The following is a 121,896-nucleotide window of genomic DNA, read 5'->3' as shown; positions in this document are numbered from 1 at the left end:
AAGCGCCTGGGCTGGGCTCCACACCTGCTCACCGCACGGCCGCAGCCGGTGGGGAAATGGGAGATGGGAGACAGTGGGTTGGCCCTCTTTGCCTCGGGATTAAAACGTCCCTCCCGGACTAAATCTGGACAAGGCCACACCATCGCTTTCCACCCTTCCGTCCGGTGGGTTGCAATGCGTCCAGCACACCAGGGAGACACCACAGGGCTGCCGCACCGGCCAGCTCCTACCACGTTTGGGAGGAGGGCTGCTGGCACGCTGCGCCCGGGGCCGCCTCCCCCTCGCCAGGCTCTGAATCCCCCTCACGGCAGCCCCTGGCACAGCCGCCCCTTCGCGCCGCTCCCCGGCCTTCGCTCCCAGCCCCGACCAGAGGCCCGCAGGCAAGGGGACCCTGGAGCAAGACAAGACGCGACTGACAGCCTCTCCTCCAATAGGAGCTGCCGACTAGGCCGTTAGCAGCCAATAGCAACCCGTGGTGGGTCTTAAACCAGCAGCCCCTCCCGCCTCGTGCTAGAGGGCGGGGACGATGTGGGCAGCCGCCATTTTGTGTGTGGCATCCCCGCCCTTCCCTTTCTCTTCCTTAAGGACTCCCCCCTCCGCCGCCCGCTGTCGGCAGCCCGCCGTCCCGTCCCGTCCCGTCCCCCGAGGCTGTGGTGGTGGCAGCCGAGTAAAGAGTGGTGGAGTGGGGTGGCGGCGGCGGCCGAGGGGCGCCACGCTCAAGATGGCGGCGGGCGGCGCCCCGCTGTGGCGGGCGGGGCGTGCTCGCGGCGGCGTGCTCCGGTGACGTCAGGGCGCTCTGGGCATGGGCAGGTGGAGGGAGCAGGCAAAGTTTGGCCGGTGGTAGCGGCAGGCGGCGGCGGCGGAGGAGGAGGCGGCGGCGGCGGCGGCGGGCTTGGGGGTGCTGCTGCTGCCGCCGGGGGTCGGGGCGGCCGGGCCGCGCGGGGCAGCGCAGCGCCTCTCCGCTCTCTCGCTCCTGCGTGGCGCTCCCCCTCGCGGCGCGGAGGCAGGGGAGGGAGGGCGGGCGGGCGCGGTGCGGTGCGGCCATGGCCGAGGACCCCAGCGCGCTGCCCTGGTCCATCAACAAGGATGACTACGAGCTGCAGGAGGTCATCGGTGAGCGGCGGCGGGATGGGACGGGGACGCTGGGCCCCCGCCCGGCGTCTGCGCCCACAGCGGAGGGGGTGTGGGGTGTGGGGCGCCCTCTCTCTGAGGGGGGTGTGAGTGTCTCTGCTGAGGGAAGTGGGGGGTGGGTCTGTCCCCCCCTCAGCTGAGGGTGGGTCCTGTCACACACCCCCTGTCAAGGAGTGAGAGTGTGTGCCCCCTCGCCCCAGCGATGTGTGTGTGGGGAGGGTGTGAGGGGAGTTTGCTCCCCCCCCCCCCCCCCCCCCCGCCCCGAGGAGTGTGGGGGTCTGGGAGACCCCTTTACTGAGGGGGGGGGGAGGGGGGGTCTGCCCCTTCTCGCGAGGCAGATGTGTGGTGTGAGGGTCTGCCCTCTCGCCCACTCCAAGGAGGTTGTCTGTGGGTCCGGGTCCCCCCTCCGTGGGGTGTGTTTGCTCAGGGAAGGGCTGAGTGGGTGCGGGCCTGGAGCTCCACTTCTGCAGCCTCTCCGTGGGCGCGGGGGGGGCTGCGACCCTTCCTCACGCGTGTGCAGGACCCACAGGGCGGTGTGTGAGTCTGCCCCACTCCCAGCAGAGGCTTGGGGTAGACATGGTGGGGTACCCTCCTGGCAGGGGGGTCATCTCCAGCCTCTGCCTCCCCCTTATGCACGGGGGTGTGTATTCTGGTCTGGGGTGAGCAGGCACAGAGCAGGACGGGGTCCACGCTGTGGAGGCTCTTCCATCTGCCCGTCACCGTGTGAATTTGGATGTGCTGGGCACGAGGTGGTCTGCAGGAACAAGCTCCAGAGCTTATGCGGACTCACTCCTTCTAGGGCACCCCCATTCATTTTGGGGGAACGATTCCTCTCTTAGCAGTTCTGAAGCCTTGTGTTGCTTCAGTCTGTGCAGAGGATGGAGGGTTTTGTAGTGTCACCAAACGAGCCTTTTATCCAGGGTTTTTGCTGCTGCTGTGAGTTTTCATTCATTGTCCTCACAGCTCGAGGCCCTAGCCCTTGCTCTTTCCATTAAATGATAATTTTTTTCTTCCTCACTCTCTCTTGACTTTAAATTGCACAGTTACCAAAGGCCTCCTGCTGTACTTATTTATTGGCTGTCTCAACCATTTTGTTGGGAGTGTGTGTTTGAGGAATATATTGCTGTAGGGCGAGTATGTGACACATCTGAGGTGGTGCCACAGGTGACTTTAAGGTCAGTGCCTCTCCTCTCACTCTCCCGAGGCAGGAAATAAAGCAGGAGGTGGCAGGGCAGGCTCCTGGCCAAAGGCTTTTAGGAAGGAGGTTAATTTTTAGAGTAATCTTTGTGGAGTGCTTTTATTTGAAGTTTACAAATGATGTAGTGCTATCATTCCCAGGCCTTCCATCTCTGCTTCACGGGGAGACTTGTTTTCTGTTAAGGAGGGTGGGAGAGTTCGTGAAATGCTGTTTTAAGAGATTAAATTCTTGGCATTGTTTAAAAGTAGGAAGGAACTAAAGCTGTGGAGGGGGGGAAATCCTTCTGGAAATCCCTGTTGCTCTGTGGGATCAGGCTTTGTCCTCTCCCTTTGCTCAGTGGGAGCAGCAGTGCTTTATGAAGGAGACAAACTCCCTGTCAAGACAGGGAAGGCTTAATCTTACAGATCAGCGCTTTAAACCTCCTTTGGAAAATGCGCCCCAGGGAGGATGATGTTCAGCCTCTTTGAGGAGCAAGAGATAAAGGTGTGGGGAGGAAGGGGGAGAACGTGCCACCTATTTCTCAGGGAAGGTGAACTGGATTTGTGTGTGTAGACAACACTTTTTTTTTCTTTGGGGAGCCTGCAAAGGGGTGCAAAGCAAGGATCTGAGCTTGAGCATCCAACGATAGGAGTGGACAATCTGCCTCTTTGTAGCTGGGGAGCAGGGTGGGATGGGAACAAAAGGGAATGTAAATGCACTTCTCTTAAGAGAACTTGCTGCTGCAGACACACATCCTACAGCCTCAGAGTATCAGGAGCACAGAGATGTGTCGTCGTCTCGCGTTAACTGACAGAACTTGGGCAGAAATCGGGAAAGAAGTATTTCATTTCTTCCGTATCTTTCCCTGTCCCTCTGTAAACTGAGTTTCAGGATGTCGCCTGCTCACTGAATGGTTGTGCTGTCATTCTGGCCTGTGATGGAGTGTACACTGAAATGTGTATATTGCAAACATATGGTTTCTCTTTTTAACTTTCCCATCCCCCGCCCCCTTTACTCATTTTAAACATTGGTGTGTCTGCCAGCGTCCTGGATGGAGATGTGACGCAAGTTTCCTAGCACGTATATGATTTGTGGGACAAAATGTCACTGTGTTAACTGAGCTGGACTGCCTTGCCTCCTGCTTCATGTAGTCTGTAAGCCTCAAGGGTGGTTTATTGGTTGGGTTTTTTTTTTTTTTGATCTCCGTCTACTTCTGTAGACCTGTAAAAGTCTTTCAGCAGGGAACAAAGAGATGCCCTGGTGTGGAAAGAGATGAACCTTGTGCTGGTGCTTTTAAAAGATTTAACTTGTTTCCTGGTGAAAAACGTTGCTCTTTAAATTTAGAGTCCAGCATTCAGTAGATTACCAGCTCAGCTATTTTTACACAAGGAAATCCATGTGTAGTCCAACTCCTTAATTTGTGTTGGTTTTGCGTGAAAATAGCCATGTGTGGCTTTCATTTGACATGGATGGCTCCATACCATTTCAGTGCAGGAATTGAAAGACCAAGTTTTCTACCTGCAAAGAGATCCTCTGTAAAACTGCCCTCCTGATTCTGGCTAATGCTAAAAAAACTGATTACTCAGCACTGGGGATGACTCATGCAATTATAAAGGTATGGATTAATGCCTGTGCTTATTATGCCTGGTTAGTGTTGGTAACTGCTGAGTAGTCTCTTTAGGCTTAAATAACTTCTAGTACACTGAATCAAGGAACCTTGCTCAGGAGCAGAACTTGACTTTCATTTCAAAAAAGAATAAAATGGAGGTGGGGTGGAGGAAGCATTTTATAAAGCACTTTTATGAAATGTACACCCAGAGTAGTGATAGTCTTTGCAGGTGAATGTCACCTCTGGAGACATCTAAATCTTCATCAAAAAAGAAAAATGTAGTCTGTGCTGATGGTTGTGAAGATGGTCTTCCAAGCGTGGACTGTGTATAAATTGTGGCAGTCGTCGTCTTGAAGCCTGGAGAAAAAAAAAAAAAAAAAATTCGACCTCATGCTGCTTGTGCTGATCAGATACTTGCACACGTGAATTCCTTTGGATTTTGTAATTCCTGTTGGAAATGCTGGTAGTGGTGGTGAAGTTGATTGGAACTGGGTCATTCTCATTTTGCTACTTTTTTGGAAAGATGAGAGCCGTGCTGGCTGTGGCTGTTTGATTTAGGAGCATCCTCTTTGCTGTGAAGTCTGTGCCAGAAACAGAAGATAAATTAGCAGTGGGAGTGTTCCCTTGCTCTATTCCTGTGCCCTTTCTCCCCTGACAGATTCCTTCATAGCGATGAGGACATTGCAGGCTGCATCAACAGATGCAGTGGGAGTTTCTTCTCCCCTCAGAAATCAAGCTTAAATTGAAGTCGCCATTTACTGAATTATTACGTTTTTTTTAATGACTACAGTTCATATAGCTTTTGAGTTGGGCTTTGTCTCTGTTAGTCTTTTGGAGTTGAATATTTAGATTTTTAGCCACATTTTCCCAAGCTCTACGTGTGAGTGTACGTATGCCAGCGTGGGAGAAACTTTCTTTTGCAGGTGTAGAGGAACTTCTTCAAATTAAGATTTCTGCTTCCCCAGACTTTATCAAAATGTCTGTGGACACCCATCCTCTGCTTGGTAGTAGTCTCATGTACTGAAAAAGCATGGCCACTGAAAAAGAGCAGCCTGCAGGTACTTACCAGGTATGATCGAAGTCTTGGGACATAAAAACAGGCTGGAATGCAAGGCTGTTGTCCAATGATAACTTTTTAGGTTTATTTTTTGAAACATGGTGTGGATTTTTACCTGTGAGTCTTATGTGCTAGCTGCAGCCAGTTTCATATGCCGAACTATTTAAAACCCATTCAAGAAAAATGTTACACTCTATAAAATATAACTGCTTGAGAACTAAATTGAGCGTTTAGACTTCAGTCTTCGTGCCATATGTTTTGTTTTAGCATTTCCTCACGGATTCCCACTCCTCTCCCCCAGCCTAACTAAGCAAAATTGATTCCTACAGTGTATTCCCAGTATTCAGGCTGGTTAATTAATTTGAAAACTTTCTTTGTGTGCTCATTTGTAAACTTTTTCCACTTAAAGTTGGTAGAAAAGCCTTTTTGTTGTTTTATATTATGTTGAAGCTTATATAAAATTAACTGTGGGCAAATGTATATCTGTTAAAAATAATGTTAGCGGTCATTCACAGTCTGCTTGAGCACTGAAGTGAGTGATGCTCAGTACTGCAGTTTCTCAGCTGCTTGGACATAGACAAATATATCTTGTGTATTCCTGAGTGGGACTGAATAGCCAGGTTACTCCTGCATCCAGGCTGCCTTTCCTTTGAATACTTGACACATCTCATTTCTTTAAGACCTTTGATACCATTGCTCTACTAGAATAGGGCTATATTGTGTCGATCTTCACCTCTTGGGAAGTGAAAGCAAAAGGTGTTTAGTTGTGCATGTGTCTTTGTTTAGTGTTTCTGTTGTTTGCTTGCTGATAGGAAGGAGGATAAAATGCACAAGGAAGCAGAGTGAAGTTATACAGAGCCAAGTGGTGGTGAAAGAGGCTGGCTGGGAAGAATACATCGTTGTTACCAAAGCGGCGTGGCTGCTTTTCCTGCTGATTTGAGGGGAGGGCAGAGATGGTTCCTGCTGCTTTCAGCTATTCTGGAGTATTAAAATAAAACATACGGGGTGTTTCATGTGGAAGTAGTTCACTCTTTCCTGTGGTTGGTTTCTACGTGGCAGTTGTTTCCAGGACTGCTGGGTTCCCGGACTGATAAATGTTTAACACTCATTTCTCAAGAATACCATTAAAAAAAGTTTCAATTTAGTGCAAATATCTTGGTTAGTGCTGGGAAACTTGGATGTGCTGTGCTCCTGAGCACACCTGAGGGGTGTATATGCTGACTGACAAATGCATGCCTGGGAGGCTTCTTCCTTCTTCAACTGATGAAATCTTGGAGAGAATCAACTCTTCCCCAGAACATTTGTCTATTTAAATTTGGCAGCATCTATTTTTATTTCTGCGTGTTAGCAGCTTGCCCACCAAGTCACTGTCTAGAGATGTAATCTTTATTAAAAGTTGGAGCTATTTAAAATGATGGGCAATAACACTGGTTCTTATTGCTAATTGCGTTAGTGAGTTGTGCAAAACTGCATTTTGGTCAAATTTTCTTGGAAGACTTCCCCTAAAATGCACGGTATCCATCGTAAATCTAGTAAATTTAGCTGTGGACATGCTAATGGAGTGCTTGTAAACTTGCTGTTATTAAACTTTTTTAATAGGAAGAGACAGACTTGAGAGCTTTGTGGGTGTAGAAGAATAGCTGTTGGAGCAGTGGAATTTGACATTGCAAAATCTTTGAAATATCAGGATCCTGGGACTTTCCAGATGAGTTTAGCCAATTACCCTGCGCTCCCTTTAGAATCAAACAACAGAGATGCAGATACAAAGAACTTGGCTCTCTAAGTTGCTGCAGTTTCCTGTGACTTCACCTAAGGGAGTTCAGCCTTGACATTTCTCAAAAAACATGAAACTCCGTCTCTAGCTTTATGGCAGTCATGCAGGAAAGTCTTGGAGGCAGGCTTAGTTCCCTGGCAGACAGGCGGTCCAGGCTCTTTACCAGAAGGTCATTGCTCCTGGTGTGTGAGAGGTGATGTCGTACCTCTTACGTGCAAAATAATGGATATGCTAACGAAGGGTGCCATACTAAGAATAAAATCAAACTTGTGTGACTTGAGTAAGACAAGATAACTGTAACAAATGGTGTAAAGACAGCTAAATGACAACAGGGATAGAAGTACCTGGCTAGATCCATGATACCGCTTCAGTATTTCTCGTGTTCCTCTCATGCACGAGTACAAATGAAGAGATGGACCTTAGTGTGGGATTCTATCAAGTGTAAGTTTTATTCCTTAGGTTATCTGCGTGCATTGTGTGCCTTGAAACCTTGCTCGTGCGTGGAGTTCTCATGTTAATCATCACAGCCTGCATATTCCTTGTTTTTAATCAGATTATGTGGACCTGTCACATAGTATGAGCACGTAGGGATTTGTGGTGATTCAAGTGCAAAAAGGAAAAATCCAGTATTTCTCTCATCCTTATTCAGTAGCTACAACATCCAGCAACTTTTTTTTTCCCCAAGTCCTTTCTTTCACCAGTCCCCAAGGTTCTGGAAGATTGTTGTTTCCTGATGTGCATCACTGCATGCAGAATTTTTGCTTAACACAGATTTTCTTGCAATTAAGAGAAATTACACCCTGGGAAAAAAAAAAACCTAGATATGTGTCAACCTCCACCAAACTAGAATCTTAACACACCTTGCAAGAATTTCTTAGACCTCTTTGGTTTTGCACACTGTGAAATCTGCAGGGGACAGATGTCTTCAAGTCTTCACAAATCCCATCTGTGAATGAAGTAGAGAGTAAATTCAGAGCACTGATTCACTTTCTCACCAAATCGCCAAATTAGCCGAATCTTCCTTCTACCTCCCATCCGTTAAAGTTTTTTATACAGCTTGTACTTCATGCTTATGAAACAACACTTTCAAACTCATGTAACTCAGTCAAATTAAAATGCACTTTTGAGAGAATACAGAAAAGCTCTTCTGAATGAGGTTTTAATTTTTTGCCAAGATTCAATTTTCTATTCCATCCATTTTGTCTTGAGAGCTATTGAGTTGGGGGCAGGGGAGAGAAAAAATTCTTGTTTTGTTTCATTTCACTGTTCCATGCTAAACTGACTTTATAGCATTCTCCCAAATGGTTATTTCCTTCAGGCAGGAAACGAGCCTATGTAAATTCATCCTGGAGAGAAAAGGTATGAGCAGCTGTTAAAAGAAGAATAGTGCGAGTTGAAATACTTCAGTGATCATCTCTTACTGTAGTAAATTCTCCTTGGGTTTTGCCAAAATTTTACTGCTTTATAGTCATGAATGGTAATTTAAGCACAAACATTACTCTTTTTGCTGCTAGCACCTTGCTATTAATAAAGCTGTGTGGGAGGATGCTCTGTTTCCTTTTCATCCACAGAATTGTTAATTAAGTTAAAACTGCAGACTGAAATTTTGACCTTGAGTACCCCACCTCACTTCTGGTGAGATCTGACTGAGCATGTGGTTTGTCCAGTGTTATCCTCTGCTAGCTTATTGTGGGGAAGAATTTAAGTTGCCCTTTGTCTTAGAGTAGAGTTAATTGACAAATTTTGCAGTTCATTGGGGGGAGGGTGTTGTCAAGTATGAAAATGTTCTAAAAAAATTAGTTGTGAACGTGGAATTGTATTGTTGTGCTTGTGGTCAGGGCGTGAGATTATTGAATCTTGTGGCAATTCAACATATGTTTTGTGAAACTGAAGTTTTCCTAAACATTGGATGAAAGCTCTGTACTTACTGTTGGGCAGGTTGTGCATTTTTTATTTTGTCTGTTAGGCTCTTGCTCATTTTTGGTCTTCAGGGGATTTTAAGTCCATTTTCTTGGGTTACAGGGTTTGTTCGAGCTCTTCTGGAAAGGAAGCTTTGAAAACAGTGCAGAGAGTAGTGGAAAATGATGGCATGTGAAAAGTGAGAGAGCAAGTTAATGGCTGTGGGATGAGAGCACTTACAGAATATTTTTCTTAAGAAAATTAGGTGGCTGTGCTCAGGGCTGATACCTGTTGAGGTAAGTGGGGCAGCTGAAACAGCAGTCAGACATTTCAGGCCATCTCCGGCTTCAGGCAGGCAACACAATATTAGGTTATCTTGATGGCTTAAAAACTCATAAATTAAAGATGATGCTTCTTGTCATGGGGTAAGCACCTTTCCTGCAAATTCCCCAGGGATGGATTTCATTATGTCAATTTTAAGAACAAAACTGGAAAGCTACTGTCACTTATTTTGCCGAGACACAGAGCTAGAAAGGACTCCCAGGGTCGTGGAGCCCAATTCCCTGCTATAGCTGGTGCCAAATTGTATAATCCCTATACCAAATTAATGAATGCTTGTGTTTGAAATGGCGCATGGGGGAATTACAGGCACACGTTCTATTAAACACTCAAACCTCCGTGTGACCCTGTCATCGTTGTATGAAACAGCTGCTTAATGGATTCCCTACGACAGTGGGAAGTAACAATGCCTTCTCTTTTATAGCATGTGTCTATAGCTCAGTGTTTTTCTTACACTGCTTGCTTTACATTCAGGCTGTATCTGCAAGGACACTTTCCAGTGAAGACATGGGAGAGCTTTAACTTGGCATTTATGCTGTCTCCAAACCTTAAGTGCATTGACTACAAACGTTTCTGATTTGTGATTCCTTAAGATCTGCCAGTGGAAATTAAGTCCTTTGGAAACTTGAGGTGTTATATGTCCTCACCTGTAAGAACTTCACCTCCTAGGCCACTTCTTTGTGAAGCTCTTTCTGTCTCTTACCTTGTGAGGTAGTGCACCAAGCAAGGTGAAAGCTGAGGCTCTAAGTTCCATCCCTTCACTAAAGTAAAAATTGTCATTGAGGATGCTAGATGCTGTCTAATAAGTAACTTGATATTAATAGCTAAGAAATACCTTGGTGTTGACTTCCAGCGGACTGTACTTCACTGGAAAAAGCGTCTTGAGCATGAACTCTTTTCCTGTTGAACAACTCACCGATGCAAATCTTTGTTTGAACAGCTGAGAGGCTGATGGACTAGCAGCCTGAGCATAGTTATTTGTCCAGATCCTAAGGCTCAGGGTGGTTCTCATTATTCTTGGTTAAAGAATGTAATTTTTAACCAGTTGGCTAATCTTGTGTGCTGAACACGCTAATAGACGCAGAAAAGACTTATTAGATCAAGCTATTCCCTGAAAAGAAAGGATAATAGCCTTCCAGAGAGGGCATATCAGATACTTAAAAGCTTATTTACCTAAAATAACCACTGTGCTATCAAACATCTGCACTGTATGCAGACAGATTTTTCTGTTTAGTGGAATGCTGGCCAAATAAAATATCCTCTACAGTTAACAATTGTAGTTGAGACAGAGTTCAGAGATTAAGGTTGAGGGGGAATAAAGGAGAACACTGGCTTGGCTACTGTACCAGGGCTGTCTTTTGAGGCTTGTTAATACCTGATGACAGCCAGCATGATATTTACATTATGGTATATGCAGCAAAGACAACTGACAGTGATTAAAAGGGAAGGATAAACCTTCTCCAATAATATTGCTGTGTTTGGAAATGAGATGTTTGAGCCTGCTTTCCATAGTGTAGAATTAACACTGCATAGCTGCAGTGCCCTTTAAATTAGCCAGAGATGTTGGCACAAAATCAAATAAATATAATTGGTTTCAAACTGAAAATCTAATTTAGGCATGCTAATAGCATCTTAAGTAAATGTGGCAGGTCACGCAGGACTTGTGTAACTGGCCCTTGGAGCTTACTGTAGTTACTGCCGTGGGGAAAGTGGTCTCAAAGGTGTTCCCCGAATCACCCAGGCACCTTGTGCAACTGGAGGGTGTCTATATTTTCTGGTGAGATTCTGATCTGTTCCCTGCAGACTGTCAGTGTGTCAGTAGCGTTTCTGTCCTTTTCTTGAGGAGGGCTTCGGGTTAAATCATACCTGCTTAAAAGTATGATGGGGATGGTTGAACTAATTTGGGATATCCAAAGGGCTGCAGCAGGTTAGGCATACAGTCAACAGACAGCAGCACTTTTTGGCACCCTCTCTTCCTTGCTTTGGTGTTTGCAATAGAAAAGTTGGGGAGGATATCGGATGGGCTGATACTTGTCCCCTTCTCTCTATTGATACCATCTGTGACCAGTGGCTTTTTCTCTTTTTTTTCCCTTGCATCTCTTGTTCTAGCATAGAGGCCGATGGCTGGGCAGCTGCAGCTCTTTGCTGTGTTCAGCACTGCTTGGTGGTAGGGAGGCAGCCAAAACTGGTGACTGTAGGTAAAGCAGTTCATTGGTGACATCAGACAGCAAAGTGACCTGGTGACAGTTTTGTCAGAGATCTTGCTAGCATGCTTTGCGTGGCCAACCCTATCCTTGCCCTCTGTTCCAGCCCTGGCCTGTGTTACATTGTCAGGCTGACTGTTTTCTCTCCAAGCCTCACTTCTGTGCTTAGTCTGTAAGGATTCCCAACTTGAATGTTTACTGAAGGTGGGAAAACAGATGACATTTTTCTGTGTTCAGGGCCGAAGAGGTATTGAAAGAGTTTTGAGAGAACAATGCAGCGTGGGGTGGGGTGAAAATTTCCGTAAGACTCCCCTTCCTTTCTGCAGAAACTTTGGCTTTGAGTTATGCAGTTTACAGTAGCTAGATCTATCTATGGCTTAGAAATCGGAGTCACTTATTTATAATGCTGAGTTCAGTGGGGCCATGGGGAAATGGACCCAGCTGAGGCAATTGCCCATCAGTTGCTGATGGCTCCAAAAATGATACTGACTTCTTACAAGTGACTAGATATGGGTTTGCATTCCTCCTTCTCAATTTCGGAACTGAATTAAAGATCTGGGCAATAGGTCTGCAGCGTCGAGTGTCTCTGTGTTGATGGACCACTGGAGGGGAAATATGTCTAAACAAGTGCTGGAAGCACTGTATGGTCTTTACTGGCTTATCATTGCTCTCCACCACACACAGCATTAGGACTCATGAGAAAGACATTGTCTTACATGGGCAGAAACCTCTGAGCTCTGAACACAATGCGTAGTTTTCAGTGGTGTTGTCAACAGCAAGAGCTCTCATCAAGATGGTGAATAATTCACTGTCAGCAAGTTTATGTACAGTTCAAATATTCTGTCTGTATTTCTAATTTGATAGTTGAGTTTCAGGAATCTGCTTATTTTCTGAAATTCTTTGAACTGCTGGATTAATGCTGGAGTATTAGTTATATGTTGGACACTGCAGGTACTAACATGAAATGTTTGAGCAAAGATTCTCAGGCTTTGGGGAGAACATGTAATTGAGTCTTAATAATCTGAATCCCTCGTGTGTGAGCACCATTTGAAATAAATGGCAGAATTGCAACCTACTTGAGTTCTGGCTGTACTAGAATAAATGACCAGAGGTTGTTACAAACAGATACACCTGCAATTTAAATGAAACAGACTCAGGATTTCACAAATAACAACTGTGCTTTTTCCCATTCCTTTTTCCAATTCTTTCATTTAAAAGTCTAGACTGTAGTTATCAGACATGCTGGTGCAAAGTAGAAGTCATTTGTATTAAGTCTTAATTCTGTGCCTGGACATATTACCTCCCAATTATTATTTTTTCTCAATGTGTTGTCCAGAACATGCCCTGTGTCTTAATGTACATGCAGTCACCTTTGGCTTGAACGCAGCTAAGTGTTTGCAGCACTTGCCTGTGGTCAAGGTAAGCCTGAAAGGGGAATGAACGTGCTGCATTCAGTGATGTGAGTTACGCCATATTGAAGGGCGGGGTGACTTTTTGATATTGACCACATGGAAATGCAGAGTTTTAGAATAATTTATTTAAAACAGGGTTGAACTACTCTTTTTTTTTTTTTTTTTTAAGACTCTTCCTCAGAATTACAAGGGCAGCTACTTCCTTGTAGATGTGAGAGTCCAGCTATTAGGCCTGCCTGGAGGACTGCTGTACACGCGTGGTGCAGGTGTCTTCATGTATAGTGTGTACTATGCATAGCGTATCTACTCTGTAGTGTATGCTGAGATATATAGTCAGTGGGGATTGCCGGTTTTCCTCCACCCTCTCATATAGCATTTCCTCACAACCGTTCAGTTAATCTGCTTTTGCTTTCTGGCTGTGCTTATGAGTCTTTGTTATAATAGATGATTTATTTCTTCACTGTATTAGCAAACATTTCTTTCCATCTTCTCTACTCAGTATCTTTCTGCCTCTGCTGTAGATCAAATGCTGCATGACTGAAGTTGAGAGAGGGTGCACCAAGTTAAACCTGGCCTCTTAATACCTCTACCAGGGATTTAAATAGGGTATTGTCATCTCGTGCTGTGGATGTCATCCTTCAGCTTGTAGAGAAATAAATGTGAAGCCCTGGTTCTTCTCTCTATGGGAAATACTATTCATAGTAAATCCATATCGGGAACGAGTGGTGGAAAGGTGTATGGGAGTGAGTGTGGCAGTGCTGGTGCAGCTCTGGGAGCTTCCTGAGGGTAGGTGCATGTCTGCACTCCCTGTATTACTGTAGGAGGGAGCTCCGCTCACTCTTGTGATTTTGTAACTTTTTTGTTGTCTTGGCCATGGATTGCTCTACTGCTGCTTTAGTTTTCCGCAGGTTTTCCAATCAGGCACAGAACAAAACCAACTGAGTTCTCCCTTACCAGTTTTGCCGTTGCTTGGTTTTGAACAACAGCATCACAGTCGGGTTGCTGCTTGGATTTGCTCTGAGCAGTGCTAGAAGCACCCAGGTGATCTTCCTGCTGATTCAGGGATGTAACTTCACTTTTGGCATCGTTAACATTTGCAACACTCTTCCTGCAGTACTGGGCTGAGTAGATGACGCTTTCCTGTGAGAGCTTTCTCCTCACTGTGGTTGAGCAGATTTTTTTTGTCCCCTCTGTGACAGTACTAGGAATATCTGAGTCCCATTATGAATTCCCTTTGTGCTATTTGTAACTGTCAGCGTGGATTGCATCTTCCATTTTGTAGTAGGAATTTGACATGTAGTGGGGAGATGGCTTGAAGAACTATGACTGTATTCAGACTGTATTAAGGTTGTATTACTTCACTCTTTCTGAATTGTGGAGCCTGTGCCAGGAAGACTTTTGACATCCAGTGGTCTCTTCTTACCAAGTTCTGCTTGGGGAAGGGAGTATTCCCACCCCGTACTGAGCTGGCTACAAAATTAAGGGTAGGCTTTTTTGCTAGCTTGTTTTTAGAAGAGGCTCATTCTTTGCAAAAGGACTCTCTTCTCACCAGAAACCTCAAATGAGTTGGGGAAAATAGAGGCATAACTTTGTCTTCATAGCAAATAGACCAAACAATGCAGGATCAGTCTGAGTTTGCAATCTGGTATTTAATTTCTGGTTTAATTAGATCTGCATTTGCCCTGCGCTCTGTAAGAATGCTTAAGAAATTGTATCCCCAGTCTTGTAGCTTCTTGTTTTATTATTGTATTGTCCTTGGAACGAGTCAGCACAGAGCAGGGCTTCCACAGCTCTTCGGCATGAGGCTGTGAAAGCGTTGAAGCATCTGGGGATGGAGGTTGCTGTCCCCATGCCTGCAGTGGCAGGCATGAATATTGAGTCATGTTATAAAGCATTAAAGGTCTCCTGGGCTTTGGGTGTCCTGTTGGTGTGACCTGGAGTGAGGACTGTTAATGTCACATCCTTGACCAAGAGATCTTAGTATGTGTGTGATTCCACAGCTGGATCTTCTGCTTGTTGTTACAGATGTGTAATCCCGTAAAAAGATGTGAGGTGAAGCAAACTGCCTACTTCTCTCGCTGTTTCTGCAGCTGATCACAACAGGGTGATTTCTTTGGTTGGTGTAACCAGCATGGTGTAAGACAGACCCTTTGAGAGATCATGTCAGAGCCCGCAGGACATGGTTCTGAATTTTTATCTTTTCTTACCTGAAACTGGATACCTGGAGCCTGAAAGCCATTGCTTGGTCCAGAGCAGCCTTGCAGGGAGTTATATGCATTGTTCATAAGAGGAAAACCCAGGGGCACAATTATAAACAGAGCCTGCGTCACGAGCGGCTTGCTGGCACTGCACTCCAGATAGTGGAGGATGGATTCCAGATCTTGCTTAAAAATAGAGAGCTTGTGTGTGTGCTGGGGAATGGTAAAAGGAGAGGGCAGGGTTGTGCAGGGGTGTTCAGCTGAGCATGGTCTAATGCTGAAGGAGGCTTGGGAACATCACTTACAGGGTCAGGCTGGGAGAGGTGGATTTCATTAGCCTTAGAGTGAGCTAAAGGGGGATGTTGTTGGTGTCCTCAGCTATCTAGTGGGAAGTTATGGAAGAGATGAAGCTGGACTCTAGAGAGGTGCATGGTGAAAGGCCATAGTTGTGAGTAGTGTTGGGAAATCTGATTAGATGGGTGAAAAAAAGCTTTACCATGTGGCTAGTTGAACACAGGAACAGCCAAAAAGGTTGTAGAAATACCTATTGTTAAAGATATTCAAAATTAGACTGAATTTCATGCTGAGGAACCAGATCTAACTTGAGATTTGGCCCTGCTTTCAGGGGGAAAGTGGACTAGAGGCCTCCAGAGGTTCCTTCCAACCTAAATTGCTTGTAACGTTCATTTGACCCTGGAAGAATGTATTTCCTCTAGGAGGGGATTTGATACCACATTAAGGTAAAGACTGATGCTCCAAGATTGTTATGGAAGATGTCCCCTGTTGATTGAAACAGCTTTGTGAGCAACTGAGTTACCTTGAAGGGAAATTTTCACATCTCCCAGGGTACCTGAAAGTCAGTTTCCGGCAGTGGGATGGATTTAAAGCTCGGGCAACACTGTTTTGTGGACACTCTTTCTATGTAACTACTTGAAATTGCCATTGCACATGGTGGGAGGAATACTGTTATAGAGCCAGGATTTGATGTTTGTCTTGTGACCATTTGGCATGACTGTTCCCATTGCTTAAGCAGATATCTCTGCCAAAAGGACCTCTGGCTTCAATTGCTTTCGCCTGGGAGGAGACATCAGTGCAATTCAACCCAGTCTTACTGGGAGAGCTGCTATGTCCTTATGTGGTTGCAAAGATTCACTTATCTTTGGAAACAAAGTGTGTATGAACATGCTGTGTCCTCAGGTCAGTCCCCTGCCTTTCTGCTCCTCCAAATAGCTTTGAAATCATTGGTTTCCATTAACTTTAACAGATATCTCAGAGGGTTTGTTTTTCTTTTTTTTTCTAAAAAAAGCAAGCTTTGTATGTTATGTGACAGCAAGTGACTGCAGAAAAGGCATTCAACCTCCCTTGAAGGCTGTCAGTGGACTTCTGTGGGGAGTTTGTCTCAGTTTAAGGAGAAGTTCAGGCTGGAGCTCTGGATGCTGAAGGTACAGGGAGCTTGGATCCAGGGAATATAGGAGGAGATAACCTGGAAAATCAGTCTTCAGTAACTGAGTGCTTGGGGAGTTTTTGGTTTGGGTTGTTTTCATCCTTTCAGAGGTTGGTTTTATTTCAGAAAGAGCTGTTTAATCATAGAAACGTGCAAGCAGCAAGGGTTAGAAAGGGTATGTTTTCTCCTTAGGCACTGTTTCCTAAAGCAGGTTGTGACCCCCTTATGCAGGAATTTTGCAGCTGCTATCCTGAGGGTTGGAACTGCATCTGAGAGCCTACAGAGGCGAAAGCAGGGGGTATTAAACAGATCCTAATACCCAGTTGGGGTCTCTTTCCTCCCCCCAGTCCTCAACAAAATGATCTCCTGCTTTTCAGGAATAAAGCAGCAAGCCTTTGGCTGTGCCCAGTTTTCATTGTTTTGCTAAGCTGTTATGCTGGAAGAGATTAACTAGGGAGTGAATTTTCTCCGAAAGCTGATTTTGAGGGAGGCGGAGGGAAGAGCCTCAGCACTGACCTTGATCAGAGAGTCTTGAGGTGGGGAGCAAGCATGAACTGAGCACAAGAACATTAACCCAGTACTGCCCACAGCATTGCAGCTGAGCAGCACGTGGGAGTGCAGTTGGCTCTGATAACAGCAGATTTGTGTCTGCTGGGAGAGTTGATTTGTCTAAGTTGTGCTACCCTAGCACAAACTGCCATTGTGGTTTTTTTTTTCCTTATTGAAGGTGGTTCATAGCAGCCAGGGAAATCACTTTTCTCCCCACCTTTCCCTTGCCTGCTCCTAAACTTTAAAAAAAACTTCCTTTCTAGGCTTTTTCTTTTTCTCTCTGTTGGTGTCATCATCTCTATCTATGCCTGTTTTTACTTAGCAATGTGTTTAGTATCCTTGCTCCACTTCTCTCCTTTCCTTCTCTCGCCACCCTGAAATTTCATCAGCTAATTGTATGGCTGCAAAGCCTGAAGTGGCCGTGTTGCTATGTTTCCTGTACTCTTCAAAGAAGCATGGAAACCAGTCTTTGTTTGGTCCCAGAAGCATGGCACACTGCTGCTGCTACCAAAGAGCAGCTTGCTTGTGGCACATCGTGCTGCAGCTTGGCTTAATCCTTGCTTGATACGCTTTTGAGATTTCATTGTTTCTCTATAATTAAGTGCTACAGAGGAGCTGAAAGAAATGACGAATTAGTGGGAGAGGGGGGAGTGGGGAGAGCAGGTGGTAATCGAACTGAAGAGAGCTGCCAGAAAAGTAGGAGCAGCAGGGAATTAAATGGGAGGAGTCTTGAGTTCGGATGATTCCCTGCCATGTGCCCAGAAGGATTTAGTTTGGGATTTTATTAATGTTCAAATAATGCCATACACTCATAACACTTCAGGTCCCTGTAGGCTGGGGCATTGTCCAAACATTTAGTGAAAAGCAGTTTTTGCCCTGAAGTCCTAATGAGCATTGATCAGTCAAGCTCAAGGAGTGGGAAGGAGCTGTAACATGCATGGTCCTGCTTTTAATTAGTATGTTTCTATTGTTTCTGGTAGTAACATCTTAAAAAACATAAAACACAAAGCCATTCTTTGTGTAGTCACTTCTATAAAACCCTGGACTGTTGTGTGAAAGATTTGGTCTACAGTAGTGGTATCATGTCTCAATTGTAAGAAGTGTCCCTGCCAGTCATGCTTACACCAACTGGGTTTAACTGGCACAGAAATCCCAGTACGTCATGTTGTGGGGGGGAAGCAGGTGTGGGCTGAAGCCATTGAGCGTCCAAGATACCCAAAAAGAGTCTTTGAGCACTGATACTCTTGTGTTGATGAGGACTGTGCCGGTAGCTTTAGAGATGGAAATATGCACTGCAAAAGTAACTAAAGAAGGAAGAGCGTTGTGTCTATTACTACGCACCAAGACATCCAAAGAAAGAAATCATAATACTGGTGCTTTGAATGTGTCAGCAGCAGTGTTTCTTCTGGGATCTTACTCTTTCCAAAGGAATGATACAGGCACAAGTGTTTGGGTTGGGTTTTTTTGGTTCTGACTTCCAAAAGGCTATTGCTGTAGGGAGACCAGCAATGCTAGGAAATGCAAACTCACTTCTCCTGCCTTTTGTCACCACTTCTGTACACTCTGCTGTCTTTATCTTGAGTCACTTTGTGTGTTTTGTGTGTTTTCACCTTTTTTTCCCCCCAAAGAAACAGCAGAAAAGTTTAGGGAAGCAGGTGCTGGGTGGAGAGGAGCTGGTCAGTGCAACCCAGGCTTCCCAGTGAGTGGGAATGCGTCTGTGCTGGAGCTGCTGCTTTAGTGTTGGAGTCCTGCAACTGCTACCTGCTGGGCAAAGTGACTGCAGAGAGTGTATGTGGAGGATGACTTTTGGGATGTTTGTCCCTTGCTTACTGTTGCGTATTTCAGCCTTGCTCCTGGCAGTCCAGCCAATCTCAGATGTCAGAACTTCCTCTCCTTGCTTTTTCTGAGTGCTTTTTGTTAAATGTCTGCCTAGACTCTTCCATCATCTCTATCTTTTGCTCGGGACCCTGCTTATGGCTCCCAAACTTTGTTTTCAGAGTCCCTTGTAAATATTCTTGCCCCTATTGCTATCCTTTTCTTCCACCTAAGCTTCTGGTAACTTTGTTTTGCCTTGTGCTATGAATAGTCTCTGAAGAGTACTATGCGTGCAAATAATAAATGGCCTCAGTCTTGAACTTCTTAAAAACCCACTTGCTTCATGAAATAGTACAGCTTTAGCAACTTTGCTGTTTTGTATTCCACACATTGCTGCCTTCTGCTGTTAAAATGTAAACTCTTCAGTGCAGGGAATCAACTGGTAAGCTGATGCTGTTGTCCAGGGTACACTTGCAATGCCATATAAAGTGAAGTGAAACTCCTGTAGGTCCACTGTAGCGGGTACTGGCTGAAGATGAGAGGAGCAGTGTCCCACAGTTTAGGGCTTTGTAACTTATTTCAGTGTGACTTTGGATGGAGCAGTTTTTCCTGTATCTTTCAGGGCTGGATTTCAAGGTCTTTCCCCCACCTGTCACTTTATTCCAATTGACTGACTTGGCGCAACTTGCTGCAAGAAGGCTCTGGATGGTGGTTGTAGGGAGATTCAGTAGCCTTTGTTTGAAGATGAGATTGAACGCTTTTGCCCCCAGTTATCTGAACGTACTAGGAAAAAAAAATAGTTTGCAAAAATGTGCTTGACCTGTATTGCAGAATCTGGAAGTCGTTTCTATAGCATTAAGAATAGGAGAATCTTGTAAAATAGGTGTGTTATTCCTAAATACAGAATAGCTGTTCTCGTCTCCCTCATCAGCCCAAACGGGCTCAAGAGTCATGCCTGGGATAATGAACAAAATAGCTGTGGGTTTATTTTTAATAGCATTTTTTTTAGATATTGGCAATAGGAAGTTCTTGAGCTATTTTCCACCTCTCCTACCTCCTTTTTTGTTAGTTGGAATTTATTCCTTTCTAGCAAAGAGTATAAGTGTGGGGAACCAAGATGAAGGTAGAAAGTAAAGTAACAAGGTGTCCTACTGATGAGATCTGAATGTTGCAACTATTTCTGGAGGCCAACAAACACGAGCTTAACATCAACTAGATTTTAAGTCTCACCGTTGCAAACTCTTTTTGATACCAAAGGATGTGATATTGTTGAGCAGTTTAAATCCAGAACTTTTAGCCCTACTTCTAGAAGTTTGAGCAACTGTACATTAAAATGTGATATTTTTTCCCTATTGGAATTTAAACATTCTCTGGCTGTGGTTTTCAACCCAGACACTGAGGAGGTGTGCTACTACATGAGAACTGGAGCTGAACAGGCTTGAATGAAGCCTATGTCGTGTCTTTGCATAAAATGAGGAGAGACAAGAACAGCAATTAGTACGCAAAAATATTTGAAAAATCTCATTAGTGTTGGTAGTAGAGAGTGTGGCTTGTTTTGACACTTTGGGTGAACACATCAGGTTAAAAGTCTCTTTGACCTTGGTGGCCTTTCTTTTAAAAGCACAGGTGAAGAATGACTGCTCTAAGTAAGCTGCAGTCTGGAGGTGTTTTTTTTTGTCTGCAGAGCTGTAATGATCCCTGTAAGGGATCATAAAGATCCACTTGTTTTTGTTCAGTTAGCGCAGCACTTCGATGTTGCAGCTGAGCTGACCCACTGAGTTGCACAGGCCTGGAACAGGGAGGGCCTGTGCAGTTGCCTTCACTGGGTTTTCACCTGGCACTGCTGCCTTTACTAACTGGCACTCGTAATTTTGTTGTCTGACGTCCCTTCCTTTCCTGTAAGATGTTGCTAACTATCTTTTTCACCCACAGGGAGTGGAGCGACTGCAGTGGTGCAGGCAGCCTTCTGCGCTCCAAAGAAGGAGAAGGTGGCAATTAAACGGATCAATCTTGAGAAGTGTCAGACGAGCATGGATGAACTCCTGGTATGAATCAAAATTGTCTGGAGCGTTGTATTTCAGTTGGCATAATCTCTGTGTTTAAGTGCCTTAAACAACCTTTCTTGAGGTGGTGAGGAGACTTGACTAATTTCACTAGAGGCAGTTCAGTTGTCCTGGTTGTGGTATGCTACTTAAAATGTTAAAAAGAACAACTGTTGGAGAACTTCAGACTATTTGCTTAGAGATAAGCACTTTGTTCAAAATGAGGGATTATACAGAGTTACTGTGCAAGTGTGAAGCTCAGCTGTACCTACAAGAGCTTTGCAGTTTGAAGGGGATCCAGAACTATGTGCTTCCCGAATCTTTAAAATTTAAGGAAATGGTTTTGCTTTCCTTTCCTCCTTTCCTTTCCTGCAGTTCTTTACCTTTTTTTGGGGGGGGGCGTGTTTTGGTTTGTTTTTTTTTCCCCTTCACCTGTAAAGAGAAAAACTGAATGAATTAGCTCTTGTTCCTAATGTCTTTCTGGTACTGATGCCAGCTAAGGGATCACTCTGATGTATTGCAGGCTGCCATATGGAAGCCCCCACTAATTCTGAGTTCAGGACAGGAGGTAGAGTCCGTTGGAGCTGTAGCTCTATAACTTTCTTCTGCTGTGTGCCTCTTCTCAAGGTTTTCTCAATGGAAAACAACAGCAGGTAGCTGTGGTAACCAAAACTTCCTTTTTCTCATACGGCTTGTATGTTCATGGGCTTCTTCATTTTCTCCTTTCCGTGTGTGTGAGCTGGTGCTTCTGTAGTGCAGCAGCTGTCACGTTCACCTCGCGTGTGGAAGGTCCCTGGATTTAAGCCAGACAGAAATAGGCAGTCCTGTGAACACTGAGGTGTCTCCACTAAAGGTGAGAAAGCTCTCTTGGGTAAAACTTTTCCATGGTAAATATTGGCTGGCAGGGTTTGAAGAAAAGTGGGGAGATAAGGCCTTGTACCACCTTTCTTTTTAAAGCAACTCTAGGATTTTTTTAATCCTACCTGTCTGTCTTTCCACTTGCATTTTGACAGCTTCCGTAGTGTTACCTCAGGCACTTGTTTGATTGCAATTAGGAAATAGAACAGAGACAGAATTCAGGAGTCCTGGCTACACTTGTTCAATCTTCAAGTCACTTGGACCACAGTTCCAGTTTCCATCTAGTGACTAACGATATTTTATCATTATAGATATCTACAAATCTGCTCTTGTAAAGAGGAAAGCTCCATCCAAGCTGTCATATTTTAGTGCACCTGTGAAGGGTTTTGTGTAGGTCTCTTAAGATGTCTTGTGTTCAAATCCTCTGTGTCTCATGCTACTGTAGGAGTTTGGGATCTCTTCTGTTTTCACAGTCGGTCTTTTTGTCCTGATACCAATCCTTGGGATTCTTTCAAAGTCTTTTATGTGGCTTGTCCATACTACTCTGCTTCAGTTGTATTCCTAACTGTATTGTCGTGATGTAGTAACTGAGATTGTTAGTCTTTGAGTAATTGCCAATTCCAGCTAAAACGGTTAGGTTCGGAAAGATCTGTTGCAGAGGCTTGGCATGTAATTTTAGATAAGTACTTCTAATTGCGTATTTTAAATCTCTGGCAGACCTATTCTTCACAATGATTTTTCTTGTTGTGGGTAGGCCTGCAATGAATTGCTGTTGTCAGCTCTCCTAAGCTTCCAGTTTTGTGACCGAATCTAGTGTGGGTCCATCTGTAGGCTTGCAACTATAGATATTCATTTTAAAATCATGGGGAGGTGAAGGAGGGAAAATGATGGTTCTGAGCTGTAGCAACTTCCTGGGGCAGTGGTCACCCAGGTAGATCTGTTGTGTGAATAAGTGTTTTCCCTGGATTTGTTCTGAATTTGTCAGTTTATCAGATGTTGTTTCCCAGTGTGAGGGCCGAAAGTATGGAAGTTCCTGATTTCCCTGCTCTGTGCCTCTTACCTTCCCTACTTTTTATCTTGTTCTCCATGTTTGCTTCTTCACCAAAGTAAATATTCTCAAGTTTTTCAGTCTTGTAGTCTCCCTTCATGGCAGTTTCCCTGATCAGTTTAATTACCTTTTTTGAGCAACTACTTGTTATTGCATGATTGCTTTGTTTTTTTTTTTTCTTTCAAAAAACATAAATGTAAGTCCTTGCAGCTTACAGTAGTTTTTAGAAGCAAGTGCAAAGACAAATACGATGAGTTCATACTGGGGTATGTTATGCCCCCTCCTTGCTTACTCCTCTCCCCCAATGCAGTTAAAAGCATGAGCTTGGGCTTTTATTAGATCCATTATCCTATTGTGCTGAAGGTGTCTGAGCACAAAAGTCAGCTTATGGTAAACTTTGATGTATCGCCTGGGGTCAGGACAATGCTCTCATGTTACAGCACTGCCCAGTCATCAGGCAGTGGGATAGAAAAGGGAAAATTGTGCTTAAATTATTTTTTAATTTTTTTTTCTACAGTGCTTCAGCCCCATAGACTTCTCTACTGAGGCAAGGTTGTTTATTCCTAGAATCTGCCTAGCAAAGAGGGAAAAACCCTGTCATGTTGCTTGGGAAGAGGGTGGGGAGAGAGCAAACAGTTCTGCCATCGATAAGCATGACTTATTTCTTCTAAGGCTCTTTCAGTGTCCATGTCACTTGGTGGCTGGTGCTTCCTCTGTTTCTTGGGATGGAGAAGAGGAAGGTTAGTTTGGAGTGGGGTTAGGAAATGCACAGTAAGTAGCTCTATCACTAGCTGAATGGAGTCTTCAGCTTGCTTTAAGCTTCTATAGCAGCAGGTACCCAGAGGCCAATGAGCCTGGGACCACCTCCTAGCTTGTGGAGATGCCATGCTTAGAGTGATTAAGAGGTATGACTTGGCTTGTTGAAGGTATTGATCTTCATCCTTGTATCTCAACATGCACTTGAGCTGTGTGGGTGATCAGAGATAACCTGCATCCTTTGCAAACACTGCATGACATTCTAGGTTAATGCAATGGATTAATTGCTGCTACAGGGTATGGAAATGTAGGAAGGACCAGTTTTGTTGCATTACAAGCAAACCAAGTCTAGGGCATTCAGCTCTTCAGCAGAAAAGCGAATTGCTGTAAAAAATATAGACATGCAGGAGTAATGCAGTGCAGAGATGTGGCTTTTTCTAGCCCAGCTACTGAATTATGTGATGTCAGGAATTTATTTCAGTGCTTGATCTTTATCTTTCTCCCTGCACATTTTTGAATGCTCCCAGCTCTTTCCTAGACTGCATGTGGGGTTCAGCTGGAAGGGAAGTACAGTATAGTTTATAATGATTCTTGCTTGCTTGTGTGGCTGGAAGTGGAATATAGGGATAGATCATCAAATACAGAGCTGTCTACAATTGGTCTTGGACTTTTTGATTTGTTACTGAAGTTCCACTCCTTACTTGTCTTGCAACCCACAGTAGTTAACAAACTTATACAGCATTTGGTGTGTGCTTGAAAACAGTCGGCTCATGCGGTGTATTTCACAGCTGGACACTGTTCATTGCCGTGTTTTTGCTCTTACCTCTCCTTTCCTTTGTGGGATGCTGGTTGTGTTGCTGCTGTTGCCAATCCTTGAAACACAGTGGTATAACATCTGCCTCAAAATAACCATGCCTCAAGCTTTTTTCTTGTTTTAAAGAATTACTGTTCTAAAAGGCTTTAAATCTCCCATCTGTCCAGCAAAATCTGCTTCATTTTCATGCAATTAAAGCTGAGTTAGCTTGCTTTCATCCACATGGATTTTCTTCCCTCCATGCTTTCTTTGAGTAGCAGTTGGTGTGGGTTGTCTGTTTAGCAGTTAGTAGGAATGTTGAATGACAGAGAGGGGAACATAAGCTATGGGGTGTTTCACATTGGGCTTTTCCAGCTGGAGGGAACTGCTGCTTCTTTAGTTCCTAAGGTGATCCAACAGGAGATGGGCTCAGGAAGGAGTATGGGAGATGTGGTGTTGCTGCTCCTAGGAGACTCCAAACTCTTCCTAGTCTACAGACTGATAGGACTGGGCCTGACAGGTCTACACAATAAAGGAGTGAAATGAAGGTGGTATTCTTCCACTGCTATGGTCAGAGGGCAGTTAAGGAAGCTGAGGGAACAAGTTTGACTGCAATAAAAATAAACGTCCTTTTGAATTTCATGGAATTAACCTGGGGAACTTGCTGCCAATAATATGGAGATCAAACATTGTGTGAGATTAAATAAATCAACCTGTAGTTGAGAAGGTTAAATTAGATAGGATTTAAAAAAAGGATTATGAACTCCCCTGGCCTAAAGCATAAGCCAACTGTTAACTGCCCAGGCTTAGTCAGAAGTCTTCCCTCTGGGCAGATGATTGTTTAACTGCTTGTTACAGGGTTATACACTTTCTTTTGAAGACTTAGACAGGATACTGAACTGACTTTGATCTGACAGAGTAGTTCCTACAAGTGAATTAACCAGACTATAAGGTAGTTGGGAACAAGGCAGCAGACTGCTGTAGAAGGGGTATAGATGTTTCATCCGTGCTTGTCACCTATGGGAATTGCCATTATAATTCCATTTTCAGTCCTGAGGACCTTTACACTTGCCCCAGGGGCAAAAGTCCCCAAGTGTCAATCCCAGAGAGTCTGATGTATAATATGTGGCTTCTGCACGGTTATCTGATATGCCATGTTATGTGTTTTGTTGCATGATGGGATTGCAGCTTTGCAGAAGACTTAAACCTAAACTGTGTACAGCTTGGTTGTATTGTTTCTCAAAGCAGCAACAACAGAAATCTTAATTACTGTGCTGGTTGAAGGTGGTGGGGGTGTTTTTTGGTAAAGTTCATAATGAACATCAAGATTAAGGTAGGTGAAATCCTTAGTGTAGAATGTCTTCCTTCACTTGGATTGGATGAGCATGAGAGTGCATGTAAATAATTTTACAGAGTTTGCAACTGACTGTATGAATCACAAATTTAAGGTATTGCCGAACTGTAAACGCTGAGTATTGATCTGAACAAGCGTAAAGGTCAGTGATATGTTAGTTAGCAAAGTGGGTAAAGCCGGTTTTGCTTGTATCTGCTAGATGAGTCAGTCACTTGACCATTCACTTTATGGCTGAAACCAATTAAAAATGGGCACATGTGAATCTCTACACCATAAGTTTTAAACGTCTGCTTCCTTCAGTACGTTGTCACTAATACTGCAGACCTTGAAAGAGGGAAAGACCACTGATGGATGCTGAGGAATAACCATTGAAATGGGCAACTGCCGAGAGACTTGGCACGGGGGTGGTTTGTTCCTGTCACCTAAGATTAATTTATGCATGAAAACTTTTTATCCCTTTCAGAGTTGTTTCTTTTCCGCTGTTGCTCTAGATGGGCTAATCTAACCCCTTCTTAATTCTGCCAGTCTATCTCCTGTATCCACATCTTGAGCTAAGGAGTTGAATTGGATAATCTGGACATGGAAGTTGGATCAGAATGGCTGATTGAGCTCTGTGCTCTTCCCCATCTTCAGAAAAAGCCTCAAGTTGGTTGTGGTAGGGGAACATAAGGGTTTTTTTATGCTGATGTTTAAAAAGGGGAATGAATTAATAGTATCAGTTTTACACCCTTTTTGTTAAACTGTTAGAATTCCACTTGGAACAAAATTTGAACAGTTACAGCTGCCTGTAGGACTAGAACTCCTAATTCTGCTTTCAAAGGGTGAGGAGGAGCTAAGCCTTACACCTTGAGATTTCAGCTGAGAGTTAAGTTCTTTGCCAGCCACAGTTGGAGCGTTGGTATATTCAAAGGGGAGATCCCATCTGACCTGCTTTTATTTTCCCCCCAGGGTGTGCTTTCCCTCCCCAGTTCTGTTATGGTTCTGATTGCCTTTTAATAGGGTAGCCAAGTTAACAGCTTTCTGGATTCCTCTGAAGTTGCAGGTAGCCACATAAAAGCAGACTGCTGCTGTGTTGTATCTCTTGAGTCCATGTCAATATGTAGGAAGTAAAACTAAACAAAGCACGGTTTTCATCCTTGTATTTGAGAGCAAGTGTCTTTGAAACATGCCTCAGGGGCAGATAAACTCAGAGTAAAAGGTGATGATGTGAACAGAAAATACCAGTAAGAAAATTCAGCTAGTAGCTGAAATACAAAACAGGTAAGGTTGTATCTCGGCTCCTATTAACTCAACTTCAGTTGTATGTCAGTGGGCAAATAAATGCACTTCCAAAATAGCAGATCTCCAGAAGTGTGTCTGACTTACAGGAGACTAATACGTTTCTTATGATTCTAAATTATACTTCACAGCAGTTTTATTAGCATTTCAGAAGCCTTGAAATGCTTCTTTTATTGCCCACAGAAGTACTGAAAACATTCATCAGAACCCTTAATGGAAGACACGGAGGCCTTTATAGCTAATCTCAGTCTGTTTGCTTTTGGTATTTGACAGTGCAGATATTTTTAATATTTAGCCCAGGGTGAGCATGTAACCATCTCCAAGCCATTGCCTGTGTCTAGACACGTTTTTATCGGTAATTCATTCTCCATAGCTGAGCAGAAGGCAGTGTAATTTATGGATCCTGAAATGGGGACTTGGCAGTAAGGCTTGTAACTGAAGCCATCTACTGTGAGGGGTGTCGGTGCGTAAGCAACTGGATGTAAGAGCTGTCTACCATCCACTGGATCTGCGGATGGTTTGAGGGGTCTGTATCAAGTGACCCATGCCTGTTGGCAGAGTGGGAATAAAGCAACATTTTCAGCTTGAAACTTGCATGTAGCAGCCCAAATAAATTCTGATGTTTAGCACTGACATTGTTACAGAGGTGTAGAAATCACAGATTTTTATAAGGAGCCTTCCAATATAGTTTCAATGCTAGCAACAATGAGGGGAGCACAGTTGTAACTCGGTTACTTCTTTGTGTAATTTGGGGATAGCAGTCTTTTTAGGGAGGAGGTAGGGAGAGGAAGTCTTTGCCTGCTATGACTTTGTCGTGTTTGAAGAGTGGCAGACTCTGAAAAACTTTGGAAATAGTATTAAAGCTGTGCTTACTGCACACAGAAGGGCTGTTGCTGCATTTTATCTGCTCCTGCTCCCTTTTTCTCTAAGTATGCTTTTGAGCAGAGCTCCCCAGTGATCCTTGACTGAGATTCCTGCCTTAACTACAGCTCTTCAGCCCTTGTACTTCAGCATTTGTACTGCTGTAGCACAGACTGTTGTATGTATGACAACTGGCTTGGTTTTAATTATGTGAGGAAGCATTTTAACTGCAAAGCCCACTGTGATTTGCCACAATCAGTTAAAACAGTTGTATGCATTGAGCCTCTAGGATGTTAGTACCCTCTGTGCGGGTGAAGAGGAACACAACTTTGATGTAACCGGTGTGAGATTAGCCTAGAAAACTATTAAAAATGAGGTTGGGGGTCTGTGGGTGAGAGGTAAAGTTTGCCTGACTGTTGTTCTTTCTTACTGGTAATAATGTAAAAACACTGGAAACCATGGGCTGTGATGCAATTAATTATTCAGAGCTGTGCTACACTCTGAGAAATGGTTTAATCTGCCTGTGTTACGCATCCACTAGCTGATGGAGGTGTTTAATTGAATAGATCAGCTTTGTGATTATTTATTTTCCCTCTTTGTGCACCAAAGCATATGACAGACTTGAGCTATTTTGTTGTTTTGTTTTTTTTTTTTTACAATGTGCTTCCCAGCCTGGGGAGCAGACTGTGGTAATGAACAAGAGAGGAAGTTCTTGGAAAATAATAAAATCATAACTAAGTGTCACAGAATGCCTGCAAAATGCTGTAGTACAGAGCTGCTTGAATGGCAAAGATCTGATCCAGGTCTAGGCTCTTAAGTAAACTTCATCCAGGCTTTGTCTCACTGTCTCCTGAATTCCAGTGGGATACACTAATATATATAAAATATGCAATGTTTTGTGTATATTTCTTGTACTCTCTCTTGATCTCCAAGGGAGCTGGTTCAAAATATTTTAAGTGTTCTAGCTAAGAAAAGATAAAAGCAGCTCCTCTACATCATCTCTGAGACTGGTGGACTTGGGGCAAGTCTGGCTGATGGGATGATTAACCAGTCAGCATCCTGCTTGCTTCTTTCCACCTTTGTTTCCTCTCATGCCACTTCTGCATGTGTGGTTTTTTTAATTGTCAGGGAGAGAAGTTAGGCACCTGTCTTTGCTTGCATGTTTAAAAGAAAAAAAAAAATCTTTAAAATTAATTTAAAGCTTTAGGCTGAATGCTAATTTCATGCTCAGGGACCAAGATTGTCAGGTTTATGGATCTCTTAACTAGGGGCTCAGTCCAGTGCTCTGAGGAAGTCTAAAACGATCCTAGGGTAAGCAAATGAGTTCAAAACTCTGAGCTCAACCGGTTTTGGAAAGATTTCATGGATCAAAAGTGTTGCACATAGTTTACAGACAGCAGCCCAGAGCTTTCCAACCAGCTGGGTTTTGTGCAAGGAATATGCCAGGGCACAAACTAGTCAGTGAGTCTAACCTGTGTTATCCAGGACCCCAATTCCCATCCGTCCCCTGTAGAAATTTGAGGCAGGGAAGTAAAAAGAACATTTTTGTTGCCAGCTTTGCCTGAGGGGTTTTCCTGCATTGTGAAGAAACCTAACTAGAAGGTATTAAGAAAACTCCAAAGGTTCTGATTTATTTCCTTTTTGAAAAATAGCTTGATACAAGTGAGTGTTTGCAAGGAAGGGAGCTGCAGCTGTCAGAGTAAGCAGAGGATATTGTTTCAGGCTGTATTTATTTTCACAGAGTGGTTTTTAGTCAATGAGTAGGCTATACTGAGATGAATAGCCTACTCCTCACTCTTCAAATATCCTTTCCTGTTTAGAAGGATTCTTTTTTAATCTGTTTATTGGAGCTTCCTGGAAAGTTGGTGCCTCTTCTGGGGAAGCAGAAAGGGAGCCAGTTGTGTTTAATTCCTCAAATGCACCTACTCCCTGAAAAGCAGTATTAAAGTGGATAAATCAACATTAGCATGTTTCTTTGTAGCTCTGATTGCCAACTAAACCCTTGCCAAAGGGGAAGCAGCATGCCTTTACGCTATACTCAGTCACAAGCAGAGCTTTGTACATGAGCAGGAGAAGAACATGCTGCATCCATGGGGCATCCTAGACACGGGTGAATGCTTCTCAGAGCTTTCTCTTGTACTTTGGTACCAGGGAGGTCTTGTGCTTAGAGGGAGGAGAGGGTCAGGGTGTGAAGAGCCCTTGCTCTCCTCCTTCCTTGTATGTTTGGGATTGTGGTGCTCAGCTGAGTTAGCGTCATGGGGAGGGGGCTGACAGCAAGCAGTAATTAAACCTTTGAAAAGTAAGCGACATCACATGTTCACTGAAGGAAATGTCTTAGCTGAGAGCAGAAGTTGAGGATATTAGGGGATGAGCGGTGTAGATGATGCTGGAGGGTACAACTTGACAGGTGGGGGACTTGTCTGAAGCACAAAGCCCCACCTGGGTGTAGTGCAGGGTGCCAGGCTTGGCTTAATGGATGGCTTTTGTCTGTGGACAGTCAAGAAACTGTGGCCTTCTGTCCAAACTGGTGATTTGTGCTTGCATAATGAAAAATCAGTTGATGTTTTCTGTGTTGGTGTTTCCCCCATAACCTGGAAAACCTCAAGCCTTAACCCATAACCAAATCTAAGAATAAGCACAGCAAAACTAAACCAATTTAATATCCGAGCATATTTCGTATTGTATTCCATCTATAGTAGCTAACCACTTTCTGATCTCAAACTGGTTTCCCCCTTCTTCCAGTATGACAAAAGATATAACTGTCCTTTGTGCCTTCAACCTCACTGAGCTAAGCTATCTGCTTTCCTGTTGGGAAGAAATATTAGGAATAAGAGTCCTTTTCTTCCACAGAGGCAAATATGTCCCTTTCTCATCCAAATTATAGTCTTCAACTGATTAAGTATCTGTTGTGTAATGTCTCACTAGAAGGAGGTGTCAGCATGAACTTCTTGGGTAACAAACTGGTGTGAATTTTCAGGAATATTCTGTTGTAGCTGCACGCAGGTGTTTTCGTTACAACTGCTGTATTGCCCTTGCCAAGGGGTTTTTGGTTAACTTTTTTCTTTCTTCTAGATAGACGAAGAACACCCTAAAATACCTTTGGGCCCTAGCATGATGCAGGTTGAGTGTTAATATTTCTGGATTTTTGATGTTTAGCTTCTAGGTATCCTTTTTCTTTGCACCTTCTTTCAACATTGTGTCTTGAGGAATATAACTTCTGTGCCCAAGGAATAATAATCACTGGGTCCAACTGCTAATGCTTTGTTTTTCTCTACAGAAAGAAATTCAAGCCATGAGTCAGTGCCATCACCCCAACATTGTATCTTACTACACATCGTTCGTGGTGAAAGATGAGCTTTGGCTGGTGATGAAGTTACTTAGTGGAGGTGAGCGGGCCAATTTCCTTACCCTAAAAGGCAACATAAAAACTTCCTGTAATACCCTTTCTCTTGTTTACCTCCTAAGCTTCCCACTTGTGAATCGAGATATTTGAATAACAGTATTTAACTGCGATTCATTCAGCTCAGAAATAGCTTCTCGTGTTATGTACATCAGTAGTAACACCTAACTGCATGACTGTGCTACCTTCTTTTCCCTCTCCTATTTTGTATTTTTGACAGTATTTCATAGAGTTATTTTGTATGTGTTTGCTGAATGACTCACTTGAGTATTTGAAAACTGGAGCGTATGACTTCAGACATTAACGAAAGACAAAAGTGCAGATGTAGTAGTTGAAACCATCCTAAACTTCTGGGAAAGAAATTTCACTGTCATCTTGTCAAATCATATCATATAGAATGGTTTGGGTTGGAAGGGACCTTAAAGATCACTAGTTCCAACCCCCCTGCCACGGGCAGGTACATCTTCCACTAGACCAGGTTGCTCAAAGCCCCGTCCAGCCTGGCCTTGGACGCTTCCAGGAAGGAGGCACCCACAGCTTCTCTGGGCAACCTGTTCCAGTGTTTCACCTCCCTTGTGTTAAAGAGTTTCTTCCTTGTATCTAATCTAAATCTACCCTCTTTCAGTTTAAAACCATTACCACCGTTACCCCTCATCCTATCACTACACTCCCTGATAAAGAGTCCCTCCATATCTTTCCTGTAGCCCCCTTTAAGTACTGGAAGGCCACTATAAGGTCTCCCCACAGCCTTCTCTTCTCCAGGCTGAACAACCCCAACTCTCTCAGCCTGTCCTCACAGGGGAGGTGCTCCAGCCCCCTGATCATCTTCGTGGCCTCCTCTGGACCTGCTCGAGCAGGTCCATGTCCTTCTGATGTTGGGGGCCCCAGAGCTGGACGCAGCACTGCAGGTGGGGTCTCAGGAGAGCGGAGTAGAGGGGGAGAATCACCTCCCTCAACCTGCTGGCCACACTTCTATTGAGGCAGCCCAGGACATGGTTGGCTTTCTCAGCTGCGAGTGCACATTGCTGGCTCAGTCAGGTTTCCGTCCACTAGCCCCTAAGTCCTCCTCCGCAGGGCTGCTCTCAGTGCACTCTTTGTCCAGCCAGTATTTTTGCATGGGATTGCCTCAACCCATATGCAAGACATTGCACTTGGCCTTGCTGAATTTCATGAGGTTCGTACCGGCCCACCTCTCAAGCCTGTCCAGGTGCCTCTGGATGGCATCCCTTCCCTCCAATGTGTCGATTGCACCACACAGCTTGGTGTTCATCGGCAGACTTGCAGAGGGTGCAGCAAGATGATGGATCTGAAAAGATGCTTCTCAGGTCATGTTAACAAATGTTTCTTCATCTTGTTCTGTAATCCTAGGATAAGCTTTGAGCTAGAGAAGTCCCCTGAGCCCAATCATTTCCACTAGCTTTGTCGTGAGAATTGCAACTTCACTCTCAAGTCTGGTTCCTTGACCTTTTTCTCACTTGCAGCTTGGAGGCCTTCGTGGTGCTGATGGCTTGTTGGTAACCAGCCAATCTATTGATATTTTAACTTATTTACATGTTGGCTGCACTTGTGAGAAACTTTAAATTACTTCTATTTTGGACAGAGCTACTCCTATAATGTCCGTGTACGGCTTTGAAAAGGGAAGAGTGGGTGCAGCTTGATTTGTACAGTGTCATTGCTCAGAGCTGAATTACATTACTCACTTGTTCTAGTTGACAAAATAACTGGGAATATTCAGAGCACTTTCAAATTACCGCATAGTTAACACAGAGCCAGGCAAACTTTCCTATTTCTGGATTTATTCTCTCAGACACTGGAGAAACAGCTTTTCTTTTGTTTGTTTTTTTTTTTTTGGAGAGAGAGTTTGAAAACTTCTTATCACTAATGCTTAATTTGATGTCATAATATTTTCCAGGATCCCTGTTTAAATTAGTTGAGACAGGAAAGAGAATCAAGTTCTGGATGATAACACAGAGGACTGTTGCTACATCTTAGGCCTGTCTTTAGGAAGACTTGATTTTCCTGGCACCCTAATGAAAAGGAATTCAAAGCTGAAAAAAACCCAAGTGTTTTCTTGCTTTTTAAAAAAAAATTTGGCTTCTCTGTTCTTGGCTTAATACCAAGGACTGTAAAATGCCAGAAGATGATGTGGAAAAATCTGGCTAAAACTGTTGCTTTTTCCACAAGAGCTTGACAATGACCATAAAACATGTGTCTTTGAAGATCTTCTTTAGCGAATTGTAGTAGTTCTCTTGGGGGCAATCAAATTTCATGCCAACTCAAGTCTGTCTTAAAGGGTTTTAATGGCTCATGTGCTCATGTGTCACTAAGCAATACCCTTTGTTTTCTTGAAGGGACACATAACAGGTCATTAAAGATATGATGGCTGTTTGTGTGTAGAAAAGAATCCCCTGCCAGCTTAGTGGAAGTAGTTTCACTTTGTATCTATGGGAAGGTTTCCACAGCATGAGGAAATGGCATTTCAGGGGTGCAGGAGAGGCAGCAGCAATGCTCTTGGCCTTTTTCAGGAGAGTATACAACCTCTGTTGTATACTGCACAGCTGCCTTAGCTAGTATTTTCACAGAGGTTTTCTGTCAGAACCAAGTCAGGATTAGGCTCATCCTTGAACTTCCAAATGTTGTTTCTGTTTATCCTCATTTTTGTGTGGATTTTTTTTTGTGTGTAAAGCTGGAAAAAAAGTCAGATTTTTTTATGGACCATCTTTTCGTTATCAAGGCACCATAAATGTAAAGACCACACTGGAACATTTCTGGAAAAATAATCATTGCTTTAGAACCAGCCTCTTGGTGGTGTGAATAATGACTTGTTTGTCATTTAATATTCCCTTTGAATAGCTTCAACGTTCTGCTGGCTGATAATTGACCCTTGTGCAGCTCTGGCATTAAGTGGGGTACTTTCAGTAAAGTAGTGCTGTGAAATCTCACTGCTTCTTACTTTGTGGCGTATGTTGAAGATGAGGGTTGTACTATAAAAGATGGACTAGTAGCAGTGTAACACCTGTCCCCCAACATTTCAGTGAGCCAGTGTTAAATTTTCTCACTTAAAATGAATCCTTTGGGGGTTGGGGGAGTTGTTTAAATATATGGAAAGACTTTGAGAATGACCTGTCACTACTTACTATGCAGGAGGGTACCTTGAGAGGTATTTTTCAGCTGTTTTGATTTTGTACTTTTTTTCATGACTGTACTTCAGAAATCTCATTTTAGATCTCCTAGGGAAATTCTACAGGACGATCTTGAGGATGGGCGAAGAAACTTGTGTATCAGAGCTTTCTGACTGAAGAGCTTTTTCATTCATTTTTAGTGAGACTATTTCCAGTTGTTTTTAGGCTGATTTATGTAACAAGGCACAGTTTTAAAACTGCTTCTCATTTCTTTCAGCCTACTTCTTATCAGTAATAAAATGGCTAGTTTTGTGGTCATCGGTCATCCAGTGGGAAAAATAATGATCTGAGTTTCTCAACAGGAAGAACCTTTGAGCTGTTTTTATAAACCAGAAAGGGGAAAAAAAACCCACCAGGGTGCAGCCTATTTCATTCCATGTAACTATTCAGAGAGCATGGGCTGAGATTTGTATATCCCAGTAAGCACATATAAAATTTGTTTCGATGTCCATTCTGTATCTTCATTATGGCTTTTGTACTTGAGAATTTCTTTTGGCTACAAGTTCAGAATCTTATTGCTTCTCTTCCATCAGTTTCAGTCTATGCTGGCATGGGTTTTCAGGCTGAAACCAGTTTTAATTTCAGCCTACTTACACTGACTTTACACTGATAAACAGCCCACAAGACAGACCAGTCTGTAATGCAAGCCTTTTTTTTTGTTGTTTTAAGTGCAATTTAATTTATTTTCTAGTTGCAGTCATTTTGTTGAAATCTTAACCTAGTCATATATGCAAGTATTTTAGAAATGTCTCTAAGGGAAAATACTCTAAATCCATGAAGCGTTATTGTTTGGTAACAGTGCCTTGCTCCTCTGAGCAGCCAGCCAGTGTACTCAAAGGTAGCTTAATTGCCTGACTGGCATTGTCGCTGAAACTCAACTAGATGTCTCTGCTTCTCAAGTATTGTGATGGTGGAAGATACAGTTTTCCATCTTTTAAAAGTTGTCAGCAGTGAGGAAGTAACGTACTGGTGAGCTCTTAGGAAGTAACATGTAAAACTGCTAATCTGCATCGGAGCCAAGTCACACAGGCTGGCTGAAGTTACTGCTGAAAGCAGTTTGAACTGGCAGATCTGACACCAAAGCAGATGTAGAGCATAGTTGTTGCTGATGGCAGAAATGTGGCTGTGATGATATCCAGCTGGTAGTGACAAGAGGTGCTGATGTGTCCAGTTACTCTGACACCCTCTCAGATCTGGTGATGTGTGCCTGAGTCAGGTTAGTGAAGTATCTGCTGTTTTGGTTCCCTTCAGTAGAAATTTCAGACCCTTTACTCCAGTGATGAAGCTGTTCTGTAGGCATCTAAGCTTAGCAGTGTCAGCTTGGCACCCTGGCCTTTTGGTCCAGTGTTACTCCAAACTAAACTCCAATGGCTATTTCTAGACAACTGCTGACCTGCTCTTTGCCTCACTGGCATTCCCCTGTCGTGAATTCTACTCATGCCTTTTTAAAGCCATCTGAAGCCCAGTCCTGCTCTTTAACTCCTGCGGCTTTTCAGTAGGAAGAGAAGCAGCTGTCCTTTTGTTCTTGTGCTTTTTCTGATTGTGACCTGTTTGCTCCTCTAAATTCTTGCTGGTTTTAACAACAGCTCTCATTTCACAGGTGACCCAAGGCCATGGTTAACTCTACAAAACAGTTGCTCGTTTGCAACAGCCATCTGTGGTGGCTTGCTACATCACACAACAATTTTTACTGTCTTAACCTACAGCAGATGAGACCTCTAAAATATTTTTAAACGGTAAATGCTTTAAATATTGAAACATTTCCAGATAGGACTCTCGGATCTTCTTCCTTCTTGAAGGCTCCTAATTAAATCTGCTATAAATCTGCTAAGGAGATTACTGTATTGAAATAGTTAAACTTTTTATTTTCCAAAAGTTTTTAAGATTCAGCATCTTCAACTTTTGATCTTGATTTGTGTGATGAAGTGCTTGGCCAGCAGTTCAGCAAGCCAGACCAAAAGGGAAATATGGCAAGTCTTAGGTCTCCGCCAGGGAGATAAAACATCTTGTTCTACTTCTGCTGTGTTAATCTCTGATCTGGCCACTCCTAATTCCAGCAGTGAGTTATGATCAAAGTGTAAGCCACAGGTTCTTAGAAACTCTCATGTTTATGTTGAATTACTTTGTTAGGAGAGCGCTATGCTTTTTGAGTCCTGAAGTTTTTAACTTTATTTGTAGACACACAATTTCAAACAATTAAGGATGGGGTAAGTCAGAAGCAGGAGATGGTAGGGTCTGTACACGATTGCAGAATGCAGCGTGTAGATACATTGCCACTCCTAGCTATCATAGGAAAAGCATGAAAAAAGTTTGTCTTCAGATTTTCTCCTATAAATGTCTGTGTCAACTGCAATAGGCTGTTTTGCCCCCTTTATTATATTATCTTGGATCTTGCCTTAATCTTGTATTTCTTACACATCCATGCAAGTGCTCGAGAGGGAAGAAGTGGAAATTTCTTTAACTCTCCCTCTGTGCTGAGGTGGTTTCACCTGGGTTAAGAAGAAACTTCAAAACCAGAAACCCCAGCAATCTACTTAGATGTCTTTTCCTTTGTTTTGTATAACTTGTTCTTTCCTTTTACTTTTTTGCTGTATCTGTATTCCTCAGTCCCAGAAGTACTAAATCCAGGCAGCTGTTCCTTCTTTTGCGTTTTCTGCTTCCGTTTGTCAGAGACTGACAAGATGCAGATTTAATTCTTGGCTCTGATGACAATCAGGCTCACCGAAACAGCTGGCTTCTGCTGAGATGTCTTAAAAGAAGCAGCAATGAATCCTGCCAACTCCCACTTCTCAAAGATGAAGCATGTTCAGCATCAGTGTCCATCAGGTTTGGGGCAGATCTTGGTTCTCACAAAACTGTGTAGTGATCCCCAGCACTGTTTTCCAGCCTAATTATGCCAGGCCTCTAAATGGCAAATCAATGCAGGTACTGTAACCTGCTTTTTTTGTTGTTGTAAATTAAGTTAGTGTTAAATTTTCTTGTTCTGCTTGCCAGACAAATTTAAAGGGGGAGTTTTCTTTTCATTTACCTCATCCTGTATCTTTGTCCTGTCACTTAAGTTATAGTATAACATGCAAGATGTGGTTCCCACAGCAACTAGCTCTGCTGTACATTTCTTTTGCCTCTGGGGGCATGTAAAATTCCAGTTGTAATACTCGTGCATGTATCTGTAATCTTGTTCTAAACAAGCTTTCCTTTCTGCTCAGGTTTTTGTACCCCATGTGCTGAAGCACTAAGCAGCATGGCTGATGACTGTCACTTAAATACTTTCTTCCTCTCCTGAGGAAGAACATCAGAAGTAGCTGCCTAAGTGCCATTACATGTGCTTACTGATGTAGGTGAGGTCAAAGAAATGCGCTCTGGGTTTGGAACCGGAAGTCTTGATGTTTGTGGTGGCTTGCTGTTGAAGGTGAATCAGTGGAACAATTTGGGCTTCTTGCCCCGAGGGTGCAATTACACAAAAGTTTTCTCCAGCAGGGAAGCTGGTTTAAGAAGTTCCTGACTGCTTGGTCTCCACCCTGCCTGGAAAACTGGATTAGCAATTATTGCAGTGATCTCATTTACAGTATGGCTTCATAAGCATTGGCACAACAGGGAGGTGGTGAACCGTGGAACTCTTTAATCTCATTTTGTTGCTGAAGGAAACACCAAGGAGCACATGGTACAGGGTGTTGAAGGAGACAGTTTTACTGGGTACATGCATGGGGTGCAAGACAAGACTGCATTTACAAGGTTTCAAGACAGTCCATCGCCAATGCTCTGCCTGATGTTAATGCGCAAAACCTGAAGATCCCTCTCTTGCCAATTCAGGATATTGGTCTGCTCATGGGTTCTTGTGTCTTCATTCCTCAGATACCACTGTCATGGGTGGAAATCAACCCCTTGCTTCTGGAAACTTGGAACTGGCTTCTGTGGATTGAGTCAGGCCTAATTAGATAGTCTCCAGCCATGCCAAAACGGGAAAGCTGACCTGTGGGGCTTCCTGCTCTTCACTCCTGGAGGGCAGTAGAGGGTGCAATGGGGTATCTGTTCCATTTGTGCAGCTGGACAGACATTAGTCTGCTGCAGAACTGGTGTGACCAGGAAAAGTTGCTCGCTGCATGTTTGTCTTTGACCCACAGTAGTTACAGGTTGGATTTTATCAGGTGAGGGTAGGTCTATGTACAGCTAGCTCCTGCTGACTTCTGCTGTTGGTAGGAGCTATTGCATTAGCAGATTTCAGAGCTTGTGAGTTTGAGCAGAAAACCACTTAACTTTCAATTGCTGTACAGTTTGCACTGAGAGATCGTGCTTTACTAAGGAGATGTAATACGGTTTGTGATTAGCGTCAGAATATACTGAGACAGTTTAAGGATGAGTGATAAATAATGCAGAATGCTTTATCAGATTGCACAGTATCTTGTAGGCATCCTGTTGGTGTGCTGCACAGTGTATATTTGATGGGCAGGAATTTGTTTATAGCTGCATTTTTTCCACATCAATCTCTAAATGTTCTCTCCTTTCTTTTGTCTTCTGTTGGGCTTTGAGATCAGTTGCTCATTACCAGACTTCTTTAAACATCCGTATTAATGACAGCATTATTTATATTTACTTTTAGGATCCAGTTCTGGCTCTTCTCTTTGTCTTGTTTTGTCTTTTCCTGATGTGCTTTCCAGTTAGCCTCAGCCAAACTTAATTTCTTTTTCTCTCCACTGAAGGCTGACCCTCCTGTTCTGTGAATCTGTAGCTTCTACTTGTGCGTTTCTAATGAGAAAAATCAGGAGGTAACTTGTAACCAAATCTAGTACCATGTATAATACACACCAGAGTACTTCACCTATCTAAAAGAGAAGTCAAATAGGGAGGAGTCAAAGGTTTTTATTTTCTTTTAAAAAGATTTTTTTCCACTTCAAAATCTTGTAAGTGTTCTCTGATACAGAGTTGGGTGCCTTACTTCCTGTGTGAACCTCATCTTCTGGCCACTAGATTATGGGAGACTTTTGTCTTGCGCAGTGAGATTGAACAGTTTGCACATGGAGTACAAATCCATACTGAAACTGCATTTAAGCAGAGGTCCAAGCAGAGATGTTCAGGTGTACTCTCGCTTCACCAGTTACTCTTAAACTGGTTTGGAAGGTGGCTCAGGAACTGGCAGTATCTGGAATCATGGTGGTATTTTGAAACAATTTGATTGATTTGTAAAGCACGTGCTTTTGTGTAGATCGGATCTTGGTTCCAGTTCAGCTGAATTAGTTTCCAGTTAATTTCTAGCAGTCAATGTATTGCTGGACCAGGAACAGGCCGCTCTGTGCGAAGCAGTTGTTTTTCCCCTTAGGCTAAGGACAGGGCTCTGAGCTACTAATCTGTTGTTTGAGTGTAATGCAGTTGATGTAAGTGAGAAAATTTGTCTATATCCTAAGGCAGTGGATACCCTAGTAAGTGTGTCACATGCTTAACTGAGATCCTGGGGAGCAACTTTGCATTGAATTGATCAGGCTGACGCTGAAATCCAATCTCTCTCTTCTAGCAGAAAGCATTTTCCTCAATACTGAAATTCCCATGACTTCTGCTTTTGAAGTAGCTTTGTGCTTAGCTATGGGTTTCTGTTTGGGGATCTGGGTTTTTTGTTGCTCCACATAAGGCTTCCTGAGCCAGAATGCCAGAAAATTTGAAATGTGGCACAAAGCAGTGCATGGAAATGCAGCTTGGCTTCGTTCTTTGTGTTCCTGTGGTGCTGTGCTTTATGAAGTTGCAATGGAGTTGGGAGTCAGTACCAACTCCCAAATTTACTGATCTGAGGTGGAAAAATCACAACTTTATTGTGTTGTGGTGCCAGTAGCAAAGCTTCCCCCCCCCGTGCAAACAAAGTGGGGGTGATCAAGTAACACTTTCTTCAACAGGAAAGTGGCTCTTGGGTCGCTTTTCTGCTGTTTCCTGAACTAAGCGTTTTGCTGATAGCCTTTTTGCTGGTCTCCTTTCTGTAGAAAACTGGCAAATTCCTCCACTACTTTGAACATCTCAATGTGAAAGTGGTTTTTAAAAAATGTGCTTAAAAAGTGGCAGGCTGGACTGGGAGCAGATACAGCATGGGTGTGAATCAGCCCTTTCACAACGAAGTCTGGCTCTGTGCGTGCCCTCTTGTCTGTCTAACCCCCACCCCCTTTGCTGGGCTAAATACAACTTCTAACTTGGCTAAATACAGGATTTTTTGACCAAATGAATTTGAGCACCATATGATCTGCCTCCTCATGTTCCCTGAGCCCTTTGCAGGAGAAGGGAAATGTTTATGAACAAAGTCTGCTAACAGGGTTGTGGGTGGAAAGAGGACAAAACGAGTTCGTGAAGAACCACATATTTTCACTGGACTTCTAAAACAAGTGACAGTTTGTTCTCCAGATAATGGCACATTTGAGAGGAAAAACCTGAACTGTGAAAGTCGAGGGTTTTTTTGGTGGGTTTTTTCTTAGGTGTCACAAAAATTCTTGTCCAAAATAAGAAGCATTACAGCTTGTAAGCATGTATTTTTTAGATATGAAAATGTGACAGGCTGAATCCCAGGTGAGTCCTCATAACACAACTGAGGATCTTTTTCTCAGACACCAGAACCTAAAGGTGAGATTTTTGGTGAAGGGGAGGATGCTCTGACATCTGGGGTTTTACAGTTTCCTTTGGTAGCGATAATCTTTCTCCCATGCAGGAAATCCAATGTATGTCAAAACAACCTGAGTTACGGTTGGGTGAAACCTTTGGCTAAGACCCATGTCGAAGCTCACTAAAGATGAGCATGTTTCTGTGCTCGGATAGGGTAAAGAAAGGCTGAACACTGCTAGGAGTATTCTTGCATAAAATGTTGGGGGGATGTTATGCAACTTCATTGCTATACTTTTTCATTTTCCTTGTTCTTTTCTGTTTTGTTAGTGTCTGATGTGTTAAGATCGTGTCTTCTGCAAATACCTTGAACCAAACAAAGGTTTTGTGGAAAGAGAAAGCTGGAGGTGCCATTCAGGGCAGCCAGGGAGCTGGTCTAATTGCTTGCTGCTGACAAAAGGGGTTTCCTCCCGCATTCACAAATGTGTTGTCCCTCCTGCTTACCCTGCTGCTTCTCTTCATTGGCTGTGAAACTCATCTGTTCAGAGGTTATGCTCACTACCAACCAAACATAGTTTCCCCCTCCCCCTGTTTATTTTTTGGTGGATTTGGTGTGGTGGCTTGGTGTACAGCCTGAGGACTGGTGCCGGTGGGCCAGAGAAGATAAAAGTGCGCAGCTTGGCAGAGTGGGGAATAGTGGCTTTTCTGACTGCAGCAAGCTGTTAGATGAACTCTGCACGTACCGTTGCCCACAAACTAAGGGACAGCATGCACCCATGTAATTGTTTCCTGTGCAGTTTGAATTGTGCAAAACAAGCTTTTCCTCATGGTGTTCAACCTTGCAGCCTTTTTGCTTTCATGTGAGAATCCAAAAGTAAAATATGCAAAAATCTATCTGCATGATTGTTTTAACCTAGAAATTCAAATAGGATAGTTAATAAAATAAGTTTTAAAGGGAGAAGGGGTTTTTGTCTACCTGAACCTGAAGGATGAAAAGAAAAAAAAAAAAACAAAACAAAAATCTCTATTGTATTTTTCTGCTTTCTTCAAGAATTTACAAGGTGGAACTTGTACTTTCCCCACTGACTAAATTAATGAGAGTAAGTTTCTCAGCTTTTGCTGTTCTTCAGATAGAAAAAATGTTTTCTCTTATGATTTTTTTGATTGCACGTTAGGAAGAATGAACTCTTCTAAACTTTTCTAAAACTTTTGACTTAGCTTTTCTAAACTAGCTGAGTTAATACTGAGATGTTCTTTTCCTATAAACTTACTGTTCAGAGACAAAGCTGGGATTTGTGCTTCGCAGTGGTGTCTGCTTTTCTCATTCTTTAGGAACTTCCCAGTATTGTTGACATTGCTTTGTGCCCATAGCTGTAAAAATCCTACTAGCTGACTATCCAGTCATTAAACCATAGAAACCCAAGTTTGAAGGGGCTAAATAGTAGAGGCCTGGAAAACAGGCTTAGATGTCCCACACTGGAGCAATAAAAACATAGTTCTGAGAAGACTGTCTTCGGTCCAGATGCAAATACAAAGAATACAGTACCCAATATATCATGAAAACAGGACCTTGTACAAGAGGCATGTTACTAGTCGTTGATTCTGTTTATTCCTGGGTGCAATTCAAAGAGGTGCTTTGCTCTATAAAGCATGGTTTGTCATGCAAGATGATGTAATTCACACCATGGTTGGGAGAAAGACTAAGCATGATGTTTCTAGGGAAGGATCCAAGTTACTCCAGTTTAGTACACAGTGAAAAAGTGGCTTATTGTCCAAATCCAGCCTCATTTGCTCTCTATTTAATTATTTCCACTTTTTTTCTGTTAGGCCAGTGTCATCCCTTCAAGGATTATATCTTTCCTGCTATTCCTCTGCATAGAGCTTGTAAGAGCTGAAAAAGAGAGTCTAATTTTATCAAGCTTGTTGCCTTCGGCTTGTGAGTCCTGGCAGCACCCTGCTTTTTCCATTTCCCCCTCCTGCTTCTCCAGTACTCAATACTATAACAGCTGTAGCATTGGTATCAACTTAAAAAACTTCCAAGAATCCTTTGTATATACACTTTACATTTTGGCTTCTTCAAATAACTTCAGTTACTTGTGATCACAGGAATTTTACAGCCCACCTTGAAGATCTGCACCCCTGTAAGGCTCATTGTTGCCTCTGCTTTCCTGCAGCAAAGGCTTCAGTTACTGGATTTGATCCTGCCCATCACTGCTTCCCCTCCCAATGAATTCCTTCAACTTGTATATTAAGTGATTATAAAGTATGTTTAGCTGTGAATCAGTTCTTCTAGTTTAAATTCATGTGTTTAACTCTTTTCTCTAGGCTCTGTTTTGGACATTATAAAGCACATTGTGGCCAAAGGAGAACACAAGACTGGTGTCCTGGATGAACCCTGTATAGCCACAATCCTTAAGGAGGTGCTGGAGGGGCTGGACTACCTGCATAAAAATGGACAAATTCACAGGTATCTTTCATTTTTCTCATCTTTGTCCTGAAATGCGTGTCACTGAAACAGAGTAGCTGAGCATGTGCAGTCTCATCCCACAACGGGCTATGAGAGCATGGAAAGAGGAAAGTAAAGGTGGGAGCTTAATCAAAACTCAAAATTCAAATGTCTGTATAGCTTCTGCTGCTTTAGGAAATGCTATGACTAGGCCAAGGTTGGGTAAACTTCGGGGTATTGAAAGTTCTGATATAGAGAATCTCTTTCCAAATTTTAACTACCTTCTGTAAAATGTAGTTGTTGGAGCTTAAGAACTTCATCTGGTTTTGTTTCTTGCAGAGCTGCAAATCACCAAGAACACTGTATAAGAAGTGTTGAGCAATTTAATAAGGAGCCCTTCAAGCCCTGTTCTTTATTTTTTTTTTTAGGGCTAGCTGCAAGATCAACATAATAAAATTTCAATTTGGGTCATTTCATTAAAAAAAAAAGGCGGAAACAAAATTAGTGGAAAAACTTCTTCTGTTTAACTAATGGCCTGTGGTTTGATGGATCACTGAAATGCGTGGGTTTCTGTGCCGCTCTATCATTTGGGAGATATTTTTAAATCATGTTTTCTTCTCCGCTGGTGTCAAGGTGTGGTGTATCCTTCAGGAAGAGAGGATACTAAGTATGTTCTGCCACGTAAAAAGAATGAGATTTGCAATCCTAAATATATGCTGAAAATAGGATATACTGCTTGTGGGTAATATACATCATCCCAGCCACAGACTGCTGCTGGGAACAACAGCCTCTTCTTTCTTGGGAATTTTGTGAGCTTGGCTGTCTTCTGGTACAATGCCATTGTAAGCATTGCTGCTGCTGTGCTGGAGTAAGTTTCTGTCGTCTTATGATGGCTACACAAGAGGAGGTACCTTTTTGCCAAAATGTTATTTTAATTAGAAAATCCGAGAAATACTTGTTTCATATTTTTAGTCAAACCAACTGGCTTTTGTATGTTGTTTTAGGTTAAAAAGAAATGGTTGGAAACAGTTCTCGTGGAATTCTTTTCCCTGAAAGAAATCTCAAATTTCGGTTTCCAGTCTCCATTAAAATTATCATTTAACAAGAATGTTTGTCTTCACTGAAGACAGTTTTGATTTTGTATCTGGTTGCTTAACTTTATTTTTTAGAGATAAGACTTGAGGCAGCTCTGGAAATTTAGAGTGAAGTAATAGACCACCTTACTTGCTGAGTGCATGGTAATTTTTCACCCTTGCCATAAGTAATTGACAAAACCATGTTCATCTGTGATTTGCAGTTGACTGACTTGACTGATTTAATTCATCTTCTGGTCTAATGAAATTGAACTGTATATGTTAAAGCAGCAGTAACCTGTTAAATTTTTTTCTGAAGATGTCACATAGTGATTTCTGCATTGAAAGAGGAGTGGTTCTCCATTTGACTTGCTGTAGTGAAACAGAAAAACTAGTAATTGTGGTAAAGATTATAGAGGATAGATTCATTTGTGTGGTTTGTATTTTTTTTTTTACTGCACTCAGCAGAAATATGTTCACAGAAAGTTCCAACTGCTTGGTCTGAAGAAAGTGTGATTCATATTGAATCATTCAGAAGTGGACTGAACCAAACCTGCTGTGACCATTCTCATCCTGCTTGTTGAAGCATTTTGTCCATATTTAGGGAACTTCAGCACAGAAATCAAAGTTGTGTCCTTGCAGCAGCTTACGCTTGTGGTTGTGCATCAGCTACTTTGCATGTGTTGCATTCCTATATTTTGGAGCTGCTCCAACAATTGCATAATGTTTTATCAGAAAAAAACATTTGGATAACCTCATTGTACTGGAGCATGGCAGTTTTGGAAATTTGGAGAAGTGGTAATAGTCATGATACAGAAGGAAAGTTGTGTAGTTTCCTACCTGTGATGCAAAGGATGGATTTTTAACTGTTGCCAGAAAGCAAGCTTAGATGCCTTTGAGGGGTGAAACATGTTTCCTTAATGGAGTTAATCATGATGTCTTGCATTTTATCCAGATGTATATACACTGCTGAGAAAAACATAGTTTAAAGTTGTAGTGAAGATGGGAGCCTTCCTCATACATAGGAATATCTGTATGGTTTTCCCATTTTACTTTACGCTAGGGGTCATAATATTGGTCATGCCTGATGGGAAAGGCAGGTGGAAATCTTGCAGTTGTGCCAGAGATGCTCTGAGAGGAAGTGTTTAAAATAACTACACTTTGGTCCCCTGGGTCAGCTTAAAGTATCTGACTCTAAAGGAAACTGCATCAGCTGATGGCTGAACTGTTGAATATAGTGTCCGCAATGTTGTTGGGGTGAACTTGAGGCCAAAGCAAGGTCAGCTGTGAAGGGTTTAAATTGAAGGGCTTTGGTTAGACCTGGAACAACCAACCCAAAACAAGCAGCCACCCAGCAGAGCAAAGTGTTCAGCTGGTTACACTAAAATATCCCAACTCTATTGCATGAGGAGAAAACTACTTGATAAAGTTAGAGACACAGTATGGGTGAAATGAATGTAATTAGCACATCTGAAGTTGGAGAACCAGGCTGGTGACAAAGCCTGAAGGATGACTCTCTGGACCTAAAGGTAATTTTGTGGGCACTGTTGACCTGAAGCGGGGGAGAGCTTGTTACTGCTGTAAATCATCAGTGAGATCAGAGAATATATGTCTGACAGGGGAGCTGCTCGATACTTTTCAATTATGCATAATCTTAAATGGGTAAATTAAGTTAACACATGGAAGACTGGCTTAATGAAATTCAGCTGCTGGTGAATCTTGCTCTGCATAAGCCTGCCTTGAACTTAATGCCACTTCCAATTAAGGTTTGGGGAGCTGGCTTCATGTGGAAGTGTAAATCCCTGCTTTGGACAGGAGAGTCGTTTGACAGTATTCTCAAGAGGAGATTAGAAAGCCAAATATCTAGTGAAGGCTTAAATTATATTTTTTTTTTGTTTACTTTCCTAATTAGCAAGGCTGAGACTTAAATAGATGCCATTGTTCAGCAACAAATGCTTGAGTCTCCCACATTGTCCAAAGTGATATTTTTTTTGCATTTATCTTGCAAGGGCTGTTGGGAACAGTCTGAGGCCTTCTGGAAAAGATAAAGGAGCAGGCAGAATCAGTTTTATTTTCATGAAACACTCTATACCAAGGTAACAGTTACAAATGATTCCTGTCTTTCTCCAGAATCACCACTGCCTTCTGTATCTTGGGGTTGGCAGCGCTCTGCCTTCATTGCCATGTGCCTGTCCCTGGCCGTGCCTCCAGCCAGCTGCTGCCATCCTTGTTGCATTTTTCTGTGTAGCACGGTGATCCCAATGACAATTTGAAATCCCAGTGATCCGGCTCATGTTAAATGAGTTAAATACCTGGGCAGCAGCCAGCATGTTGAGGGTGGAGGGCCAAACTCAGAAACCTTCGGGTGAAGCTGTCCTGCAGGCATCTGCTTGGACACATTTTTTTACGGAAGACAAGCCAGACCGACATGCTGTGAGGGTTGCTCCCAGGCTAATGTTGTCTGGGTGACACAGAGGGTATGCTTGCACCTCTTCCCCATTTAGACTCTGATTCCTCTGTGTATTTGGGGATTAGTAGGAGTTTGATGAATGACTTGGAAATAAAACTAAAGCAAACCCAACCCAAGAGGTTTTATTGCTTAAAAAGACTTGTTGGATGGAAGTTCAAGTCTTTTTCAGGTGGTGCTCTTTATGGCAGTCTGACAAATGAATCATGCTGATTAACTGTTACAAGGTCTCTCTGTCTTTCTCCCTATTTTTATCTCTGAGCTTATCTTCTGTTCATGATTAGCTGTTGTGTAACTGAATATTTCAGTTAGTCCAGGTGAAGTGATATGCTGCTCAAATATAATCAGATTCTCCTATTGCAGCATAATAAATGTGATACATGCTTTTTTGTAAAAACAAAAAAGCGTAGGAAGTGGTTTAGGGTTGCATGCATGGCATGGCAGTAATCCAGCTATTACTTTGCTGCTCTACTTCTTAGGGGGTTAGAGGTGCAATAGCACACTTGATATGCTGAGTTAGATCAGCTTGTGCCCCCAAACAGAATGTTTTGGGGTTTTTTGATGTCTCTTCAAAATCAGTTTTCTGAGTGTGGGGCAGCTGTTTAAATGTTGCTTTGAAGAGACCCTGGAACCAATATTCTTGCTGTGTTTTTATGCCAAATATATTAGATTATTTTTAGGACCTTAGGATGGTTTTGCTACAGGATAAAAGTTTAATTGTTTGCCTCTTCTACCTATATTAAGAGAAAATAATTTCTGCAAAAAAGGGTGTCTGTATATGAGCACATACACATCACCAACACTGGTGTATGGGTTTTGTCGGAGCGCTCCTCCAGTAGCAGGTTTTGGATCCAAGATGAAGGAGCTGATGGATATATTTTGGCAGAACTCAGCTGTCCTACAGGATTCAAGCATAATTCACATGTAGCTGATTAATGCATTGATAGCTGTGCTGGCAGGTATTGTGGTTAAACTGGATTCCAGTATGCCTCTGATTATTTTGATGACGGAAATACTGTAATTTTTTGTTTCTGTAGCAATACTGTAGGAGAACTTCACAGCCCTACTCTCCACAGTGCTATAATCTTGTTTTGGGGAGTGTGTATTGGAACTGAAGTTTGGTAGGGGAGGACTGAGGAATGGATAATGGGATGTGGAGCATTTCACCTCTAATTGCCAGTTTGATTTTTAAGTCAGGACACTAGTAATTTGAAAGCTAGCTATTGCTCAGCTGTGGGAAGTGGAATTTTATATTTAGTGTACTTTGGTCTCCTTTATAGTAAGGGATGGGCAGAAATAACCTTTAGAGGTAGTTGTTAATATAAATTTTAAAGCTTTAATTTGTAAACAGTTCGGTAGCCAGAACAATTGAAATGTTACTCTTGGGTGTCTTGATTGTACTGGGTGATTTGTTCCCCCAAATAAACACTTTGCTGTGCAGCGTCAAGAACACAAGGACCACCGAATGTCCACTCTCTGTACACGGCAGTCATACTGTCACGTATTGTGGTGGTTTGGCAAACCAGCATGTTCTCCTAGTGGCTGTTTCTTCCACTGCATCATCCAGAAATTCATTGTTTTTTAAAAAAATAGTTTCCCTGTGGTTGCAGAGAGAAAATACAAACCAGATGTAAATCCCAAATCTGCAGACAGCCAGAAACAATAGCTCCTGTGGAGACAGTTTTCCTCGAAGTGGATAAAGACAGTCTCTGCTCTGAAGCCTAAAAGCCTGGCAATTAAAACTCTGATGGTAAATATCACTGTTGATGAAAGCACGAGAGTGCTGGGGGCCCTGCAGTGACTCCAGGCTAATGTCAGTGCCCCAACCTTCAGGGGCCCTGCGTGTTACGAGGGTCCATGTAGCGGCTTGCAGGATGATGCCTAAAGCTGAGTGCTTGCTGTATGACTGTTGTGTTCAGGTGTCTGTCCCCGCATCATTCCCCTCAGACCCAGATGCTGCCTCTGGACTGTGACACAGGGTGTCCTGCAGTTACAGTAACTTGGATTTAGTCCAAGGGAAAAACAGCTTCTTGGTACAACCACTATGCACTGCATTAAAAGGGAGGTGAGTTTTTAGGTTTTTCTCCCCTCTTTGTTACATGGGGATGAGATGCAGGAAATATATCAGAAGAGAGCAGGAGAATAGAGGTCGGGGTGATCTCCAAAAGGTTCAACAGCAGTTGACAGGTTTTGGTCAGTGATCCATGACTGAGTTGCACACTCAACTAATACGGTTTCTAGCAACTCCGGAGTTGTCAGGAGTATTTGGATTTGATGTGTTTCCAGGGGGAGTAATCTTCATTCACTGTCTGCAGCATTAATTTTAACAGTTGAAAACGTAACAGACTCTCTTACCTTTCGACTTTGAAGAAACCAAGTGCCATTCACACGTACGTACAACCACTCTGTTTGTGACATCCTTCTCATGTCACTGCTTTTATCTGGTATAGATTACTGGAACTAGATCACCCAGTATATAGGCTCTTGCCACATCTCTCCAGCAGTAATTGTTTAAAATCACTGTGTTCATCCTGTTCATTGTTTCTACTGTGATGCATGCAGTGAATAACCCCCTTCAAAAAAGATGGTTTTGAATATTGTCCCCTGTTGTAATGCAGCAGATTTTCTGGCCTTCATAGGTCCTAAGAGCTGCATATGTGGAGATGCTTTAAGCATTTATTCAGGCCACTGCAGTCTCTTCATTCATGTCTTATGCTAAAGCATGAGAAAAAGGTCACTTGCTAAATTTGTGTGGTAACATATTAAGCACACTTGAAAATTTTGTGAGGCTGCATCAGAAATTACTTTTGCATGTTTATTAAATCAAATTATATCCTGTCTCGCAGAGTTCTTACAAAACTTTAACATTAAAAAGTAAATCTTAATAGTTTCAAGAACAAAAGTGAGACAAAACCCACGTGCGTTTAGGACAACAAATAGGGAACTACCACAGAGAAATCTATCATTTCATGGCGGCCTGGAAAGCATCACCAAGTTAGGCTGGGTATGCCAGGAGGACTGTTTCCACTGTCCAGATACCCAATTTTATAACTGCTTTCTCCATTTTTATAGGAATAGCTGGATGAAATAAGGAGATCTTCTCTCTTCTTCCTATGCTGGCCATGCTTAAAACTGTCGTCTTCTAGATTTTGGAGAAGGAAGTCGAGCTGGCAAGTCTCTTATGAGCCCTGGTTGTCTTGAATTTCTCCTTCTGTATCATGTTGCAAACATTGCTGAGCAAGAGCTGTGGGTGGCTTTGTAGATATGGCCAGCTCTTGCCTTGGAATGGGGAATGCCTTGGACCTTGTGTGTGTATAGATATACATACTGCTTCTTCAGAACAGGGGTGCTTGAGCCTTTTGGAAATTAAGACCTTTTTGAGCTCTCCTATATCAAAATTTTTGGTCCTTATTTAATCCAAGTTGATTATGTGTTTACTGGAATGAATTTTCATCTCTCCATCATAGCAGGGTCAAGGCAAGGAGGTGTGTGAATCACTGGCTTTCCTGTTTCTTTTGCTACCTGATCCATCTTGTACTCAAACTGGGATGATCTGCATGTGGTAGTTTTGGGGAAATTCCTATTTCTGAGCACAATAGGAACATGTGTTAGCATGCAGGAGATAACTGTAGCACGGTGGCGTGCTTCACTAGTATTGCCACATGAAGCATGCCGACCTCCTTGCATGTTAAATAATTTGACGTGAAAGATTGAAATAAGGCCATGTTATAACTTGACTATTTTCCTCTGTTACCAATGACTAAGGCAGGGCCTCCCAAAAATATCTGGGCCTCCAGGGGTAGGAGGCAGACCTTGTGACTCCCCAACTTGCTGTGTGTGTTGCTTTTCATGCAGCAGCTGTTAAAGGAGCTTTGTGCCTTGTCCCCACTGCAGTCCTTAGGAAGTAGGATCAGGAAATGGAAGGGCTGAATAGATGAATTTGTGGAAGAAATCATGATGCATTTTTAGCTGCTGTTCAATGGTACAAAAACTTGATTTTAAAGCCTGCTGGGCTCCATCCTTTACGGAGGATACAAGAAGAAACTGAAGTTCTGACTGAATAGGGGAAACTTTAAGAAGTGGTGTATAAGGTTGGAGACGTAGCTTCTCTCCTGCATTGACTGCTGAATGGCTGAAGCTTGTCAGAAGCCTTAGCTGCTTGGCAAATCCTCCTTGCCATAGGCTGAAATTACAACAGTGATGAGCATTGGGGTGAATATGTGAAGCAACAACCTGTTTTATAGGAGGAAGAAGTGGGGCTGTGAGGGTTGGTACGATTAGATCGTCTTCATATTGGGAGATAGGGCTAGGTCTAGTATTCGTAGCACTTTATTATCTGGCTGAAGGAGCTCAACTGTCTGAAAACTGGTTTTTAAGGTTTTGGCTTTAGCTGGAGCAACTTCCTGCACATTGATACGCAGTTGAGGTTTACTTGAGCACTAATACTGGTCTGGAGGCGTGGTGATGAATGAGACGTAAAGTGCAAGGCAGACAGGATCTGTCACTGAATTGCACCTCCCTTTAACCATTGTCAGGCTTGTAAACACGTGGGAAGAGAAGGAATTAATGAGAGTGCAAAACCATCAAAGATGAAGTTGGCAGAGGAACAAAAAGCATAAGCTGGACACAATTTGCAGAGATAAAGGAAAGTTGCAGGTGCTGTGGTAACAGTGACTCTGTGACAGGAACGCAGTAAGTGATGTGACACACCGCTTGCTGTCTTGCACTGAGTTAGCCCAAGGTCTGCAACTCTTTCTTCACTGCCTCAGCATCTTACCAGCCCCTGGAGCTATTCGGATAACTAAGATGACTGAATTTCAGGAGGATCTCCTGCAGCTTTCTTTAGTGAACCCTTCGCTGTCTGAGCTGACATACTGACTTATTCTAAAATGAATCAGATTTGGACCCCAAACCCTGTACTTAAAGCAGCAGTCCACTTCTGCAGCATTGGAGGGCAAAAAATCAGGAAGAATTGTACCTAGTAAGTGCATCGTGGATCCTCTGAAAGGTGTTTAATGCTTTAGCTAAAATAAAGTACAATGGGAGATTCATTTGTCACAGAGCCCTTACTCAGGTTTCTGTTTACCTGTGCCAGGAGAGTGGATGCAGTTATCTCTCCCAAGAGGTCTCTTCACTGCACTGAGTGTGATCTGCCTGGATGTTAAGGGTAGCGCACAGGGAAAACAAGTGCTCGATGTACTTGTATAGCTCGTCTTGTTGGAAGCTGACAATCCTTTCCAGTAGACTTTGTCTACACACCCCTCTGCAAAATCAGTCTTGTCAGTCACTTCTTCCTTTCAAAGCTTTGCTTTACACTGCTTAAAAGAACCAAAAAGAACTTTTTAAAATTCCTGATATCACTGGCTTATTTATTTAACTTTCTTCAGACATTAAAATAATAAGCCTTTAAAGATTTCTACCTACCTAGCCCCCATGAAATTGGGGCTTTAAAAATGCCTCTGCCGTTTACGAGGTTTGGAGTAAATCATGAGTTGCCTTGTGCTGCTGGCATTTAGCCCCTTCATTGAGGCCCTGATCTTTCACCATGGCCCAGCAGCTGGCAGAGCAGCTCAGAGGAGAGGGTAGAAGCAGTCGCTGTGCTTCCCTGATCCTGAGGAATAAAGCGTGTCACTGGGCTGGTCCCCCACTGTAATTTATAGCAGCCTGGCTGCTGCCGCTGGTCCTGGCTGCCAGTGGCTGCAAGGGCCTGCTGAGAGGGCTGTGGATGAGCAGGGATGAAACAAGCTGTGGACTTGGCCATCTCTTCCCCTGCTTATGCCTGCCTCAGCAGGGAGTCTGGAAAGAGGAGTATAGAAGCTGCTTTGCCAGCTCTCTGCTGCTGGAAGACCTTCAAGCTTTGGGAGATGTTCCCGAGTCCAGCTCTGCAGAGTTAAGTACAGCACTGTAACAGACAGTAATTGCATCTCGCCCAAGAGTTTGGGACTTCAGGCTCAACCCTGTGGCATGAAAATGTTAGTACACACAGCTCTTCTGATCAGGAACAGGGAGCGTGCTAATGTACAGCACTTCTAATACAGTTGTCTTGGATGCCTTCTCCCACATTAGTGCTGAATGTGCTGACATTTGAGGGTGTAAAAATACTGCTCTGCTTGCACTCTCCAGCCTAGTGTCTGTTTTGCAGCTCTATCTCAAATGGTAAAGCTCTTGCCTATAGTAAGCTTTTTATACCTTGGTTTATAAGGCAAAGGGAAGAGGTGACATAGGTAACAGCATATCATTGATGGGAGAATAATGTTTGATAGTAGAGAATGAACGGTGCTCATTTGGTATATAATGTCACAAATTGCTTCACACTTAACTGTATGTAGAGACATTGTCCTGGAAATATTTTGAAAATTATTCAGAACAATTGTTAACTCCAGCAATTGGTTGCATTCAGTATAAATATTTTGAATTACTCATTACCATTAACAGAAAATAGGAATTCTTGTAGCTTGCATGCTCTCTTTTTTTTAAATGAAACTTGGCAGGACCAACCACTCCTTCATGCCAAATTATGCACTATAGAGTTCAGTCCATGAAAATTTATTGTTACAGTTAATGTAAATTCCATCTAATGGGCAGATGACTCATGGCTGTGCTGACAGCCAGCATTGCATCCTAAAGGCACATGTGAGCAGGTTGGAAGCAAAGGCATAATAAACAGGGCTTATCTCCATTTCCCCCTTCATGTGACCGTTTTCTCAGTGCTAGGCTACAGAAGTCCTGGGATGCCACTCTTTGCTCAGGTCACTTGTATCGCAGTTGAAGTGGCCTTAACAAATTGTCCTAGCTATTGCTCCCGATGTAGACTTCTGAACACAAGCCAAGTGAATTCTTTTTGATTTCCAAACAATATTAAGAGACTTGTTTAAAAATCAAGAACTTAACATGCTTCATTGCTTTTCTTGCAAACGACAGTTCTTTTAAGTCTGCAATATGAAGTTTTATTGCATATGCCAGGATAGCAGAGGTGTAGCCTAGTTATTGCTAACGCTGCTCTCCATTATGGACCAGCAAGTCTTACTTTTTCCCTTAATGTTGTCACTGCAACAACCACTACTATATGGTGGTGCTAAGGATTGAGGGCTGTGGGTGAGGGCAGATCTGATAATTTACCAGGATTTTAAGGACTTGTGCAGGCTTTTTACAGTGGGAACAAGCTATTAGGATACAGTTCCTGTAGTTCCCCCCTGCCCTGTTGAAAAATTATGGGGTGTGTGGGAACACTACACTTGAAACTGGGGAGCATCCATCTCATTGCCTGCCTGTGCTCCCAAGTCTCCTGTAGCTGGGTGCTTGGTTGTAATTTTGTTGTATTGGAGATCAGTTTTGGTTATGTAGCATCTAATGCCTATGGCCCAGCCCTAACCTGGAGGCATTAATGTGATGTAACTGGTACATTAGCTTCCCAGGGCAACAAAACGCTAAACCAGTTTGGAATGCAGAAGAGGAGGGACTTCTGCCCTGCTGCAAAACATTTCAAGGCTGATGTTGAGAATCCAGCTTTGCACTGGAGTGAGTCCAAACCCTCTTCCCACTCTGTTTGTGAAGTATGAGGTAAATAAAAACTTAATCGGTATTTTGCGGAAGGGGACTTGGAGGCTTTAGAGAAGAAGATGACAGTTGCAGAGTGGGAACGTCCAAACTGTGGTAGCATTTGTTAAGCTACAGTCACGAAAGAGTTTACTCCAGCCTTCTGTAACTTCATTTAAAATGCGATATAATTACTGTTTATGCTACAGCCTAAAGCTGCTTCCTGTTTCCAGTATAGTAATTATGCCAGAGGCACACCATATATTCCAAGTGTATCAGCCTAGGATATGGTCATTACCACATTTAATAGGAAGTACCTTCAAATTGTTATACTTGGCAATAACTGTATCCTGGAGTAACCAACTTCTCGCCATTCAGCTTGCAAATTTATAAGCATCTCCTTATGAGAATAAACAGGAAAGCACTGTTACTCTCTCCCCCACCCCATTGCTTTAAATGCAATTATTTAATCTTAAAGATGGTTTTAAAGGAGGCCTTAGTTTTGAAGATACTGCTGGTGACAGCAGTATATGCTAAAGAAAGGCATCTGTTCACCCAGTGTTACTGCTGCTTGATGTTCACTCGTTGCTGTTGCAGTGGGTGATGCGATGCCAGTACACTGGGGTGAGGAATGGGAAAGCTGGAAGTTGCCTCTATGGTACAGTAACTCCAAAAAGGAGTTGGTGTCCCCAAACAGCTTGCTGCCAATCTGTTTTGCTGCTCCAGGGTGGATTATACCATGCTGGGGTGAGTAATGGCCTTTTCTGCAGGTTGGTTACCAGGAGGAAATGCCATATCAAGTGGGGATTTAATTCTGCAGCTTGACTTGGATATTTGGCAGTGGCTGTTGTTGGCCTCCTGGATTTCTTATTGTCAACTTGTTTTAATTTCTTGAACCAGCTTGAAGCACCATATTTACTGACTTTTGTTTCTAATGAGAAAATATGTAAATTTTAATTAATCCAAGCTGAAGTTAAAACAAGCCTCTGCATTGGAGGGTGTTAAGGGACTGGCGTCCTTTGGCTCTTTTCTTCCCCGTGGGATTCACTCTGAGTGCTTGTTTCACTACTCTTTGCTCTCCAAGCCTGTCCAGCTTGCTCTCTTACAGTAGGATCGTCTGGTGGTATTGAATATGTGCTGCTTTTTGGCTGCTGTTGCTATGTCAGTGCAACCTGCCTGGATTTTTTTGGACTCTGAAGCGCACAATGGTTGAGACTTCATCCTTAGTTCTGCTTAAAAACTTCTCTGGCGCTTCTTTGATTGCTGAGTGTGGTCTGCTTCAGGGGCTTGGTGAGCTGCTCATGCTGTCGTGACGGCAGGGGAATTTTGGAAAGGCTGTACAATACCGCATGGCCCAGCTTACTAGGCAAATGTTCCAGCATCCTGGGCTACCATGGAGTACAGATGGAAGAGGAAGTTACTGTTACTTGTGCCCATCTTCAGTAAGAGGAACAATAACTTCAACAGGCAACCTCAGTGCATGTTATTCCTTTCCCCATAACCTGGACCTGGCAGGCAACTTTGAAAGGGCGTCATGCATCCTGGCTGTCACAGGAGAAGTGACTGTCTGGATAAACATTTCCAGTAGGATTGGAGAGTTTCCTGAACACCCTCTGTTCCCTCTGAATTAGTGCTGGTGTGAGGGGAGATTCCTGGAGATGGCTGCGCCAGTGCCAAGCATATTTCATGCCATATGAGCCAACTCCTTTCGTAGGAAGCAGCAGACTTGGACACTGTGCTCTCATGGCTCCATGTGCTCGTGGGGTTGGATCCCAAAGACATCTTCTACCTAAATATTGGCAAGGAGCTTTCCTATTCCCTCACTGCTACGACCATGAACCCTTTGTGGGAGTGTAGACGTTAGTCAGGTTTTATATCTCTCATGGCAGTTAACTCTCTACAACTCCAATTGTATTGGATTTGGCCAATGGATGCTAAGGGCCGGTAGCACAGCTACACACTTAATGTATTTAATCCCTTCAGGTCCCTTTTGTCTACTTAAGAGTCACCATACAGGGCAGTGCTTATGCTTTCTTGTCTGCAATGGCTGCAGCTGTTAATTGCAGGAATAAAACAAAATAATGATTCTTGGAGGGAAAGCTGACTCAGCCCTAAACAGAAGTTCACATATTTGGACAATTTAAAATGTGCAGGACTGGAGCTGACTGGCATTGATTGTTTTACATTTGTCATTTGTCACTGTCACAGCTTCTTACTGCTTTGAAACCCATTCTGCTATTAAGTCAGCTTCTCAAGGCTGTCTTGCCATACAGCTTCAGTGTTTCCATGTAGATCTATCCAAGTGTTCTAGATCATTAAAGCAAATAAGTATTTTCCTGTACTTGCTTTTAACGCTTGTTCTTCAAACAGGGATTAGTCTCCAAGATGGTCACTGCTAGCAAGACGTGTACATTTGGCAGGACTCGAAATACTTGTTTGAAGGCTAAAGGCTGCTGTCAGATGCGATTTGCTGATAAAGTAATCTTTAGTGGGACTGTCTTATGGACAGTCTTTGTTTATTTTTGTTCTGCTGCATGCTGGGGGAAAGCCTTGCCATGCCAGTGTCTTAGACTGGTACTGGGAACAATCTAACAAATGTTAATGCTGGAGAGGATGTGTTTAAAATTATCCTGGCCTGGAACTGGCAACGGCCCAGGCTGTTCTTCAGAAGAGCAAAGGCCGGAAGGAAGAGACTTCCAGGGCCTGACTGGGGCTCTTTGGCCAGGCCATCATGCCAGTTCTGTTCTCATGATGCATGAGGGAGGAGAGGAAAAAAATAGCTTTTGACTTTTTTGTGTGTGTGTGAAAGGATTTGGAACATTTGCAGAAGGCAGTCAAGGGAGAATCTGCTTGTTTTGGGTTTGGGTGTTTTCTTCCTTTTTTTTGTTTCTCTTCCATGCAGGTGGTTGTCATTAAGGTGAGGAGTGTTGTGAATTGCTATCTGTTCACTGGCATCCACTCCCCAGACAGTTGCTTTGCTTGCAGCCTTTTTTGAACCAGCACCTGCATGTGCTCTGGGTCTGCATAGTTTCCAAGCCAGTGCAAGCTTAGCAGCCATGCTGGTGAACATGGGTATCAGCTATAAAGGTGCTTCTCTTGGCTTTGTGTGGGGAGCAGCGTGAGAAAATAAGCTGTAAAACTTTAAAGCATATTTGGTGTGGAAGTAGCATTCCCTCAAGGATGGAGAAGTACTGCTGTTAACCTAACAAACCAGAGGTTGTTTTGGGGTAGAAAGGGGATAGTATAATAACTTCCATAGCACATGCTTGGATGTTCTTGTGCATTCATTGACTTTGGTTGAAAAAAAAAAAATTAATCAGGGAGACTTTTTCACTAAAGTTGAGACTTCACAGGATAGTGGAGTGGCCCTGCTTTCCCACTCTCACTGTCTCTGTTGTACCAGCTCTGCTCACCTGACCCTTAGTAATGTGACTCAGTTCATTAAGCCATGAGCAAACAACATTTTTCTTCTGTCTGCTTTTTCACCAATGTATGGGGCTAAACTGATTTCCTGAGGAAGCACGTGAACTCCTCCAGGGTTGGAGAGCAGAGAGACTTGGGGCTGAGAAAGAATAGGGTGCATTCAGTGGTAGTGAGACTAGAGCAACTCACTGTCTCTTGAAGCCTTCCCCCCTAAAAGGGTACATGAGCATCAGACCAGTGCTAGGTTCTGTTTTCACATCTTTAGCTAACTTAAGAACCTGGAACAAACCATGTTCCTTGTGGTTTTGCAGGTACCTTCCAAGAAGTTTTCAACTCTTTTTTTTTTCTGTGCATAGTACTTAAAATACTACTAGCTATAAATCATACAAATACCACTTAGTGTCTGTCTACTGAAGTTACAATTGGTGTTAAGTCCCTACTGTTTCTGCATGATTGGAAGCAGGAAGTGCTAATGCAAGAAAAAAAATGTAAGAAGTAATAACCTTTTAATATATTTTTGTTGAGTGAAGGAAAGATGTAATGACTTCCACTTATTATTGCTTTATTTTTCTGCAGGGATGTGAAAGCAGGAAATATTCTTCTTGGAGAAGATGGCTCAGTGCAAATCGCAGGTAACTTTCCTGGTAGCTTTGCATAAACTTTAAGCGCAACTGTGTATCCAAAGAGATGGTTTAGTGATCAACAAGAAACATACATAAAATGTTAGCTTCAAGAAGTCCCACACTTCTTAAAACAAATGAACAATGCCAACACCACCAAAAAACCTGACAATAAACAAACCACAAACCAAACCAACAAACCCCCCCCCAGAGCTTATTATGTCTTGTTATCTTAAAATACTGTTCTTTGGAATAATGGCAGTCAGCATGAATAAATCCTTTGACTGTTAAATCCTCAGAATCAATAGATTAGATAAAATTCTTGGCACAAGCTAGTCAGATTTTTAAAACAGCAAGTTCATAGGCTTGGAAGTAGAATGCACAGACCACTGATTTGTCATCAGTGTGTAAGGTGGTTTTCAAAAGGACTGTGGTGAACAGTGGATAGATTCATCAGAAGGAAATTGGTATGTCTGATTGTAAAAGTCACTTGCAACTTTGCCTTAATGAAAGATCTGCTGGTCAAACTGCTCATGTGGAACCTCCCTAGTCCACTTCAGCTGAAGCAAGTGGCAGAGTGCATGTTTAACCGACTGCCCGAACCCAGCCCAGACTGGGGTGAACTGAAAATCTTGGAAACAGTCATGCAAGCTGAGGGATAGGGTAGGGAAAACTGTTAAGGCAGTTGCTGTAGCTAATACAAATGTGCCTGGAGGAGATGTCTGTTGTAGTCACTGCTGTCATAAACTGCATCAACATGGGTATGTTGGAAACAGTCCTTGGTGTGGATGGATCGTGTCTGTGGAAAAAGGGTGGTGTGTGGTGTGTTTTTGTTTTGAGTTTGGTTTTCTCCCCCAATGCTGCGATTCTGGTCTTTTATTTCATACCTGTTCCTACAGACTTCACTCTTCAGAAATCAAGAATTATTACTATTGTAGACTATTAAGACAAAATTTTCGGAGAGTATATTTAGAACCTGTGAGACTTGTTTTTCCTCTTCTTCCCAGGGTTCTGTTTTCTTCTCCTGAGTATGATCCCTCTCCAACTGTCCTTTCCCTCAGGACTGTGCTCTTCCCATGAATCTTGTGGTGCTTTTCCAGTCTTTGTGGCATCTCTAGCTGGAGGGCAGAGCTCGCATCTGGTTCTGCTATCTCAGCAAACATCCTTGTACATGTTAAACTTTCTCAGTCCCGTATTTAACTGGAAAAAGCAATATCTGTTTGTGGTAAGGTCTCTTTTTTTTTAGGGCCCTGTCCTGCTGGTGGAGGCACAGTGTCAAGCAGAAGTGCGTGTTGCATTGTGTAGTGCTGAGAGGTGCACGCTATGTGTATCTATGCCTGTATTTGCATCGTGGAATGAAAGGTGTAGATTTTCCACCAGGAGGCAGGACACATTGCAATGCACAGTTTTGGTTTTTATACAGGTTGCTTTTCTCCCTCTGCGGAAGGCAGTACACCCTTTTACAGGACATAACACATAAAATACAGGACTTCTGTTTAAAACTTGAAGTTGTTTTGTTTTCCCTTTTAATTCTCCCAGTACTCTTAAAGCCTGCCGTTTTATTTTTAATGGGTGTAAATAATTCATCCTGTGTGGCAGCTGATGAAAGGTAGGGAGTGGCTTCTAAAACGCTCAAAGGAGCAAACTTTATACAGTGAAATCCTACATTTTTTTCCATAATGGGGCCAAGATGTAACATTTTGGATTTATAATTGTATGAAGCTTTAGATTATTTTCTGGGAGAGGCTGCAGATAGCTGTTGCATTAGAGCAATGCCCTGTTATTCCAAGTGTTTCTGCCACCCTAGCAGAAAGCTGCTTGTGTTTCTCTTACACAAGGGTGCCAGGGCTTGGCTTTTTTTTATTAAGGCTCACTGGTAATAGGTACCAGTTCATGGTTTTTTTGTTGCTGAACAATTTCGAGTTGATAAGTAGTTTTAAGGTTAACTAGTCTTGTGTGAATTTCAGAGGATTTATTTTGTCTGTAATCTGTCCATGTTCCCCTGGACTGAACTGTCTACTAGTTGTTTATATGTGCAACACTTAAATGATGAAATCCATTTCTCTGCGTATCCTGCGAAAGCAACATTGCGAGATGTGCAGAGTTCCCTCTTCACAAATTCTTTCATTGAACATGCAAAAGGATTAATGCTGTAACCTTTCATGAGACACAGCAGAGGGACTAAACTCAACTGAGGTCAGCAAGTTCCCCACAGTGGCAGGAATCACTTTTTGTTTCTGTGAGGGCAGCTGTTGACTTGAAAGAAACAAAAATAAATAAATGACTGAATACTAGAGAAGAGCCGGACCTGGTCATAACATGAGATTTTGTTTCTGTGGGAATTTCTGACACTTAAGCTTCCTTTCCTTCTGACCCAGGATGAAATAGCAAAATTTCTCGTGGATTTTTTGAGGAGGAAAAAACACTGGAAGCAAACCAATCCTAATAAAGTGAGTTTGGTTTCAGCAAGATCAAAGCACTTGCCTTTGACAATAATATTAATGCATGTTATGAATAATTCTGTTGATGGTTGAGTGCTTCAGTTATCAGCTGGATGACATCACTGCGTTCCCATGAAACAAATATGTTTAAGTTTCGCTGGAAAATTACACCACAAGGGAAGGGGAAAAAAAAAAAAGATTGATCAGCTGTGGAATGAAGCCTGAGGGTTAGAGTGAATGAGCCACCTCCCTTGAAGGGGCTGGTTTGGTCTACATAAAAAATGCAAATAATGTAGCAGTAAAGAATGATTTCAGTTCTTTTATAACGACTCCTTTCCCTTTTGCCATCCCTCTATCAAAACTGCATGTGAACAGTTGTTAAGAAGGTCTTATTCAATGTTTGACCTTTGCAACCTTGTGTTTCTGTGTGTTTCCTACTGCTTGACACAATTTATGTTACTTGTCTCAGAAGAAATATAAATCTTAAATGTAAATATAAGAAGTGTAAATCTGAAACTGGAAATCCTTTGAGGAAAAAAATGAAGCTGCCTTCAAGGTTTAGAAAAAAATGTTCAACCATACAGTGGAGGAAATCCCACTGCCGGGCTATACATCCATGATATGTGAGTGAATTTAATTACTTGGGAAACATTCACTGTATAGAATTCATGGCAGTAATTTTTCTGCAGCATTATACAGTTCTAACCAGTGAAAGCTAAAGCCCCTTTTGTTAATTCGGGCTGTGCAATTCTGTTAAGCTGAACAGAAAAAGCAACTTGATGGTGTGTCCAACATTTCTCAGGCTCTGATGTAACTCTGAACTGGTGGCTGTGCATAGGACGTGAAAGCTGCTGTGGGAGACCTGTGAGCTGAGGCGGACACAGGTAAAGCAGGAGGAGAAATCTGTGAGCTTGGGGGTATTAGTTGGAAGTAGGAATTCTAAAAATTCTCCTAATGGCCTGTACAAACACCCAGCTTCAAACTCCTCCCCAAGTCCTGGGACTTGGTATTTTTATTCATGACTCTATTTTTAACTATGTAGCTCCTTTTGCTTTCAAAATGTGCATCCACTGAACCAAAGCATAAAACTGCCTTTAACAGATCCAGCTGACCAGTGAGACCTAAACTGAGGCTGTTTGCTTCTATCTTAATATTTTTTTTTTTTTTCCAAGGGCACTGTCTTGGGCTTGTGGCTTGGCACCAGCTTTATGGAGCCTGTTACAATTCAGAGAGTATTGCTTTCTCAGAGTTTGAAGCATTTTCCTACACATTGAATTAATCTATCTTCTGGAGAGAGCAGGACTGTTTCCCAGATACCATTGTTCTGGACAGTGCTGATGGTGGTTGCAATGTAAATTGAGATAGCCACGTTCTTTTGTGTTTCAGTCTCTCCATGGCAATTATTTTTGTTGGTGTGTTGTTGTTGGTTTTTTTTAAGTTAGATCATAAAACCTTTTTGCCCTGGCATGCATTGATTCTCTGGAGTCTAAAAGCGGCATGGGTAAAACCACTCTTTGTCAACATAAACTGCATCAGCACCAGGATTGCTGCATAAACCAAGAGATCTCTCACAGTAAGAAAAGCTTAATATTCTTCAGTTTATTTAACTGTGCAGGCCCTATAAATTATTGTGAAATGAAATGAGAGTCTTGATAGACTTGGAAGGGATGGAAGAGGTTGAGGGAAGCTCTCATTTTATCCGCTGAGATATTAAATAATGCTGTCACCCACCCCTCTGTGATTGAATGTGAAGAAGCAAGGGTCTACTGAAGGCTGAAGGGCACACATCCCTCCATCTGTGTGGGATTTTTCTGTTGTGAGGACAATAGCACGATATCTTCAGGTCTTAAAACCAGTCAGGATTATTAACGTGTACTCCAAGAGGTGCTCAGTGTGCCTGCCGTGTCCCGGGCAGGCTGTGTTGCCAAGCAGTTGAAGTAGATTGAGATTTCATGAAGTTGTTCAGGACTTGCTAATTGATACTGGGCAAATTGCCTAACCCCTCTCGCGTTATCTATTTATAAAATGGGGATAGTTAAGGCCAGGCAAAACTTGTGTAACTGAATTTGTGTAACTTTCCACAAATCCATGCCAGCTTGTCACCGGTTCACTGTGTTCCTGACTGCTCTTAATTCATTGTACTAAAATAGCGCTCTACATAAACACCAAGCTATGATGCAGGCAGTGTCGTTCCCCCACTTTCCCTTAGGAAACTCTAACTCTAGGAGATGAAATTGCTTTAACAAGGGACAAGGCACAAATCAGCTTGGGGGGAGAAGTGCCAGTTGCAGGGCTGACTCGAGCAGCTGGTGATGTATCATGGACACCTCTGAGCCTCTTCTCCTTTTCGAAAAAGGGACAAAAATATTTTTTTTCTGTGGTTGGTGGAGAGTTTTAGTGTTCCCCTGTAGCAGCATGATGTGAAGTAACTTTTTCTTTGTGTCATTTGTAATATCTCTGTTTCCTCAAGAGGTGTTGTGGTATTTTGTTGTTGAAACCCCTTGTGAACTTCTCCAAGGGCGGTGTATTCACCCAGCCTGGACTTTGTCATCCTTAAGTTAGTTTGTGCAGTATTATGTGTATCTTTATTTTGGGGCTTGGTCTCAGATGTGATTTTTACGTTTACTTGGCAAAGGGATTTCATACATCTTTTATGTGCCTTGACATTATTGCAAAAAGGCTAAACTTCTGATGCAATAAAGCTGCTGTTCTGCATGTGAATTGATTAGAAATATGAGACTATAGAGATCTAGCTTTGCAGATGAGAATTTGGGAGAACAAGTGTGTATTTATAGATTAAATGCCACTGTATAACCACATAGTCTTTAAGAGGAAAGAAGTTTTTGATTCTTGTTCTTCACTAATCTTCCTTTTCTCTGGTGTCTTATGACCTGCTGCGTTCTCAGCACAAAATTGCCTTACTTCTCTTCCTGCCAGGCTTTATTCATCTTCAGTACTCTAAAAGCTGTAAGGTTTGCAGAAAAACACTTAAGTACAGCTGCAGATATTTTCTGATGGTGAGCAACTGAATGAGAAGGAAGGTGACCAGTGAAAAAATTAATAGTGCTGTCTTTGAAATACTTTATTTTTGCTTGAGGAGGAATAATATCTCAGCTACCCAAGTTTAAAAACAACTCCAAGTGGTTTGAAGACAAGATTGGTTTATTCTGTTGTTCTGCCCCCACGGAAATTTGGAACAAACCCACCCATCTCTGTAGGAGCCTTTCTGATGTCAGTAGGCTTTGGTCCTGGCTCCTAGTTAATGCACAGTTGTCTTTCCCTTGTATCTACCTACAGTAGCAGGGACTTAGGCTTTTTAGAATTAAGATAATACTACAATATGAGATGGCAAAGGAGAGGTGATTCTTAATGGCTGACCTCTAGATTTAGATCAAACCATCTAACTTACAATACTGTAGAAATGTATCTTCCTGAGGTATACAGCAGAAATGGTGCCTGTTGTGATGCGGTTCTGCCACAGCATTCTTGTGTTACTGAGTTGTTTAGATTGGGTCTTTGTTTCTGCAACACAGAATCGTAAGAGTAGATTTTCCTTTCAGTTTTTGCATTTCCTGAGTGGCTAAAGTAGTCTTCAGGTTTGACAACTTGGATACCTTAATAGCAGGAATTGTTGCCTAATACCATGCTTTTGCAAACACTAGCCTGCAACTTCATTGCCACTGTAGAGTGTTTTGTAGGGTATGTGGTTTTAAACACATGATGTTTCTATTGAATAAGACAAAATTACCCATATTTTCTGCAGAGCCTGCATCAGCAGAATTGTCATGTCCATTCTGGATTGGTTTTGCTGTGATAAGAGAGTCTGGAGATACATATATATGGGTTTTTTTTTTAAGAAGTCTTTGGTTTATATCACTGAAACAGGTCCAGGAAATGAATCTTTTCTACATTGCTTCAGAAAAATTATTAAAAAAAATAATGATCCTACCACTTGCATCCAGACATCCTGGAGACTATTATTTGCTAGCAGACTGCTGGAAGTCTGCAATTTTTGGGCTCCTTTAGAATATCTGACAGTCGTTGGATTCCCAGCAGTGGTGGTTACTGGTATTGCAAGCAAGGTCCTAACATTTCCAATTCCTCCCTGTTGTGGTGATGCAGTCCTTTACAGTGATCACTGTAGTGACCCAATATAAAGTACAAGCTACCAAAGGAGTACAAATGTAAACACTTCTGAGCTATCATACTTCTTGAATTTCATGATGTTCCCTATTTTCTAGAGTTAAATTCATTTGGAATAACCTAGCTCTGTTTTAGTCTTTCTGAGTGTAGTTAACAGCAGTAGAGAGAATGAGATGCAGATCATACCAACTGCTCAGAAGTAAGAATTGGACCCTAACTTGTGGTTGGGATTTTATTTTATTGCTTTACAAATATTTCTTGAGAGCAGGCACATTCTTATCTTAATAGCTGGGACTTGGATAAAGTTAGTAAGATGGCATTTGAGAAGATGGTTTCAAAGGCATTCCTTACAGCAGAGTAGCACAGACTGGTTGTGCTTGTTTTAGCCCACTGGAAATGAGGGAAATTGATCGGGAAAACATTGAACAAATCAACCATGTAACAGAATGCAATTTAATTCTGTTTAAGCTTTCTGCTGACCTCAGATGGCAGATGTAGGGGTAGAATTTCCAACTGGAATTTATAAACCCATGTTTGATGTGAAATGTAGTGCATGCTGTGTGCACTGTGTAAAGGACTTGTGTTTTTACTGCTGGAATGCTTTTGCTTTGAATGGCATTTCCTTTACCCTCAAAATGACTGCATGGAAACTTGAGGTAAGATAATATACACAAGTTCAAATACAGCACATCACAATAATATGCTGATGGCACTTGGACAAGTTTCTATTATTATTATCTTATTTAAAAGAACTTCTAATTTCTCTTGTGTTTAGAACAATAGATCTTATGAGACTTCTCATAATGAATAGTAAAGTGCAAGTAACTGAACTTTTCAGGAACCTCATTCAGTTTTCTGAGAAAAGCAAAGATGGTGGATACACACATGGAAGATCTCAAAGCAAAATCAGTGTTGCAAAAAGTGGGTTTACAGAAAAAACAGATTACAGTGCTGACAGGGATAGCAATCCATCTAGACATGCTAAAACTTCAAAGTTAGCAGGAAGGCATGGTGACTCCAGGAATGGGGAAGAGAACAGGACAGCACATCTGGAAGAAGCTGAACCCTAATGATAGGCATTTGCTAGTGCTTGTTTTAGCCCTGTGACTTCTATGCAACTTTCTTTAATGTCAACTTTCAGTTATCCATGTCTAGTATTTTAGTGAGCACTAAGTTCCTGTCCTTGGAAGCCTCCCACCTAAGTGAGCTGGAAGCTTTCAGCATCTTATTCTTCTGAGTGATAATTTCAGTGGTGTTTCTCAAATATTGAAAGACTGGTGAGAAGGGGCTCATTGCACTGCTGGAGTGATGCAGGGGGAGGCTTGGGACTGTCCTCACGTGAATGCTGTTGCTTGCAAATTGTAAAGAGGGATCTTCTGTTGCAGTTGATTCCTCAGTTAGGATAACATCCTTAAGCCATGGAGTAAACCCGTTTACAGTTAACTATGTCAGCTATGTTCTCTGAACAAACGTACTGTATTCCATTGCTGTTCCTGCACATTACTGCTGCTGTTCACAGATCCTGTTTTCCATGTCATTCTTAATTGCATAAAACATCAGTGTTATCTTTGAAAGCATAGTTTTCATGTAAAAGAGTGATTTACTTTAATACAGTTACAGGTGAGTGCACAGGGCATCCTTGAGCATCCTTCAGCTTGTGAAAGATGTTTCAAGTGGGGATAATGCTGTTCAGGGTGTGAATATCTGTCTGCAAGGCTTCTTCTGGGATGGTTGGGCTGGGTAGTGTCACATGCTGCCCTATTTGATAACCCTATTGTATCATCAAGAACTAGTGCAAGTTCCTGTTAAAGCACTGAGCATCTCCACAATGGAAGATTACCAAGCAAAGCATATTCTGGTAATAAAACATCCAGAATAAGGGCTGAAACCTCCAGTCTGTGGGATGCAGTTAAGACAGTTAAATGTTATAAAGTTTAGTAACTTTTTATGAACTCAACTTGATTGCTGCAAATATTAATAGGATGCTAATTGAAGTTCAGTTGTTATGTATGTATACAAATGTAAATAAAGCACTGGTTGTCAGAGACAGGTTTGTACAGTAGCAGGACTGCTGGGAGAGCACGGGCGTGCTGTAATGTGACCAGTGGGCTGTAATGGAAAGTGGAATTTTCCTCTCTGCTGGCCAGCGCTGAAAGCTCTGCTGTCTCCAGTAATTGAATGGTGGACTACAGACTGTTCATGTACCAGCATTCTTAGCTAACTGTTGATCATTCTTCGTTTATTAGGAAACTCCTCATGTGTAATTGGTCGAGTACTTAATAGATGGCTGGGAACATGAGGTTGGAAAGAGGGGACAAACCTTCAGTTTGCTGGGGATGTGTTCTTAATAAAATCTGTTTTTGTTTTCTTTTCAGACTTTGGCGTTAGCGCGTTTCTGGCCACTGGTGGTGACATTACCAGAAATAAAGTCAGGAAAACCTTTGTGGGCACACCTTGCTGGATGGCACCAGAAGTTATGGAGCAGGTGATTTGTTTTTCCTAGTGCCCTCTGAGCTGATCTGCACCTGGAATTCCCTATTGTCAGCAATGGCTGTATTTACTTCAAGCACAAATGATAATTTGGCATCCTGTAAGGCTTTCTTAAAACCGCAGTATTTTCTTCAATTTACCTGTTGCAGCCAGGCTTGTACTGGGGAATATTAAGAGTTCAGTAGATTTTTGTCCTGTTGCTTTTCTTCAGGCTTCTACCTAAGGTGAGGATGAGACAGGGCAGCTGTTGCATAAAGATTAACCTGCCCCTCCCCTCTTGCATAAATGTGAGGTAAAATATAAATACTTCCACACGTGGTAAATATGCACATATACAGCTTGGTTATGTGCTCTTCTGCATTTGCAAACATGAGAATTTGGGGTAGCTAATTGCAACGTGTCAGAGTGGGGAGTTACAGTAAAATAACATGCAGCTGATTTTATTCAGGTTTTTAATTTTTCTTGGCTTGTGAGTATCCATACTGTAAATGCTGGGGAATGCTTGCCTCTCCCCCTTCTACCTCTGCTCTTTTGACTAGCTAAAAGATGTCATACTTCTTCCCCTTCCCATTGGGTGGAGATATGTCACTTTTTATCCCTCACTAGTTCTAGACTAAACTATAGAACCTTTGTCTGCATGACTTCTGATAAAGGCCACCTGGAAATTTTGTTTAATGTAAAATAGCCATGCCCATTTCTGAGCAAGATCCACAAACAAAATTATGCCACAGTCCTGACAGGGCATTCGCAGTAGCTGTCCATTGCACTGATGTTCAGTGCCATAAGCATTCTGAAAATTATCCCTCATCCCCTTAAAAACAGTTTGACAAAGAGGGCTGGACTTGTGGCTTGATTTGTGACAGGTGTGCTAAGCAGAAATATAACTGACTATAAATGTTTTTCCATTCTTCCTTTTTTCCTTCTAAAAATCTTTTAAACAAAAATATTTTTGGAAAACATTGTTTTATTAAAGTAAACCCACCTTGTTAATTTTCTCCTTGTTGTACACAATAAAATATTTTGAAGCTTAGGAGGAACCTAGAATAAGACCCCGTATATATGTACATGTATTTCATTATATATATATATAAAATGAAATGCAGCTAAACCAGTGGTAGAATGTTAATGCATTTTTTCTATATCTAAAATTTCTTGAGGGATTGAGATAATTTTGAAGTAGCTTAAGTATACTATTGTTGAAAGGCTTTTTCAATGTTTGGCCTTTTTAGTGGCTCCCCATGGTGGCATTGAGGGGCTGATGTGTTACAGCACTCTTGCAATTCCTCAGAGTACAAGTTTAACACTGTAGAGTACAAGACACACTCCCCAAGTCAGGAGTCATCTTTGCGAACTTGCTTCTGAACTGCTTCACTGTCATATACTTCTGGGTTTTTTTATGTTAATTTGAAAATAAATAAAAATAGAGTATTTGGTGTTTCCAAAACCAGATCAGAGTTGTTCCTTGCTTTTCTGTCCTTTGTGTCCTGTCCTGGTGCACAGAGCACAGCAGGCTGGCCAGGACCTAACGGCGCTGCTCCAGGCTCATTGCAGTTAGGGTGGCTGCAATCTGCAGGACAACAGGGAAGAAAACATCTTAAGGATAAGGGTGCTAAAAAGGGGAAATTAAGGTTTTAGTGACAAAGCAGGGGTTCTCAATACAACAGATATGTTTCCAATGGAGGCAGATTTTCTAGGGAGTCCAGTACTTCCATGAAGGCTGTGCACATCTATGTCGTTGCAAATATTAGATGGTAAGGCAGTATTTTGGATGCTGATGTGCAATCCTTCAATGTCCATTTATATTATCTTGCTGTCTTCCAGCAGGTGTCACTCTGAGCCGCTATATCCAACCCAGGAAAAAGGACAAAGGGGTTGCTGTAGGTTAGCCTTCAATATGTAGATATTATCGACCCAATTCCATCTGGTTTACTTCAGCATTGCTAAGTTCCTTTAGCAAGCTAATACATGATAGCCTGGCATTGTCTTTTAATGTATGTTCACTTGACAGGTTTATGGCCAAAAAAAAGTTGATGAGAAAAATAAATGTTGTTGGTATAAACTAACTGCAGGGTGGTGACTAATGTGTATTGGACAGATGTCAAGATGTACTGCTATAGACAGCTTTGAACTTAATAGCTTTCATTTGCAACCAGGATTATATAATATAATTTAAAAAAAACCCACACTAAACAACTAAAATCCTGGCTGGGGAATGGGAGTTGTACAGTGTGTAGATGGGCTGCAAGACTGACAGAAAGATAAAGCTAAGAAATATCCCAAAGTTGTTCTCAAAACCTAAAAAGAGTGTGATTGGAAAAAAACCCCACCCTTACCGTATATTTCTTCCTGCACTGCCATCTTTTTAAATTATACTAGATATCTGTGCTTGTTTAGTTATATGACTTGAAATCTGTTCGTAATCACAGCATCCATAAACTGAGGCACTTCAAGAAATCTTTCAGACCTTTAAGGCTTAGGAAAATGATGCCTACAGAGTTGAAGAAATTAGTACAAGATATAAACCCCTGTTGCTATAATACATTGCAGTTCCACTATAGATTATATGAAAAACAGTGCAAGAGTGTTTTCTGTTGTTTGCCAGAATTCAAGATCATCTTAAAGGTAGTTTTTGGCTTCATCACAGCAAGTGCCTTACTAAAGGTTGTTAGGTTAGCTGAACACAATATCCCTACTAGCTTTGCTCTGATTCAATATTCATTTTTTTCATAGTCTAGAGAGAAGAAATACAAACCATTCTAAGCAGCCAAAATGCTTTAATTTTTGTAGCTGCTCTTGAAGTTAGTACACAATGTCTCTCCCCTGCAGCAGAGAAAGCAAGTGCCAAAATATTACCTAATGATAATGAGGAAGTAACCACTTTAGCATATGAAATATTTTTTCCTGTGCATGAGGGGAAGTAAATGCTATACATTTTCCTGAGCAATTCTGTATTTAATGTCAAGTGCAGAAGCTACTATTAATTAGTGGAGGGAAATATTAGTCTGCAGACAGGAATGAGGGGCTTTTTACTGAGCTGGTATGTACTGAAGTTTCAGGATCGAGCACGTTTGCAGTCACGTTGATTAAGCGGTTGACTAAAAGTGTAGTGAGGCATATGTCCCAAGGGGATAACAGTCCATCTATTAACGATGAGTTTCGTTGTACTGTTTAATGACTCTCTGTGTCTTTGTGTAGCAGTTGTAGCCTGGGTTAACCCAGTGCCTCTTTATGTTCTACACATGGAGAGGTTTATGGCAGAGCAGTCTTAGTTGCACAGTCCACACTAATTTTTATCAGACCATGACTTCTAAAACACCTCCTCAAAGGTATAAGGAGCTGGGGGGAGAGGAGGGAGAAAGTGTTATTTCTATCTCTTTAACACTACAGTGCTGGCCTTTCCAAATTTGAGGGGAAAGGAAGGAAAGGGTGAAAGGCTGTGTAATAGGCTAAAGAAAGGGATTGTAATGTAGGATAGCAAGAGGCACGTGCTAACATCCTCTAATGTTTTTCAGGTCAGAGGATACGATTTCAAGGCAGACATCTGGAGCTTTGGGATCACTGCTATTGAGCTGGCTACAGGGGCAGCTCCTTACCATAAATATCCGCCAATGAAGGTGAGCAGGTCTTCAGATACTTGTGCAAGATAAAGGATCAGTGTGTTCTGTGGGTGTTTCCAAAAATTTGGTCAGCATACTTTGTTGAAGAGTTTGTCCTCTCAACCTGCTCCTGTGGATCATGATGTTCTTGGGTTTATCTGAAGTCACCTTTTAAAAATACGCTACTTAATCAGCATTGTCTGAAACGGCACAGTTCTTATTTAGATCCTGAGTCTCGCCGGAGTCACCATTCTTAAGGAAAGTGCTGTGCATTTTAATCCTGAAGCTTCTGAAGGCAGCAGATGTATTTAGGGCTATAAATAATAATTCAGAACATGTTATCTGGCATCCAGTGACACTGGGATAGCGAGCCATTCTTTCTCACACACTGATAATCCTTCTTGTTACCTCTCAGAAATCCTGTTACCAGTTATCCAAAAGAATGTCTTACTTTGTTTAACACCAATACAGTCTTGTCAGTCACCGAACCAGTGGAAAGTACCACATTGGTATAAAATTATGTGTTATCAGCAACATTAATATTTTATTGATGTTGAGGTAGAGGAAGTGTTCTTGTTTAAACACTGACACTTCAAAAATCTTATTTAAATGTCTCGAACTTTTGATCGCCTTATAGTTTGGCTAACTTTCTCTATTTCCTGACTCTTGAAGCGGGAGCTACTTCCAATGTGCTACTCTTTCAGGGAATCTACATCATAAAGTTAACAGAATTGACCCTCTCAGCTGAGCTCTACTGAGCTTTGAGATCATTTTCCTTAGCTCTGTTGTGAGATCTGATGGGCCCCTGTCTCAGTCATGAAAATTTGAGCCCCTTTGGCCCACCCTCTTGAAGGCTGCTCTGCTTCTACTCCTGGGATGCATTCTCCCTCAGATCAAACAGGAGGGGGTGGAGAGCCCTTTCAGTAACCCCATAGCTTATGGTTAGACTAATCACCTGGCATATGAGGCCTATGGGTACCAAGTCCCTCAATTTTAGGCATACCATGGGGCAAGCTTTCCTTTTCTGAGTCTTTTAACTGTTACAGTGCTGTGCAAGTTGGGTGTCACCTCTTTAGGACCTGGGTGCATCCCCTCCCATCCCACAGTTACAGTAGCATTTGGGAATGCAGTAGGTCCTAACTCATTAGAACAGGCACATCCATGTATTGCTTTAAATGCCAGGACTTTGCACTTGTTTAACTTTGTAGAACAGAATTAATTTTAAGATTTGTGTCATCTCTGTGCAGGAACTGGTGAGTAGCTGAGTGGTTTAGAAATGCCATACCAGTGACTGTGGCAGGCAGTGAGGAGTTCAGGGAAATGTTTCTGCTTTAGCTGTTGCTGTTTTCATTGATACTTCCTTCTGTGCTGTGATTATTGGTAGCATTTTGGTGTAGCTTCTGCAAGCTGTACTTCTGTTTATTGTAGCTGAATGCACGGCTTGTAGTTTTGAATACAAAGATTGCCTATTTAGTATTGTGTGTTGTCATATGGTAGATAGAATTGAGTCTCCCAATTCTATTAGGTATGGATGTCAGTTGTGCAACCTGCAAGAGTACTTCTGTGTTTTATTTATTGAATGTAATTGTATTTCACCGCAGATTAATTTTGTTACACAGCATAATGACCCATGCATTAAGTGATCCTCCAAGGAAAGGGGAAAAAAGCAGGGAATTCTGTCAGGGACTGTATTTCAGCTAGATTGATGGGTTCTTGCTGCCCTAAGCAATGTAGTTGTTGAAAGCTATTTAAATGTGCTATGTGCTCCTTCCTTTTCTAAAAATAGATATTCATCTGTATGTAGGTGACAAGTGAAAATGGAAATGAGTAATTTTCTTCCTTTCCTTCAGAATATCTGAGTGATGTGAAAGAAATAATCAGTTTGGCTTGTTGGGTGCTTGTGTGAGAAACGTCTTCACCTGCTGTTGCATTGGTACATGGAAGTGAACCTTTGTATTTTCTTCTGCTTTTACATTACTTTGATTTGTAACTGAGAAATACCTGCAGGGAGATCTAAACAGAGCCTTTGAATCAAATGCCTTGCACAACTGTTCATCTCAAATGAGGAAGGCTAGTAGAAGTTCTGCTATACTTACACTTTTAATCACACCAAACAGAACTGAAAGCACATCCCAACCTTGTGTTTGGCCTGCAGACTGCACTGTGGGCCAGGAGTTGTGATGGAAAACAGTAGCATAAATTATTGGGTATAAATTAGCCTGGCTTCCCAAGGAAAGGAGGTGGAGGTAACTCTCTCTAGATACTTTTGTATGAGTCTCGAACCTCTTGTCTGACAGTCAGAATTTGAAAATAATTGTTTCTATGAAGTTAGTGGATGTGGGAAGCAGAGGGAAGAGGAGAGACTCTGTAATTGCCTTGAGGAAAAGTTAGGTGAGTGTTTGCTGTCTCGTGAATGTGAGGAGACAGTCTAAATTGTAAGAAACTTCACTCTGAGCCCAGGCTACCCTCAGAGAGCCATTGTAATGAAACAGTCCTCGTTGGCTCAGATGCTTGATGAAAATGCTTGTCTAAAATAGTGTTCCCAAGATCTGTCTTTAACAAAGGCCAAGAAAAATCTCATTGCCAATAGACATAATTCTTTCAGGTTTTAATGCTGACACTACAAAACGATCCCCCATCTTTGGAAACTGGTGTGCAAGATAAGGAGATGCTGAAGAAGTATGGGAAATCATTTAGGAAGATGATTTCATCGTGCCTACAAAAAGACCCTGAAAAAAGGTAAGAACAGGTAACGCCAAAATAGATTTAAAAAAAAATGCCTAAACAAACCCACAAAACTCATTGTATTCCATATTTTTTAAAGCTGGTACGCTCTCTGCTCCTCTAGACTTTCAGTCACAATCTTGCTGTGTGACAGCAAATTCTCTTGGCTGTCCTTATTTTTAAGGATAGATGTCTGGCATCATGCCTGGCCAGGGCCCACGTCTTCCATTTGGGTTAATGAGAGGGCATCCCAGTCCACTGTGTGGGTAGTGCCATTCTCCCCCTTGCCACCTCCAGCAGGTGACTGCAGTTCATGTTTTGTTCCCAGTCAAAACTGCTCTGTGTTTATAGATCAGTAATTACATATTAGGCAATGCATGTTTACTTGTGAAGCTTCATAAATAAACTTTTTAAAATTTGCCAGTGCAAAGAAGGCTTTCAGTGTAGTTTTGACTTGCTTAATTATAACTAATATTTGGTTTGAGGGGGAAAACCAGGAAAAACACTGGCAAATTTTACCAACATGTTTTCATCAGTACAGATTACTTAAGTGACCTGATGACACTTTCAGTCTTCCTTGTAACAGTAGCTTGACTACTCAGACATGGTAGAAATATTACCAAGGGAGTGGTGCATATGTTGGGGTTCCCAGGATAGCACTGTATCGTTATGTTACTGCATCGTTCAAAGCTGCACAAGGGTCTGGTTGCCTACGACACTTTTTATAACTCATAACCTGTCACCTAGGATTGTTCAGATGTATTTCTGTGGAGGACAGTCATAGTGTTTGCCAGTCTGTGATGCTGTTTAAAGGAGTGTGGATCCTGCATTAAAAGCAGTGTTCCTTAAAATGCAAAGGTAAAGAAACAAGCATTCCCACAGATCAATTTTTATACCTCTTAGTTTTCCTTTTTTCCTCAGTAAGCTAACTAATTCTGGAAAGGAAAAAGTCCCTTTATAAAATAATAATAATGAAGACACTTTTTAGTTCCCTCTTGTGACAGATCCAGGAGCAAAGGCTTCTCATGCATCGTGAGATGGGATCTCTCTCTTCTAACAAGCTTTACACTTAAGTGCTTAATGAATCCAGTGGAGCGCTTGATAAATGCTGATAGCAAGGGTCTTTTCCCAGCATGATGTTTTTTCTCCCTTTTAAAGCATATCTTATCCCTGCAGGTTAGAATGTGTGCTGATCAGAATTAAACATAATCACTTTGAATCGTGGCATGCCCCTTCTTTCTTCTCAAGCACCACTAACAGCCACTGTCATCATCCTGACGATGGGAGCAGGAGGTCTGCCCATAAAGAGCAACTAGCAGAATCAGATACACTTACGCATATTGTATGGGTTCTCAAAGAGGAGAATTTAGTGCAATTGCTTTTTAATTATTTTTGGGGCTCCCTTGCTATAAGGTGGATGATTTTTGTTAGAGTAGTCTGAGGTGTAGTAAACCCTGTGATGAATGGCCTTTGCAAGTCACTAATTAAACTCTGTTACTATTTAAGCACCGTTTGCAGTGTGGGAAATGCTGTAAGCTGTTACTTTCTCATGTAGGCCTGAGCCTTTAGAAAACTTCTAAACTAAGTAATGTCTCTTACTTTCCAGTATTTATCCTAAAATCTAACTTAAGGGGGAAAATAGTTTGTACTTGTTCCTTTTCTATTAGACAAAGGTTGATCATCCCACCTGTGTTTAATAGAACTAATTAGACACATATAATCAAGTATCTCTGAAATAACTCTGTTACTTGCACATGGTGAGTACTGCACTCCTGCTGTAGGTGATCTTTCGTTTCAATTTTGAGCAAATTGTTTCTGTGATCCTATCAGACTGGTGCTAAGAGACTCAAGCTCAGCATTGAAATGGGAGCAACTTCTCCCCTACATCCTCAGGTTATTCACTGCTTTTGAACAGAATAGGCTTTGATCAGAATACACTGAGTGTTTAAAAGTCTGCTGGTGTAAAATTTACTTGGAATACATTGACTGATTTTTAGGGGAATTGTGCAGGAGAAGCCGATGCCCTTATGAGATGCCACGTTACAACAAACTGCAACAACCTGGAAGACCGTTGTGTTGAAAGGAAGCATTTGTAATTGTCTTTTCTACATCTGTTTTTATTGACAGACCAACAGCAGCAGAACTCTTAAGACACAAATTTTTCACGAAAGCGAAGGTAAGGAAATACTTCCTAAACTGATCTGTGTAGAGCCTGTGGAGAGGACTGTTCAGAAGTATGATAGGTATGGTGACAGCTTTATTGGCATGAATGTGGGCTGTTACACTTAGGGCCAGCATAGCTGAGTGAGTTGAATGGGTCATTGTGAATGAACAGAATGAAGCCCCTCTTCTGTACCTCCTTATGTATGCTGTTATTAAGAGAAATTACCTAGAAATTCTCGAGCATTTAAAGGTCTTTCAGTGGCTTTTGGGGTTTTTTCTTCTCTTGTAATGGTGCCATTTTGGCTGCCTGTCCAACTATAAAAGTCTCCGTGGCAGTACATGTAACTTATATTTTAGTAAACTCTATAATCAGTCTGTATGCAAAGCAGTGAATGAGGCCTACTGTGTGGAGGGGTATCTAAACCTATTTCACCCTGTGTTGCTTTAGGGAAAGTGAAGATCCCATGATACAAAATAGTGGGAAACTCCCATTTCTGGCCTTGAAGTGAACTACCAGTGAGCATTTATGTAATTACTGCCTGGAGATTAGTACATATGCAGTGTGCAAGGTCTTACTGAGGGAGAGAGACAGAAATAATACAAGGGAGAATTTATATTTCCGTGGGAACGAGGAAATGTTTTCTGTTTGTTTACTTTTACTGTGGCATGTTTGTGATTAAAATACATGGGTTTTATAGCAGAACACAGATTAAACTGTCAAAAAGATACTTGATACCTGGGATAGCACAGCAGCATCACCAATTAATCAAAGTAATTTTCAGCTCCCAGATTAAGATGCTTAAATGGAAGTGGCCACATCTAGGTATCTGTACAGGAGCTGGATGTTCTATTAAAGTTGACAGAAATTTAACAAGTGCAACCAAGGAAGTCTAGCGAGTGATCCAGTTTATGAAATGTAGGAGTTTGCTTTAGGGCAAGTTTAATTGATGTCTGGGCTCTTGACAGTATTAACTAGGTTTTCATTGTCCATGATGAGATATTAGGCAACTGAATAGTCTGCATCTGTATACTGGATACACACTTGATGTCCAAAGTGACAAGATGGTTTACACATTGCTGACCTTTCTCCATTTGGTTATGCGAGTTCTGATTCGTGTTATACTTCATTGTGTGTAAAATCTCCTTCATGCTTTCATTAAGCTGCTGCAGAGTAACATATTAGCATATGTGGTGATAGAAAATTAACATTATTGTAAATGAGACGATACTTAAACCGGCATTTGAAGTGAAAATGTATGCTGGTTAACACTCAGTGTTAAATTACTTTCATACATCAGCCACTGCCAAACTGACAGCTGTAACTTGAGGACAGAAGAGTCCAACTTCTGTATGTCTATATTGAACCATATATTTAAATACAGTCTATGTTATGTAAAAGTATGTTTTGAGAATGCTGAGAGCCACTTCTCAGGAAGTGACAGTGTGTGTCTTGAGGCTCTCCGTCCTGCGTGCAAGAAACCATCATGGGGGAGTTCTGGGAGCACTTCATGGGCAGAGATGGCAGGGCTATCCAACCTCACCTGTGTGGTGTCAAATACACAGGCAGATCCCAGTGCTAATACCAGGGTGCTTGCCTGGCCTGCTTCTCCTGCAGCCAGCAGGTTGGCTCCGCAGGCTGGAAAATTGTATGCTCAGGATCCCACATGTTAGCCAGTCCAGAGTATCTTGCTTGAAGAGGAAATTTAATACAGTAAAGCATCACAGCAGTTTCCCAATATTTAATCTGTTGTGATCACTGCATTTACTTCCTCTCTAAACATCATATGTGCTGTACGTTTTTTCGGCTACTTTAAATTCTGCTGCCCCAGTTCATTGATCTTGTTACTCCAGCATGAAGGGGTTCCTGCATCCCAGCTTGTCTGACATCTGAGGTTTGCCTTTGGCAATTGGACAGGCATAAATTTAGGAGTAAGATAAAGCAAAGGGGCTAGATCCGGGTGGTGTAGTCTCTGCGAATGGAAGAATGCCAAATGTTTCAGCAGGGTATCAGGTGCTGCAGTATAATAAGTATGTTTCCCAGTAAATCAGACAGAATAGTATACAACTCTTCGATTGTTAATTCCATATCACTTTGCATAGGGAAAGTGCCACTGCTAACCGAAAAGGTATTTACGCTGAAACGTCATATACTGTAGTCCAAAAGAAGAAAGTGGTTAATATCTTTGGGGGAATGGGAGTGACACATGTAGAACACTTTCTGCTAGAAATAGCTTAACAGTTTCTTTATCAGAGACACAGAAGAAATCAAAGGGCATTTTCAGCAATGCAAGTGTTTGGTATTTTTTTTCTTTTGCAGAATAAAGAATTTTTGCAAGAGAAGATGTTGCAGAGAGCACCAACAATCACTGAAAGATCCAAGAAGGTACTGAAGACCTCCTGGGCCCTTGCTGTTACAGTCATACCAGTGTTTTATGCTTGTGTTCACGTTTTGAATGATGATTGCTGTAGTACAGCATTTTCTAGATACAGAGCTAGACATTTCAATAAAATACTCAAGCACCCTGACAGGTGATGGAACCTGAAGATGCTCTTGTGGTGTTTCTCCTAAAAGATCAAGAGTAGAAACTGCTTGACATATCAGTTCTCTGTCTTTGTGCTGAGCAGGTCCGGAGAGTCCCAGGTTCCAGTGGACGTCTTCATAAGACTGAAGATGGTGGCTGGGAATGGAGTGATGATGAACTAGATGAAGAAAGTGAGGAAGGCAGAGCAGCAATTTCACAGCTCAGGGTGGGTCCTCAACCTCCAATAGCTCTACTGTCTCTGTTTTGTTTTCTAACTGTGGTATGTCTAAATATCCCTGGGAAGCATGTGGCCTTGTTTTAAGTGTGATACACAGTAAGTTATAATTCCTTCCCTTGAGTTTGTAGCTGAACCGGAGAAAGCAGACTGAAGGTTGAAGAAATTGTATTGATCTTTTCTGTCATCATTCCGGGGCACAGCTAACCTCATTAAGGAATGTTGGGCGTAATTGGGAACATGAATTCAGATGGTCTGCTCCCAGCTCAGCATACAAATTCACTTGAGCTAGGATAATATCTCTTTGTTTTTAAGGATGCTGACTGTTTGAAATACTTTCTTCTGGAAGTGTCAGGAGACGTTTTGTCCTACTGCGCTCTCCAGGATGGAGCTGAAATCAGTAGGGCCTGTGCTTATAGCTGATATCTTAAACTCACAGGGCATAGTTCTATCCCCTCAATTACACTGAAATCCATTAGTCCTAGTAGAAAATTTTATGGCATCCCTGAAGTTACAAGCAGTGATTGGTCTAGCGCTTGAAAAAACAATACGTCCCCTTCTCCCAACATATACACAGAAAACCCCAAACCCAGACTAACCTCCAGAAATGCAGAGGAGTAATGCATAATGATCAACTAAAAGATTACAAAAATTTCCAGATTGTCTTCCCCCAGTAGCCAGCAGTGTGGATTTTGACTGTAATGGCTTGCCTGTTCGCTTCTCACAACAGCGAGTAGCTTGAAGCAGACTATGCGTTTTAATCATTCTGTAATTGAGCTAGTGAGACAGTGAAGGATTTTGAGAGGAAGCTTTTCAATATGAAAGAGGAAAAAAAAGTGGTATTTGGTTGAAGCATTTATCCCTTTACAGCTTCTCTCATTTCTTTTTCATTGGTCTTCCTTCCACTGGTGTTCTGTATAGACACTTAAATATTAAATGCAAGATTTTGCACCTTTTTAGCATCCTTTGAAATGCTTGGGTTTTCAAAGGTCACTATTGATATAGTAATTCCATACTTTGTGGCAACAACTTTTCTGACTTTTTAAAGAGCTTACTATATCCAGCTTCGTATTACATGGTCAGGGAGGATCTCTTGGTACCAGGTGGCCACTACTGAAATTCTTGATGCTTTATGAGCTGAAATCTTACAAATTCCTTTTGTAGGTTAAAATATAATTAAATTTTAGGAGGCAATATTGTAAAAGACCCTAACTATTTCAGAGATTACTTAGAACTTGTTCTATCTTGTCTCTAAGCTCAGTGTGCTATGACTTAACACTGTTTACTGTGTTTTAAACAGTACGTACTTGTTTCATTCCTCTTATGCAGAAAAAAAGCAGATTGACACACGTGTTTGCAATCTCCTTTTCAAGCCAGTTTTTCTTTTTTTCTTGGAGTTTTGTCATATTTCCTTGTACTGCTGTCTGTTCTGATCGCTCTAATTTGGGCTTTGCTTGACCTTTGCTTCTAGGTCTCCTGTTGAAGAAACCTTTAGGATGGGTGTTGGAGCAGTCGATCTCAATTCAGTTACCTAAATGTAGATGTATATTGCCATTTTGGAGGCACCCTGTGCAGATATAACACAGAACTTTAGGAGACCTGTACCTTTCTGGGGGTCAGGAAGGGCACCGTGGCATCTTAGACCTCATTACACATCTGCCTAGGTACTTGAATCCTGCCCTGGGTGTCTTTCCTCTACACCACTTTTGAGTCATTTTCTTCTACCTGAAGATGAAAGGATAGGAATGCCTGTGAATCTCTTGCATTTGATCCCTTTTCAAGCAGTCTTAAGACTTGTATCCAAACTGCCAGTGTGTAGCACAAATACAGTGGTGTTGTTAAGGACTACTGTTTATCCTGTGGTTTTGGCCATATTTCGCGCACAGGGTGTAAATTCCACCCGTCTCTAATCCCTCTGCAATTTCAACTAAGTTATAGGATAGAATAACTTATGTTAACTGGGTGTCACTTTTTTTTTCTGTCCATTGCTGTGGCAGTGGAGTAGATGACCTTTAAAGGTCCTTTCCAACCCAAACCATTCTGTGATTCTCTGATTCCATCTGTACTTGCATTTTACTGCTGTCAGCCTTAAAGTAAAAGGATGCCTTGCAGATTGACTTAATTTGCTAAAATAGTTAAGTATTAACCTGCATAAAAGCATCTACATAAATGAAAAATGTTTGTATTTTTTGCTTGTCTCCACTTTACAGAAAAAACAGAATGAATTTGATATGTACAAATGTGTATTTTACAAGTCTCTTGCTAAGACTGCACCTGAAAGCAGACAAACAGAGCCAGAAATATCTGCTCAATTAATTTAATAAAGTGACTTGCTGACTCAATGTTACCTTTTGGCTATAAAGACTTACTGAACTTCTTTCCTCTCTGCATCTCTGCATTTAAACCCTTGAATTCAAATTAAAGCAATTGTGCTATGTGGGCTCTCAAATCATTCATCTTCCATTAATAAATCTGTGCAGTGGCACACCATGTGGTCACATCTTACTGGTTACTCACATCATCTCTGATTACACAAGCAAAAATAAGTTAGAATATATTTCAACACATCCTCAGAATCATCCTATGTGTACCTTAATTAGGTAAATGTCTTTTAAAGTTTGTCCTGTTTCCGTTTGTTCATGTTTTTCCTTAGTTTACTTCTGTTTGTTGCTTATCTGGGTTAGTTGTTAGCTGTGGGGCAGGGCCAGTGTTTCCATACTTGTATGTACAGTGTCTAGCACACTGTGATCTTTCAGACAAGCTCCTTTTGAGTTATTCCTTGAGGCTTACGGGTATTCTTGGATATGAGCTTTGTCCCTGAAAGAACAGCGCTGCAGCTGTGGCCAGCAGATGTGGAGCATGGCTGTTTATCTCTGGGAACAATGCCACGTTCTTCATCTTGCCTGGTAACTGTCAAGCATATTGAGATGATGCTCAGCATATTGAGATGGATTTCAGGCTTTACCTTTCCAGCTGCATGACTTTCTTCCTGGCACTGTCTGCACATAGTCATCGTGAAGGAACTGTTCCTTCTCCTCCTGTCCAGAGGGCTTTTTGCAACTTGCTGTTCTGAGAATAAGAGCTTTTACTTTCTCTCGTGAGAGGCCTCTGGGTCATATGTTAGAAGCTGCTCTGATCTGCATTGATTAAGTTAGTGGCATTGGATAGTGCATAAACTGGCTCAAGTTAAGATAGTGGCATGATGAGACTTAGGTTCTTCTGTCAAACTTGTGCTGTCTTAATCAGAACCTGTCTTTTAGACCATTGTATGGAGAAGGAACATCTATTTTATTAGTCCTAGCATGGACCAAGCCATCCTGCCAGTGTATCTCCATGCACATGGTAACTGGACCTTTTAGAAGTCAAAGCTGCAGGCTCTCTTAGTTGCAGGGCTTTCTGGGAGTACTTGGCAATTCCTTCCTGCTCATGTGAAATAGCTAATGCATGTTATCTTTGTTTTACTGATAAGCAAAGATTGGTTGCATTGCTTTGACTGCACTTTCGCCTCCCCACTGATCTCTTTGTTTCACTGCTGGACTTGTGTACAGCTGTCAGGTTTCTGCATTCTGTCATGGAGAGCATAGCATAATGCAGAGTCCAAAGGCAAGGAGAGCAGGTGAGAGATTTCCTTCTATAAAGCAGCACAAATAAGGCTGATTTTCCCTCCCTGCCCCTCCATTTTATATGATTTAAGCAAGTTGGTTTGCAAACTGGTTCCCTAAGTATATGGAGGGGATTTGTTTCCTAGCAGAATTCTACAAGGCCAATTGTGTGGCTTGTGTGGCTTATCTTTTCTGCAAGACTTGGGTAGCTTAAAATGGATTTTGCCATCTTCGTGCACAAGTAACTTGGTATAATCTGAGTGATCTTCAATACTACTGGATTTTGCTGACGGTTAACAATGATAGCAGCTTAGGGTGTTGTATGTCACGGTGTAAGTATCAACTGCAAGTTCTAAAACATGGCTGTATATTTCTGGGTAGTATGCTATGATTAGGTTGCCAACGAACTGTGTGGTATCCCTTTTATTATGCATCTTAATACATATATGTAATTTGAAAGCAATTACATAATTTCATATGTTCAGTATTGTTCTGACAAGTCCTTCTAGTCAAGAAGTTTCACTTTTGACTGGGCAATGACAGCTTTTTCTCTGTTTTTCAGTCTCCCAGGGTGAAAGAACCTGTACAGAATTCTGACGTAAGTTATAATTGCAAATGGCTTTCCAAAATGATGGCTCCTAGTTATTGCTGTTGTTTCAAGGAATGTGTTTTTATTAGCCTTTGAAAACAATATTGTGTGAAGTAGAAGCTACTATCTAGCTGAGCTCTGCTTAAAAACCTCCCTATAAAAGGAATCATTGGCTGTGTAATGCCAAGAGATCTTCCAGAGGTAAGTTTTTGTGTGTATCTTCTCAACTTTACTTGCTCCAGGAAAACTCTGTATGTTGTAAGATAATGAATTGGTCACAAGAATAAGCAGAAGAACGGTGTTCCAATTTCCTTTTTAAAAAAACCCCAACAAAACACAACTTCAAAATGTCTGTTTTACATAGTGTAATCCACTGGTTTGGAACCTATGCCCAGAACTGTGAAATAAATCTGTAGTAGTATTTGATAGCAGACAAAACTTCAGTTGCAATTTATAATCTGCCTTCAGTTTTGTCCTGTGTTTCTTACATTAGGAATATTAGTATATCTTATCTTTCAGTGATAGAGACTGCTTATCTTCTAGAGTCTGTGCTATGTCTTTCTTTTCCCTACCTGTGTGGGAAGATAAACAGAGCTGTCTCCTAGAAACTGGTCTTGGGTTAGGCTGTCCTGTTCTTCCTTCATATGTTTGCAAGGATTGATTATAAAGGGATATCTTAAGAAAGACTACAGTTCTGGCACAGTAATTTGACATAAACTCTAAATTCAAAGGAAAAGCTGAAAACCAGAATCCCTTTGGGATGAATTTCCCCACTGTGATACATCCTTTAATAAATATTGGGATTTGGAGGTCTGCTGCCCAGGTTTTCAGTATTCAATGTGATTTATATTTCCTACAACTTAGTGGAGTAAGTTGGAGGGCACACTGAAGAAGTGACATCAAGCTTACAGTTCTTTGTCTACCATGACAAAATCAGTTTCTCTGTTCTGAATAATGCAAGAGGTAAAAAGGTTAAGCTTTCATTTAGCTCTTTTCCCCCACCCTCAAATTAATTGCCTTTGATTTTTTTTTTTTGCAAGGGACTAACTTTAGTAAGTCCAATCCTAAACAGTATTGTCTTGTGTGTTTTGAAGAACTTAAGCTCTGAATTCACTTTTCAGTTGAATATCCAGATTGGTCTGACTGACATTTGTTTTACTAATGGATAAATTGTCAATAGTTACCTTAATGCTTTGCTAGACTGTGTTCCCTGAAAGGAACTACAAGTCAAAGCAGCATTGCTCTGCTGTGACTGCATGGCTACTGGGAAATATAAGTAGGACTCAGATTCCAAGAAGAGGAGAAGCTAAAGGATAGGGTGCTCTTGTCCAGGATAGGATGTGATCTGTGTTCATCCAGTCTTGCTAACTGCAGAGTGTAATTTTTGTCCAAGATCCACAGTCATGCTGCTGTGTCGGTTTCTTATCCTTCTTTACTGGTGAGTAAAACTTGCAAATGCCAGGGCAGAAGGGGTCCCTGGGCGTAAGGACACATTAAACCCGTTGAACACCAGCTTGGGATCAGTGTTAGTGTCCTGGAGGCCTGGGAACGCCCATGGCATTGAATTTCTCTGATTTATGTGGCAGACAAGCATTTTTTGGAAAGCTGGTGCTTGACTCAGAAGTCTTAAGTTCCTTTTCTCATTAAAATGCCTCTTTTGCTTGCAGCTATTCCCATCAGCTGAGCCTCCAGGTCCTTCACTCAATGCTCCAGCACAGGCACCTACTCAACTACCTCATGCTGCAGGGCAAGTACCTGCACAACCTCAAACTGCTGTACCTCCGCCTAGTCAGGCTCCTCCAGCAGCCCCAGCAGCAGCCCAGGTAAGATCAGAAGCCCTTCATACCAGCTTTCAGCTTTGCACTTAAACATTCTGTTCCAGACGTGCTAAAATGATCTGAAGCCGTGAAAGTTGCTTGTCTAGAGTTGATTTAGTGCTGCTGTTTATGCAGAAGTGACAGCTGGCCTCATGGCTTGCAAAAGGAATACAGTCAGTGTGGGTGCGGCAGTTTTTCATTCTTACTCTGTGGGTGAGCAGTGACTTTTTATGCTGTTTAGGGAGTGGACTCTGTCTTGAGGCAAGGTTAAAGGTAAGAAAAAAGGAGAGTCTCATTTCAGTGTCAGTTGCTTGTTCCTGGTATTTAAGGTGCAGCACAAACAGGCTCTGATTGTGTGTCTGAGCATCATTGGCATCTATGGGATCAGAGGGGAGAGAAAAGTGAGAGGAAGAAACTAGAATGTGCAAGTTCCCCAGACTTCAGAAGAGAGACAGGAGGCGTAGGGCTAAAACTGTCCTTGTAGCTGTCAAAAATTGAGAAGAAACTCCCATCTTTGTGAAGCTTTGAACCTTGTGGTGCTTTGAAACACTTCCATTTCAAGCAGAGAGGAGAGAATGGACCTTTGAGGGGCAGTAGAGAGAATGTTAAAGCTTGACAAGTTTGTGTCTAATTCTTAGCTACATCACCCCAAAGTGTAGGATATAGGTCAGATAGGCAGGCAAGCAAAGTCAGGAAAGAGCTCTGACTTGTGTTAAAGAGAGAAAAATGGCCAACCCAAATAATTACCGAGACATTTGGAACATGTCTTGTGGTTTTCTGGAGTAAAGCACTGCAGAGTTTGCCAGACTTCTGGATGATGGCACCTCTTTTATAAAAGACACTAATGTTCATATTTGTTGGTGGGGAGAGACTGTCACTGTTGGAGGGGGCCATGCTACCATCACCCTTTGGCAGACTCAAGGGGAGGAAACTTGGCAGTGTTGGTCAGAAAAATAACTTAGACTTACTCCTTCCTAGAAATGTTTCATTGTTTTTATTTTAAAGAACGTAGGAAGATATGTATATAGCTTCACTGCAGTCAGCTCATGTTTCTGTTTACAAAACTGTTAAAGACAGTGCATTAGTCATTAAACAAAAATAGTGGAGTTGGGGTCTGACATATTCTTGGCTACATTAAAAGTTGCTTTAATACTTAAATCAAACCCCTTCAAATCTCTTGGAAAAGGGCCAGTGTTTAATCCCTGAATTTTATGCAGCGGTTGAAACAGCAGCAGCGGTGAAGACCAGGACTCTGATAAAATGAAGTAGCATTGTTGGTCTCAGTTGAGTGTTTTGATTTGCACTAGTAGAGTATCTTGCTCCCTGCCACTAGTGCCCAATAGCTTATTTGTTGGTAGCTTGTCCTAAGATGAACTTCATACCTTTGTGTCAGTATGTTCTTCTTTATAGCTCTTTGTGTCAGTATGTTCTTTATAGCTCTTTTTGGTCAATATATTCTTCTTTACAGCTCTTTGTATCAGTGTGTTATTCTTTATAGCTCTCCTCTGGTTCTTGTAGCTCATTGGTTACTGTTTTGCAGACCTCTGGGCTTCTCTGTGAACCCTTGTTTGTTTTCACTGACCTGGTAAAGCTTTCAGCTTCAACAGAAACAAGATAGTGATCAGAAGCTCTGAGCTGCATTGCTGGCACGAGAGCACCAACAGATGGAGTAAAATACTAGTCTTAAACAAAGGGTTTTGTTTTTTTTCTCTAGATGAGAAGACTTTGTCAGGACTTCTAGGCTTAAATTATCAGCCTAGCGTTGTGTCTGTCTTGTTACTGCAGGTTTAAAATCCCTGTCTCAGCATGTGCAGTACAGATGACTTGCGCAGTGAAAGAGTTGACTGACCCTTCTGTTTTGTTTGGGTTTTTTTGGTGGAGATTGATTAACAATTAGCCCTTTACTGGAAGTATCCAAAGTGCTATAAAAATGGACAGCACCTGGATCTGTCCTACTGGAAATCTGCTGCTTACCAATATAAAATGCTTTGGTTACAGGTTTCAATAATTACTCAGAAGTAATTTAAAAGTAAAAATAGACAGCTATGAAATTGCAGCTAAATGCTTCTAAACCCTTTGATTTCACAAAAAAGTAACTGAGAGTATATGCTAATCTGCCAATTAAATTATTTCCTAGATACTCTTCATAATTGTATCGGGTTTGTAAATCACATATTTGGGGCAGGGATTAAAACACAGGAGATCTTGAAGCGGTCATGAATGCCCCAAACCCATAAGTTTTGATGAAAAGCAAGCAGTCTTTTTACATTTAGCACTTCTTCTGAAGTCCTCTGCCATTTTGACATTTCTCAAAGTTGTGTAGCTTTTACTCTTTTCAAAACAATTGCAGAGAGAACTTTCTAGGCTGCTATTTAAGCATGAAGTTCTCCTGTTTCATTAGTCTATTGTCTTTTACACTGTACTGTCATGAGTCCAATGATGAGTTAAACTTTTATTTGTGTTGGTAGTTGATCAAGGTTATCTCTAGTTTTAACACCAGAGAAAGGAAGTTTTAATCTGCTTTAAAATGATGTAATCCTATTGCAGGCCCCACCTGCCCCTGCTACAGCTCCGGTACAGGAAGATACGAAAGTCCCCATCAGCCTTGTACTAAGGTTAAGGTAAGGACATGAAACCGACCTGTTCTGTCAAAGTGAGCCTTTGTAGAGAGGGACACTGGAAGACTTCTCTAGTGCATCTTGCCATCTAGCTCTTAATTAAAAGGATGGTTGTTACATGTTCTTTATCAGCTTGGATTTCATCCACTCTCCTGAAACTGGGAGCCAGAAAAGCAGTTCATCTCATCCATTACTTCAGTTTGGAAAAATCTGTAGGTTGAAAGAGGTTTTGATATTTGTATAAATATTCCTAAACTCTCAACGGGTGGGAAGGAAGGAATTAGCTGGGGTTCTCTAAAGGGGATCAGGGATCCAGGGGTTCTGGCCTTGTGCTAGACCATCTGACTGTTCAGGCACAACTTCAGACTTCAACCAATTCTGAGAGTAAAGAGCTTTTACCCAATTCAAGGCGTGGATTCTGGTCTGTGTCCCTAGAAATAGGCAGAAAAAGGATTGTAAACACATTCTACTGTCATTACACGTACTGATGTTTCTCATTTAAGGAACCTGCCTCTCATCTCTGTAGGCATCTTGGTTATTGATAGGCACTGGACTGGGACTTCTGAGTATCACCTCCCCGTCAGTCCTGGACAGTTGCATAATGTGTGTGCATCTGCAGTCAGTGAGTGTGTCCTTCCTCCGAAGGATGTGCTCCAAGGATCTACCTGCTGACAGATGTGAGTTGATGAGACAGTGGCACAAAGTGGCCTTATACCAGAGAGGTGGCACTTGCTTATCCTGGTCTTCAGCCCACTCAGGCTCTGTCAGGTTGAGAGGCAGACTGTGCCAAGAGCCCTGCTTCCAGATGCATGCCCAAGTGATTAGTTTTCCCTTTGAGGGGGAAGGGTGCAATGACTTCACTTCTCTCCACAGACTAATTATTCAATGACAGCACTTTCTTTTGGGCACCTGTCAGTGCAATGAAATAGTCTCTTCTACATAAAATTCTCTTCTTTCCACAGGAACTCAAAAAAAGAGCTCAATGATATTCGATTTGAATTTACCCCAGGGAGAGGTGAGCTGGTGGGAAATTCTAGTGTGTGAAGGTGGTTTTGGCGAAGGAGAAGTTTTGTGTTCGGTGTTGTCCAGTTAGTGCGTATGGAAACCCTGTATGAGTGTGTGTGTCCACAGTGCCTTCTGAAAGGGCTTGCCTTACGGTTGGTCTTGGAGCACTGCTGTGGAGAAGACCTCCTTGTAAAACTGTTCATGAATATGACCAAAGTGCAGCCCTTCAATAAATTCCAACTCTGAGTTTGACAGCAGAGCACATAGCTGTCTTACTGCACCTGGTGTATACCCTGATATCTGCCTTGTGTAAACAATGCTTTTGCTGTTTGCTTTGCACAAGCTCCTTTAAGTTCCTGTGTGATGTCTTCATCAGTTGTACAATTTCTGTTATGTGGTGACTGGCTCTTGGGTTTCTCCCCAACAGATACTGCTGATGGTGTGTCTCAAGAACTCATTTCAGCAGGTCTTGTTGATGGCAGAGATCTAGTAATAGGTAACTACGTATTACTTTTTCTGCTCTAACCTTTTCAGTCATCTTTTGCATGTTTAAAATGACCTGATTAGTGGTACTAGGAGAGTTTGCTGTGGCCTTGGTTCTCTACCCCAGTGGCTCTACAAAACTGCTGTTAATTCTGGTGACAGCTCTGTGCCAGTACATTTAGGCAACCCCCAGTCCACAAGAATATGATCTAGTTGAAAACATTATGAAGCAAAAGTTCCTTGTAATGCAAAATGAAAGCTAATCAATGTGTTAGCTAAATGATTATCATCTGACATATATGCATTGCCAAATTGCTGCACAGGCCTGTACCACTCACAGGTCCTGCGCAAGAGAGGTCTGGGACTGGAATCAACAGGCTTTTTTGTTTTAAATAGGCCTAGGGAAGGAAGTGTAAAGTGCACATGCACTAAGGCAGCAGCACATGTTGTATGGGGATGAACAGCTAAGGGAACAGCTACCTCTAGCAACAGTGCTAAATAAATGTGTCCTTCTGTGCAGCAGGTGAGACTTAAAACTGTCAGAGCTGCCGATATATTTTGACTACAGTAAACCCAACTGTTCCTTATACACAGGCTGCAACATCTGGAAAGTCTGCTAGTGCAAAATTAACTGGATTTTCAGGTGCAGTTCGACAGTTTATTACTATTAATCCCACCACATCCAAGGAAAAACAACTACCTCTGAAAAAGAAGCATAGTAACAAATGATAGCATTTTCACAGTTTAAAGCTTTAGATTTAAGTAGATTGAGTCTGAGACCTAAACTTGTTTGTTATTTTAAAAAGTGAAGTTTGCTGACTAATAGAGAGGCCTAATGAGTTTGGGATGTTTTTCTCTAGCCTGTCCTAATATTTGCGCATTTTCTTTGTGTGTGATTTCAGTTGCAGCTAATTTGCAGAAAATTGTGGAAGAGCCCCAAGCAAACAGATCCGTCACTTTCAAACTGGTATTTTTTTCCTGTTCCCTAATTGAACAAGTTGTCACTTGCAAAGGGAGGGCATTGCATATAGATGCCTGTGATGTCTACTGTAGGTGTCTGATATATGCACTCTAAATCCTCCCCTCTTTCCCAAAGCTTCCTATTGGTTGCCTAACCGTAGGCAATGCAGGCTTCCTGCTTGTGTCCTCTGAGCAGCACCTGGGTTAAATAAGTGTGAGATGATGTGCTAATACAAACATTCCCTTATCCTGGCTAACAAGTATATCAGAATGTTACAAAAGGGTGTGGGGTCCGCCCCCCCCCTCCCCGTACACTTTCCCAGAAAGGGCAGAAATACTTCAGGGCAGGTAAGTGGGCTAAGAAATGCCACTAACTCCTTTCTTGGAGGAGTAAAATGGGGAGACTCCAGATACATTGTCTCTGAGGAAGAGATAAAGGCCAGGGGAGGGGAGAGCGGGGTGCAGAAGAAAAAGTCAAAACTAGAGAAGATAGGCTAGGGGAGGAGAAAGAATAGCAGATGAATCCTTCAGAGGTGGTGAAATTCAGAGGTAGTTATAGTGGCAAAGCAAAGGTGTAACCAGTTTGTTGGTAGTGAAGCAGTAAGTGCTGCTATTTTTGACTCTTTCTGGAAAGAGTTTTCACTTGTTTTGCCCCAGTTAGTGCAGTTAGCCCTAGTCAGAGCAGACATTGGCAAAACTTCAGTTCCAACCCTTCCTAGCTTTGGAAAAACACCAGGGGGAAAAAAAAAAAGCCTGCCCTGTGACTGCTACCTCCCCAGACTGCATCTGATACACCTTGTGATTTGTAGCATGGTGTGTAATGGAGGGCAGAGCATGCGTGTTACTATTTGGATCTCTCTTCCTTTGTATTTCAGGCGTCTGGTGTCGAAGGCTCAGATATTCCTGATGATGGCAAACTTATAGGATTTGCACAGCTCAGCATCAGCTAAACAATGGTCCCAGGAGATGTTTTCCAACTGAGAACCCACATGTGCATATTCGTAATGCTTCTGTTAGCCTAAAAAAAACCACTACTGCCAAAGAATTGAACTACAGCCCCCTTCCTAGAAGCTTTAACATTTTTCCTTAATAGGATCACAAACCTTCCTGAAATTACCGATGGCGTTTACACCTTTTGTAAACAACTCTCATGTTTTTGTATCTGTCATCTCAAACATGCAGATCCAACATGTCATTGCCTGCATGTTCATTTTATTATTGCCTTACTTTAAAGAAAAATACTACTGAGTACGAAGCAGGGGGTTCCACTGCTCTGATGATCTTGCCTAAATGTTTGCTTACATGTGGTTTTTTTTCACTTGCTATTTTTGCACAAGTTTTAATACAGAACGGATCTTTTTTTGTTCTTTACCTGCTTCTCCTTCTATCTGAAACACCAATGTACATGATGTTTGGGTCACCTGGAGTGCTGAGAAACCTGCTTCTCTTCAGCTGTGTTTTTTAAAACTGCTGGTTTGAATGCTTGCACCTGAGAAAGCAAGCCAAGTCTTAACCCACGGGAGGGAGAGCCGCCTTCCCTTGTGTTTGTGTTTTTGAGAAGTTCCTTGACTTTGAGGTGTTAGAAGTCAGCTTCCCTTTGTAAACTGCCTTAATTTTTTTTTTTTACAGTTTTGGTTCTCTCCACATGAGTGCCAGGCATGGCATGAGGGCTGAACCTTTTAATTTACATTAAGCAGTCCTTCCTCAAAACATCTTTCATTCTGCATCTTAGATGTAGTCTGTTCTTAAAGCAGACCATTGAGGCATTGCTATCTGGAAACTGGTCTTTCAGATCAACACAATATTTGTGGTCAGGGAGAGAGATGATCTGTGTCACTCTGTGTTTGGAAAAGATGCACTTCAAACTGTTCCTGAAACCCAGTCAGTTATGCCTAGCTGCACGAGTCCTCCCGACGTGTTTCCCAGTCCTTTGCAAACTGGTACCCGTGGAACCATCCCTGTTGTGTTTTACAGCAATAAAGAATCGCCAGTAGAGTGGTAGTACTGGGCAAGCGAGCGCCGGGCTGTGTCCCTCCTGCACTAATCGCTTGGGTCATCGGCTTTCTCATCGGTCCAAGCCTCAATGTTTGACCAGGATGTCACTGAAACCCTGTCACACATGTATTTAGCTTTTATTTCCATGTGGTGTTGAATTTGACTTTCTACATGAATAATATAAATTATACTCTGAGTTTGATAAGAGACACTTGTAATGCAATATGTGAATAATAAATGGTGTTGGTTTTTTTTTTTCCTACTGTTTCACAGTTGGCCTTTGTAACTGCTATTGGCTCTGGAGTGTTTTCTACACAGAAATTGTAAGCCTGTAATTTAACACACAGATGGAGACGCGTTTGGTTTCCATCAGCCACAAACAATGCAGAAACAGAGTGGAACGACTGGGTTCTATTAGGACTTTTTTTTTTCCAAGTCTTCAGATGAACAATCTGTATTTATATATTGTTCTCTATGAGCGGCTGTGGAAGCTTCCTGAATTGTGCATGTTCTTTTTATACCGCCCTTGTTGCTTTTAGCCTCTAGGTGGATATTGGGTATGTCCCTGTGGGCTGTTAGCAGCCCCATGACTGATGAGTGTGAAGGGGAGGGAGGGGAGGAAAAGGGCTTGGGGGCAAGAGCATCCCAGGGTGCTGAGCAGATGCTCTCAAGAGCCCAGGAAGCGGGTGCCCGATACCAGGGAGTTGGTGGTGGCTGAGTTTGGCCAAGTGTGTGCGTGCATGTGTGTGTGGCACCTCTGGCACTTTCTCCTGTTGTCTGACACAAAGCACTCCCTATGGCTGTCCCCATCGAGCTTCTTGGCTTGGGAAGAGCAGGCTGGCATCGCAATTTTCATGTCGCCCTGTGGTTGCTATGGATGTATTGAAAACCCTTAGGATACGGAGACAAGGTAGTCTTGGTACAGTATTATTTTCCCTTCTGCCTGCATGCCATAGGGACCTCCTTGTTCATTTGTGTACTGGTGCTGAGAAAGGTAGGACTCAAACTGCTCAAATGGAACAATGCAGCATCTATTTATTAAGTTATTCTCCACCTCCCCCAAGCCAGGACTTAGAGAGCTTGAGCTCACACTAACCCAAGGCTCTTTAGTTCTTTAATGGAGAAAATAAGTAAAGAAGAAACGGATGTTTTTTGTTCTGTAGAGCTCCAGATGTTTTGGGTAGGGATCCAAAATACTTACTTGGGCTATTACAGTTCTAGAGAACTGTTTTTTCTGATGTTGTTCCAGTAAGTGCCAATGCTGTTCATAATTGTTTTCCAGTGTCATTAAGAATTTGGTTTTTGTGCAAATTTCTGATCTGAACCTGGAAGCAGGTGGTAATTTTAAGTTAGTTCCTACTTTTAAGGACAATGCTCTGTTAATGAAAATGGATCCTCTTCACAACTTTGGTGTATTGTAGATTATAATGAAAGATGTAAAATATTCAGGCTTTTTTCCTTTTTTGGACTTTGTATTTTACTGCATGTCTCTAATTTTTAATCAATAAAGAAGAAATTGTCCATTGCCATGTGTTTATGGTTTACGTGTCATTGGCTTGGATGGTGTGTCTTGGGGAAGGCGTTTGTCCCAGCGGTGTCTGCAACCCCTGGGGCATTTCTCCTTGGGGGCGGTGGGAGGTTTGAGAGCCCCTGGGAAGACTCAGTGGGGAGGGGGTGGGGATGCTGTGCAGGAGTTGCGTGCACAAATGGAGCCAGGATGGCGCTCAGGACTTGTACCCTGATGGCTTGTCTCCAGTTGTAAGGTTTGCTCCAAGCTCTGCGTGCCCTGTGCAGCTGGGGATGAGCTCCCCCTGGCCAGGAACACCTCAGGGTGACAGAGGCTGGCATTAATGGGGGATGACTTATACCCTGAGAATAACGTTTGGAACGTGAACTGCACTCCCTCCTCTACACCTCCACAATACTTGTTCCTTCTGAATTTGAAGCTTCAGGGCAGATCTGATCCAGAGGTGCCTCTGAGGTCTCTCCCTTATGTTTGTAGTGGAGCCGGGACTTCCAAGAAAATGCACTGATGGTGAGAGGTAGAGCTCAGGCCTGGCCCCAGTTCTTGTCATCCTGACAGCTCTTAGCTCCAGCTGCGCTGTTCCCCTCCGTAAGCATCAGTATCCCTTGCTGCAGCACTCCTGTGCCAGTGGCCATGCTTCGGGCTGGGGGAGCAAGGAGGTGCCTGAAGTGAAAAGTCGTGTCCAAGCGTGCAGGTGGCAGGGCTGTTGGCAGACTGTCAGTAAATCTCTTGCCACGGGATTGGAAACACTTCCGTGACCTGGCACTGAGCCCTTGCCATGGTTGTGGCACTAGATTTGTCACAGTGAATGCTGCAGTTCCATGTCAGTTAAACTGAGCGGGTGGTCGTCTGGACAGCTTTCCCCAGTTGTGGTCATCCTATAACTGCAACCTGGGCCACAGCCTTTTAGTGTCACCTAATGCCATGCAAAAGAGAAGTGCCTGGTTCCAAACAGACACTGCTTGACTCTTGGAAAGCCAACTCTGAAGACTGCACTGAAAGAAACCTTAGAGGTTTCCTCACATCCTTTTAATTTCTTTCCCATCTTCTGTGAAGGAAGCAAAGTTTCCGAACTGTAGGGAAATGTTAACCTGAGAAGTAAAAAACCCTATTATTTCTCACTGGAGTCCCTTGGAAACTTTTCCCTAATGTATGACTTCTGTTCCTAAGGTGCTCTGGTCATTCAAACTCTGACAGCTGTGTTGACATAAGTTACCCAGAGCTTAGTGGGGTGGTGTTTGAGTGAGGTCATGGTGTCTCCATTAACAGAACATGAAGGGGTCTTCCTGCTCAGGGTGTGGGAATGGAGAAGTTTTTCTAAAGCTTCAGGGACTGTCAAGGGCAAGGAGTGTGTCTTTTGGGAGGAGATAGTGATGGTCCAGTTTTAGCCATGTTTTCCAGGCCTTTTGGCTGGGATGCACCCAGCTGTGTTTGCTTAAAAATAAACAACCCTACCACCACCAAAAAAAAAAAATTATAAATGTGGTGGTCTTAAATGATGACACTGCCTAAGCTGCCGCTTCTTTCTAAGGCTCTTGGGCTTAGTTTGATGGTTTTGAGCTCTTTATTTCTCTTAAGGTGTTCCTCTTTACTCGCAAACCCAGACAACTTTACTTTGGGTGAATGTAACTTCCAAGTTTAAGACATGGGATGGTAAGGAATGTTATGGGTTACTGAATCTCATCTCCTACATCTAAACCAACTTCGTTGTAGTCTTTCCAGTATTTGGCCAAACCTGGCTTTAAAAGCCCCAGTTTAGTCTCCCATCCCTGCCTGTGCAGGAAATTCCTTTATGGACAGTTCTAAAGCCTTTCCATGCTGCCTTTGTCCAGGTGCCTCATAGTCCTCATGTGACTGAATAGTCCACCCCAGTTACCTTCATCCTTGGATGTTTCCCTTTGAGGGGCTCACTGTGAGGACTCTCATACTGCCCATGCCTGTGGGCTTCCCTGCTCATCTTACCACATCCCAATCACCTTCTCGAAGTCCCTCCTCCCCAACTGATGAGTTTCCAAATAGAAAGTAACTTCCCCTGGATGGTGTGCACCTCCTGAAACCTCTGTTTCACTCTAATGGGAATGCAGTGTGAGTACAAATCCCAACCCAGAGTGTTGCTTTTTCTTCAGATTTGCATACTCCTGACTGCCTACAGCTGCAGGGCTTATTTTGGGCTCAAGTACCAGTTCCAGCCCTGGAGAAACCTGTCTCAGCAGATACTGCTGCCAATGTCAGGCATCAGGGAAATCTGGAAAGTGGTTGGTGATTTTGGGCCATTTCAGAAATGCCTGGTGCTGCTCACCTTGTTTCAGTGTGGCTTTCCTCCAGTTTTGCCAACCTTTTATGGTTCCACATGTGCCACATCACTGTGACACCAGCTGGCTTTGTGCTGTTGGCCCCAACCTGACAGAGGAAGAGCAGCTGAACCTCACCCTGCCCCGGGACGTGGATGGGGTGTACGAGCAGTGCTCTATGTACTCACCAGTGGAGTGGGACCAGGACCTGGGCTCTATCATGGCATATGGCCTGAATGCCATGGAGGAGAGTGGCTGGGTGTACCCCTGAGACCATGAGGTGACGCTGGTCACTGGGGTTTGTAGCATCCTTTCGTTTCTGATTGCTTTGTGCTATGGTAAATGGTGTTTTGAAGGTTGAGGTGTGTCGAGCTGAAGCAAGGCATCCCTGGAGGCAATGTTTTTTCTGTGCTTTGGTGCACAAAATCTTCCTGAATCGCAGCAGATCAGTTCTTTCTGACCTTTACCAAAAGCCATGGAAAGGTGTGTCATGGACACATGCCCTGGTCAAGTCCTGATGAGGCCATCTCAGCCCACAGATGTGATTGAGCTCCAATCAACCATTGCTGCTTTCTCACCTGTTGTTGGAAACCTCCAGCAATGGGGTTCCTACTTCTTCCTTTGGTCCTTGGTCCAGGGCCTCAGTGTCCTCCAGCCTCCTTTAAACATGATGCCCAGCTCAGGCTCTCCAATGCCGGTCAGAGCAGAACAGACCCCATTGTGTCTCAAATTCTGGCAGAGTTTTGTGTCAGTCCTCTGCCTCCTGCTTCTCTAGATCCATGAAACCCATGACTGGTGTCTGACTGACCCTACTGGGCTTCCCCATTTAAACCCTGACAGAAGAGAGTGGATGAGGCTGCTTTGTGCCCTGGACTCCTTCTAACATGGAGCCAGATGACAGCCAGGGGAGACGGCAGGATCAGGCCTGGGAGAGGCTCCTGAGCTTGTGGACATGCATGGTTCTTTTTTTAGCAAGGTTTGGCCTGTACCATCTCCTGCTGATGAAACAGAGCCCAAGGTGAACAGAGGCACCTTGATTTCATCCTCCATCTGAGTTTCCTGGTTGAACAGACACAATTTTTGTCACCTAGCACCTCTGCCTGTTTCAATTTCTGCCTGCTTTTCTCCATCTTTGGTGCTCCCTGCTTGTGGCTGCTGAGCTGGGCTTATCCCAAGGGCAGCATCTCTGCTATAGCTGCCTGTGGAGCTGGTGTACATCCAAGTTTGACCCATGTGAGTGTCCTGGTCAATCCAAACGGGGCAGCCATGGTCTGTTTTCTATCATGCTTATACATTGCACTTCCCACAGATCTGTGGGCAAGAGAAGGAGCATCCAAGTTGCTTTTGGACACTTCTGGAGTCTTTGCCTCATGGACATCCCAAAGGGGCCCCAGGCAAATGCTGTTCCTACCTCAGGAATGGGCTGAACAGAGTTGGTTTCATGTTCTCAGTGATCATTTTAAGGCATAAAGGCATTTGAGCTGAGATTTGCCAAACCTGCCTCAAGTGGCATTGGCCTGTGTCAGATTTCTCCCGTCCCCGTATTCCTTCCCCAATCCTTCCCTTCATATAGCCCCCACCAGCCTGTGGGGTGGCCAAGAACTGGTGGGACGGGTGGATGTCCTGTGTGTGTCTTGCTTGCGGTTGCACAGGGAAGATGCAAAAGATGAAACAAATGGAGTCTCCTGTCGCCTGGGACCACAGCCAGCTGGCCACCCTTCCTCATCTCTGGCTCTGCCCATCTATTAACATCACTCCCTTTATGCCCCTGGACATTTCCCAACTCTGTGTCACGCTGGGCTGTCTTGGCCCCTCTGACCGCTTGCCCAAGTGGAACCACTGGAAGCTGTCTCAGTGGTTCAGCAAATGCAGCTCCTGCAGTTGCTTTGGAGAAGAGTCTTTTCCCCTGTCAGTGCCACCTGGCCCTGACAGAGGGGTTGACCTCAGTTGCCTGAAACAGGGGTCCTTCTGCTCCAGCCAGCACTGTATGTTTGTGAGTGGCACAGACATGATTAATATATTACATGGTGTACTTAGGTAAAACATCAGGGATTAATCTATCCTGACTTTACATACTTGTGGTGGCTGCCTATGACTGCAGAGCTTATTTAAGGTTTAAACATTAATTCCAGCCCTCTGGAAAATCTGTCCCAACACTGTCCTGTTTCAGACGCAGCTGCCAATGTCAGGCGTCAGGGAAATTTGGAAGGCGGTTGGTGACTTTGGGCCATTTCAGAAATGCCTGGTGCTGCTCACCTTGTTTCCCTGCCTCAGTGTGGCTTTCCACCAGTTTTGCCAACTTTTTATGGTTCCACATGTGCCACATCACTGTGACACCAGCTGGATCCGTGCCATCGGCCCCAACCTGACAGAGGAAGAGCAGCTGAACCTCACCCTGCCCCGGGACGTGGATGGGGTGTACGAGCAGTGCTCCATGTACTCACCGGTGGACTGGGACCTGGGCTCTATCGTGGCGTATGGCCTGAATGCTACAGAGAAGTGCAGCAGTGGCTGGGTGTACCCCTCAGCACAACAACCATCCCTGCTTACCGAGGTCTGTAAGTGCCTTTTGACGTGCTGGGGACATGGAAGGGAAGGGACACCCAAAAGCTCACCCTGTCCTGCAGTTCAGTCAGAGTTGGTGCCAGCCATGCTGCAGCTGGGCTGGGCTGAGATTTGCTTCAGGTATATTTTGGGGACCTTGGTTCCACCACCCAGCCCCCAGGTGTGGTCCTGGAGGTGTTGGATGCAAGCAGGCTGCAATATAGATGCCAGCAGGGCAGAGCCAGTGGAAAGATTAATGACTCCTGGTGGGACCTTTTGTCTCCCTGCCCCAGCTGCCCTTATGTAGACAGGGAGTAACCTTCCAACTTGTCCCTGTGCACAGCTTTGTGCTTCAGACACCCTGGCCAAGTGAAGGAGGCAGAGCTCAGCACTTGGTTTTTGCTCCTATGCATGCTGGGGAACTGTCAGGGTGAGCAGCTGTGCGGTGTCTGCCTCGGGGTCTCAGTGTTGAGAGCCGTTCCAAACAGCCTGAGTTCCTTATCACTCCTTGCTCTGTGCAGAGGTCCCAGGTTTGACAAGAAGAGGAAAGCTTGCAAAGCCACACATCTAAAGGTCAATGGGATCTTTAGCAGCACCAACAGTGCTCCACTGAGCACTGAAAGCAGTGCTTTCTTATCTCTCAGTCTTTCCTATACATGATCTTCCCTATGTGACTCGATAGATGCCCTCTGGACGCTGGCAGTTGCAGAACAACTTTTTCACAGAAACTGCTCTGTCCAGGAATTAGTGTTGCCCTCATCCTTTTTCCTCTGGGCAGTCTAGGAGGGTGCAAGTTGCTGAGACTTCTGTCCCAAGTCCCACTTCAAGCAAAATTTGCCAATCAGGAGTCTCCCCTGGGGGTGTCTGGCTGGGGGGAAGTCCTGCAGGTCCCAGTACTCAGAAGCAGGCCACCACTGGGCTTGTCGCACCTCTGGATTGTTTGCTATATGCATACCATGGAGACTCACATCCTTAGAGGTGGGATAAGAAAGCATCTGAAACCTGTTGAGATCAAAACCATCTGTGTTTCCTTCCTCCAGTTTGACCTGGTGTGTGACAGGAAGTACTTGAATGACATCTCCCAGTCCATCTACATGCTGGGGCTGTTCCTGGGATCCATGATCTTTGGGCCACTAAGTGACAGGTGAGGAGACACAACCACTCATCCAAGGTCTGTGCAAAGCTGGTGGTGCACAGAGTGACACACTGCTCCCAGCCTGGCTGGTGACTGCACCCTGTGCATTTTGTCACTGATTCTCACTAACAGGGATCCTGACCAAAGTCCTCAGGTCCCATGAGGACATGGCCACAGAGGGGGCGGAAGGGAGAAGGGCACAGCGCTTGCACAGGTTGCCTCAAATGTCAACTCAGTCTAGTCAGTGTTTCATCAACCTCAAGAGAGGGTGATACAATCACTGTGTGACCTGCCGGGCTCTTCCACACCGACTATGTCTTCCCTCTTCCTCCCCAGGATCGGCCGCCGGCCAGTCATTCTGATCTCCATCTTCCTCCAGGGCTTGTTTGGCGTAGGAATTGCTTTTGTGCCCCATTTCTATGTGTACATGGCCTTCAGATGTGTCGTGGGGGCTTCGGTGTCAGGGATCACAATGACGACACTGGCTTTAGGTGAGTAGGATGCCCATGACCTGAGGCAGACAGATGTGGTCTCTCAAGATGCAACAGGAAATGTCTGTAAAGAAATAAAAATCAACATGTATGACTTGAAAAACACTGTGGTGAGGACAGGTCTTGCTCTGTACTGTCTTCTGGCACTTTGGTGTCTCCTCAACCCTGAGTGAGAGCCATGGGGAGCATCTGTCCCATGCCAGTGCTCAGAGCAGGGCAAGGAGATAGTCTCCCAGCTCAGGACATCAGTGCAGGGAGAGAGCCCAGTAGCTCTGCGACATGATCAATCTGGGCCCCAGCTCTGCCCTAGTGAGGGGATCTGTGGATGCTGAGAGCAAAGAGGTGACATACCTGAGCTTCATGTCCTCTTGCAGAGGATCAGGACACCCTGATGATAAGTAGAGGTGATGCATCTCATGAAGCACTGGTGACTTGCATGTGTGACTGATGTCAGAGGTCTGACTGCTGGTCTCCTCTCCTCTCCTCACCTCACCTCACCTCACCTCACCTCACCTCACCTCACCTCACCTCACCTCACCTCACCTCACCTCACCTCACCTCACCTCACCTCCTCACCTCACCTCACCTCACCTCACCTCACCTCACCTCACCTCACCTCACCTCCAGGAGAGCTCTTCTCCAGGGGAAACACCGTGTCTGCATCAGGAGAAACCATTTGCATGAATGACTCTGAACCTTCAATCTTCTTTTCAGCTACAGAATGGGCTGGTGTCTCATCCCGGCCAAAGGCAGTGCTTATTTCTCACTGCTTTTTTGCCATCGGACAGATGATTTTGGCTGGCTTGAGTTACGGTATTCGCAACTGGAGGCTGCTGGAGATTGCAGGATCTGCTCCAGTGTTTGCCCTTTTCTTCTACATCTGGTAAGTGGGACATGCACAGAGCTCCTTGCAGACATGACAAAAGTGGCTGTGAGGGGTGGCAGTGAGAAGGCAGCAGCTCAGGAGCAGGCTGGGTCTTTCCTATCAGAGTGCAGATGCTGGAGCAGCTTCTGCAGAGCTCAGCACATCTCCCTGGGGCACTGGACCCCTGAGAGCAGCAGCTGCTTTGCTTCAGGTCCTCAGATGTGGTCTCTGGGGCCTAAATCTAGGCCTGGAAAAACTGACCTGAGGAGGTATTTAGACCTCTCCACCACATGTGAGGCCCGTTGCTTGCTGGATGTGGTTGCAGGGAGATGGGCCATGGAGAAACTCAGCAGGTCACAACAGCATCTCCTATTTCATCTCCTCGGCAGGGTGCTACCAGAATCGGCTCGGTGGCTGGTGACAAAAGGCAGAATAGAAGAAGCTAAGAAGGTCCTTCAGAAGGCAGCATCCATCAACAAGCGCACCATCCCACCAGGACTCCTTGAGCAGGTACCTGTGATGACATGGGGAATGGCTTGTTGTCTTCAGAGACTTCCCTCTGCACTTGGGTTTGTAGCAGCCATTGGAGCTGAGGTCATCCGATAAACATCTTCCCATGCCCACTGGGGATGATTTGGGGATGGACTGTGCGTAACTTCAGCTTCAGCTGCACTGTACAGAGACAAGGTCAGGGAAGAGGCACAGCTTCTGCTGAGGCTCAGCCTGGAGCTTTCTGGAGTCCACCCTGGGATATGGAAAGGATTCAAAAGCTTCCCTGTCTTTTTTTCTGTGAGGGTTGCAGGAGTGTTGAGGATGAGCATGAGGTCTCTGTTTGGTCTGTGGTTTTCCATGCACAAATGCCTGAAGGGGAGTTACGTCCTTGCCCACTCCAAAGTCCCTACGCTGGGGAAATATTCTTCCTGAGGAACCTCTTAGTCACCAAACTCCTGTGCTAGGCACCCAGAGCACAGATGCAGGGGCCCGGCCCCACAGGGCTGCCCTCCCTCACAGAGCAGTTTGGGGTCACAGGCGTGTACCGCTGAGGCTTTCCTTTGAGTGTAGATGGAAAGGGAGCTAGCCATGGGTTTCCTTTGCCTGGTTTGACTCTTTGGCTTTCTGCATTTTGAAGTTGAAGCCTGAGACACAGAGCAAGTCTGGAAGTACTCTGGATCTCTTTCGGAAGAAGCACCTCCGGAAGGTGACTTTAATCATGTTGTGCACCTGGTAAGACATCCCCTGGTCCCCTCTTTCCAAACTTCAAGGTGAAGAAAAGAAGGGATTGATGGTTAGTCATAGCTGTAAATTCACATCATGTGGGTTTTAGGTGTTACTGATGGGTGTTTCTGTTTCTGGCTCTTCAAGATGTTATGCAGTTTGTGCAAAAGGTTCGAGCCATTCCAGCTTTGGCAGATCCTGTGGTATTCATTTGTTTTTATGTCCCCTTGGAAATGCTGTGTCTTGGTCAAAATGTCATCATTGGAGATCAATATTGTGCTTGCTTAAGGCCAGTAGGTATGTTCAGTGCCACCCTGCATGGATTTCAGGTTTGTGAACAGCCTTGTCTACTATGGGCTGAGTCTGAATGTGACGAATTTTGGTCTGGACATCTACCTGACACAGCTTGCGTTTGGAGCCGTGGAAATCCCAGCCCGTGTTTCTTGTATCTTCATGCTGCAGTGGTTTGGGAGGAAGAAAAGCCAGGCTCTTCTCCTGCTGCTGAGTGGCCTTGTGTGTCTGATCATCACTGGCATCCCTGAAGGTGAATGACCTCTTCCCATCCTGAGGGGACAATCTCTGGGACAGGGAGGCACAGAGTCCCAACCTTTCCTTTGCTGGTGCAGGTCCTGTCCTCCCAAAGAGGCTGGCTCACATCTCTCAGGGCTTGAGCTGACCCTGGAGCCATGGCCACAAGGAACTTGGTTAATACCCCAAGGCCCATTCTGATCAGCAGACTTGTGCTTTCCAATTGCAATAGGAGAGGGTAGAGCTGAACCCAGTAAGCCACCTTATTAGCAGAGTTGTCCTCTGGGAAAATTAATACATGGGAAGGTGAGATGATGAATACAAAGTGTGTTGAAGGTGGCTCTCTAAGGCCAGAGCTGCTCCTTGGTCCACGTTCAGGCACTGTTCAGAGGGGATGGCTCCTTACAAGCAACACAGTTGTTGTTGTTGTGCAACCCCAGCCTCCATCCTTGAGTGGTGCTGGGCCCTCCCTCCTCCTACAGCCGTAGTCTCTCCTCCTCCTCAGACCAGCCCGTAGCGACCACCATCCTGGCCATCATTGGCAAATTTACAGCCTCAGCCTCCTTCTCCACCTCCTATGTCTACTCTGCAGAGCTCTTCCCCACCGTCATCAGGTGAGGTCTCCACACACATCAGAGGTTCCCTCCACCATGGCTGGTGGCAGTGGTGGGGCAAGAGCCTGGTTGTCCCCATGGCTGCAGTCAGTCCCACGGTGGTCCAGGGATGCTGAGCCCTGCCCACACCTCCCGCCACCCCTTGCTCCCCCAGGCAGACCGGCGTGGGGCTGTGCTCGATGTCTGCACGGGTGGCAGGGATCATGGCCCCGCTGATCCGCCTCCTGGGCCAGTACCACCGGGCCATCCCCATGGCCATCTTCGGGAGTGCACCCGTGGTGGGGGGGCTGCTCTGCTTTCTGCTGCCTGAGACCCGTGGCACTGACCTGGTGGACGACACAGGGGATGGCTGCCCCCCAGCTGAGGTGGGTACCACCCAGCGGTGCCCATGTTGCCTCTTCGGCTGGGACATGTGGTGTCAGTCCTGTGGGAGGCCATCAGCATGGCATGGGCTGGGGCTGGGGGTTTGAGGGCTTACAGTGGTGGAGGGCAGGGAGCGGGGCAGGTCCACTGTGAAGGGAGGGGAGGAGGCCCCATAACCCTGCCCATGGTGGTCATCCCTTCATTCCTGTCCATGCAATGGAAGGACTCCAGAAATGGCTGGTATTTTGCTCGCATCCCCCTGTCCTCCCCATGGAAGGGCCAGTCCCTCGTAGCCATGTCCTCTGGCTTTTGGTCTCTTGTAGCTCCCAGCCCCCGTTCCCCGTGGGACTAGGTGGGATTGCACCCCAAGACTTTTGTTGTCCTGCTGGGAGAAAGGTGTCCACAGGGTACAGAGAGTGGGTGAATGGGAAACCAGGTTGCTAAAGGCTGCATGTCTAGGAGAAGGCTGCCATCAGCTCATAATGGGTCTGTCTTTGTTTTTAAACTTGTTTCCCTTTCATTAGGTCTGTGAAAATACCCACAACAGCTCTGAAAATGGACACGTGAAAGAAAAAGATGGTGGCCAAGACAATGAGTACACAAAGACCACTCACTTCTAGCTGGACCTGCAAGTGGCTGTAGCTAAAGGCAACCTAGTGCTGTGCCAGCTTTGAGAACTGACAGGGTCTTCATTTGCAGGACCCCACCACCTCCCAAGCAGTTGTTGCCAATTCTTGTTTTCCTCTTCTTTTTTACCTTCCTGTATCTCCCTCTGTAGCTTGTCTTCAAGCACTGCATGCTGTCTCTGGTGTTGCTGTAGAAAATGTGATGCTTTTCATTTAAGGGAAAAAAAGAAAGAAATCCAAAACCAAGATGAAGGCAACATTTTCTCTTCCTTTTTCCTGTCCCATCTCCAGGAATGTGAGACTGTAAACCTTGTCAAACTGAGACACCTGCAAGAGCATTGAATAGGCTTGCAAGAGAGTACTGTGCTCACTAAAGAGAAAGCCAGAGCAGATGCAGCACTGAAAACAATCTCACACTTGGAAGAAGGAGTGATTTCTCTTGACTGTCTAGCATGGTCTTCTCACCCTCTCTTAAAAACACTCCTTTTTTTTAAAAAACAAATTGAGACACTAGCTGAAAAAAAAAAAAAAAAAAGATGCAGTGGAAGAAACTAAGCAGCAAGCAAGGATGTCTAACAGGCAGCAGAATTTTCACATTAGTGCTGGTGGCTTTGAATTAATGCATGTCATGATTCTTTGTGCACGAATATTGTACTACGAGGCTGTGGTGTAGGACCACATTAATTTGCCTGTTCCAGGAAACTGAGAGGCTGTTGGTCTCTCAGAAGAAAGTGCAAATCTTTCTGGGAACTATCAGGTCTGTTCTACTCTGTTTTAGTCTATTCCTTCTTGCTGTATCCATTTCTGTCTTTAAACGGTTTAGGACCATTTTTGTCTTACACTACGAAGAAAAAAGATGTGTTTTTCCTGTGCTTCCCCTCCTCTTACCTTATGTCCCTCAAGATGACTTTCCTTTACCAGTAGCTTGGTACAAATGAAGCCCAGAAGTTATACAGTGGTGGTGTTCCAGCTTTGTCTGTATGCAGCTCAAAGGCTATTTTCTGGTAGTGTGAAGAAGCTTTTAAAGTAGACTTTATTTCTTCTCCCTGTTGTCATGCCTGCATGTTTTTCATGGATCAAAGTACCCCACAAATATGTAATTTGATGAAGATAGAGTTTTGGAGAAAACCAGTGACATGTGACAACGCCCCACCAGGAGGGGCTGCCTGTGGTGCCATCTTCTCTCAGGCACTGCTTTTCAAAGGATTTGCTGTGGTGCTCCTGTTCAGTGGCCCTGAGTACAGAGGAGTTCGGTTCTTTGTTTGAGGGCACTCTTCCCTTGGCAAAGGGGCTGCTTCCTTTAGGCTTTTAGGAAAATATGATGTTGAGGGTAAAGGCTGAGGGAAGAGCTTGGAGCAAAATGCACAGTTACCGAGTGAACCACAACTCCTTTTGGGAATTCTGCTCTGACACTTTGTTCCAGCTCACTTCATAAATAAAGGTGTCCAAGCACATCTGATGTACCCAAGCGCATCTGATGTACTTCTGCTTCCATCTCATTCACATCTCCAGTAGGCTGAAGATCCATCTCATCTACTCTTCTCTGGACCACTGCACCTGGTTAGTTTGAAGGTCACTGAACAGTGCACTTCTGGCTGAAGAGCACCTGAATAGCTTGGCTCATGATGTTTTGCCCAGCTCAGCAGAAATGAGAGGATGTCCAATGGTTTTGCTGTGCCTTAATGTTGCTTCTACCTGGTCCACACATGGTCTTGCACTGTAATAAATAGAGCTTACAGTATAGAGTTGAGCTAGGTGTGGTGGAATAGCATGTGAGAATGCAAACACACATTTGCATGCATACAGTGGGATGTTATGGGCTCTCATTATGATGAGGCTATGGGCAAAGGGTAAAAAGTGCCTCAGGTGACCTGAAGGGGTAACTAAGGAAAAGATGATGACCCCATAGCCAAGGGGAGTGAGCCAAAAGGCTGAAGAGAATGTGAGGACAAAGTGGGGTAGTAAGGTTTAGCTGGGAAGAGCAGATTCAAGACCTTAACAGAGTGGCTTACCAAGCCATGACTGGAGAGCCAGTTGTGGCAAGGTGCTAAAGGTGACAGTGGTGAGCAAACGCCAGGGACACTGTGAAGGATTTGCTAAGGCATATTGATTAACGTCTAAGCCTTCTTCAGGCCCTCCTGTATCAGACATGGGAGTGAGGTCCTGCTCCTGTGCTTACACCCTCATTTACTCCTGCCTGTGTTCAGGTCAGAACCTCTCGACCTCCATTTCTTCTTTGAAGGAGACTCAGGTTCATGTATCAGACCCTCTCCACTGCTGAGGAAGCTGCTCAGGCAGGGCCAGGGGTATCTAAGGTGTGGAGGGACAGCAGAGCCTCGAGGTGAGGAGCTTTGGGACAAAGCAAGTCCTGTTGCCAGAAGAGCCCCACAGGGACCGCTGGAACAATCAGCTCATCCTCAGTGTCAGTGACACCAACAAACTATGCTGCAACCCCGACTCCTGACTGTGGGGCAGAGGTGTCAGGATCCCAGACTTTGCCCTTTGACTAGAGGACATTGTCCTCTCCTTCCTTATGAGCCCATGCTGGGGAGACCCCAGGTCCATGACCAGAGCAAAGCTTGCAGAAAGGGACCCAACAGAGAATGGGTGAGGAGAAGCAGCATTAGTGCTGCTCTCATGACTCTGTCCAATGAGTCAGTGCCAAAGCCCAGGTCCTGCAAATGATCTGCCCCATCTCCAGCCATGGTTGGGTCCCGTGTCACGCTAGGGAGATTTTGTGCACCAAAGACAAAGCACAAAATAAATATCACTTCCAGTCATGTCTGGCCTGGACTTGGAACACCCCAGCCTTCAAAACACCGTTTACTACAGCACAAAGCAATCAGAAACAAAAGGATGCTACAAACCCGAGTGACCTGCCTTCTTCTTTGACCAAGAGTAGTGCTGTGGTTTGAGGAGATACCTTCATGAAAGCACATCAAAGCATTCTCTGCTTGAAAACAAGTAGCGTAGGAGAGGAGGCCACCATTCTCCTTCTTTTGCGTGACACTAGTGGCACTAAAATGCTATGACTGAGCTAACAGCAGCCAAACAAGGTCACTGTTAAAGGCTGACCATGACTGGGGAAAGCTGTCCAGATGCCCACTCAGTTTAACTGACATTGAATTGCAGTATCCACCACTCAATTCAGGAAACTTCCACAGCTGCTAGTAGAGAAAATAAGCATAGATTGTTCATCGGAAGACTTGGGAAAAAAAAGTCCTAATATAACCCACTCATTCTGCTTTAACACTCTGTTTCTGCATTGTTTGTGGCTGATGGAAACCAAACACGTCTCCATCTGTGTGTTAAATTACAGGCTTACAATTTCTGTGTAGAAAACACTCCAGAGCCAATAGCAGTTACAAAGGCCAACTGTGAAACAGTAGGAAAAAAAAAAACCAACACCATTTATTATTCACATATTGCATTACAAGTGTCTCTTATCAAACTCAGAGTATAATTTATATTATTCATGTAGAAAGTCAAATTCAACACCACATGGAAATAAAAGCTAAATACATGTGTGACAGGGTTTCAGTGACATCCTGGTCAAACATTGAGGCTTGGACCGATGAGAAAGCCGATGACCCAAGCGATTAGTGCAGGAGGGACACAGCCCGGCGCTCGCTTGCCCAGTACTACCACTCTACTGGCGATTCTTTATTGCTGTAAAACACAACAGGGATGGTTCCACGGGTACCAGTTTGCAAAGGACTGGGAAACACATTGGGAGGACTCGTGCAGCTAGGCATAACTGACTGGGTTTCAGGAACAGTTTGAAGTGCATCTTTTCCAAACACAGAGTGACACAGATCATCTCTCTCCCTGACCACAAATATTGTGTTGATCTGAAAGACCAGTTTCCAGACAGCAATGCCTCAATGGTCTGCTTTAAGAAGGATTGGATCAGACTAAACATTTAGTATATGCCTGTCCATTTATCACTTGCTCTCTGAGCACCTGTAGGTGTCCTCCTCCAAGTCTACTCCATCCTCTCTGGTGTCTCTTTTGCACAAAGTTTCCTGTCTCCTGCTGCTGAAAACAAGACAGAAAGAGGAAGAGTTGATACTGTTTCCAACCTGGTTTCTGACATATTTATCTTTGCCTTAAATTTTCACCTTTGGATTTTTTTTCCTTAAATTCAGAGCTCTAGGTACCTACCTCAGCTGCGGGGTGGCCACCCCTATGTCATCCACCAGGTCAGTGCCACGGGTCTCAGGCAGCAGAAAGCAGAGCAGCCCCCCCACCACGGGTGCACTCCCGAAGGTGGCCATGGGGATGGCCCGGTGGTACTGGCCCAGGAGGCGGATCAGCGGGGCCATGATCCCTGCCACCCGTGCAGACATCGAGCACAGCCCCACGCCGGTCTGCCTGGGGGAGCAAGGGGTGGCGGGAGGTGTGGGCAGGGCTCAGCATCCCTGGACCACCGTGGGACTGACTGCAGCCATGGGGACAGCCAGGCTCTTGCCCCACCACTGCCACCAGCCATGGTGGAGGGAACCTCTGATGTGTGTGGAGACCTCACCTGATGACGGTGGGGAAGAGCTCTGCAGTGTAGACGTAGGAGGTGGAGAAGGAGGCTGTGGCTGTAAACTTGCCGATGACGGCCAGGACAGTGGTTGCCACGGGCTGGTCTGAGGGGAGGAGGAGAGACCACCACTGTGACCTCCTTGGAGAAGGTTCAGTTGGGACCAAAAGTCTCTGCAGTGGGATTTCTTGGGACAGCCATTTCTAATGGACTCACCAAGCAAATCTACCACCTACCCCATTGGAAATCATTCCTAGTGCTCCCTTTCTTGGAAAATACCCTCTGGACAACTAGCAAAGAGAACCCAGATATCTCCTGAGGACTTGGACATTTCCTAAATCTGCAACTAGAGTGAGGCACTGAGCCACCACAGGTCTCTGGGGAGTGCTCAGTTGGAAATATCATGTCCATGAGCTTGAAAGCATTGTGCAGACCCTCTCTTTCAGCCTTGCTCATAGCACTAACACAGCAGCAGGAGTGACGGTACAGACTGCGACAATGCTCAGGTAGAAACAGATAAGGGGGGGGGGCATTTGCTTTTACTGTTCATCTAAAGAAGTGAGACAAGGTGGCTTTTAAAACACCTCTTCTGCTACACCTTTCTGAGAAGAGGTGGTCGTGGAGGTGATGGTGTCTAGTGAGTGATGGTGTGTAATGGACACTGCCTGCCAAGGCCCAGGAGCTGTGGAAGGACCAGGCACAGCTCTGAAGAAGAAAAAAGTCATGCAGAGAGGAAGCCACCACTTTGGGAGTGCAGCCCCTTGGCTATGGCACATGAGACAGCTCAGCCTCTGGGAGCGGGTGTGGGTCTACAGCCAGCTGGGCTGGGAGGATGGGTCTGAACCAGGAATAGAGCTATCTGGGGCTCTGCCTGGTTGTGCTCTTGGGTTAGGAAGAGGTTACTCACCTTCAGGGATGCAAATGATGATGAGACACATCAGGCCAGACAGCAGCAGGACAACAGCCTGGGTTTTCTTTCTGCCAAACCACTGCAGCAAGAAAATGCAGCTATATCGAGCTGCTAACTCCACTACCCCAAAGGCAAGCTGCGTCAGGTAGATGTCCAGACCAAAACTTGTCACGTTAAGGCTCAGTCCGTAGTAGACAAGGCTGCCTGTGAACCTGAAATTCAAGTAAAGTGGAATAGAATATGTAACTGGATGGGTTTTTCAGGGGTTTATCCTCAAAAATTAGGGTGGTTAGACGACGTACAACTTATTTAAACTCCCAGCAATCTCTGTTTTGTTTCTAGTCACAACCTGTGACAATTCTGTGGGACGTAGGTACGTGAGACAAAGCAGTATAGATCCCCATATGGTCAGCAACTTTTAGACCGCACCCAGTACTTCTAGGAGTGCACAAAACTACCCCAAGGTCCAGAGACTGCCAAAAGGTGGAATTACTCCAGCTTTTCTCACAAAACCCACAGCATCTCAAATACTCATATTGTCCCCATGCCCAGACAAGTTAGATCTGGTCCGTTATGGGGAGACAGAAAGATAGCAGATGAACACATAGACATAAACATGAACCCAAAACCCACATGATGTGAATTTACTAACCATCAATCCCTTCTTTTCTTCACCTTGAAGTTTGGAAAGAGGGGACCAGGGGATGTCTTACCAGGTGCACAACATGATTAAAGTCACCTTCCGGAGGTGCTTCTTCCGAAAGAGATCCAGAGTACTTCCAGACTTGCTCTGTGTCTCAGGCTTCAACTTCAAAATGCAGAAAGCCAAAGAGTCAAACCAGGCAAAGGAAACCCATGGCTAGCTCCCTTTCCATCTACACTCAAAGGAAAGCCTCAGTGGTACACGCCTGTGACCCCAAACTGCTCTGTGAGGGAGGGCAGCCCTGTGGGGCCGGGCCCCTGCATCTGTGCTCTGGGTGCCTAGCACAGGAGTTTGGTGACTAAGAGGTTCCTCAGGAAGAATATTTCCCCAGCGTAGGGACTTTGGAGTGGGCAAGGACGTAACTCCCCTTCAGGCATTTGTGCATGGAAAACCACAGACCAAACAGAGACCTCATGCTCATCCTCAACACTCCTGCAACCCTCACAGAAAAAAAGACAGGGAAGCTTTTGAATCCTTTCCATATCCCAGGGTGGACTCCAGAAAGCTCCAGGCTGAGCCTCAGCAGAAGCTGTGCCTCTTCCCTGACCTTGTCTCTGTACAGTGCAGCTGAAGCTGAAGTTACGCACAGTCCATCCCCAAATCATCCCCAGTGGGCATGGGAAGATGTTTATCGGATGACCTCAGCTCCAATGGCTGCTACAAACCCAAGTGCAGAGGGAAGTCTCTGAAGACAACAAGCCATTCCCCATGTCATCACAGGTACCTGCTCAAGGAGTCCTGGTGGGATGGTGCGCTTGTTGATGGATGCTGCCTTCTGAAGGACCTTCTTAGCTTCTTCTATTCTGCCTTTTGTCACCAGCCACCGAGCCGATTCTGGTAGCACCCTGCCGAGGAGATGAAATAGGAGATGCTGTTGTGACCTGCTGAGTTTCTCCATGGCCCATCTCCCTGCAACCACGTCCAGCAAGCAACGGGCCTCACATGTGGTGGAGAGGTCTAAATACCTCCTCAGGTCAGTTTTTCCAGGCCTAGATTTAGGCCCCAGAGACCACATCTGAGGACCTGAAGCAAAGCAGCTGCTGCTCTCAGGGGTCCAGTGCCCCAGGGAGATGTGCTGAGCTCTGCAGAAGCTGCTCCAGCATCTGCACTCTGATAGGAAAGACCCAGCCTGCTCCTGAGCTGCTGCCTTCTCACTGCCACCCCTCACAGCCACTTTTGTCATGTCTGCAAGGAGCTCTGTGCATGTCCCACTTACCAGATGTAGAAGAAAAGGGCAAACACTGGAGCAGATCCTGCAATCTCCAGCAGCCTCCAGTTGCGAATACCGTAACTCAAGCCAGCCAAAATCATCTGTCCGATGGCAAAAAAGCAGTGAGAAATAAGCACTGCCTTTGGCCGGGATGAGACACCAGCCCATTCTGTAGCTGAGAAGAAGAATGAAGTTTCAGGATCACTCTTTTCAAAACATACAGGACTATGTTTTTTTATTGCATCTTGTGTGACCACATTTGTCTGCCTTAGGGCAAGGGCATCCTACTCACCCAAGGCCAAGGCAGTAATCAAAATTCCTGACACCGAAGCCCCCACGACACATCTGAAGGCCATGTACACATAGAAATGAGGTACAAAGGCGACTCCTACACCAAACAAACCTTGGAGGAGGATGGAGATCAGAAAGATTGGCCGACGGCCTACTCTGTGGAGGAAGAGGGAAGACACAGTTGGTTATCTGGAGAATCCCCATGAGGATGGGGAAGAGCCCATGTGGAATACAAAGTGATCTGAGAACCCTTCACACCAGAGGAGATTTGACACCCATGTGAACAAAACTCCTCTATACATCCCAGGAAGTAACCATTAGGAAAAGCAACATCTCCACTTTTAACCCATCACAGTGCTAGCAAAGGAAAAAGGAGATGCTGCTAAAGCAACCAGCCCTTGAAGGGCCCCCGTGTCCCCTCTCTTGAGAGCAGTGAGGATCAGACTGAAATGGACTGTAGTGCTGGTTCCCCTGTGAAGCACCCTGTACACATGCTGTGCCCTTCTCCTTTCCATTTCCCCTGTGTGGCCGTGTCCTCTAGGGAGCTGAGGACTTCGGACCTGGACACCATGAGTTGAGAAGAGCCTCAGGGAGAAGGGACACATGATCTGGTTAACACAGCTGAAGGTGAGTCCAACTCTGTGCCCAAATGTAGGTATCTGGAATTCCTGGAGACACCCTTGGGTAGCTGAGACACCAGTTTTGGCTAGACCTGTGATTCCTGAAGAACCCCCCATATAAGGCTGTGTCTGCCTCCTGCTCTTTTTAACCCTCAGACATGTACAGACTTGTCAGGTGGCCCCAGATGCCCTCATTCAGGCAAGAGTTTTGAGTCCTGCAGAGAGAGTATTTCTTGCTCAGTGCATGGATATCCTGAATCTCAGCTGGGCTGTCCCTGGGTGCTGAACAATAACTCTGTGAATGTGACTGTGTTTTCTCACCTGTCACTTAGTGGCCCAAAGATCATGGCTCCTAGGAGAAGCCCCAGCATGTAGATGGACTGGGAGATGTCATTCAGGTCCTTCCTGTCACACACCAGGTCAAACTGGAGGAAGGAAACACAGATGCTTTTTCTCTCAACAGACCCCAGCTGCTTTTTGAGGGTGGGCAACCCTTCTGGTCCATGGTGGACTCAGGAGATGGGTGCCTGAACTCTCACTCCAGACCCTGGGAGCAGAAAACCCACCCCCAAGGACATGAGCCTCCATGGTGCACACATAGGACACAAGTCAGAGGTGGGACAGGCGTACAGGGTGCTCAGCTTGCCCCTTCATCATGGTGCACATCTCCCAAGTGCTGGAACCTACAGGACTGCCCTCCAGCTCAGACATCCCCGAGGGACCCTCCAGGTTGGCAAGTTTTGCTTAAAGTGGGACCCTGGGATAAGAGTCCTAGCAGCTTGCTTCTCTGGCTGCAAAGGCAGGACAGGGTGGAAGGAGGGGAAGAACAGGAGAGTAACGTTTTCTCTGGTAAAGGAGGATTGGCGTATGAGTGGGAAGGCATGCAGCAGATGTTGAGGAGCCTTTAGAGAAGCTGGCTGTGGAATGGATGCAGTCCTCCAGGAACCCCAAGGAACCTTTGCAAATGCCAGAGCCTGGACTCTCTCCTCTGGTTTCAGCTCAGAGGAAGGTACTCATAAGAAAGTACTGGAGCTGGGAGTGAGGAAAGGAGAGAGGGAGGGAGGAGGAAGGGAGGAATGAGGGAAGGTTAGAGAGGAACAGAGGTCCAGAGAGAGGATGCTGACAGACAGAGCCTTTGCTCAACTGCATGGCCCATGGAATGTCTTGTTGCAGCCCTGAAGGTCTCTGGAGACCCCAGAAATATCAATGACAAGCCCTTGGAGGGTAAATGTCTTTCACAGAGAAAGTGATGTGAGGAGAACCAGGCTGAAGAATAAGGGAAATTGTGGCAGTGAGACCCAAAAGGTCCCTCCAGGCAAGATACATCATGGGTTCAAGGGCCTGGATACTGGAAAGGGGAGGAATGGTGGGCAGAGCATGTGCTGGACTCACACCCCCACCGTCTCTATGTGTGCCCTCCCTGGACATCATGGTCTTCCTGCAACAACCTCCCAAGGATTACAGCTGCAATCTGTGTGATGAAACACTAAGGTCCCCCAGTGCCTGATGTAAACTTCAGCCTGAATGCTCAACGGCTGGCATTGGCTTACCAAATTACAGAACAGGATATGCCCATCCTTTCCCTTCCATGTCCCTGGCATGTCAAAAGGCGATTACAGACCTCAGTCAGCAGGGACGGTGGTTGTGCTGAGGGGTACACCCAGCCATTGCTGCATTTCTCCGTAGCGTTCAGACCATACGTCATGATGGAGCCAAGATCCCAGTCCACTGGCGAGTACATGTAGCACTGTTCGTATGCCCCGTCAGCATCTCGGGGCAGAGTGAGGTTCAGCTGCTCTTCCTCTGTCAGGTTGGGGCCGATGGCAAGGATCCAGCTGGTGTCACAGTGGTGAGGCACATCCACAACCATGAACACTTGGCCAATCATTTGGAAAGGATTAAGAAGTAGTGGGAGGGAGAGGAACAGTACCAGCAGTTTCTGATATAGTCCAAATTCCCCCAGAGCACTTATAAAATCTCCAAACTCAACCATGGTGACTACCACTATGGCCAGGCTGCGCTAGGGCACATTGCTTAAATAAGCAAATATTAATATTTAAACTATATGAGTACTAAACCCCTAATCAGGTGTGATAAAATGAGCAGTTGTAACAGCACGTTTGTCCATTATGATGATATACTGCAGTCCTCCAGGGTGTACTTTGTCACCAGTCATTCCCTCCCTGTTCTTGGGGCCAGAACAAAGGTGACAGAGCATTGCCACTCTTGGGGACAGCACAGGGAGAAATTGTCTTCTCCCAGCATGGAGTGTCCCCCAAGGTCTCCTGAAGGCAACTGTGCTGCGGTGCAATGTTTGTCTCAGACATGAAATTGTGACTCTGCAAATGATGGCTAATTTTCCTTAGTGTGGTGAAGCAAACAGAGTAAATTTGTGACTCTCATTAATGGCTTAATGGATATATAGCCCACTCTGGAGACAATAAGAAAAAGAAGCAGAAAAGCACTTCTTCTCTGGACTAGGAAATATCGCTGGTAGTCAAGTAGACTTGGTCTTGACAGCTGTGTCCCAAGCTGTCGGTTTTCATTTGCCCCATAAGGAAACCCTGGTTAGTCACAAAACTAGATCCAAACTACAATGTCTTGGGGAGAATCCGAAAATAGATTTGGCTTAGAGAGTACCCTCAAGAAAAACATAGCACGTTATGCACACAGATGTACAGAGCACACAGAATTTGGGGATAAGAAACAACACCAGCTTGGCTTTTCCCGAGGTTCTGATGTCACTTGAAAAGCAGATTGACCTGATTTCTGCTGCACATTTGATCTGCTTCCTGGACAGAGTCCCTGAGTGGTTTGTATCTTTATTCCTGGAAACTGGAAAGACGAATTGCCCTCAGTGTATGAAATGCAGTGTGTAGTTTGGCAAAGGTCTCCTGGCTGCTTTTACCAGAGCAATAATGACAGGTCACTAGACACTGACCTGCTCCCTTCATGTTGCCTCTCAAATCCTTTGTCCTTCACTCTCAACCCAGATAGTATGTCTGAGCCTCCAGCAAAGTTACTGAAGGATACAAGTCTGGGTTGGTGTTTCATGAGTGGATATGGCGGTGGTGTGCTTATGGATGTGGGAAGAGAGGTAGAAGATAGGATCTTAAAACATCATGCCCTAAGCTGGGGTGGGAGAGAGAAGTCATGCTGGTTAACGCTATTGGGACTAAAGGAAGAGAGGAGTAAATGTTACTTAGAGTTGTGTAAATTTGCACCAGCACTGTGCACATACCATGTGCACGTACAACGTGCACATACAACACAGCCAAACATATCACCGGGCTCTGGATCCACATCCTTGGATGAGAGGACTCTCTATTTTTCAGAGACATGCCTTGAACAGGATGTTGGGCTAATCAACCTCCAGAGGTTTCTTTTACCCTAAATCCATCTCTGGCCATGTTGTGTGATGACTTGGCCAAGGAGGTCCTCTGTGACTGCAGCATTTTGACCCTGTTCTGCTGAACAGAGAGTAGCTGCCTTTTTCATCAGCATGCAACAAGCTGAAGTCTTCAAGCTTATCCTGTTGTTTGTGGCCCATGGTCTTCCATCCTGCTCCTCAGCCACCACCATCTCCTGTGGCAAAGATGTCAGATTTTGACTATAAAAACTCCTTGGGGGTGACTCAGACATGACTGCAGTCTCATGCACTAACGCAGATGTGACTTATTGAGGCTGTTCTTCCTAACATCACCAGACAGGCTCTTCTGAAGCCTTGTGAAAGCTTCAGTCCCTTGTAAAGTCTGTCACCCTAAGATGGCATTTCTCATAGAAAGACAGTGTTCTTATGACTGTCTTCATCATCTGAGTGGGTCAATCCTGCATAGTGGAGATCTGTCAGGGACAAAGACTGGGTCAGCCCTGCAAACCTGTTTCCTGGAGCCCCGCTATTAGAGTTTATGTGCTTATTTCTCTATGTCCGACAGTTTTGCCCAGGTGAATTACTAATGCTTGCAAAGCCTCTTGAAAATGGAAAAGCCTCTATCAGAGGGAATGAGAAATCAGCAGGTCTCAGGGAGGACCTGGGATGGACAGCGGGAAAGCCTGTACATCCATGTACAAATGTTAAAGACTAGGGGAAAGGAGATGGAGCATCCAAGAGAGTCGTTCAGAAAGAGACACCATTGCTTAAAGAGGAAGGCTGGTGTGAACAGTATTTGGACACCTGTATGTTGGGGTGAATTGTGTCCAGAACAGATTTGCACCCACCACCTGCTGTGCTCCTGAATTTTCCTTCTTTCTCTTAATGCTGGCAGGGAGAGGTCAGGTTTATGGCTGTCATGTGCTAGTGACAAGTTGGTCTGGGGTGTCACTTAAGAATGTCTTTGCACAGGTAACAGGCCATCCCCTTCACACTGCTTCAGTGAAAGGTGCTTGCTCCCTGCAAGCCTTTACGCCTCATTTCTCCATCTCTAAACACAGCTTGACCAGGTTTCAGGCAGAACTGTGAGATGGCAGCACCTCTGTCCCAAATCTTTTACCCCATTCCAAGTTGAAACTGACTTCAGCATCTAATGAGTCATGTAACTTTCAAGGAATCTCTCTTTTCCCTGATTCATGTTGATTGAACAGTCTCCCTGCACAGAGCACTGACACACTGCTTTGCAGCAGATGCACTCATTAAGCAGATTTATTCCTCCAGCAGATCTGACAGAGCAAGGGTTATTTTGGCACTGGTGAGGAAGGGAGGTTGCTTGAGTTTTTTTATTTTAAAAATTAATTATTTTAACATCATCCTTTTTTTTTTTTTTTTTTTTTTTTTTTAGAAAACTGATTAAAACAGGTGAAGTGATATGCTCCATGATCCTTTTCATAATACATGTGTTCTTGCTTTGACCCTCTGAGGTTTCTGGTGAGATTGTTTATCATTGGTATAATTGTTAACTGCTATAACATTTATGTTATGGCAGCAAAGGGCAGTCAGGGAGGGTCAGAGCGCAAATGCACAGAGAGAGTGGATGTAGCAATAGCCCCACGCCCCAAGACTTCAAGAGACCTGGTCCCCTTTCCTCCTCTACCCTTCTGTCCTGATGACCTTGGTAAGGTCATTTCACTTATCTTTACTCATCATCGTACAATGAGTCTAAAGATGGCAACCTCCCATGTGAAGCAATTTTGCAGTCTACTGAAAGAAAAATATAATGAGGGGAGTGAGATATCATTATTACTAAGTGTAGGCAAGACATATGGTGAAAAGGTGGGAGATGTTTTGGGTTGGATTCACTTCTGGATGTCTAAATGTAGTTGTCTGTGTGTGAAATAGATACCTAATTAATGGAGATGGATTGACACAATTAATAGAGTCCAGAGAGCAGGATGCTGGCTGGTCTATCCTTGGAGGTTCCTCACAGTGAAGCCAGTTCTTGAAATGTTCTTTTTTGGGAGCTGAGCACTTACCTACTATGACCAAGATAGGGATCTTAAATTTAGCTTCTTAAGCCATTAATAAATCAGCCTATGCACAACTGAATTTGTCTTGTGCCACAGGAGTGAAGGATTTCTAAACTGATTTCATGAATCAATTTTTGTCCCATATCAGCTGACTTGTGCTGCAGGGGTGGCTGCTTTTTTTAATCTTCTTTTTTTCAACTATATAAAGAACTCCTGGTCCGAAAGGCCATCATTTAACGCATCCAGGTCTGCAGAAGAGAGACTTTCATAATCTTCTTCAACTCCTGATGCTTTTCTGTTCCTGTTCATTTTTTCAGGATCTTCCTGGCCCATTTTAGTTGAATCAGCATTGAAAGGATCAAAGACACTCTGATTAAAGGTTTCAGAAGAATGGCTAGTGAACATGTACACAGGGGAAAAAACGTCTTCCTTTGTAGAGAGATGCTTGTTTGTTGAGCCTTCAGCACTGAGACCCAATCCAAATGTATCTTCTGCAGTCTTTGGAGCCTGGCACTGTGGATCCAACTGCTGCAGCATTACACGGCTCTGAATCCTTTGCGGGTCTCTAATATTAATCTCATCGTGTCCAGAAAGAAGCGAGAGGCTGGAGGTGTCACAGGGGATTTCTTGGCATAATTCTGAAGGATTTGGATCAGAGCAAGATGGAGTTTCTGCCTCTGAATTTTGCAAGTCTGAATTTGTGGTTTTACTTGCTACGCTGGGACAATCTTGTCCTCCAGAAAAGAACAAGTTATTGTCCTCCAGAAAATCCACATTGGCTAACTGAAGCTCAGCTTCCTTGGGTAACTTTTCTGAATTGCCTGGTGAAAAAAATATCCCATCCTCCATCACTGTGTCCTGGATATTCAAACTCCATAGGTTCTGAATTTCTAGTAGATGAGCATCATGATGATTTCCTTCCCTGATGAAATCTTTGCTGTTATCAGCTGTAGACATAAGCTCTGGAGGAGGATGTAGAGAGTTTGTTCTACCTTCTGAGGTTACTGCAGCTTCTTTTTGATTTTCCTGAACTGACATGAGAGACAGCCAACAGCTGTCCCCTTGTTGCTGAACCTGACTATTTAAAGCCAGTTGGTCATGAACGTCAAGTTCAGTTCTCTCATGTTTATCATTGTATGAAATGCTTGTGCCAGGAGCTAACCGGACGCCGGTCTCCCTGCCCTCAGTAGAGTCTGAGAAGCCTCCAGAGTTGTCCTGGATATGTTTAGAGAAGATCTCCATCTTTTCTGGCTGTGGCAGCTGATCACTATTGGAAGCCTTCTGTTCTGCTTGGCTGGAGGAGCTGGGGAGGACCTGGGGCTTTTCTGGCTTGTTATCAATATTTATTCGTTCTAAGGATCTTTCAGGTTTTTCTCGTTGACTCTGTTTCTTCTCTGAAGAGTAACCAAACAAAGTGACAAGGGCTGACTGGGGCTTAATGGGTTTCCTTTGGGTTGTTGTTTCCTTCTTGGGAGTGCTGTCTTTGTCTTCAGAACCAAAAAGTGTAGTGAAGGGGTTTTTCCCAAGCCTGAAACCTTTACCTAACATCTCTCTGCAGGCTTGATTGCTTCTGGTCTCTTTGCTCTGGGCACCAGGCCTTGATGTATGCACAATGTTTTCCCCTGGGAGTTTCAGATCCATTTTTTGTTCATCCACTGGATGACCTCTGGATTTGTCCAAGGATATATTTGGTTTGGAAGAATCTAATGTCTTGGCTGGTTGTTCAGAAGTGTGAAAGATGTTTCCACTAGTAACTTCCCTGGGATCTTTTGACTTGGAGTTGGTGAATTCATCATATGAGGGCCAAGTGGCACAGGTTTCTTTCAGAGGTGTCTCTGCTGATACTGGAAAATCCTTGCCAGGTGATTTCATATCGTGCCTCAAAATATCCTCATGAAGGTTAGTTATCAGTGGGTCACATGTGCCCTGAGGTTCTGTTTCTTGTAGACAGAACACACTGTGTTCATCTATCTTATATGGCAAACCAGGTGAAGAGACTCTGCTCTTTTCTACTTTGTTTTCCTGAGATGTATGCTGAGGACCAGGTTCTTCCAGAAACCCTGACGTACTTACTGGTTTCACTTCTTTTGTCTTCTGAAATTCTGCCCCTTTGCTTTCAATTCCAGGCAAATGACTTATGATGGATGGCTGCGTATTTTCCCCCAAAGTTACTGGTATCTGTTTCCCAGGGAACTCATCAGTGTTTGTCTTTGATTTCTCATTCACCAGCTCAGTGATCTCAGGTGATACACTCAGTCTTTCTGGCTCCAGGGAACCAGAAGATACATAAGGGGTCCTTGACACACCAGAGAGGCAATGGGCTTCTTCAGCTTCATTTTCAGGGGGATAGACACCCTCAGCTCCATATTTTATCTCTATCCTCGTGGTGTTTCTGATTTTGGGCTCTTCTGGCACACAGATGGGCTGTGGGTTGTTCATTTTCTCTCCAAGTTGATGTTTGTCTCCTGCAGTAACTGGGGTGGCTATGGTCAGTTCAGGCTTGTCATCTGTCATCGCAGACATTGTACCTCCTTCACTGGGTGTGCTTAGAGACCCACAGACCTCATTTTCCTTCACTGGGAGCTCTGCAGCAGAGAGGATGAAGCTCCCTGTGCCACCCAGGTACATCCAGTTTGTGGGTTTAGTGCTTTGACGTGTGGCATGGTGGACAACAAGTGAGTCCAGAGGCTGGGATTTCACAGGCTTCAGGACTAGAGGGGAGGAGGCGGAGGCAGGTCCTCTCTTCAACGGGGCTTTGCCCTGCTGGATTGCAGCCACTCGCTGGGACACCTTGCCCCCTTGCTTCCCTTTGGGCATGTTCCCGTTCCCAATCTTTTCACTGTCTCTCTGTTCTCTGGTCTTGGGCCAGGAACATGCTCGCTCTCTTTCCTTGGTATAGGTGACACCAGGGAAGAGGCTTCCCTTCTCCACTGCTGCCTCCACTGCTGATTTTCCCTTCTGACCCCTGAGCATCATCCCGCCTGCCCTGCTATCTGCAGCTTGGTAGGTTTGCAGGCTCAGTGTGGGCTTTTTCCAGGAACATGCTCCCTTTCCAGTTTTTCCATCTACATCTAACAAGGCTGTTTCTGAAGGTGGCCAGCCCATTCTGAGCTTGTTCCCTAAGAGGACAGACCTGCTGCTCAGCTCTTGCCTGTGTTCAGCGAGCTGCAAGCTACACTGTGCATTGAAGGATGTGGGTTTCTCTCTCATTTCAGTCTTCTTTTTGGCCCTGTTATACCAGTCCTGGGGCTGTGGTCCTCTGCCTGCCGTTGCCACTTGCTGAACCTGATTGTCTCCTAACTGGTGCTCCAACCTTTCCATCTCACTTCTGCTTTTAGCTCCAGCCATCTGGTTGTAGTGGACTTGGCAGTAAAACACCCCATGGAGGGCAGCATAGTTTTTCAAGCTGGAAAACACACATTGGCATAGCTGTTAGCGGCTGTGTGGGAGGGAAGGATTAACAGTAGCACTGATAGATAGGTTTTCAGCAAAATTGTTTTTCAGTGGAAACTCTTGGGGAAGGGAGGGAGTTTGAAGAATGAAACCTTTCAAAAATAGTGTTGGTTTTCTGAGGATATGTTTAATTTTTCTTTCAAAACCCAAAACACATGAAAAATTAAACATTTCCTTGCAATACCTCTGAGAGCTGTAGTCCAGGTTATGTGCAATCCCTTTCTCATTTACAGACCAGGCTTCATACCAGCACTTCATCTCTTCCCCTGTATGCACAGCATGGACCATATGGGTAAAACTGCACAGGGTTCCCATGATAAAACAACTGCATGATGGGAGAAAGTGTCTGTACAGCTGGGGGGCCAAGAAGATGACAAGCAGCCTTACAGAAAAGAACCAGGGTGTCTCAGTGACTGACAAGCTGAAAACAAGATAGAAGTATGCCCTTGTGACAAAGAAACCAACTACATCCTAGGCTACATTAGCAAGAGCACAGCTAGCTGGTCAAGAGAAGTGACCATCCCTCTGCATTTGGTACTTGTAGGACTGCATGTGGAGTAGTTTGTCCGGTTTTGGGGTCCTCAGTGCAAGAAAGCCATTGACATACTGTAAGGAGTCCATCAAAGGGACACTAAGGTTGTCAGGGGCCTGGAACCTGTGTCACCTGAGGAGAGGCTGAGAGCTGGGTCAGCTAGCTTGTAAGGAGGTTACATTGCTGTGTGTGTCTATTTTACAGGAGGTTATAGAGAAGACAGGGCTGAAGTGCTCTTGGAAGTGGACAGTAACAGGATGAGAGGCAATGGGAACAACTTGTAACATGTGAAATTGTGATGAGATATAAGAAAAAACTTTTTCACTAGTGGTCAAATCTTGAAAAAGGGGCCCC

The 121,896-nt window shown here is 43.8% G+C and overlaps 3 protein-coding genes across 7 annotated transcripts; 2 read left to right on the top strand and 1 right to left on the bottom strand.

The window, feature by feature from the left end:
* The first annotated feature begins 910 nt into the window (after nt 1-910).
* On the top strand, nt 911-93,222 carry OXSR1 (oxidative stress responsive kinase 1). Of its 2 annotated transcripts, none has more exons than XM_074869422.1 (18): nt 911-1,113; nt 20,541-20,653; nt 30,876-30,984; nt 43,073-43,214; nt 58,269-58,324; nt 67,272-67,381; nt 70,899-71,000; nt 73,588-73,721; nt 75,834-75,882; nt 78,187-78,252; nt 78,495-78,617; nt 82,791-82,826; nt 84,485-84,640; nt 87,182-87,255; nt 88,215-88,267; nt 88,685-88,753; nt 89,643-89,707; nt 90,576-93,222. In XM_074869422.1, the coding sequence occupies exons 1-18, from the start codon at nt 1,044-1,046 to the stop codon at nt 90,648-90,650; spliced, it is 1,602 nt and encodes a 533-aa protein (XP_074725523.1). In that variant the 5' UTR covers nt 911-1,043; the 3' UTR covers nt 90,651-93,222. The 2 variants fall into 2 exon arrangements, with proteins under 2 accessions (XP_074725523.1, XP_074725531.1); XM_074869430.1 differs by lacking the exon at nt 911-1,113 and adding an exon at nt 16,156-16,242.
* A 2,040-nt stretch (nt 93,223-95,262) lies between these two features.
* LOC141953766 (solute carrier family 22 member 13-like) lies at nt 95,263-105,635 on the top strand. Its single transcript, XM_074892583.1, has 11 exons — nt 95,263-95,305; nt 97,682-98,065; nt 99,096-99,199; nt 99,527-99,681; nt 100,396-100,564; nt 100,936-101,056; nt 101,676-101,770; nt 102,091-102,305; nt 102,795-102,903; nt 103,058-103,268; nt 103,791-105,635. The coding sequence occupies exons 2-11, from the start codon at nt 97,694-97,696 to the stop codon at nt 103,884-103,886; spliced, it is 1,647 nt and encodes a 548-aa protein (XP_074748684.1). The 5' UTR covers nt 95,263-95,305; nt 97,682-97,693; the 3' UTR covers nt 103,887-105,635.
* A 1,615-nt stretch (nt 105,636-107,250) lies between these two features.
* LOC141953751 (solute carrier family 22 member 13-like) lies at nt 107,251-114,154 on the bottom strand. 4 transcript variants are annotated; one of them, XM_074892542.1, is made up of 10 exons: nt 113,779-114,154; nt 112,479-112,582; nt 111,539-111,693; nt 111,253-111,421; nt 110,761-110,881; nt 110,047-110,141; nt 109,331-109,545; nt 108,421-108,529; nt 108,057-108,266; nt 107,251-107,930 (listed from the first exon to the last, which is right to left on the bottom strand). In XM_074892542.1, exons 1-10 carry the CDS (start codon nt 114,148-114,150, stop codon nt 107,837-107,839), a joined length of 1,644 nt encoding a protein of 547 aa, XP_074748643.1. In that variant the 5' UTR covers nt 114,151-114,154; the 3' UTR covers nt 107,251-107,836. The 4 variants fall into 4 exon arrangements, with proteins under 4 accessions (XP_074748643.1, XP_074748653.1, XP_074748671.1 ...); XM_074892552.1 differs by having other exon boundaries at nt 107,251-107,927; XM_074892570.1 differs by having other exon boundaries at nt 113,708-113,913.
* Nucleotides 114,155-121,896: the final 7,742 nt, after the last annotated feature.

Source organism: Strix uralensis, chromosome 1, assembly GCF_047716275.1.
Source record: "Strix uralensis isolate ZFMK-TIS-50842 chromosome 1, bStrUra1, whole genome shotgun sequence".
Lineage (NCBI taxonomy): Eukaryota > Metazoa > Chordata > Aves > Strigiformes > Strigidae > Strix > Strix uralensis.
The sequence above is the reverse complement of the archived record's forward strand: the minus strand, read 5'-3'. Positions and strand labels throughout refer to the sequence as shown.

Bases quoted from the DNA above. Each gene is read 5' to 3' on its own strand.
- OXSR1 (XM_074869422.1), top strand. From the start codon at position 1,044: ATGGCCGAGGACCCCAGCGCGCTGCCCTGGTCCATCAACAAGGATGAC. The intron at 75,883-78,186 runs GTAAGGAAATAC...TTTCTTTTGCAG, and splicing joins AATTTTTCACGAAAGCGAAG to AATAAAGAATTTTTGCAAGA. The intron at 78,253-78,494 runs GTACTGAAGACC...TGTGCTGAGCAG, and splicing joins TCACTGAAAGATCCAAGAAG to GTCCGGAGAGTCCCAGGTTC.
- LOC141953766 (XM_074892583.1), top strand. From the start codon at position 97,694: ATGTCAGGCGTCAGGGAAATTTGGAAGGCGGTTGGTGACTTTGGGCCA. The intron at 100,565-100,935 runs GTAAGTGGGACA...TCTCCTCGGCAG, and splicing joins GCCCTTTTCTTCTACATCTG to GGTGCTACCAGAATCGGCTC. The intron at 103,269-103,790 runs GTGGGTACCACC...CCCTTTCATTAG, and splicing joins ATGGCTGCCCCCCAGCTGAG to GTCTGTGAAAATACCCACAA.
- LOC141953751 (XM_074892542.1), bottom strand. From the start codon at position 114,150: ATGGTTGAGTTTGGAGATTTTATAAGTGCTCTGGGGGAATTTGGACTA. The intron at 109,546-110,046 runs GTAAGACATCCC...CTTGAATTTCAG, and splicing joins TTAATCATGTTGTGCACCTG to GTTCACAGGCAGCCTTGTCT. The intron at 107,931-108,056 runs GTAGGTACCTAG...TCTTGTTTTCAG, and splicing joins GTGGCCACCCCGCAGCTGAG to CAGCAGGAGACAGGAAACTT.